This window comes from Salmo salar, chromosome ssa05 (genome assembly GCF_905237065.1).
Source record: "Salmo salar chromosome ssa05, Ssal_v3.1, whole genome shotgun sequence".
Lineage (NCBI taxonomy): Eukaryota > Metazoa > Chordata > Actinopteri > Salmoniformes > Salmonidae > Salmo > Salmo salar.
In genome coordinates, this window is record NC_059446.1 from 30708147 (window position 1) to 30852325 (window position 144179).

The window sequence follows — 144179 nt, forward strand, 5'->3', positions numbered from 1 at the left end:
TGCTTTGGCAATGTAAACATGTTTGGAAAACAGAAAGGAGAACACTGCTGCTCATGCTCCCAGGTGATATTTATAACAACATTTGACCCTTTAGGTTTTCATCAGGCATCCATATCCCAGGTGGGGTTAGAAGGTCCTATATATAGGGTCAGTACTCAGTGACATCACTTCCTGAAACAGGAGGTAAAAAAATGTATAACAGTCAATGTATCAAAATATATGATCATACACAAGGAATGTGATCAATATTTACAGTAATATGCATACACATACAATATTGAATTAGAATTAAAAAATATATAACAATTTGGACATTTTCGGTTTCAAGTCAAACTCCTCGTTAAGGCCAAGAGGAGACAGTGTGTTGAGCCTGTCGATCCAGAAAGATTTCCTTTGAAGATGTCACGGTTGTCGTAAGGATTTGACCAAAATGCAGCGGGAATATGTATACTCATCTTCTTTTTATTTTGAAGAAGGAGAAACAAATAAATATACCAAAAAAAAAGAACAAAATGAAACAGTCCTGTCAGGTGCAACAAACACTAAACAAGGAACAACTACCCACAAATCCCATAGAAAAAACACCCCTCTTAAATAAGACCTTCAATTAGAAGCAACGAGGAGCAGCTGCTTCCAATTGAAGGTCAACCCCATTAACTAAACATAGAAATAGAAAGACTAGAACTAACATAGCCCAACAAACCCAGAAACACTCTAAACAAACACCCCTCTTACATAGGAACATAGCCCAACAAACTCCGAACCACATAAAACAAACACCCCCTGCCACGTCCTGACCAAACTACAATAACAAATAACCCCTTTACTGGTCAGGACGTGCCAGAAGAAGTTTCCTCTCAAGGGTCGAAACGTTATAAATAAATATCACCTGGGAGCATGAGCAGCAGTGTGCAGTGTTTTCCTTTCTGTTTTCCAAACATGTTTACATTGCCAAAGCAAGTGCAATAGATAAACATGAACACTAAACATTACCCTCACAAAAGTTCCAAAGGAATAGAGATTTCAAATGACATCATGGCAATGTACAGTGTTGTTGTCACGTCCTGACCAGTAAAAGGGGTTATTTGTTATTGTAGTTTGGTCAGGGCGTGGTAGGGGGTGTTTGGTTTCGGGGTTTTTGGTTTATGTTCTAGATTATCTATTTCTATGTGTTTATCTAGCTTGTCTATTTTTATGTTAGTTTTGTCAATGACCTCCAATTAGAGGCAGCTGGTTGCTGTTATCTCTGATTGGAGGCCATATTTAGTTGTGTGTGTTTTCACTTGTGTTTGTGGGTGGTTGTTTCCTGTATAGTCTGTGCACCTTACTGGACTGTTTTCGTCATTTGTTTTGTTTAAGTGTTTTCCCTTCAATAAAGAAGAAGAAGAAGATGATAAATATACCCGCTGCATTTTGGTCCACTCCTTACGACGACCGTTAGTTGTAACAATGTGCAAATATACTGAACAAAAATATAAACGCCATGTGACAATTTCAAGGATTTTACTGAGTTACAGTTCATATGAGGAAATCAGTCAATTGAAGTAAATTCATTAGGCCCTAATCTATGGATTTCACATGACTGGGCAGGGGTGCAACCATGGGAGGGCATGGGCCCATCCACTGGGGAGCCATCCCAGCCAATCAGAATGAGTTTTCACCGCAAAAGGGCTTTATTACAGACAGAAATACTCCTCAGTTTCATCAGCTGTCCGGGTGGCTGGTCTCAGACAAACCTGCAGGTGAGGAAGCCAGATGTGGAGATCCTGGGCTGGCATGGTTACATGTGGTCTGCGGTTGTGAGGCCTCTTGGACGTACTGCCAAATTCAGCTTATGGTAGAGAAATGAACATTAGATTCTCTGACAACAGCTCTGGTGGACATTCCTGCAGTCAGCATGCCAATTGCACACTCCCTCAACTTGAGACATCTGTGGCATTGTGTTGTGTAACAAAATTACACATTTTAGTGGCCCTTTATCGTCTCCAGCACAAGGTGCACCTGTGTAACGATAATGCTGTTTAATCAGCTTCTTGATATGCCACACCTGTCAGGTGGATGGATTATCTTGGCAAAGGAGAAATGCTCACTAACAGGGATGTAACAAAATTGTGCACAACATTTTAGAAGCTTTTTGTGCGTTATTATTTCAGCTCATAAAACATTGGACTAACACTTTACATGTTGTGTTTTATATTTGTATCAGTGTAGTATCATGAGGTCCAAGGCAATTCCCAGCCCTAACGAATAATAAGAATAAGTATGAGCAGTTTCTAAAGTTGTGCTTTGCATTCAGCAAACAAACCTTAATAAAACTGGGTCTTTATGGAAGATGTTCTTGAAAGGAAGCTTCAAACCACAGACCACTGTAGTCACATACTCAGGTGGTGGCTTTGTTGCAGCTACTATGTATGTGTCATTTAGGAACACCACATCATGATCTGAAGTGTGGGCTGTTGGGTGGATGCTTCTCTCCACGATCCACAATTTTATTCCAGGTGCCCACTCATTTGCGTCACTCAGTTGTACCTGAAACTTGGTGTGTAGGTCAGCTGTCCTGTCCCTTTTTGAAAGCCCTTTGGGCCATGACTTGAAGCAAAGAAGGGTAACAAAATGCTTAGAATTAATTACATTTCAATGGAGAAACTTGAGGCGATGTGGCTGTAGGCCAGGGCTCTCTAACCCTGTTCCTGGAGAGCTACCGTCCCTTTTCCAAAGAACTGAGTTGCTTTCAAATAGGGGAATAGTTTGCGAATGTTAACTAAAAATCTGAGAATGCATTGTGCGTCAAACATAAGTATGTGTTTTGGGTCGAATTTGCTGCTACAAGTAATTGTGGCCATGTAGACTTTCTATTAATCCTCACAAAAATGTGCAATTTGACCTTTCACCATAACAATTTGGAATGTTCATTCAAATCATCCAGAAATTGTTACTAGAGGACACGTTCGCCGCAAAGGAAAGCCTTGCAAGACCTACAATCAAAGCCTTGACCTTTGCGAAAGCCTTTCCTTCGCGACTTGGTATGGGTAGTAAGGATATTGACAACCCGAAGGGACAAACTCATTCTTTCTAGACTTGCAAATTAAAGGTCCAATGCAGCCATTTTTATATCAATATTAAATCATTTCTGGGTAGCAATTAGGCACCTTACTGTGATTGTATTAAATTTAAATGTAATAATTTTGCTTGTACTGCCTGGGAGTGGTCTGTGAGAGGGTCAAATTTGGAGGCAGGTTTCTCACCATATAATGTAAAAGGGACACTGCGCCACCTTGTGGACTGGCTGCGCCACTGTTATTTGTTGTAATTTAATCCTCTAGATTTGCACTAAATGTCAGTTATGGGTGTTAAAAAAAGCAAAAATCTCCGGGCTGAGTCAATAAGTATTCAACCCCTTATGGCAAGCTTAAATAAATTCAGGAGTAAAAATGTGCTTAACAAGTCACATAATAAGTTGCATATAATAGTGTTTAAAATGAATTTTGAATGACTACCTCATCCCTGTACCCCACACAATTACTTGTAAGGTCCCTAAGTCGAGCAGTGAATTTCAAACACATATTCAACCACAAAGTCACTTTACCCCTACCTATGTGTACAGATTACCTCAACTAACCTGTACCCCCTGTATATAGCCTCATTATTGTTATTTTGTTGTTACTTATTTTTTACTTAATTTTTAGTACATTTTCTAAACCAACAATGCAGTTTTAAGAAAATAGTTAAGGTCTTGTACGTAAGCGTTTCACGGTAAGATCTACACCTGTTTTATTTGGCTCATGTGACAAATAAAGTTAGATTTGATTTTAAAGACCAGGGAGATTTTCCAATGCCTCACAAAGGAGGGCACCTATTGGTAGATGGGTTAAAAAAAAGCTAACATTCAATATCCCTTTGAGCATGGTGAAGTTATTAATTACATTTTGGATGGTGTATCGATACACTCAGTCACTACAAAGACGCAGGTGTTCTTCTGAACTCCATTGCCAGAGAGGAAGGATACCACTCAGGGATTTCACCATGAGGCCAATGGTGATTTTAAAACAGTTACAGAGTTTAATGTTTGTGATAGGTGAAAACTGAAGATGGATCAGCAACATTGTTGTTACACCACAATAGTAACCTAAATGACCTAAATATGCCACTAAAATAAAACAAATAACAATAAATGTACTATGTCTTGAATACAAAGGGTTATGTTTGGGGCAAATCCAACAAAAGACATCACTGAGTACCACTCTTCATATTTTCCAGCATGGTGGTGGCTGCATCAGGTTATGGGTATGCTTGTCATTGGCAACGACTAAGGAGATTTTAAGGATGAAAAAAAACTGAATAGAGCTAAGCACAGGCAAAATCCGAAAGGAAAACCTGGTTCAGTCTGCTTTCCAACAGACACTGGGAGACATTCACCTTTCAGCAGTACAATAACCTAAAAAACAAGGCCAAGGAGGGTGGCAGCAGGTAGCCTAGTGGTTAGAGTGTTGGACTAGTAACTGAAAGGTTGCAAGGTCAAATCCCCGAGCTGACAAGGTAAAAATCTGTTGTTCTGCCCCTGAACAAGGTAGTTAACCCACTATTCCTCATTGAAAATAAGAATTTGTTCTTAACTGACTTGGGGTTGCTTACCCCAAGTCAGCAATCCTGGATGCTTACCAAGATGACATTGAATGTTCCTGAGTGGCCTAGTTAGATTTTCAAGCTGATTAAAGTAAAAACTATGGCATGACTTGAAAATGGCTGTCTAGCCATGATCAGCAACCACTTGACAGAGCTTGAAGAATAAAAAAAAAAATGATGTGCAAATATTGTACAATCCCAGTTTTTACCTCTTAGACTTACCTAGAAAGACCCACAGCTGTAATTACTGCCAAAGGTGATTTCTAACATGTGTTGATTCAGGGGTAAGGAATACTTATGTAAATGAGATATTTCTGTATTCCATTTTCAATACATTTGCAAAAAAAGTATACAAACATGTTTTCACTTTGTCATTATGGGGTATTATGTGTAGAAAGTTGAGTGTTTTTATTTAATATATTTTGAATTCAGGCTGTAAAACAACTATCTGAAATAAGTCAAGGGGTAGGAATACTTTCTGAAGGCACTGTATCTACCCCAAATACCTTGTACCACTGCACCTTGATCTGATACCCCTGTACATAGCTCCATTCTTGTGTATTTTATTCCTTGTGTTAATATTTTTATTATAATTTAACTGAATCGTTGGGAAGGGCTCGTAAGCAAGCATTTCACGGTAAAGTCTACAACCGTTAAATTTAGCGTATGTGGCAAATAACATTTGATGACCCAGTAAAATCAAGTTTTTGACTGCACTGCCCCTTTAAAGAAGGTTCAATACCGCAGCTTTTGCAGAATGTCAGTTTTAGTTTACGTTTTTTTTATCTTTCACATTGTGATGTGTGTAGCGATATCTGACTACAATGGGAATTCTGCACCAACCAACAAGGAAAAACCCACCATCTCCATCCACCACAGCCTGTCCCACTGGAGAGACCACTAGGGGTTTACCAAAACCACTGACACCTGCTTGTCAGCCTTCCAAAATGTTGTGGCATGTTAGACATACTTCTGTGGTTGAATCGAGAATGTTTTTCAATGCTGCAAAAGGAAACTATTTGTTCTTTCAGGTGTACTGTTATGAGACAGGGAAACGAGGCCAGAGATGATGCTTGTGCAAGTTGACTTTCTTCTGCTAACACAGGACCCTCAGTTGACACAAAATATCCCCTTCTATTGACCCCTAGTTTGATTACAGTAGTATGTTTGAAAACCCACCTTGGTTTCAAGTGTTTGTGCTAGCAGACATGGGGCACCACCACCCCCCCCCCAGGCTGGGAAGTCCTGTGTTGTCAAGGTAGCTCAAAAACATGATGCACCTGTTAGTGTGAGAACTGACAGGAAAATATTGGTTAACCTTGTTGCATGAGGTGAAGTTCATGTTTACTTTATATGCATACATTGGAAACCTTAGTAGCACATTGTAAAATAGTAAAACATTTGACACAGTCAATTGGTTTACGGTGTTCAGGCTAAATGAGGAGCAGCTATACCCCTCAGATGTCACTGGTGTTAAAGATTCCACTCATCAAAAAAATATCTGCACACAGTGCATTATTCTGTCAAATTTATTGGGGCATTTTATTTTTCTTCTTTTTGTGACTTTTTTTTATCCTAATTTACAGGACGAGCTCATATGGCCCTTGCCTTTTGGGTCTTGTCCTGTTAGTGAGGTGAACCCTGCTGAACAACACCCACAACGCAGGGTCTGTCTACTAAAGGTCTTCACAGGTCCAAAAAGTTGGATCTGTCCCAAAATGGATCCGTGGCTATGCTACCCTACCCAATTTCAATAAATGAATTTGTAAAAGACAGACCTGTTCTGAATGAAATCGAGAACAGTCAGACCCATTCTGAAAAGGCCCGTAGAAAAAGACTCTTGCCAGTTCGGATGTGAAAGACCCGTTCCGATCAAGGAGTAGAAAGAGAGAGCGAAAGAAACCTACCAGGTGCTGCCAGCGCCATCAATAAACTAGTGTTATTGGCCAAATGATCCACAGTTACGTGTCCTTAAACTGCCTATACATGTTTTTTAAATATACACTACCGTTCAAAAGTTTGGGGTCACTTAGAAATGTCCTTGTTTTTGAAAGAAAAGCAAATTTTTTTGTCCATTAAAATAACATCAAATTGATCAGAAATACAGTGTAGACATTGTTAATGTTGTAAATGACTATTGTAGCTGGTAACGGCAGATTTTTTTTTTGAATGGAATATCTACATAGGCGTATAGAGGCCCATTATCAGCAACCATCACTCCTGAGTTCCAATGGTACTTTGTGTTAGCTAATCCAAGTTTATCATTCTAAAAGGCTAATTGATCATTAGAAAACCCTTTTGCAATTATGTTAGCACAGCTGAAAACTGTTGTCCTGATTAAAGAAGCAATAAAACTGGCCTTCTTTAGACGAGTTGAGTATCTGGAGCATCAGCATTGGTGGGTTCAATTACAGGCTCAAAATGACCAGAAACAAAGAACATTCTTCTGAAACTCTATTCTTGTTCTGAGAAATGAAGGCTATTCCATGCGAGAAATTGCCAAGAAACTGAAGATCTCGTACAATGCTGTGTACTACTCCCTTCACAGAACAGCGCAAACTGGCTCTAACCAGAATAGAAAGTGGAGAGGGAGGCCCCGGTGCACAACTGAGCAAGAGGACAAGTACATTAGAGTGTCTAGTTTGAGAACCAGACGCCTTACAAGTCCTCAACTGGCAGCTTCATTAAATAGTACCCGCAAAACACCAGTCTCAACATCAACAGTGAAGAGGCGACTCCAGGTTGCTGGCCTTCTAGGCAGAGTTACAAAGAAAAAGCCGTAAAAATACTGGCCAATAAAAATAAAAGATTATGGGCAAAAGAACACAGACATTGGACAGAGGAACTCTGCCTATAAGGCCAGCGTCCCGGAGTCGCCTCCTCACTGTTGACATTGAGACTGTGCAATTAATGTATTGTTTAGTGTTGTGTTGTGGCTTTGCTGGCATGCATCCCACATTTTTTTTTGTTTGCTCCACCAATATTTACATGCTAAAATCGCCACTGAAACAATGACAGCAATAGGCTAATGCTATTTATTTTAAAACAGGCCTAATTTAAACCTAACTAAATATAGCACAACATTTCAAAGACAGTTTGAACTTAATTTAGCCATGAAATGTATCAGAAAAATAAAACAAAACACTTTTTGCATATATAAAGAACTGGTTTAGATTCTTAAATCGGCCTACAATAATGATATACAATAATAATAACAAAGGATGATAAATATTAAAATCAAGAAATAAAAGTTTAAATTATTGCATCAAACCTGAATTACGAGTTGCACACACAGTCCATTTGGCCGCGCCAGCGTTAATCTCATGTTTGTCCACTAAAACTCGTCTCCGAAGACATTCCCCTTGTCAGCTTCACTATGCTCTTTCTCTAACTTTCGTTTTACTTCAATGAGAAATGCCTACATCTTCACAATCAACAGTAGCCTAGGCCAAGGCTCCTTTCACTTGCTCTCTCTTGCTCTCCTCAGCAGTGGGTGCACCTGACGTGAGCAGCCGGAGCCAGTTTCAGCTGGACGTTAGCTATATATTTTATGGTGTTACAATTGACTGACACAGATGACAAGCTTGCACAGTTCTCATCGACTCCCATACATTAAATTAACAGAGGACTGGTCCAGTCGGTAAATCAATTTTAATTGCACATACCCTAGGCTCTTGACAATTATATCAGACCCAACCCCGCTTGTGTCCTGGGTCGAATCTCTGAATTTCGGGTCTGTTGGACCAGTGATAGACCTCTAAAGCCTTGTTCACACTACAGGCCTTCATGCTTAATTCATTTTTTTCCCAAATCCATTTTGGAATAATGATTGTCCAAACAGCAAGTTACAAGTGACCAATTCGGATTTGTGTGTGTTCAGACAGCAGTCATTTGGTGACATGGCTACGCTAGTTGTCATAGTAACAATGGGTGTTGGCGCAATGGTGTAAGCTGATGTGTGGTGCTCGTGCTTCCCATCACTCAGAAGTTATGTAGCAAGCTAAGGTGACAATGCCTGCCATGGATGTTTCACAGTTGCTTTGAATGTTCAAAATCATAATGGTAAGAACACTTTTAATAAAGCGTCAATTGACAAAATTATCCAACTTTCAAAACGAGTCATTTTTGGCTAGCCACAGGAGTCGACTAGCTAGCTAGGTATTTATATTTCTTGTACATTCACTACTTTGTTTGTAAACAATAAACAAGCTAGTTAGCTACCTCGTGTTCTTGTCAAACTGTCAACAGAGTAGCTAGTAAGATATGACAAATAAGTCTAAAAACCACAACACAAGTTGCATGGCCAGGAATCAGATTTGTATCTGACTTCAAACCACCTAAGGCGGTTTGAAATTTGGCTTGAAATATCTGATTCCATATGCTTTTTGGCAGTTCAGACTGCAGGAAAATTAACAGATTGGAATCAGATATGCAAAAAAATTGGACTTGAGTCACTTCAATCTGCCAATGTGAACAAGGCTTTTACTCTCCTCTCTCAGCTCAACAGTTCACTGGCTTTAGGAATTATAACTCCACCTACTGCTGAAGAGAGGAACAACCTTTATTTAGGCAATTCAATGCTTGATATCCATCGGTGAATTGGGCTATTTCAAAAGCACAGAGTTAAAGGTCAAGTTCACCCTGGCTCTGCAACAGTATATAGTCATTGCTATATTAACAACATTATGTTTTTGTCATAAACATCAACATTATTCAAACCACAAGCTAGAATGAGCGCCTTTTCATTTCACTGGTAGAATCGGGAAGTTTTGACTTGTATATTCTGCTGTTCATAGTGAACCACAAAGTCCAGCATTCATAGCGAATGCAGATACCGCCCCGCTAGATGCCCACAAACTTGCAGAATTGTTTACTTTGATTGACCAACACGCAGTAATCTCAGAATTTCTCTAGGCAAGATGTTTTTGAAAACGTTTGTTTGTCACTAATGTTTATCATGCCCATGTGGTGTTCTGTTTGTCTGGCTGTGCTAACTATACGGAACAAAAATATAAACACAACATGTAAAGTGTTGGTTCCATGTTTCATGAGCTGAAATAAAAGATCTCAGAAATGTTCCATACGCACAAAAAGCTTATTTCTCTAAAATGTTGTGAACAAATTTGTTTACAGCCCTGTTAGTGAGCATTTCTCCTTTGCCAGGATAATCCATCCACCTGACAGGTGTGGCATATCAAGAAGCTGATTAAACAGCATGATCATGACACAGGTGCACCTTGTGCTGGGGACAATTCAATGCCACTCTAAAATGTGCAGTTTTGTCACACAACAAATGTGCAATTGGCATGCTGACTGTAGGAATGGCCACCAGAGCTGTTACTATAAACTGCCTCCAACTTCATTTTAGAGAATTTGGTAGTACGTCAAACTGGCCTCACAACCGCAGACCACGTGTAACCCGCCAGCCCAGGACCTCCACATGAGGCTTCTTCACCTGTGCGATCGTCTGAGACCAGCCACCTGGACAGATGATGAAACTGTGGGTTTGCACAACCGAAGAATTTCTGCACAAACTGTCAGAAACCATCTCAGGGAAGCTCATCTGCGTGCTAGTCGTCCTCACCAGGGTTTTGACCTGACTGCAGTTCAGTGTCTTAACCGACTTCAGTGGACAAATGCTCACCTTCGATGGCCACTGGCACGCTGGAGAAGTGTGCTCTTCACGGATAAATCCCGGTTTCTACTGTACCGGGGCAGATGGCAGACAGCGTGTATGGCGTCATGTGGGCGAGCGGTTTTCCGATGTCAACGTTGTGAACAGAGTGCCCCCATGGTGGAGGTGGGGTTATGGTACAGGCAGGCATAAGCTACAGACAACGAACACAATTGACTTTTATAAATAGCAATTTGAATTCACAGAGTTAGCATGACGAGATCCTGAGGCGCACCATCACATGTTTCAGCAAGATAATTCATGTCCCTATGTCACAAGGATCTGTACACAATTCCTGGAAACTGAAAATGTCCCATTTCTTCCATGGCCTGCATACTCACCAGACATGTCACCCAGTGAGCATGTTTGGGATACTCTGGATCGACATGTACAGCAGTGTGTTCCTTGAATTCTAAATAAATCACAGACAGTGTCAACAGCAAAGCACCATCACACATCCTCCTCCAATGCTTTCATTGTGGGAACCACACATGCAGAGATCATCTGTTCACCTGCTCTGCGTCTCACAAAGACACAAAGATTGGAACCAAAAATCTCAAATTTGGACTCATCAGGCCAAAGGACAGATTTCCATCGGACTAATATCCATTGCTCGTGTTTCTTGGCCCAAGCAAGTCTCTTCTTCTTATTGGTGTCCTTTAGTAGTGGTTTCTTTGCAGCAATTCGACCATGAAGGCCGGATTCACGCCATCTCATCTGAACAGTTGATGTTGAGATGCGTATGTTACTTGAACTCTGTGAAGCATTTATTTGGGCTGCAATTTCTAAGGCTGGTAACTCTAATGAATTTGTCCTCTGCAGCAGAGGTAACTTTGGGTCTTCCTTTCCTGTGGCGGTCCTCATGAGAGTCAGTTTAATCATAGAGGTTGAGGACTGCACTTGAAGAAACTTTAAAAGTTCTTTAAATGTTCCGGATTAACTGACCATGTCTTAAAGTAATGATTGACTGTCGTTTCTCTTTGCTTATTTGAGCTGTTCTTGACATAATATGGACTTGGTCTTTTACCAAATAGGGCTATCTTCTGTATACCACCCCTACCTTGTCACAACACAACTGATTGGCTCAAACGCATTAAGAAGGAAAGAAATTCCACAAATTAACTTTTAACAAGGTACACCTGTTAATTTAAATGCATTCCAGGTGACTACCTCATGAAGCTGGTTGAGAGAATGCCAAGAGTGTGCAAAGATGTCATCATGGCAAAGGTTGGCTACTTTGAAGAATCTAAAATCTAAAATATATTTTGATTTGTTTAACACTTTTTAGGTTGCTGCATGATTCTATATGTGTTATTTCCATAGTTTTGATGTCTTCACTATTATTCTACAATGTAGAAAATAGTAAAAATAAAGAGAAACCCTTGAATGTGTAGGTGTGTCCAAACGTTTGACTGACTAGTACTGTAGTTCCCAATCAGGTTAAAGCCTTTACCAACAAAGGCTTGTTGCCCTACGTCCATTCCACAAACAGTGTCAAATGGTAACACCACAACCATGTCTTTCCAGGAGACGTGCAGTATCAGTAAACCTAAACAGTTGGTGGTTAAGGTCTACGAGGCCTACACCACTTCTGGCAGTCTTATCCAGCTGGCCGTACACTGCAGACAGGACAAGACCATTTATGAGACTCCTGTTTCCACAAATCAAGGACGAAGACGTTATTGCCAAGCTAAAGTTGATCAAAATTCTCTGTGCTACACCAAACTGTACCTATCCTGTAACTCGCAGTAATGTATACCACAAATATTTGGTTAAATGACATTATCTGGTGACCTACAATCTGTAGATAAGAGAACTGGTGATCAGCAGATGATGGGAGAGGTGGTCATGATGAAATTGCCATTCACAAAGAAACACAGTAAGAAAATACATTATGATCAGTGTAGTAAAGTTCAGGGAACAGCTGTGGGAGGAGTGTTGCCATTCGGCTCTTGAATCATCTGCTTGAAATCCAGCATAATGTTGAAAGCCATTGAGAGGGATACAGTTCTGGTACAATGACGCACACAAGCAAAGGAATTATGTTTCTCTCAATCTAGAATCCACTCCAAAAAGAAGCCCAGGCACCACACAGTATTGTTTGCATGACAAAAAAATTAAATTATACTCTATTGTACAGTTTGAATGACAGTTGTTCTGTGCCAGCATAACATCAACATTAGGGTAGAATAGTTCAACATGCATACATGTGCACAGGCACAGACATTATATTTAGAACAAATATTTTATAGTAAAACTAGCTTGTCAGTTTGAGATTTACAACAGTAAATTGTTGTATTATTGTTTCTCCTCACAGTTAGTTAGTAAACTTAGCTAGCTAGCTGGATAGCCAATAATTGTTATTTACATCTGTTTGGAAACTTATCTTGCATCATGCCTATAATTTTGTGAGATTGAAATGCATCCACGGTCATAATTATAACTTATGTCAACACTCCTCAATTGTGTTACATAGCTAGCTAGTACAATTATTTACAGTTGCTGATGTTACACGTGTGCTAACAGGTTACAAACTCAAGGCATGGCACATAACAAGTTAACAGGTGCCAGGCTAACTAGCCAGCCAACTCCAATCATGTGCTAACATTTTCTGGTAATCCTAGCTTTAGTCTGTGGCTGGTTGTAATGTTCTAGCTTGCTGTTAAGTAGCCATATCTATGACTAAAAAGAGAAGAGGCTTTTCAATTGAGATTCTAGATCTCTGATTGTAAAACCTATTTTTAGTCATAGATATGGCTACCTGTCGTTGTTTAGCTAACTTAGCTAGCTAGCTACCTAAGTTAGCAAACAGAAAAATCATTTGACTTCCCCCCCAGTGTAACACAGTAGTATGTTAGCCAACAATACACAATATGGGTTTCAGTAGATAAACTAAAGTTACCCAGGTAGCTTGCCGGAAAAATAACTTAGCTCTCCACCGTATTTGTCATCTACCGTCTTGGTGCTGGCATCGGCTGTAGCTGAGATTCTAGCTAAATCAATTCTTTAGCTAATAGAACATACACATTATTTAACATCACACAAATTTGACATCATTTGACGCCATTGTGGTCTGGTCAGTTCTTTCAGTTTTGCCCAAAGGACTGTGTTGTCAGTGTTCGCTACCCTTTCAAAAAACCTGCCTTGGGGAGGGACAAGCCAGAGCACGAAGCACCACTCCACACTAGTTGTAATCTTTCAGAGACTGGAACAATGTGTCAGCTTGTATATTTAGCAATGCATCTGCCAATAGGAACATTGCTGAAAGAGGTCCAATGGCTCTAGCAAAAAAGGACAACAATATCTACAAGCACAAAATGTATAGTGCAATCAGTATAACATAGAGCCCCTCCATCCCCCCCCGCATTAATACACCGGAAGCTGTAATAGGATGTTTCACTCAGCGCGTGAAACCCAGACCTGCCTTCCTCCTGGGCTATTATGTGTGAAACCCATCTCACTGACCTAGAAATTACTTGAACATGATGAAAACAAGCCCAGATTCCCCAAGGGTGTGAAATTCCCCTTTTTTTCATGTTTGGTGCAATTTTCACAAGTATGTGGTACATTTTCGCAACTCTTAATACAAAACTCAAATCAGATCATCAAAAAGGCAGTTTCAAAACTAAGCACATTTTCAATTGACTAAGTACAACCCACAACTTAATCAGTGTTTCATCTAGATACAGTGAGGGAAAAAAGTATTTGATCCCCTGCTGATTTTGTACGTTTGCCCACTGACAGACAAATTATCAGTCTATAATTTTAATGGTAGGTTTATTTGAACAGTGAGAGACAGAATAAAAACAAAAAAATCCAGAAAAACGCATGTCAAAATTGTTATAAATTGATTTGCATTTTAATGAGGGAAATAAGTATTTGACCCCCTCTCAATCAGAAAGATTTCTGGCTCCCAGGTGTCTTTTATACAGGTAACGAGCTGAGATTAGGAGCACACTCTTAAAGGGAGTGCTCCTAATCTCAGTTTGTTACCTGTATAAAAGACACCTGTCCACAGAAGCAATCAATCAAAAAATATATTAAAATTAAAAAACAGATACCTTATGTAAATAAGTATTCAGACCCTTTGCTGTGAGACTTGAAATACATTGAGCTCAGGTGCATCCTGTTTCCATTGATCATCCTTGAGCTGTTTCTACAACTTGATTGTAGTCCACCTGTGGTAAATTCAATTGATTAGATATGATTTGGAAAGGCAAACACCTGTCTATATAATGTCCCACAGTTGACAGTGCATGTCAGAGCAAAAACCAAGCCATGAGGTTGAAGGAATTGTCCATAGAGTTTCGAGACAGGATTGTGTCGAAGCACAGATCTGGAGAAGGGTACCAAAACATTTCTGCAACATTGAAGGTCCCCCAAGAACACAGTGACCTCAATCATTCTTAAATGGAGGAGGTTTGGAACCACGAAGACTCTTCCTAGAGCTGGCCGCCCGGCCAAACTGAGCAATCAGGGGAGAAGGGCCTTGACCCAATGGTCACTCTGACAGAGCTCCAGAGTTCCTCTGTGGAGACTGGAGAACCTTCCAAAAGGGACAACAATCTCAGCAGCACTCCACCAATCAGGCCTTTATGGTAGAGTGGCCAGACAGAAGCCAGTCCTCAGTAAAAGGCACATGAAAGCCCGCTTGGAGTTTGCCAAAAGGCACATAAAAGACTCAGACCATGAGAAACAAGATTCTCTGGTCTGATGAAACCAAAATTGAACACTTTGGCCTGAAAGCCAAGCATCACGTTTGGAAGAAACCTGGCACCAATTCTACAGAGTATAATGTTGGTGGCAGCGTCATGCTGTTTTTTTCAAAAACTTGCTCCAGAGTGCTCAGGACCTCAGTCTGGGGCAAAGGTTCCCCTTCCAACAGGACAATGACCCTAAGCACACAGCCAAGACAATGCAGGAGTGGCTTCGGGACAAGTTTCTAAATGTCCTTGAGTGGCCCAGCCAGATTGAACCCGATCAAACATCTCTGGAGGGACCTGAAAATAGCTGTGCAGCGATGCTCCCCATCCAACCTGACAGAGCTTGAGAGGATCTGCAGAGAAGAATGGGAGAAACTCCACAAATACAGGTGTGCCAAGCTTGTAGCGTCATACCCAAGAAGACTCGAGGCTGTAATCGCTGCCAAAGGTGCTTCAAAAAAGTACTGAGTAAAGGGTCTGAATACTTACGGAAATGTGTAATTTCAGTATTTTTTCGCACTATTGGTTAGAGCCTGTAAGTAAGCATTTCACTGTAAGGTCTACACCTGTTGTATTCGGCGCACGTGACAAATAAACTTTGATTTGATTTGATATTGTGTATAGAATAATGAGGGAAACAAACTATTTACTCCATTGTAAAATAAGGCTGTAACGTAAAACATTTGTAAAAAGTAAAGTGGTCTGAATCCTTTCCGAATGCACTGTATACCGTAATATACTATTATCATGACTATCATGACGTTACTTCACAGTAAGTTTTACTGTCAAAAAATCTGATATTGACTAGATCAGTTATGTACTGTATGTAAACATGTATTCAAAATTAAGTTTCTGAGGTGGGGTTCACACTGCTTTACTAAAATTGCATTGGCCAATACAGTACTGTAATACTATAATATATGCAATTTACGTAGAAGACGCTGTTATACAAAGTGATAACAGTGACTCTACACATTTGTATGTGACTCCAGTGGGAATCGAACCCACAACTCTGGTGTTACTAGTGCCACGCTCTTAGGAACTGAGTCACGTACAGGATCACTATAATACATAAGTACGATATTGTAAAATACAATGCATGATTACAATACAGGTGCAAAATGTATGATTGTCATCCCCATGAGCGTACCACTCTCTCTCAGGCCATGGATGAGGCAGGCAATGATTTCAATCCAGGCTTAGATTCACCTTGACAAAAGGTTTTTCCCCAGGTGCGTGAACAATGAGAATATTTACTGAGATGTGGATGAGAACCTTTGGCCAAATGCTCAAGACGGGCTTGATACAAACTAGTGCCTGCTAACTAGTTTCTTTCTTTTCACTATTTTCCTTTGTTTACTGTAATTTTGACTGTTAGCCTACATTTGATTACAGTAGGCCTACCTATGTTGTAATTATATCTGAAAATCAAAATGATGATCACAAATGGGTTGGTGTGAATGAATGGCCTAAATTCTATTTGTATTTAAAATAATCAGAACACATATACAATATCAGTTCTTTAATATTCTTAAATGAAATGACATGTTTTTGATTAAATACAAAAAACGACAGTATAGGATCATCAAAAATGATGAACAAATACTTTTTCTCCTATTTCATAATTTCTTCACCTTTTCAATCGATTTAATCTCATTGTGAGATACTTATTTTTGATTTAATAAGATGCATAGTTTGGAGTAATGGGTGAGATATATTGACAACTAACAATGTGAATAGTATACAAACATACAAACATGTTCATGTGAATAAATAAAGAAATATGAATAATCAAATGATAAACTGCATCAACATCTTCTTGCACTATAGGGCACCAAAGAGGCTGTCTTGTGGTAATAAAAAAATAATAAACATTCTTTAGCTTGAGTAGGATAACACCATTTCATAAATAAATATTACATAAATAGAATAGTAAGGAGGCGATAATGGCCATGCCTCTGATGTGTTCACAGAGTAGTGTCTTCTACACATTCCCATGTCTTTTTCCACGTTTTTCCCCCCCAATCTTTTCCTCATGCCAGTCTACTGATGGCCTGAAAAACATATTTTGGTAGTTAGCACACTGCACACTACAATAATTTGCTTTCGTTGAAGTGTAGATGACATTGTTGTTAAAAGTCTGACTGATTTATAAAAACCTGATACCTTTTGAAGCAGAGATTCCAACTGTTGTACACATTCCTGGCTGTCCTTTGGATAGGAATCACATCCTTGGCAGACTGTTTTCTGAGGGAATAAAGGAACACAGAAAATGTTAGTTGGCTCTCACAATTTAACTTATTTTCTGGATAAAATGCTCATTTTGAAGTTACTCTTGGATTTGGACTGAAAATAGGCGTAGTAAAGTAACTATTACCCCTAACATACTTTCCACGTTCCCTCAAATGATTACGTTCAATAATGATGATCATGATGACGCTAATAATGTAATTTGGGAAATAATGGCAAGGCTCACCTCTTTCTCCTCCTGACTGCAGGAGTCCAGACTTCCCAACTAAAAACCAAACAAAGCAACATGTTAATATTTTTCCACACAGTCTTTCCACACATTTTTATATAGATATACATTTTTCACATTTTCTTAAGTGACTCACAATCAGTTGGTTGTTGAGGTTTTTCATAACTTTACGCTGAAGCATCTTATTTTTGGCCTTGAGATGAGGTACCATCGCCCGGAAGCACTCCAAGGCAGATTGGGAACAGCACTCCTGTAAAAAGCAAAAAGAGACACTAAATTATGGAATGGAACAAGACTGGTTATTCTCCACTAATTAAACTAGTTGAGGCAAATCAATTGATTGTATTTTGATACTCTGTTACACTCGCATGTAAACGTTGTAATGTGGAATAGGAACCACATGAGGGCGCTGCTGTATTTAAGTGATAATACGCACGAAGCCGGTGTTTATAGGATATATTGGCACTGGTGTTTCGTTTTGGGCTGGCAAACCGTGCGAATATATCCTCCAAACACCGGATTCGAGAGCATTATCACTTTTATACAACGGGTTACCAACATATTCAAATAATGATCCCGTGTGGCTCAGTTGGTAGAGCATAGTGTTTGCAATGCCAGGGTCGTGGGTTTGATTCCCACGGGGGACCAGTACAGAAAAAAAAAAGTATGAAATGTATCCATTCACATTGTAAGTCACTCTGGATAAGAGCGTCTGCTAAATGACTAAAATGTAAATATTTTCATTAGTGCTATTTTGAGGAATTTATTCATACTATGTCATCCTTCCACGATATATAGTCCAGACACAAATCTTGGGTTGCTACCCAAGCCGGCTGGTCGTTCGTTCGTTCTATCGGTTCGGTTGCCAGAGAGAAGACCAAGTTGTTGTCTTTTCGTTCGAAATCTATGGATTCCCACCCAGTCACGTTTACTTCGTGCCAGCTCTTAGCCATGGTATCACTAGCGGTTCTGGGGGGGGGCAATTTTGGACCCCCTTGTGGCCCCCCTAAATGTGGAGTATGAAATAATTTTTACATAACACATTTTTGCTATCGTTCTTTTTTTACATCTGTTATTAGACAGTGGCGACGCGGAACACTAATGATTATGAACATGGTCTTTTGCCTGCTAATGCCTGCAATGCAGTGAAGAAAACGACATGACAACAATAACGTCTAATGTAACTGGCCCCTCTAACAGTACAACTGGCCCCAGCTTGGCCCCCCCAGTTGAAATGGTCTAGAACCGCCACTGCATGGTATATTGCCCATATACCACACATCCTCGGGTGTTATTGCTTAATTAAGCAACATACAATCTTCAAGATAAATCAGCCATTCATCACACTGCTACATTTCATTAAACAGAACTTCTACCAGAATACATACAATATTTCCAGTTCATGCCAGCCAAATGTATTCTATTGAGCCACATACACCTAATGCCCACAATGCCTATACTTCATAACATAACCCGCTCTCAGGTATGTTGGTCCTCTCATAGACATAGTTAAGTTGTAATAAGTCATACCTTTTCTTACAATTTATATTGATTGTGTTATCATTTGCTACAAAACCTTGACACACAAAGGTCATGTTCTGCTTATCAAGGTAAGACTTTCTCGTCTACCCTGGCACATCACATCCACACCCCGACAAAGAAACAATAATGTTTCCACCAATGTATCCAATACAGAAAAATATCTTTCCCCGCTTCACTGAGATTCAGTAGAGAGATGTTTTCACTGTTGTTACTTGCTGCCTGTTTCCAGTTTCTCCACTTTGACTGGGTGTTTCACAGAATAGAAAATAACTCTCTTTGCTGACATGACAATACATTTTCCATGTGGAGGCTTTCATTTGTCTCTACCATTAGGCAATGATATTTTCCCCATGCGGTGGGCCTCAAACTTTTGAGTCTCAAACAATAACTGTTAGACGGCTACACTCTTAGAAAAAAGGGTTCTAAAAGGGTTCTTCGGCTGTCCCCGTAGGAGAACCATTTTTGGTTCCAGGTAGAATACTTTTGGGTTACATGTAGAACCCTCTGTGGAAATGGTTCTACATGGAACCCAAAAGGGTTCTACCTGCAACCAAAAAGGGTTCTTCAAAGAGTTTTCCTACGTGGACAGCCAAAGAACCTTTAAAGGTTCTAGAAAGCACCTTTTTTTCTAAGAGTGTACAACGATAACATGGAAACCTTTTGATCGAATGTTTACCTATTAAACATTGGTAACAGACTGGTTCCATGGTATACTAATGAAATATTTGGTTAAGTTTAGGACAACTATGTTCAACTAACTTTAAGATTTAGTCAAACATTTAGTAAAACCACAAGGAATTCTTATTAATAAGGAATCTTTAACAGCACAGTAGCACAGTTTGTCTCTTGGGGATAAGCCACAGAGACATGGCAGTGTGATTACTCATTACAGTTCTCCTAAATGTGCACAAGAGACATGGAGCTCACTTTCACATTGACTCATTCATGACTTGGAGCTCACTTTCACATTGACTCCTTCATGCACAGAACTCTGACAGTAACACATGCCAAACTGGATTGACTGTCAGGGCAACTGATAAATAGCTGAAAGAAAAATCATTCTCTTATCAAGTTTTTTATTTTTATGAAACAGTTTGTGATTCTGAGTGTGTGGGCCTCTACTCTAATCATATGTTAACACTGTAAATGTATTAGACCTACTAAGATAAAACCAACCCATTTCTTTTTTTGTAGATTGTCCATTAATACTTTCAGTTAGTTTATTTGATTTAGTAATTCACATATTGTAAAACCAATTGACCCATGCTAGTAATTTAGCTGAAATGTTTTTAGTAAAACAAAATAGTTTTCCATAAAAATATGTAGTACTGTGTGCCTTTCTACTGTCTCCACATCCTGTTATAATGACTAAAGGATTACTAAATTAATTACATCAAATTAGACTACTATATTAAACTACGTTTTTACTAATTATTGGTGATATAGCTAATTAACTATACACATAATTTATGCAAATCTATTACACATGTAATTGCACTGTTTATTGCTTTATAGTATTGTTGATTATGTCATTTTTTACCATAATGTATCACACCATTATTTCCTGACTTCACAAGACCACATTTGCCTGCTCTAGTACTAGCGTCCTACATTATGCGATATACAGTAGGTGGGAGAGCATAAACGATAGCAACCACAATAACAGAGGTCATTCATTGTTTGTGATTTGTCTGCCTGATGTTAGCATGAGCTCCATATGTTTGCAAAGTAAATGAGCTATAGTAGATTTCCCTTTAAAAATCACTTACTTCCATATCCATTGAAGGAGTGTTCGACATCACGCTGTTGTGCTGCAAGACAACAACAAAAAATGTTGGTACTGAGGTTGCATTTTATACGTAACAGCCCCAGAGATGTAGTATTACCGTTATGGTAGTACTTTCTGAGCCATTCACAGCCTTTATAAACGTAAAAAAGCAATAGATGCATTGCAGTACACAGTATAATGCATAATAAAACATGCTATAATCATTCATAAAAGCTCATGGTTTCTTGCAAGAGTCCATCAAATACATTAAGCGCTTATAGCGCATAAGCTTGGAGAAAGTGTTAAAGAAATTGCAGGTTGACCTACCTTCACAGTTCTGTTTAGCGCTTTTAATTCCTTTATTACTTCAGTCAGCTTCAGTAATCTCTCACCCTTGTCTGCATCCACCAAAACACAGGTGATGGCTAGAAAACAACAAACAAGCAGCTTCATCTTTTCTTAACTTTCTTTAACGATGGCACAAATTACCCAAAGGATGCTGTTCAAAATGTTTACTGGTAATGTGGACAGGTGTCTAACTTACCTATATATTTGTCCATCAGGACACAGGAAAACCACGTTTGAGATATTGGAAAACTCTGGAAAGTGATTGAATGGGTAAACACATTTTCTTTTCCACTGGCCATTACCACAACGTGAGCTCAGAGTTGCATCAAGTGGTGGGTGCGTGGGGCGTACGGAAGCGAGAGTGACAACGAAAGCATACTTTCTGCACACATGGCAGGAAACTACAGCGCAGATTCACTCTGAATCAGAGGATCTATACATCTAATAGGTTTTATAGGTAACAATAGCCTAAATGTATCTGCAGACACATCAAATAGCTGTTTGTGTGTGGTTGGCCTCCTACACAAGCATAACCTGTAGGAACAACAGGAAATTCTTTGAAGGACTACAACAATGACATTACAATGGCTAAGGGCACTCCACAATATTTCCCTCTTCTGGGAGGATATACTTTTGTACCAACAGAAAGGAACCCTTGAAACCAGACTGAAAACTACCCCCGAGACTGAGCAGTGGCGGTTCTAGACCATTTCAACTGGGGGGGACAAGCTGGGGCCAGTTGTACTGTTAGAGGGGCCAGTTACATTAGATGTTATTGTTGTCACATCGTTTACTTCACTGCATTGCAGGCATTAGCAGGCAAAAGACCATGTTCCGCGTTGCCACTGTTTAATAACGGATGTAAAAAAAGAACGATAGCAAAAATGTGTTATGTAAAAATGATTTCATTCTCCACATTTAGGGGGGCCACAAGGGGGTCCAAAATTGTTGTCACAGGGGCACTGCCCCCCCCCCGCCAGAACCGCTAGTGAGACTGAGGCCTGCTGTTTATTACTCCTGAAATGTAATTAAAATTCAGCTTATGTTTTATTATCAGTGTCTGTCCTTGTAGTATGGCTCATTTTGGAAAATGTATAGTTTTGATAATTATGGTAGAATTCCGCATCAATCCCACAGTGGTGAAATCTCAAACAATTCCATAGAAACCAGTGAAAGCTGGAGAGAGGGCTGTTGATTTCAAACAGACATACGAGCTAGGGGTGATGTTACCAGCATGTGTAGGACCCTGGCTGAAGTTCATCAGTACTGTATTTTCTGTGTATTGTCACATGTTATGATTGCATCTTTAGGTTGGTGTGGTGGTCGCTGAATCATAGAATCACTAGTCAGTAAGAATGTAATGAGTTCAGTCTTACATCATCTGTGGTGGCTGAGTGGATTTCAAAACACTTCACAATTTCATTATCTCTGGCACTTAATTCATACGTTTTAAATTGAACAAATGTCAAATAAAATATACAAATCATACCTTTACAATTTACCCTATGTTATTAATTTGATAATCAAACTGGGGGAAAATGCTAGTGTTTTTTACTTGGGGAACGTATCTTTAATGAACTATTTGTCATTATAGCAGTACTTTAACACTTCAGCTGTTGTTTTTTACCTCTTGTCATTTTTTTGTTGTTTGATTCCAAACGGTGTCGTAATAAGTCCCTGTTGGGGAAAACTGAACAAGCATCACCATGATTTCATGTGAGATAACCTCCAGTGTTAGTCAGGCAGGAAGCTGTGTAGTGTCCAAGTGTGCGTAAGCCGGTTTCTGCAGCGTCAGCGGTCTGAGGTTACCTAAGGAGTTCCATCCTCTTACGGAGTGGATGCTGTACTACTGGCTTCTATCTGAGAGGAGGAAGTGAGCTTGTGACATATTCAAGAGAAAACCCCTCCTTCCCTGTCGCTCTGGTCTTTGTTTCAGCATAAAGGAAATAGTGCATGGGGACTGGGCCTACAAGCTGTGAAGCAAGTAACACTAGCAGTACTCATAGTGTTGTTATATAGGGGAAAGGCCATGGCGAGCACCCCTTATCGTCCTGTTAGAAGGTGTATCTCTGCACGACTGTTATTTCATTCCTAGGGAGTCCATTTAGTTGTGTGAGAGTTGGTTATCACTCATGGAAGGGATTTCTGTCCTCAGGTAGACACGAGATGAATCACAACTTTCCTTGTCCAGTCATGTGAATCTACCAATACGACCTGGTGTGATAGTGTGTTATATGCTTGTGTGAGCAGTTTTGTATTGAGTGAAGGTAGCTGTCTTGGAGAACTCTGTCACTGTGAAATCAGAGTGAGAGTTGTTTTCTGTGGTCAACCGTGTTAAACGCAGTGCAAGACATGTGGCTTCATTCCAGCTGTACAGACAATTTTCATTAACCGTAATAAGGAACTAGATACTGAACTACTCTTCATTACTTTCAGAACATTTGTGATCGTTAATGTACACAGTTGATGTACACGTATTTTGTGATAGTTAATGTACAATTAAACTTAGGGTGGTAGTATAAAATGTTTGATTCAAAAGAATAGAGATAGAATCAAAATGTTGATGCGCATGGCTCATGTATGTGCATTAACACATGAATTCAAAATACAACTGTATGGCTCTTGCTCAAGGGAGAACATGTTTTGTAATCGGTTATTATCAGGTGCTTGGAAGTAATCTGACCAGAGACTACAGATGGAAATTAGCGGTTATATATATATAAATCTGGTGCAATGCACAATTTCTCCGTTTTCTGATAAACATATTAAATAAGTCTTTGAAGGGAGGGGATAAAATAAGTGAGACTCTTGAGAAATATTACTCACCACTTTCTTGACAATAAATCCTTTTGATGGTAAAATCATTTATATTGTTAGTCTTTAGTTTATATAAATCTCTAAGTAAATGAGTTTGTGCTCATACTAAACAACCCTAAACAGAGTAAAATAAAGAATTACATGGATAAATCTAACAGCTAAATCTAACTACAAATTTGAAGTTTAAATCAATGGAATTCACAGCAGTTTTTTGTTGTTGTGTACACTCCCCTACATATTTATTTGGACAGTGAAGCTAAAACTTTTAATTTGGCCCTATACTCCAGCATTTTGGATTTCAGATCAAATGTTTCATATAAGGCGACAATACATAATGTCACCTTTTATTTGAGGGTATTTTCATACATATCTGTTTTACCGTTTATGTTTTGGATGTGTTTCAGATTATGTTGTGACCCGAAGAAATGAATGTAAATAAGGCATTGTCATTTTGGAGTTACCTTTATTGTAAATAAGAGTAGAATATGCTTCTGAACACTTCCTTCATTAATGTGGATGCTACCATGATTACGGATAATCATGAATTCATCTTGAATATTGATGAGTGAGAAAGTTGCAGAGGCATAAATATCATACCCTCCCAAAAAACTAAACTCCTGTTATTGGTAATGGTGAGAGGTTAGTGTGTCTTGGGGGTAGGATCTTTGTTCGTCTGTCATTCACCATTATTCAGGATTCATTCAGGATTATCCTTATCATGGTAGCATCCACATTAATGTAGAAGTGTTCAGAAACATATTCTATTCCTATTTAAACACAATACATTATTTAACATTCATTTCTATTGGGCACATCATAATCTGAAACACGACCAAAATAAACTGCAAATGCATCCAACAAGTTTGTAGTCACACGCTTGTTGTAGTAATTGTGTTCTAGGAATATGGGACCAAATACTAAACTTTTGACTACTTTAATACACATAGAAGTGAATTTGTCCAAATACTTATGACACCTTCAAATGGTGGGACTAGATACATACATTGCTTTCATTTCTAAATTGTAAAACAGATATAGTGCCTTCAGAAAGTATTCACACCCCTTTTTCCACATTTTGTTGTATTACAGAGTGGGATTAAAATAGATTTAATTGTCATTTTTTTGGCAACGATCTACACAAAATACTCTGTAATATCAAAGTGGATGAAAAATTCGAACATTTTGAGAGAAAAAATTATCAAATTAGATCAATACATGTTAGAAACACCTTCGGCAGCGATTACAGCTGTGAGTGTTTCTGGGTAAGACTCTAAGAACTTTCCACACCTGGATTGTACAATATTTGCCCATTTATTATTAAAAATATTATTCAAGCTCTGTCAAATTGGTTGTTGATCATTGCTAACCAACTATTTTCAGGTTTTGCCATAGATTTTCAAGACGATTTTAGTCAAAACTGTAACTCGGCCACTCTGGAACATTCACTGTCTTCTTGGTAAGTAACTCCAGTGTAGATTCGGCCTTGTGTTTTAGGTTATTGTCCTGCTGAAAGGTGAATTAATCTCCCGGTGTCTGGTGGAAACCAGACTGAACCAGGTTTTCTTCTAGTGTTTTACCTGTGCTTATGTCATGACGTTGGCCTGTGGGTAAGGTTTATGACCCCCCCCCCCCCCCATAAATACCTTTTACCACTTCCCCTCTCTGAATCTACTGAAGGACGTGAATAGCCTGTGTTAAATATAGAGAGTCTGGGAACATCAAACAAATGGGGAAAGGTACCACATATTTTGTTAATAAAACCAGTTGGAAATATGCTTGGGAACGTAATGAGTATGTATGTCAGTTCGGTTGTCATCTGAGACATTATGACTGATGACAGGATGACATAAACTGTATCTGAGAAAGTATACGCCCTCTAGTTATCAGAGTCACATGGAATTGTTATGCAATTGAAATGTTTGATATTGAAAATGTTTGTTAGGAGATGAAATGTAATTTTAGCTTCCGAATGAGAGATTTGGGTTTTCATAAGGAAAGTGCCCTGCTCGATCAGTGGCCCAACCCTGTGAAGAGACATGGGTTATAAACGATGAAACACCTCCCTCCCCCTCTCCACTATATAATCCTTTGACGAAAAGATAACCAGGTTGTTCCAGTACGGGAGGTCTGCAGCCTCTACGTTAGAAGGACACACATGTCAAGTACAGAACTAAGCCAACCTCGGCGTGAGCTCTGGTATGAACTGGTATGAACTTTGAGCTTATTCACTACAGAAGTGCTACTTCCTAGCCGTTGAGTTAGCAGCGGCCGCTGCTAACGTGGGTTAGGAAAGGACGGACGACGGATCCAGTCTAACAACCAGACGAAGATACCACCACGTATCCAATCGACCACCATTGACATTCTTCCGAAAACAGGGAGATCTGTTGGCCAACCCGGCCAGCATCTACGACCAATCTACCGAAGCGCAGCTCAGAGTAAATATTTATTGCATTTTCCTTTTCCAAATGGGCGGTAATTTAGAATGCATAAGACAATGTATTTACGATAGCATAGCTGCTGTTTCTCTGTTCCTAAATCTTCCCGCTCTTTCATTCAAGCCCAACCCCCTTTCCTTTGTGTAACCAGCCGTCATATCTGTTCCGTCTACCGGGACGTTTTCTGTATGACATCATTGTATTCTGTGTATTTGTAATTCTGTGTGATTAGTTAGGTATTTAGTAAATAAATAATTAAACATATTTTGTATTGCTGATTCAACTTGTTAGCCAGGGTTCGTGAAGATAGCCAAGAACTTACAACTTTCATTATGAGACTGAAAATAAAACAAGGGTTAATATTGACTGCTATCGATGTAAAATATTACAAAGTATTTTAAGAGTTTATTCGGAAGATAACGGCTCTATAAACGTTCTTCCGTGATGCCCCGACTTTCTAGTTAATTACATTTACATGATTAGCTTAATCAGGTAATATTAATGACAGAGAAATCATTTTATAAGTTAGCATGTCATATCACTTAATCCGGCATAGCCAAAGACACGACACTTAGCTACATTCCGTTTATTTTTAATCCTGAAAAACTCCCTGGTCCTTAACGATTACAATCATACCCATAACATGATGCAGCCACCACTATGCTTGAAAATATGGAGAGTGGTACTCAGTAATTTGTTGTATTGGATTTGCCCCAAACATAAGACTTTGTATTCAGGAAGAAAAGTCAAGTCACATTTTTTGCAGTATTACTTGTGCCTTGTTGCAAACAGGATGCATGTTTTGGAATATTTGTATTCTGTACAGGCTTCCTTCTTTTCACTATGTCAATTAGATTAGTATTGTGCAGAAACTACAATGTTGTTGATCCATCCTAAGTTTTCTCCTATCACAACCATTCAACTCTGTAACTGTTTTAAAATCATCATTGATCTCATGGTAAAATCCCTGAGTGGTTTCCTTTCACTCTGGCAACTGAGCGAGGAAGGATGCCTGTATCTTTGTAGTGACTGGGTGTATTGATACACCATCCAAAGTGTAATGAAAACCTCACCATGCTCAAAGGGGTATTTAATGTCAGCATTTTTTTTACCCATCTCTCAATAGGTGCCCTTTGCGAGGCATTGGAAAACCTCCCTGGTCTTTGTTGTTGAAACTGTGTTTACTATTCGCTGCTTGACTGAGGGACCTTACAGATAATTGTACTGTCTGTGTCTGGTACAGAGATTAAATAGTAATTCAAAAATCATCACTATTATTGCACACAGTGAGTCCATGCAACTTATGTGACTTGTTAAGCAAATATTTAATCCTGAACGTATTTAGGCTTGCCATAACAAAGAGGTTGAGTACTTATTGACTCAAGACATTTCAGCTTTTCATTTTTAATTCATTTGTAAACATTTCTAACAACATAATTCCACTTTGACGTTATGGGATTTTGTGTGTAGATCAGTGACAACTCATCTCAATTTAATTTTAAATTCAGGCTGTAACACAACAAAATGTAGAACATGTCAAGGGGTGTGAATACTTTCTGAAAGCAATGTATGTATGAATAAATACTGAAATAAAAGGTGACATGCTGTACTGTCACCTCATATAAAACATTTTATCTCAAATTCAAAATGCTGGAGTATAGAGCCAAATGTATAAATTCGGAGGTGAGTGTATCTCTGTTGCATTGGCTAATCATGTCATCATTGAACAAGGACATGATTTTTCATTTTGTTATGATATAACAATTAATCATGAAATACAAACACTCTTGATTGTGACAGATATACTTTGTACTCCCACCTACAGATATTTCCTACACTGCGGTCTCCTCACTGTAAAGTGTCAGTGAGCATTTCCGGAGAGGCAACACTCAGATAACACTCAAAATACTGGGCGTTTAGCCAAGATGACGGCTTGTCATTATTTATTTGTTATGAATATTCTGAAAACATTTTTCAAAACAAATTGTGAAATCAAATAGGACTATGCAATCTGGAACTGTGTTGGTTAAATTTGGTCAGGTGTGCCTGCTTTCAGAATGATTCAAAATGACAAAACAGAACAACAAATGGCCAATATTACGGTAAGTATACCGGAAGAACGAATTCCGTGGGTGGGGGATCGCCTCTGTTGGCCCTCCACATTAAAAGGGAACCATTGGTTCAACCTACTCAGGAACATACATTTATTCACATAATAGGTACCTATGTGTGCCTCCAAAAGGTTATCAAGGTGAAGGCTTGCTTCACTTAGATCAAATCTAAAACACAAACATGTCAACATATCTCTTTTATTGAATTGAAACCATTTTCCTACTGTGAATAAGTAATCACAGTCTACTACAGCCTGCTGCTTTGTTTTTCATTCATTTTTGTTTGCCTTGAATGCATTATAGTATCCACTTCTTATACTCCTAAATTGAACATTCATAAATTACATACAAATCTCGTTCTGTTTGTTTGATTTGTCCAAAAATGTTTGTTTTTATTCGTTTTTCTATCTGATTTTCCTTACGTTTTATTATGAAAGGGTGACATTCACAGTTTAAACAACCTCATACACAGTGATGAATAACCATCATGCAACAACAGCCGTCATTAAACATGGTACTCTGATAAATACACGTTTATTGATTAAAGATGGATATTTGTCACATGTTTTATAATTGTACATCCTTTTGCAAAAGTGGTTTGATAAACACCTCAAACTCCACTGAATTATACCGATTTACAATTTAAAATCTGGTCTGTTTCTAAATACTTTAATTCAGCAAATGTAATATTTTACAATAACGACACCTCTCCAATTTCTAATACAGAGCTTGAAAGTGACCATTAAAATGATCTGGTGAACTTCAAGAATGTCACATACAGTACTTTCTATTCAAGCTACTCTAGAAGGTTCAACAGAATGGGAGAGTTCCATAATAAAGACATACATACCATTAAGGAAATCACTCTTTGTAAAACTCTACCAAGACCAATGTGCCACTTCTACTTTAGTTTATATCACTGTTTAAATAATGGTTCCTTCTAAATAGTCATAACAATGACACATACTTGACCTTTGGAGTTAACGGCTACCATCTTTTACACGCAACGATGAAAGGGCAGTAGCGCTTTGGTGCTTGGGAAATGGCTTGATTTATGGGAATAGAGAAAAAGCAGCCTGGGTGTGGGAGTCCTTCAACAACTTGGTGAACTCAAGATTTTCAACCACAAGAATAGGGGAATAACACTACATTTATCAGGGAGTTTTGTTTTTACACTGTAACCTGTACCCCCGCACATTGATTCGGTACCGGTACCCCCTGTATATAGCCTCGTTATTATTATAAAACTTTTTTTTTTAAATGTACTTAAGTTTATTTAGTTAATATTTTCTTAACTCCATTGTTGATTAAGGGCTTGTAAGCAAGCAGTTCACGGTAAGGTCTACACCTGTTGTATTCAGCACATGTGACAAATCAAATTTGATTTGAGTCATAGTGAGACCAAGGTCTCTTTTACAAGCAGAAAGAAAAACATGGTCATAAAAAACAAACACATTCATCAGTAATAAGGTCCTCAATCAGCTTTCTGAATTTCCCTAGAGGCACCAGAATGTCAAATTTAAGAACATTTTGAAAATTGTTCCACATAAAGTGCAAGAAAACTAAAAGCTGATTGACCTAACTCAGTAGAGACCAAAGGAATTTCCAGAATTAGCCATCCCTGAGACCGGGTGTGGTAACTTTTATGTCGAATTTTAAGTAAAGATGTTCGGTACAGTGGGACTTTTTGTAAAAGGGCTTTATGAATGAAAATATAGCAATGTATCAATCTACATGACATCAAAGAGGGCCAACCAACTTTCTGGTAGAGAATGTAGTGATGAGTACTAAAATTGTTGCCTGTACTAAAGCGCAGTGCACTAAGATAAACTGCCTCTAACAGCTTTAATGAAGTGGCAGCTATGTTCATATAGATGATGTCGCCATAGTCTACGACTGATAGGAACGTTGACTGAATAATCTGCTTAATACTATTTAGCAAGAGGCAGAATCTATTTCTAGAAGAAACCCATTTTTATTCTCAGCTTCTGAACTAACTCATCAATATGCTTTTTAAATGTCCGTTTTTCATCCATCCAGATGCCCAGATATTTCTATGCAGGGACACGCTAAATATGGACACCATTCATATTTATTTTTATGCGCTATAGACAACAACATATACTTAGTTTTACCTGCATTCAATACTGATTTCAGGTCAAAGTTTTTCTGTAATTGTAATGGCTGTCGTCGCAAGAAAACCAAGATGCAGCGGAGGTTGTGGATTCATTATGAATATTTAATAAAATGAACCACTATAAACAAAACATAAAACAGCAACGATAGCAAACAGTCCTGTCTGGTCAAAAACGAATGAGACAGAAAACAATCACCCACAAAACCCAAAGGAAAAATAGGCTACTTATGTGTGACTCCCAATCAGCAACAACGAACTTCAGCTGTGCCTGATTGGGAGCCACACACGGACCAAAACAAAGAAATACAAAACCATAGAAAAAGGAACATAGAACGCCCACCCAATGTAACACCCTGGCCTAACCAAAAATAAAGAACAAAAACCCCTCTCTATGGCCAGGGCGTTACAGTAATACAATGAAGGCAGACTGTTGTTCAGATAGAGCCTGGTCAACCGTGGGGGCAATCACATACGCAACAGATTCATTGGCATACAAGTGCAGGTTACAAGTCGATATGCCTAATGTAAACAGTAAAAGGTACAGGACCCAGAATCGACCCCTGCGGGACACCTTCCGTGATATCCAGGAAACCTGATTTAACACCATCAGTAGATACACATTGAGTTCTATCTGTCAAGTAATTTTTAAACCAGTTACATGCAGCCTAGTCTAGGCCAATTGAGGAAAGCCTCTGAATTAACAGTGAGTAATCAACAGTATCGAAAGCCTTTGACAGGTCAATGAAGAGGGCACCCCAATGTTGCCTTTTATCCATACAGTTAACCACATAATTTATAACTAGGGATGCAGCAGAGATAGTGCTATGACTGATGTACATTTAGAATACATTTCAAAGATAAGATCTTAGCTGAGAATTCATGAAGAATTCTAGTATTTTAGCTAGGCAATAAAGTTTAGAAATAGGGAGATAATTATTTAGGTCACAAGGGTCATCACCTTTGTGAATATACACTACATGACCAGAAATGTGTGGACACTTGTCAAGCATCTCATTCCAAAATCCTGGGCATTAATATGGAGTTGGTCCCCCCTTTGCTGTTATAACATCCTCCACTCATTTGAGAAGGTTTTCCACTAGATGTTGGAACATTGCTGCACGGACTTGCTTCCATTCAGCCACAAGGGCATTAGTGAGGTTGGGCACTGATGTTGGGCGAATAGGCCTGGCTCGCAGTCAGCGTTCCAATTCATCCTAAAGGTGTTCGATGGGATTGAGGTCAGGGCTCTGTGCAAGCAAGTCAAGTTTTTCCACACAGATCTCGACAAACCATATCTGTATAGACCTAGCTTTGTGCACAGGGGCGTTGTCATGTTGAAACAGGAAAGGGCCTTCCCCAAAATGTTGCCACAATGTTGGAAGCACAGAATCATCTAGAACAGTGGTTCCCAAACTTTTTATAGTCCCATACCCCTTCAAACATTCAACCTCCAGCTGCATACCCCCTCTAGCACAAGGGTCAGTGCACTCTCAAATGTTGTTTTTTGCCACCGCTGTAAGCGGAACACACACTATACGATACATGTATTAAACATAAGAATGAGTGTGAGTTTTGTCACAATCCGGCTCGTGGGAAGTGACAAAGAGCTCTTATAGGACCAGGGCACAAATAATAATTTAATAATAATCAGTAATTGTGCTCTTTATTTAACCATCTTACATATAAAACCTTATTTGTTCAGTGAAAATTGTGAATAACTCACCACAGGTTAATGAGAAGGGTGTGCTTGAAAAGATGCACATAACTCTGCAATGTTGGGTTGTATTGGAGAGAGTCATTTTCCACACACAGTCTGTGCCTGTATTTAGTTTTCATGCTAGTGAGGGCCGAGAATCCTCTCTCACATAGGTATGTGGCTGCAAAGGGCATCAGTGTCTTAACAGCGGCATTTGCCAAGGCAGGATACTCTGAGCACAGCCCAATCCAGAAATCTGGCAGTGGCTTCTGTTAAATTACATTTTCAAAGAACCGCTTGTTGCAATTTCGATGAGGCTCTTTTGTTCAGATATCGGTAAGTGGACTGGAGGCAGGGCATGAAAGGGATAACGAATCCAGTTTGTGTCATCCGTTTCGGGAAAGTACCTGCGTAATTGCACACCCTACTCACTCAGGTGCTTCGCTATACCACATTTGACATTGTCCGTAAGCTTGAGTTAATTTGCACACAAAAAATCATACAATGGAAAGACCTTTGTGTTGTCCTTGTCAATGCAGACAGAGAAGAGCTCCAACTTCTTAATCATAGCCTCAAATTTGTCCGGCACATTGAATATAGTTGCAGAGAGTCCCTGTAATCCTAGATTCAGATCATTCAGGCGAGAAAAAACATCACCCAGATAGGCCAGTCGTGTGAGAAACTTGTCATCATGCAAGCAGTCAGACAAGTGAAAATTATGGTCAGTAAAGAAAAGTTTAAGCTTGTCTCTCAATTTAAAAAAAACGTGTCAATACTTTGCCCCTTGACAACTAGCATACTTCTGTATGTTGTAAAAGCGTTACTTGGCCTAGCTCGAACCATGAAAACAGCCCCAGACCATTATTCCTTCTCCACCAAACTTTACAATTGGCACAATGCATTGGGGCAGGTAGCGTTCTCCTGGCATCCACCAAACCCAGATTAGTCGGACTGCCAGATGGTGAAGAGTGGTTCATCACTCCAGAGAATGCGTTTCCACTGCTTCAGAGTCCAATGGCGGCGAGCTTTACACCACTCAAGCCGACGTTTGGTATTGTGCATGGTGATCTTAGGCTTGTGTGCGGCTGCTTGGCCACGGAAACCCATTTGATGAAGCTCCCAACAAATAGCAATTGTGCTGACGTTACTTCCAGAGGCAGTTTGGAACTCGGTAATGAGTGTTGCAACCGAGAACAGACGATTTTTACGCGCTTGAGCGGTCCCGTTCTGTGAGCTTGTGGCCTACCACTTCGCGGCTGAGCCGTTGTTGCTCCTAGATGTTTCCACTTCACAATAACAGCACTTACAGTTGATCGGGCAGCTCTAGCAGGGCTGGAATTTGACGAACTGACTTGTTGGAAAGGTAGCATCCTGTGACAGTGCCACGTTGAAAGTCACTGAGCTCTTCAGTAAGGCCATTGACTGCCAATGTTTGTTTATGAAGATTGCATGGCTGTGTGCTCGATTTTATAACTGTCAGCAATTGGTATGGCTGAAATAGCTGAATCCACTAATTTGAAGGGGTGTCCACATACTTTTGTATATATTGTGTATCTCCAGCTATCCACTAACTAGACATTTTTATGGGATAACAACAATATATTTCTGAGGGCATGGTGAGTGTTCACTATACACTAGACAGAGGGGGTTCCTTTCTCAAACTCACTTTGGTCATGTTGAGAAAGTGGACTGACTGATTTGACTCATGGACCTATTCTCAAAATGCAATATTCTCTGCTGGTTTGTTATACATTTTGGTTACTTGATTAATACACATTTGTGCATCAGATGCAAGGTACATTTCCCCAGATATATTTTGTTTGTAATATGCACTAATGCTATTCCATCTTAGAGATTTGAGATAAATGTCTTTGATTAATATTTTCCATCTGACTCAATCTATGAATCAGGTTATCAGAACTTTTACAATAACAAGCATTCTCAAAATAATACAGTTCTATGAGGCTTGGAAAAATACGTAAGCATTATATCCTGTTTATTTAGGCAGAGCGGAATGGTTCATTTTCTTACACCTCTACGTGTCATGATTTATCTGCATGTCTGATCATCTCACCGCACATCTCTGTATTGCTATGCTTGTAGTCATTAAAATCAAATCTAAATCAAATAATGTATGTTGTCCATGTTTCTTTTATTGTATTGCATTGCTGTGTTTTGGCCTGTTAGCCAGGAATACTGGTTCTCAGATGACTTGCTTAAAGAAAGACCTGTAAGTCAAACGGCCAAGACCCTGTAAAATGTTCAAATCAATGTAATGATCCATGTAATTACAATGTAATGACCCAGCATTTGTGGGAGCAGGATGGCAGTCTGCCATTGTTTGAATAAGTCAGACCAAATGAGTTATGGTTACTGACTCACCCAGTGATCACTTTTACTGACAGTTACTCATCTTACATTCAACCCAGTCATTTCTTATACCATGCATGGAGTTATCCAAGAGTGACTTAGTCATAACATTCAGCCAGCCATATTTTTATATTTAACTAGGCAAGTCAGTTAAAAACAAATTCTTATTTACAATGACGGCCTAGGAACAGTGGGTTAACTGCCTTGTTCAGTGGCAGAAGGACAGATTTTTACCTTGTCAGCTCGGGGATTCAATCTAGCAACCTTTCGGTTACTGGCCCAACGCTCTAACCACTGGGCTACCTGCTGCCATAGCTTATGTTTATTTGATTCAGAGCTGTAAGTTTGTCTAGATAATGTGAAGCGTATAATCAAAAGCTATTTCAATAAGCAAACTGTTTAACTGAACTTGAGAAAAAGGGCTAAATCATATGTCTAAGTTAAGACAATTATAACTGCACTTCATTTCATATGTCACAAGAGGGAACCAAATAGCAATAGGAGCCATACAGTAATAGGTGCAAGGGTCCTTGGAATAAACAATATCATTTCACTTCCATGGTAAAGAGGAGGCCATAACTTAGATTTTAACTATGATTTAATTAAAATAGTCAAGATAAGTAAAATATGATGAAATATTAAAAAAAACATTAAAATATACAACAACCTGTGTATTGATCTGTTAAATGTACAAGCCATATAAAAAAAAAGCCACTAAACGCTATTTCATAAAGTACCCTTAAAACAATCAAAAGGCATCTAAGTGAGACTGTTCCAGCAGTGGAAGATAAACCTTGGGAAACATAAGACGTTCAATATAGGCTTGTCTTCTTCATTATCCTTAGAAACTCCTGCTCGTTGATCTCTCCATCTCCATCTCGGTCTGCTTCGTCAATCATTTCCTTTGAAAGATGCATTGTTTTAACAGTCAGGATTTCTGCATTGAGTATGTTTAGATGTGAGCAGAACGCCAACAAGTAACATCCTAACATACCTGCAATTCCTCATCTGTCAGGTTTTCACCTAGCTCCTTGGCAACTCTCTTGAGATTTTTGAAGGAAATTTTTCCTGTGCCGTCATCATCAAATAAGCGGAAAGCCTTTAGGATTTCTTCTTTTGAGTCTTTTTCACTCTGATAAAAAAAAAAAAAAAAAATATATCAAGATTATGTAGACAGGAGACAAAATTCCAACCAAAGACCTGCCAAAATTATTGGTCATGTACACAGATTTGCTATCGCAGGTGCAGGGAAATGCTTGTGTTTTCTAGCTCCAACAGTAATATATATTTTGACTGGTACTAATATACACTACCATTCAAAGGTTTGTGGTCATTTAGAAATGTCCTTGTTTTTGAAAGCAAAGCAATTTTGTCTATTAAAATAACATCAAATTGATCAGAAATAGTGTAGACATCGTTAATGACTATTGTAGCTGGAAACGGCTGATTTTTAATGTAATATCTACATAGGCGTACAGAGGCCCATTATCAGCAACCATCACTGTGTTCCAAAGGCACTTTGTGTTAGCTAATCCAAGTTTATCATTCTAAAAGGCTAATTGATCGTAAGAAAACCCTTTTGCAATTATGTTTGCACAGCTGAAAGTTGTTGTCCTGATTAAAGAAGCAAAAATGGCTTTCTTTAGACTAGTTGAGTATCTGGAGCGTCAGCATTTGTGGGTTTGACTGCAGGCTCAAAATGGACAGAAACAAAGACCTTATTTCTGAAACTCGTCAGTCTGTTCTTGTTCTGAGAAATGAAGGCTATTCCATGCGAGAAATTGCCAAGAAACTGAAGATCTCGTACAATGCTGTGTACTACTCCCTTCACAGAACAGCGCAAACTGGCTCTTACCAGAATAGAAAGAGGAGTGGAAGGCCCTGGTGCACAACTGAGCAAGAGGATAAGTACACTAGAGTGTCTAGTTTGAGAAACAGACACCTCACAAGTCCTCAACTTGCAGCTTCATTAAATAGTACCTGCAAAACACCAGTCTCAACATCAACAGTGAAGATGTGACTCCGGGATGCTGGCCTTCTAGGCCAGGTCATCTGATGCAGCACTCCATCACTCTCCTTCTTGGTCAAATAGCCCTTACACAGCCTGGCCAGAGCTTGAGGGGATCTACAGCGAAGAATCGCAGAAACTCCCCAAATATAGACGTTACAAGCTGTAATCTCAGCCAAAGGTGCTTCAAAAAAAGTACTGAGTAAAGGGTCTGAATACTTATGTAAAATGGGATATCCATGTTTTATTTTTAATACATTTGCAACATTTTCTAAAAACCTGTTTTCGCTTGGTCATCATGGGGTATTGTGTGTAGCTCTGGAGCAGATTTTCATTAAGGACCTCTGTACTTTAATCCGTTCATCTTTCCCTCGATTCTGACTATTCTACCAGTCCCTGCTGCTGAAAAACATCACCGCCACCATGCTTCACCATAGGGATGGTACCAGGGTTCCTCCAGACATGATGCTTGGCATTCAGATCAAAAAATGTAATCTTGGTTACACATCAGACCAGATAATCTGGTTTCTCATGGTCAGAGTCCTTTAGGTGCCTTCTGGCAAACTCCAAGTGGGTTGTCATGTGCCTTTTACTGAGGAGTGGCTTCCATCTGGCCCCTCTACCATAAAGGCCTGATTGGTTGAGTGCTGCAGAGATGTCAGAGTAACCATCGGGTTCTTGGTCACCTCCCTGACCAAGGCCCTTCTTCCCCGATTGCTCAGTTTGGCCAGACGGCCAGCTCTAGAAAGAGCCTTGGTGGTTCCAAACATCTTCCATTTAAGAATGATGGAGTCCACTGTGTTCTTGGGGACCTTCAATGCTCCAGAATATTTTTTGGTGCCCTTCCCCAGACAGCAGGAGCGGTAGAGATACTCTGAAAGATCGGCTATGAAAAAGCCAACTGACACTTACTCTTGTGTTACTGACTTGTTGCACCCTCGACAACTACTATGATTATTATTATTTGACCATGCTGGTCATTTATGAACAATTGAACATCTAGGCCATGTGCTGTTATAATCTCCACCCGGCACAGCCAGAAGATGACTGGCCATCCCTCATAGCCTGGTTCCTCTCTAGGTTTCTTCCTAGGTTTTGGCCTTTCTAGGGAGTTTTTCCTAGCCACCGTGCTTCTACACCTGCATTGCTTGCTGTTTGGGGTTTTAGGCTGGGTTTCTGTACAGCACTTTGAGATATCAGCTGATGTAAGAAGGGCTATATAAATACATTTGATTTGATTTGAGCCTTGACACAATCCTGTTTTGGAGCTCTACAGACAATTTCTTCGACTTTATGGCTTGGTTTTTGCTCTGACATGCACTGTCAACTGTGGGACATTATACAGACAGGTGTGTGCCTTAAAATAATAATGTCCAATCAATTGAATTTACCACATGTGACTCCAATCAAGTTGTAGAAACAACTCAAAGATGATCAATGGAAACAGGATGCACCTGAGCTCATTTTCAAGTCTCATAGCAAATGGTCTTATGTAAATATGATGTTTCTTATTTTTTATACATTTGCAAAAATTTCGAAAAACGTGTTTTCACTTTGTTATTATGGGGTATTGTGTGTAGATTGATGAGAGAAAAAAATGAATATAATACATTTTAGCATAAGACTGTAACGTAAAATTTTTTGGAAAAAGTCAAGGGGTCTGAATACTTTCCGAATGCACTGTATATAAAGCAAATAAATAAATAAGGCCCTAATCTATGGATTTCACATGACTTGAATATAGATATGCATCTGTTGGTCACAGATACCTTAAAATATATTTTTTTGGGGGCGTGGATCAGAAAACCAGTCGGTATTGGGTGTGACCACCATTTGCCTCATGCAGTTGATCAGGCTGTTTATAGTGGCCTGTGGAATGTTGTCCCACTCCTCTCCAATGGCTGTGCGAAGTTGCTGGCTATTGGCGGGAACTGGAAAATGCCATCGTACAAATCGATCCAGAGCATCCCAAACATGCTCAATGGGACAGGTGACTATGCCGGCCATGGAAGAACTGGGATATTTTCAGCTTCCAGGAATTGTGTACAGATCCTTGCGACATGGGGCCGTGCATTATCATGCTGAGGTGATGGCGGCGGATGAATGGCATGACAGTGGGCCTCAGGATCTCATCACGGTATCTCCGGGAATTTAATTGCCATCGATAAAATACAATTGTGTTCATTTTACCATAACCCCACCATCAGGCACTCTGTTCACAACGCTGACATCAGCAAACCGCTCGCCTACACGACACCATACGCGTTGTCTGCCATCTGCCCCGAAGTCAGTTACAAAGCCAAACTGCAGTCAGGTCAAGACCCTGGTGAGGATGATGAGAACGCAGATGAGCTTCCCTCAGACAGTTTATGTTGAAATTCTTCAGTTGTACAAACCCACAGTTTCATCAGCTGTCCGGGTGGTTGGTCTCATACAATCCAGCAGGTGAAGAACACAGTCTGCGGTTGTGAGGCCAGTTGGACGTACTACCAAATTCTCGAAAACGACGTTGGAGGCTGCTTGAACATTAAATTCTCTGGCAACAGCTCTGGTGGACATTCCTGCAGTCAGCATGACAATTGCACGCTCCCTCAACTTGAGACATCTGTGGCGTGGCATTGTGTGACAAAACTGCACATTTTAGAGTGGCCTTACTGTTATTGTCCCCAGCACAAGGTGCACCTGTGTAATGATCATGCTGTTTAATCAGCTTCTTGATATGCCACACCTGTCAGGTGGATGCTCACTAACAGGAATGTCAACATTTTTGAGAAATAAGCTTTTTGTGTGTATGAAACAATTCTGGGATCTTTTTTCAGCTCATGAAACATGGGACCAACACATGTTGTGTTTATATTTTTGTTCAGTGTATAATTGTGAACCAATCCTTTAATCTCTTCTTGACTAAGAAAATACATACCATTTTCTGTGTCATCATACAGAGAAAGTCATTAAAATCAATGGTCCCAGAGCCCTCCTTGTCGATGTTTGCTATCATCTTCTTGATCTCTTCTTTCTTTGGTTCAAAGCCAAGGGCACGCATGGCAACCTGGAGCAGCAGAAATAAATTAATTGTTTATATTCAAGAAACAAAATAAATGTTTTTTGGGGGGGGAAAACTAAGCATACGCTGAAACAGTGGATGGCATTATGGTGACTAGCTGAGTGAACCATTTATATTCTACGGTATACCTTGAGTTCCTTCACGTCAATTGTTCCTGAGCCATCTGTATCAAACAAGTCAAAGGCCTCTCTGATCTCCTGCTTTTGTTCCTCTGTCAAGTCTGGTTTAGGACCTGCCTTTTTCCTCTGGTTGGAATTGGTGTTGGGTTTTCGGTAGCCTGAAGCCTGTAACATAACAAACTGTCAGAGTTTACCTGTACAGCTGATCATAAGGGAAACATTGATAGTATCACAACAAGCCTTATTGTAGATGGCTAGCTAATGTTACCCTATGTAACTTGAGTTCATGCGGTGCAGGTCCTAAAATGTTCCTATCTCCCCTACCAGCCAAATGCTGGTAACAGGTCAGATTTAACATCTATTCAGAATAGGAGATTTTGATGCACTCTGTGTATACTGCTGTTCTGAAGTGCATTGATAAATTGGCTATGAATTAAAGGTATGTTGTTTCCTATTTAACTAAACACCATGTGGCTGGTAAAGGGTCTGTTTTGGGCACTGCTGCTCAGTGAGATGGTACACATTAAAGCTGAAAACATGGGGGAGGAAATTATTTGGAGAAACTATCAAGGAAATGGCACTTGGGCCCCAAGTCAATAACGCTAACGCAATAAGATAACTTAGCTATCTAGCTACATGCAAACGTTTAGCAAACTGAAGCGTTGTAGTGGCTAAACCCTGTGAAAGTGATCTTAAAACGCTAACGTTATTTTTGCCACCAGCTAGCTAACGTTACTAGCCACAACGTTGCAGAATGGCTGCTGCAAAGAGTTGAGTTGAGTGACGTTACAGTAGCTCACTAGCTTGAAACCCATCTGTGTACCTAGCTCAACGGACAAATAGAAACTGCTAGCTGACTAGCTACGAAACTATAGATAACAGTTACTAAAGTAGAGCTACATACCATCTCCAAATATCAGCCCTGCGACGAACAAAATAGATGTATTTGAACTCAACGAAGTGTATCAGGCGACATGTAAACAAAGCTTGCTTGAAACTATTGTAGTATGCGTTATTTTAATTGACAAGGGAACAGTCCATCAGAAAATCAGTAAACCTTCAGGAAATGACGATGAGGACTTGCTTTGACCAATAGAAAAGTGGGTGGGACATAAGCGACCGTTTATTTGGTTATTTTCGTGTCTCTTAGCAACAAGTGGGCGCTTGTTTGCACACGCGCACACACACGGATTACAGGAGCAGATAACTGGAGCAGAGCTTGAGCCAGGCTGAAGCTCACAGAGAACCTGGAACTGTAGCACGCAACACAAAGTTCTTAGGAAAAAGTAAGTTAATCGTTGTGTTGCGCAATAGATTTGCTAAATTCAAATGATCTTCCTAGCAAGCTAAGCCTTTCAATGTACATTATCCGATGTTTTAGGGCAGGACCAGGTTGATGTTAGCTATCACAGCTAGCTAGCATGCTAGCCAGCTACACTGCAGAACTACACTAAAGTATTTAGTGCTGTATCTCTTACTGTGTGTTAATGATCCTTCTGGTAAATAGTTTGGAAATGTGTTCTATTTTTACACAGAATGACCCTAATAAAAAATTCCTAACATGTCTATCTTACAGGCATCACAGAAAATGGGAAGTACAATTATTAGTCAAAGACTTCATGTTGGACTGCAGCAGCTCACAGCTTTGGCGGCTGTCACGCATTCCTTTTTGGGCCCCAATAAAAACCACAAGTTTATTCAAGACGAGTCTACCGGGGAGTCATCCTTGGTGTGCACATGTTTCCGCGTCTTGGAGCACTTAGACCTGACCTGCTCTGTAGGTCAGCTGGCCAATGAGACAATCCAAGCTCACCAGAAGGTCTTCCACTCAGGTGCGGGGTGCCTGCTATTTATGGCTGGGGTCTGGAGCAGGGCTGCCCTCGAATGTCTCCACAGAGGCATTTCAATCCCACATATTGTGTCAGCCATGTCTGAAGGGCTGGATATATGTTGGGAAGTCTGCAGGTCAAACAGTGTGTCGATTGAAGACATTCGACCGGTTGCTTCTGATAGTGGCATATCAGTACTCCAGGGCTCTCCACACACAGTGTTACGTAACCCTGTCACAGGGATGAACTCTAGCCATGGGGCCCTCAACAACAAGAAACAAAGCAGAATAAAACTCACTCACAGCAGACATTTTTGTGCAAATGATAAAGCTGATGGGAACACCACACCAGGGTTATTTCCCCATGCAGTGAGTTCTAAAGGAGTTGATATTCCTCACCTCGCTGAAGCTGTGAGCCATGGATGTGTGGATGCAATGAGCTTAGTGGTTGAGGTGAGCAAGATACAGTCAAAGAACAATGGAAGTGGTGACAGCTGTAGAACATTTGATGTCAACAAGCTGGTAACGTGCACTCTGCCAGGCTTGTCAGAGGACCATTCATGTGTTTTACCAGGTTGTGTTGTTCTGCTCTCTGCAGAGCAGGCTTCCCTTGTTCATCACATGAAAGAACAGAAGTGGCAAGTTGTTCTCATTAATGGAGATCTCAGTGAAAAATATCGCCATCTTGGTTTCAATAACAAGAATGACATCAGCCAAGTGACCGACAAGTTGGACTTGAAAGGCCTCAGCAAAGAAGATGATTGGGAAGACAATGTTTTAACAACTCTGTTGAAAAACAATGTGAATCTAGTTTTAGTCAATGGAGAGGCAAGTGAAAGACTCACCCAGCACTGCATGAGACACCGTATACTTGTGGTTGAGAGGGTGAAGCCTGACATTTTGAAGGACTTTGCAGAAACAACAGGAGCTGTCCCTGTCACCTATGCCACACAACTGAGTAAGCACTGTGTCGGCACCGGGGTAGAAATCTCCATATGGAGAGACTGCAGTGGCAACAGAAGGAGAGCATCAATGGCTGTGAACATTGTCGCTGATCGCACTGCGCTGGTCACAGTGGTCCTCACCACCTCTGTGCACAGCAAGCTGCGCACCTTGGAGGACTGTTTCTGGGGCTGTGCCTATCGCCTACACCACACACTGAAAGACAGGAAACTACTCCCCGGTGCTGGAAAGACTGAATTGCTTTGTGTTCAAACCCTTCAAAAGCACATTGAAGATAACGGTGAGCAAACAAGAGGCAAAGATGTAGCCTCTGCCCCACGAGCTAAACAAGGAAGAGCAGGAAACCCACACAGGGCTGATGTGTTTCAACTCATGGCAGATGGTTGGATGGACTACATTTCCACTCTGATGTTGAACAGTGGAACATGTTCAAAAGTGGATGCTTGGACTACAATCAATCAGCAGCTGAAAGATTTGAATGAGGGATTATCTCTAGATGCTAATTTCGCAAGACTGCTATTGAGAGATGACACCGAGGATGGTATGATGTCCCCAGATATGAAGCGCAGTGCAGGGAAGGTCTATGACAATATGACAGTGAAGTTGGAAGCATGGAGGAAAGCCCTGGATCTTGTTTTCCTTGTGTTACAGACAGACACTGAGATCATTACTGGCATAGATCCTAAACAAGTGGAGGGGCAATCAAATGTTATGGTGCTTTGATGGTTTTAAGTGTACACATTGCTGCGTACTATCATTTTTGTATATTATCATGAAATGCATAACATGTCTAAATGTGTTTTATTCTTTGAATCCAAATATGCTGAAAAATGAATAAACTGTTGTAATTTCAGAGGTATAATTTAAGTTATTAGAGCTTGTCAGCCATTCGTAAATTGCACTGGCCCAGCAACATTTTACCACATGGGGGAGACAAAGGATATGAACGTTAAGCCATTTCACATGGTTTCCAACTCTATGGCTATATCAATAAACATGTCAAAATCCAGTCACTGAGGAGCTTGTGTGTTCAGATCTCAGTAAATGTTTTCATGCTTATCCCCATCCTAGAATTACATGTAAATCATCTTACATCCCACCTCGTGCACAAGTTATATTATACGTTCCACCCAGAGCCAAAGAACAAGCATTTGATTAAAACATTTTTTTTAACTAGGCAAGTCAATTAAGAACAAATTCTTATTTACAATGACGGCCTACCCTGGCCAAACCCTAATGACACTGGGCCAATTGTGCGCTGCCCTATGGGACATCTAATCACAGCCATTTGTAATACAGCCTGGAATTGAACCAGGGTCTGTAGTGACATCTCTAGCACTGAGATGCAGTGCCTTAAACCGCTGCGCCACTTGGGAGCCCAGAAGCATAGCATGTGACGTCATATTTTATTAACCTCTTATCACTGACTACAAAGTGAGCATTATAGGCTATTGAGGTGATGTTCACAGTATTGCATTCAAAATGGAAGATTATAGCTCATCTTCTAAAACCCAATGAACAATAAATGCACTGTTCAAGTGTCACTGATATGGCCGAGGGAAATAATTTTTTTCTGTCAGTGTTTGCATGAGTCTCTATTTGCTTCCTTTGTGTTATTTGCCTATGTCTGCACTTCGAACAATGTATAGGTCTAAGTCCCAGCCAACAGGACATGGTTTCATGACTTGCTTGGTCCTGTTTGTCATAACATAGAATAGTTTGCAGAAAAATAAACATTTCTAGACAAAGTAAATGTGTCTGTCAGATCTGTATAATCCACAACATTTCTTATTAGGTCCCAGGAGCTGCCTTGTTTTTATGTAACGGTAAACTTTAATTATGAGCTTGTCACCTTGTTTTGACTGACCATATTTCCATTGGCCATAGTCTAACAAAGGTGCTCCATAGGGATCGTAACAGAGACGCTGAGGGCTTTACTTTGGAATCAAGAGGAATTTTAACTCAAGCATCACTCAGTGGTGGTGTTGCTGTGAATGGGTGGGGGGTGTGATGACCAATGAAAACATGACATCTGAGAAGGAAATGGGTCACACCAAACTAGTGGCAAATTTGGAAGTTCAAACTAGGGCCAGTTTTTTTTTATGTGTCTGCTCACAACCCAACCTACATTGGAGGAGTGTCTGAAGCAAACTAAGGCCTGATGCTTCATCATGGCAAACAGAGAGTGAGACAGTGTACCTGGAGATGAATGCGTTTGTATGTGAAGTAGTGTCTGAAAATGATTCCCTTGGCACACGATTATCAGTCCATCTGAGGATAGCCAAGTGAATAGAAATTCATATTTTGTGCTGAGCCATTGTGGTCGGCCTGTGGTTTAATGTTTCATTGATATGCATGCATCTAATCAAAATGATATGATCAACCCTGCGTACAGTAATCTGTGTTCTGGTATCTGTCTAGTGCACACTGAAAACAGACATTCATAGTTTTGACTCTGGTTAAAGTTCATTAAAAGTAAAACATATCAAAATGGCATAATTGAAATGAGCTGCTTCATACAGTTCACAACTCAAAATAGAGTTTCTATGTGAAGGGTCCTTTCAAATCTTCAATATTTACACATTTCCTTGAATTAAATTAGACAAGCTATTGTAATTTACTCTGTTGTACTTTCTGCTGCATATTTCATTTGTTCTTCAATAATGTGGCACAGAATCACTGATTCTACCCACAAGTTCTAAGAAGCTAAGCTGAAGCCACCACTCAGGTTGCACAAGCCAAGGGTCTCTTATGACGCAGTTCAATCAGTAAGCCCCAGTTTTACCCTCCTTTCTCTGTTTGTGCTGTGTAGGGTTGGCTGGTTCAGTTAGAACGTAAAAGTGGGCTTGTGCAAATCTGTGTGTGTGTGTGTGTGTGTGTGCTTGCCTCGGAGGGCGCATGCGAACTGAGGCCCATAGGGAAAGTCTCCCCAGATTTCAGCCAGCTGCCCTGCTGTAAACATTTCAGCGCTTAAGAGTGGAGGAAGAAGACGATGGAAGGTGGAACACACGAATCCCCATACAAACTACACTCGAATATCAACTCTTAGCACTTTCTTAAAGGAACGAGAAGAGGCCAGAGAGGGGTGGACCTTGCTGTCGCGGCTAACAAGCTCCTTTCCAAGTGCTGCTAGCGCTTAGATTCCTCTCGGCTTGGGAGTAGAGGGCATGCTGCACCAGAGGGGTGTTCTCAAACAAACTATCTGACCCTGGGGGTTAACTAAAATCAGGCTCTGTGAGGCTCGCTGGGGGAGGGAGGGGACAGCAGTTAGCATAAGGCTACTGTGGGGCTGCTGCACTGCTAGCACAGCAACAGGGAAGAGGATAGAGGGAAGAGGAGATGGCCACAGGAGAAATCACCACTCTACCCGCCACACCTGAAGATGGAGGCAGTGGCGGCTTCCTTCCAGGAAACTTTAAGGAGCCCAAGAGGTTGTACTGTAAAAACGGAGGCTACTTCTTGAGGATAAACTCTAACGGAAGCGTGGACGGGATCAGAGATAAGAACGACCCCCACAGTAAGTAGTTCCAGTCCCTTGCATGGCAGACAAAGCTTCTTTATGCGTTTAAAGGATAACAGGGACGTAACCGTGAGGGAAATCATGGAGGACTGAAGGGAATTTTACGAATGAGTGTGTTTATTTATGGCTTCTACAGCATTCAAATGACAGTCGTTCCTGTAGTCCTTTTACATTCGCCTTTGCAAGTGCTTTCATGAATGTGGTGGATTTTGATCTCATTCAAGTCATCTTGATGTGTGTAACACGGCCATTCTTTAAATGTCACTGCTATGACGTCACATGTAAATCAAATGTCCAGAATTAAAATATGATGTAGTTTTCGAGTGAAATGTGCATTAACACATAGATAGACCAACTCGAGTCCACATAAAGGCCATTGATAGAAATTGAAGCTCTAGGTTTGTGTTCTTATCAATTCAGTGTAATATTAAAGTATCATTGATTAGCTTTAAATTTAACATGCAACAACATATTGAAACCACCTCACACATTGAAACCACCTCGTAACTCACTATCTAGTTGTTTTTTCTTCAGTGTATGTCTCTCAGATTGCATCAGTAATTGGGAGGAGGAGAAGGGGCCCATGTAGAAGAGGGGGTTTTCGTCACAGGAAGCACTGCTCAGTAGATCCTTGAGTGACAGATAGGGGATGGGACTTAGAACAGGTGCTATCAAACAGCTGTCCAAAAATCATCACAAGCAATGAACTACTATAGTCAGAATGGAGACAAGAGACTGACTAGTTTTAATGAAAAGGCCATTGGCCATTTCAATTATTGAAAAACAATTAGCATCTCATTTACTTTACAGCAACATTTATCTTCAATCAACAAGGCACATACAATATTCTATAAGCATAGTAGTAACCCATACACTAAACTGGATACACTACACTAAACCCATACACTAAACTACACTTTCTGTCATGACCATTCATTCAAATAGAACCATTGAAAAGGACTCTGTTGATACGCACATTTGCATCCTCAATATGATTAAAGCAAGGGATGATGAAATAAACCATTGCCGAAAGTTTCACTTAGGGATGTGATAACTAGACCTGCTGTACAGATGTTCAGTAAACACTAGATGCTCCCTTGCATGCAACAACTACTAATTATGTACTCCTTCAGAGAGGAATGGATCTTCATGACATTAGTCATTAAACAAACCCTAAGTGCACACAGATGTCTCTTATATAGAAGTTTATAATGTATCATCATGTACTATCTTGCCTTATGAGGTCTGTTTGATAAGAACTCTATTTTAGTTTTTTTTTTAGTTTTTTAACTATGCTATAAATATGCTATTCAAATATGCTCCGTTGGCGCAGGACACCTAGGCTTATCTGACTCCACAAAACGTTTGGAGTATTTACAAGATGATCGCTTCAACCAAATACAAGCTTTCAATAACTATTACGGCATTATCAATATTGTTTCTCAAAATGTGAAAACAATGTGAACTACAACTCTGAATGCTTATCTCGCTAATCTGAAGTTTTATTAAAAAAAATATTGTATCAACTTGTTTGCCTCTGCTAGATACTGAACAAAAATATAAACGCAACATGCAACAATTTCAACGATTTTACTGCGTTACAGTTCATATAAGGAAACCAGTCAATTAAACTAAATAAATTAGGCCCTAATCTATGGATTTCAGATGACTGGGCAGGGGCACAGCTTAGGCCCACCCACTGGGAAGTCAGGCCCAGTCAATCAGAATCAGCTTTTCCCCGGAAAAGGGTTTTATTAGGGTTTCATCAGCTGCCCGGGTGGCTGGTCTCAGACAATCCCGCAGGTGAAGAAGCCAGATGTGGAGGTCATGGACTGGCGTGGTTACACACGGTCTGCAGTTGTGACATACTGCCAAATTCTGTACAACGACATTGGAGGCGACTTATGGTAGAGAAATGAACATTCAATGCTCTGGCAACAGCTCTGGTGGACATTCCTGCAGTCAGCATGCAAATTGCACTTTTCCTCAACTTGAGACATCTGTGGTATTGCGTTGTGTGAAAACTGCACATTTTAGAGAGGCCTTTTATAGTTCCCATCACAAGGTTTTGTAATAATCATGCTGTTTAATTAGCTTCTTGGTATGCCACACCTGTCCGGTGGATGGATTATCTTGACAAAGGAGAAACGCTCACTAACAGGGATGTGAACGAACTTGTGCACAACATTTGAGAGAAATAAGCTTTTTGTGTATATGGGACCTTTTCTGTGATCTTTTATTTCAGCTCATGAAACATGGGACCAACACTTTACATGTTGCGTTTATATTTTTGTTCAGTATAATAGTCTGCTCTATCCGTCTTTGTTCAACACCACTAACAAATAGCATCAATGGAGTTGCTATCAATTCACTCTGAGACTAAAGTCATTTTTCCTCCTCAGATAAGCTTCAACTCCAGGCGACCTCAGTGGGGGAAGTAGTAATCAAAGGGGTCTCAGCCAACCGCTATCTGGCCATGAATGCAGATGGAAGACTGTTTGGAGCGGTGAGTAAGCATTACCTTCCTTATACACTGCTCAAAAAAATAAAGGGAACACTTAAACAACACAATGTAACTCCAAGTCAATCACACTTCTGTGAAATCAAACTGTCCACTTAGGAAGCAACACTGATTGACAATAAATGTCACATGCTGTTGTGCAAATGGAATAGACAACAGGTGGAAATTATAGGCAATTAGCAAGACACCCCCAATAAAGGAGTGGTTCTGCAGGTGGGGACCACAGACCACTTCTCAGTTCCTATGCTTCCTGGCTGATGTTTTGGTCACTTTTGAATGCTGGCGGTGCTTTCACTCTAGTGGTAGCATGAGACGGAGTCTACAACCCACACAAGTGGCTCAGGTACTGCAGCTCATCCAGGATGGTACATCAATGCGAGCTGTGGCAAGGAGGTTTGCTGTGTCTGTCAGCGTAGTGTCCAGAGCATGGAGGCGCTACCAGGAGACAGGCCAGTACATCAGGAGACGTGGAGGAGGCCGTAGGAGGGCAACAACCCAGCAGCAGGACCGCTACCTCTGCCTTTGTGCAAGGAGGAGCAGGAGGAGCACTGCCAGAGCCCTGCAAAATTACCTCCAGCAGGCCACAAATGTGCATGTGTCTGCTCAAACAGTCAGAAACAGACTCCATGAGGGTGGTATGAGGGCCTGACGTCCACAGGTGGGGGTTGTGCTTACATCCCAACACCGTGCAGGACGTTTGGCATTTGCCAGAGAACACCAAGATTGGCAAATTCGCCACTGGCGCCCTGTGCTCTTCACAGATGAAAGCAGGTTCACACTGAGCACATGTGATAGACGTGACAGAGTCTAGAGACGCCGTGGAGAACGTTCTGCTGCCTGCAACATCCTCCAGCATGACCGGTTTGGCGGTGGGTCAGTCATGGTGTGGGGTGGCATTTCTTTGGAGGGCCGCACAGCCCTCCATGTGCTCGCCAGAGGTAGCCTGACTGCCATTAGGTACCGAGATGAGATACTCAGACCCTTGTGAGACCATATGCTGGTGTGGTTGGCCCTGGGTTCCTCCTAATGCAAGACAATGCTAGACCTCATGTGGCTGGAGTGTGTCAGCAGTTCCTGCAAGAGGAAGGCATTGATGCTATGGACTGGCCCGCCCGTTCCCCAGACCTGAATCCAATTGAGCACATCTGGGACATCATGTCTCGCTCCATCCACCAACGCCACGTTGCACCACAGACTGTCCAGGAGTTGGCGGATGCTTTAGTCCAGGTCTGGGAGGAGATCCCTCAGGAGACCATCCGCCACCTCATCAGGAGCATGTCCAGGCGTTGTAGGGAGGTCATACAGGCACGTGGAGGCCACACACACTACTGAGCCTCATTTTGACTTGTTTTAAGGACATTACATCAAAGTTGGATCAGCCTGTAGTGTGGTTTTCCACTTTCATTTTGAGTGTGACTCCAAATCTAGACCTCCATGGGTTGATAAATTGGATTTCCATTGATTATTTTTGTGTCGATTTTGTTGTCAGCACATTCAACTATGTAAAGAAAAAAGTATTTAATAAGATTATTTCATTCATTCAGATCTAGGATGTGTTATTTTAGTGTTCCCTTTATTTTTTTGAGCAGTGTAGTTACCAAGCAGTTACCAAAGCAACTCCATTCCATCTGTTTTGGTATTGTCATGGTCTACAACTCATGCTTTACTCTAACAGGGACAGTCCCATGCCTAAGATGAAAGGTTTTCATTAAGTTCATGCTGAAAGCAAATATTATCTTGTCATACACACTGACAACAGATTTTGCTTTCGTATTACACTTGTTAGTGTGGTAGCAGCAAACTGAGGTACTTCTGGGATACTGCAGAAGTCAGAGCAGATAACTGACTGGTGTGTTTCCTGTCTCTCCTTAATGAGTAACCAGATTAGGCAATGGACACACTTGCAGACACATTACAGACATGGCACCTTCACTGATGTGGTCAATCATCCAGGATCTGTTCTCACACGTTCTCTCAGGGTGGGGGAAAGTTCCAGTTTGGTGTTAGCATTTTGTAAATAGACTGTTGTGTTCAGGTTTAATTGGAAGCTGGAGGTACTGTATGTTGTTCTGTACTTGTCCTTATTCAGCCCCACTCACCAGCTTTATGCACAGGATCATCTTTAAAGATAGAGCTTACTTTCTAATACACTCTAGTCATTTAACAATTACTTCTCACTTTGTCTTTTCACTTTACATTCCCATTTTAGCACTGCCTTCCATGTCGGCATGGATAGTCTATATATATTCAGATATTAGGTCATAGGGATTGAACTTTGTAGTCAATGTAAATGAATACACTTTTATCTTTCCCAGTGTTGCTACCCTCTGAATTGAACTTCCAACTGTTTTTGTTCTGTGTGACTGTTATAAGTGCCAGGGATTGCTTCCATGTAGGGTTAGGTAGGGCCATAAAAGTGATCCTTTATACTAGGTAGCCATGGTTGAATGGACAACAGTTGTTGGATAGGGCAGGGAATTCTGTTAGCCCTGCTATCAAGAGATATTTCAGCCAGATGTGATTGATGTCATCCACATGAACACAAAATCAGTGTGGACAGGAATAATCATTTATATTTTCCATTATTTCATGTAATAACAAAAATATAATAACAAAAACCTGTCAGAGGGTAGAAAACTGGTAGTTACTTCATTTCTATTGGAGATGAGCAAATCTATTTCTTGCACACGGCCACTAGAACTGAACTGACAGTTTGTTTTGCTAATTTAAGAATGGATGATTATTCACACATCTTTGGCTTGGCAAAACATCTAGTAAAACTATTGAAAAATATCTTCATTAGTGTGTGACATTAAACAGGAGTTCAGACTGTTCTGTAATCTTCAATGAAACAATGGAGGTATTGAGGTCTGATGTGTTTTACTGGGTTAATCAAATAATATTTTTTTTGTCAGCGTTGCAAGCTTTTCCCTTTTCTCCACAGAGCATGTAAAAATCAACTATATTTAATTCTGTCTAAATGAAATGGCTCATTTAGGGGATATCACAATGACTAAACATTTGTTTCAACTTTTCCCCTGGCCGCTAAGACCTAGGCTAAACTCCAGTTATGTACATGAAATGTGGATCTTTTTTTATAATATAAATAACCATCACTGCCCAAAGCTTGTCACTGGTGGACATTACCCATTGAACATGGCTTTTAGTTCAAGAGTAGGTTTATTCATCTTTGTTTGAGAATCCTGCCCATTACGTTTTATTTCATAAGACAAAGACAAGTTTTCAAAAGAGTTTCATTGACATTTATCATTGGTTCAGTTTACAATATGAAAGTGTATCAAGTGTATCAAAGAATAATATAACTGGATTAACAAATGTATTGTAAATTGATCTCTGATTTGCTATCTCATATCTTTCGAACATTCTCTCTCTCTACAGAGACGGACAACAGATGAATGCTACTTCATGGAGAGGCTGGAGAGTAACAACTACAACACCTACCGCTCTCGAAAGTACCCTGAAATGTATGTGGCACTGAAAAGGACTGGCCAGTACAAGTCAGGATCCAAAACTGGACCCGGCCAAAAAGCCATTCTCTTTCTCCCCATGTCGGCCAGACGCTGAGCTCACCTTGTCGTACCAATCTGAAAGTCAGCCTGGCTGCACACAAACAGACAGGACATGAAGAAATACAATGGAGCTTATTAAATGACTGTGACGACATAATCATCCTGTAGTTAGGTACTTTAACGGCAATTCAATTCAACTATATAATGTGAGTTTGACTAGAGCTGCTTCAAATATTCTAGTGTGCTTTGATACTCTGCTTATTTTTCTTGGTTTAACAATTTTGAAGGTACATTATTTAAGACGAAAAAGAAAGTGATAACACACAAGATGCCACTTAGTAGCTCTGGGCTTTAAAAATGTACTTTTTACTGCACTGCAGTACAGGTTAGCTTGGTCATGCCCAGAACTTTACTTGATACAACTTTTAAATAGAACATTGGGTTGGCAAAGATAAATCGAGCACACCATTACTCTAAAGTCATTGCAACACAAACAGTAGACCTAGTACAATACTACAGTATATGATATTGCACCTCTCAAACTGGACATATTAATGATTAATTTGATTTTAGAGCTTAGTGGCCCTGAGGTTCTTCCCAAACAGAGTAGCCTATTTCTTCAAATTGTGTATATTTTTATCTTTACAGACAAGAGGTACGTACGTCTTGTGATTTGTGAAAAATGTCCTTTACAGTGATCATCATCGGTACCATTGGCTACACCCTCCTTCCCGTGTAACAGTTCAGAAAAACCTATTCCAGTCTGTCATAAATATACACTTCAAGTATTATGGTGAAAGGCCATCCACACGCTCATATGACTAGCACTGACGTGTTCGTGCCATTAGCGTCGATGCACTAGGCTAGGCAGGTCCTATCCTCAGGTCTAGTGTTTAAGTGCTGGAGGCAGCACCCTGTGGTACAGCTGGTAGAACCTCCCTGAGTAGACAGCTGGCAGCTCCTCCATAGCCAGGTCAATCTTGTCGAATCCCTGGTTCAGGCCGTGAAGCAGAAGCCTGGCTAGGCGGCTAGTGATAGGAGTAGTGGAGCTAATCTTGGTTAGCTCGGTTAGCTCCCGCCACTCACAGCGCAGGCACTCCTGGGTGGAGAAGTTGATGTCGTATGTGAGGGGGCTGTGGCGGCAGATGATGTACATCTGGACATACCAAAAAGAACCTGGGAGACTGTGCTGCTGCCTGATGCTCAGGAGGGACTTGAACTCTGAGCGGACTCCAGTCTCCTCAAAGACCTCACGGACCGCAGTGAAGGCTTGGAAAAAGAAAATAAACAGAACAAAAGGAGATTTTATATGTTTGTACTGTTCTTTAAACATCTTTGTTTTGAAAACTCCATTACTGTACATCTTATCTGACTGCATGATAATGCTCACTGGACACAAATAAAAATTGTGTCATACAATGTGAGCGCCCTTAACAACATTTTTACATTGTAATTCATGAAAATGAAATTTGGTTCTAAAAAGGGAATTTGATTGTACTTTAGTCACATACAACGCTGCTTCAGTAGGTGGGGCTTTGTATCAAAAGCTGCTTAAAAAAACAAGTTGAACTTGTAACTAGTAAAACGTTTATTTGAAGTCTGTTTTAAGTCTTAAAATGGTTTAGATATATGCTTGAGTGTAGTTCATATGAATTTCTGAGGAGGTAGTTTGAAAAAGTAAACATTCGTATGAATAGGTATGTGTGTATGCATTTAGATATTGTCTATGTATGGTATATGTTATGTGGTTGTATCACTGACCAATGTTTTCTCCTGGATCCGAGAGCCCTCCAGGGAACTTCCATGCATTTACTGTCTGAAATTAAGTCACAATAATATACTTTGAATTAGGATGCAAATTGAATGGGCTGCATCCAAGTATTTTATTTGTGAAAGTGTCCTCCAGTGTCCTTCAGCATTGATAAGTATGTTACAATTGAATGTGCACAGGGACAAATCTAACTTACATCCACCTAATTCACACTTGTCAAATGTATGCTTTAATGTTAAAAGTTATGCTTTGTACTCAGATCTAAAGATAGGATTCTGCCCGATGCTCTAAATATTAATTTTGATATGATTGTATGTTGTTATTCTTGAGAAAATCTAAGCAATTAAGTTTGGTGTTTAGTTTCACCACTCTTAGACTATATTTAAAGACAGGTCGCTGCTGTTTAAATTATTAAGTAGTTTATTGTAGCTTACATTTATTGTAGCTCTTGATTAATTCAAATGTTACTTTTTGTTTGCAATTATAAAACAATATTTTTCTGTATTTGATTTGCTTGATCTTGTTCAAAGTTTTGATGAACTGTAAAGCACTACACTTTCATAATTTCATTCCTTTTTGTAAACATACATACCTACAAAGTGCTATATTTGTTGAAGCTACTTATATCTGCAACAAGGTAGGACAATTCAAGAATAAACGTATCTTAACAATATACATCAAGTTTTGTGTGGTTTACCAAATTGTGCTCTGGTAAAGTGGCTGTGGTTCTAGATACAGGTTGGCCTAATGGTTATGAGCACATCACAAGTCAGAAAAGTACAAACGGACCGAATAGCAATTAAGAATCATGATCGTAATTCTTATCCCAAATCAACAGCCAATGACTCATATTGTTCTAAAACCTACGTCAACCCATTGCACATTATTTCATCAGATTTCAACACAGCAAATTACAAATCCTTTGTCTCTACCACAAATCACCTAGCTACAACGCAATTACAGGCATTCTTTTCTGTCTGCTACATTTGCCGTCTTGGTGCAGACGTCAGTGATAATGGCCCACAGAGGTTCACTTTCAGGAAACACAACCCTAGAGAATCTCTGGATGGTCTTAGCCTGCCAAACTCTGCCAATGGCCAAGGGCCAGACTGAGTGTATGAGACCCTCTTCCAGTAAATGATGATACTCCTCTTACTTCCCAAACACTGACCGCTCACCTCTGTTTCCTACAATAACTAGCATTGCAGAAATAATGTATCCCTGAAACGTATTCTTCTGTAAGCGTTCCTACAAGTGATGTTTAGTAACTCGGGACAGACTTGCTGATGTGATGTCACGAGGCAAAAGTGGAAGTATTGCTGTCGTATCATAAATGGCACGCCACGATGCTGTCATTGTCTGAATAAATTGACTGATGGATAAAAGGGTTAAACCACTCATATTAAACCACTCAATTCCTGGGCTTCAATACCTCTTTTGCCAATTGGCCTGGACCCTTTGCTGCCGAACATGGAGCCCCGCCGATCCATCACGACTGGTCTGACGACGTTACCGTCCGAGGGGGTTTCAACAGGCTCTTCCATTGTGACGTCCCCCTGAGGCCCATCTGCTAGCCCCGGCCTGCTAGCTGTCTGAATCGCCGTGTCCCCTGCTCGCCTAGCTACTCACTGGACCCTATGATCACTCGGCTACACATACCTCTCCCTAATGTCAATATGCCTTGTCTATTTCTGTTTTGGTTAGTGATTTTTGTCTTATTTCACTGTAGAGCCTCCAACCCTGCTCAATATGCCTTAGCTAGCCCATTTGTTCCACCCTCCACACATGCGGTGACCGCACCTGGCTTAAATGGTGCCTCTAGACACAAAACCTCTCTCATCACTCAATGCCTAGGTTTACCTCCACTGTACTCACATCCTACCATACCCTTGTCTATACATTATGCCTTGAATCTATTCCTCCGCTCCCAGAAATCTGCTCTTTTACACTCTGTTCCGAATGCACCAGACAACCAGTTCTTATAGCCATTAGCCGTACCCTTATCCTACTCCTCCTCTGATCCTCTGGTGATGTAGCGGTTAACCCAGGCCCTGCAGCCCCCAGCATCACTCCCATTCCCCAGGCGCTCTCATTTGTTGACTTCTGTAACCGTAAAAGCCTCGGTTTCATGCATGTTAACATTAGAAGCCACCTCCCTAAGTTTGTTTTAGAGGTCGACCGATTATGATTTTTCAACGCCAATACCGATTATTGGAGGACCAAAAAAAGCCGATACCGATTAATCGGCCGATTTTATTTATTTGTAATAATGACAATTACAACAATACTGAATGAACACTTATTTTAACTTAATATAATACATCAATAAAATCTATTTAGCCTCAAATAAATAATGAAACATGTTCAATTTGGCTTAAATAATGCAAAAACAAAGTGTTGGAGAAGAAAGTAAAAGTGCAATATGTGCCATGTAAGAAAGCTAACGTTTAAGTGCCTTGCTCAGAACATGGAAACATATGAAAGCTGGTGGTTCGTTTTAACATGAGTCTTCAATATTCCCAGGTAAGAAGTTTTAGGTTGTAGTTATTATAGGAATTATAGGACTATTTCTCTCTATACGATTTGTATTTCGTATACCTTTGACTATTGGATGTTCTTATAGGCACTTTAGTATTGCCAGTGTAACAGTATAGCTTCCGTCCCTCTCCTCGCTCCTACCTGGGCTCGAACCAGGAACACATCGACAACAGCCACCCTCGAAGCAGCGTTACCCATGCAGAGCAAGGGGAACAACTACTCCAAGTCTCAGAGCGAGTGACGTTTGAAACACTATTAGCACGCACCCCGCTAACTAGCTAGACATTTCACATCGGTTATACCAGCCTAATCTTGGGAGTTGATAGGCTTGAAGTCATAAACAGCGCAATGCTTGAAGCATTGCGAAGAGCTGCTGGCAAAACGCACGAAAGTGCTGTTTGAATGAATGCTTACGAGCCTGCTGGTGCCTACCACCGCTCAGTCAGACTGCTCTATCAAATCATAGACTTAATTATAATATAATAAACACACAGAAATACGAGCCTTAGGTCATTAATATGGTCGAATCCGGAAACTATCATCTCGAAAACAAAACATTTTTTCTTTCAGTGAAATACGGAACCGTTCCGTATTTTATCTAACGGGTGTCATCCCTAAGTCTAAATATTCCTGTTACATTGCACAACCTTCAATGTTATGTCATAATTACGTAAACTTCTGGCAAATTAGTTTGCAACGAGCCAGGCGGCCCAAACTGTTGCATATACCCTGACTCTGCGTGCAATGAACGCAAGAGAAGTGACACAATTTCATGTTAGCAGGCAATATGAACTAAATATGCAGGTTTAAAAATATATACTTGTGTATTGATTTTAAAGAAAGGCATTGATGTTTATGGTTAGGTACATTGGTGCAACGACAGTGCTTTTTTTGCAAATGCGCTTGTTAAATCATCACCCGTTTGTCGAAGTAGGCTGTGATTCGATGAGAAATTAACAGGCACCGCATCGAGTATATGCAACGCAGGACACATTAGATAAACTAGTAATATCATTAACCATGTGTAGTTAACTAGTGATTATGTTAAGATTGATAGTTTTTTATAAGATAAGTTTAATGCTAGCTAGCAACTTACCTTGGCTTCTTGCTGCCCTCGCGTAACAGGTAGTCAGCCTGCCATGCAGGCTCCTCGTGGAGTGCAATGTAAGGCAGGTGGTTAGAGCGTTGGACTAGTAACCGGAAGGTTGCAAAAACGAATCCCCCCTGAACAAGGCAGTTAACCCCCGTTCCTAGGCCATCATTTAAAATAAGAATGTGTTCTTAATCTGACTTGCCTAGTTAAATAAAGGTGTAAAAAAGAAAAAAACACGGCAAATCGGTGGGCAAAAATACCGATTACCGATTGTTATGAAAACTTGAAATCGGCCCTAATTAAATCGGCCATTCCGATTAATCGGTCGACCTCTAGTTTGTTTTATTCACTACTTTAGCACACTGCCAACCCGGATGTCCTAGCCGTGTCTGAATCCTGGCTTAGGAAGGCCACCAAAAATCCAGAAATTTCCATCCCTAACTATAAAATTTTCAAACAATATAGAACTGCTAAAGGGGGCAGAGTTGCAATCTACTGCAATCTATCTTCATAGTTCGTACTGTTAGATGACCTAAACTGGGACATGCTTAACACCCGGCCGTCCTACAATCTAAGCTAGATGCCCCCAATCTCACACAAATGATCAAGGAACCTACCAGATACAACCCTAAATCCGTAACAATGGGCAACCTCTTAGATATCAGCCTGGCCAACTTGCCCTCTAAATACACCTCTGCTGTCTTCAACCAGGATCTTTGCGATCACTGCCTCATTGCCTGCGTGCGTAATGGGTCCGCTGTCAAACAACCACCCCTCATCACTGTCAAACACTCCCTAAAACACTTCAGCGAGCAGGCCTTTCTAATCGACCTGGCCCGGGTATCTTGGAAGGATATTGACCTCATCCCGTCAATAGAGGATGCCTGGTTGCTCTTCAAAAGTGCTTTCCTCACCATCTTAAATAAGCATGCCCCACTCAAAAAAGGTAGAACTAAGAACAGATATAGCCCTTGGTTCACCCCAGACTTGACTGCCTTTGACCAGCACAAAAACATCCTGTGGCGTTCGACATTAGCATCGAATAGCCCCCACGATATGAAACTTTTCAGGGAAGTCAGGAACCAATATACTCAGTCAGTTAGGAAAGCTAAGGCGAGCTTTTTCAAATAGAAATTTGATTCCTGTAGCAGTAATTCCAAAACGTTTTGGACACTGTAAAGTCCATGGAGAATAAGAGCACCTCCTCCGAGCAGCCCACTGCACTGAGGATAGGAAACACTGTCACCACCGATAAATCTACGATAATCGATCATTTCAATAAGCATTTTTTCCCCTAGCCCCCCCCCCCCTGCTTATCCTTCACCCAAATCCAGACAGCTGATGTTCTGAAAGAGCTGCAAAACCTGTATCCCTACAAATCAGTTGGGCTAGACAATCTGGACCCTCTCTTTCTAAAATGATCCACCGAAATTGTTGCAACCCCTATTACTAGCCTATTCAACCTCTCTTTCATATTGTCTGAGATCCCCAAAGATTGGAAAGCTGCCGCGGTCTTCCCCCTCTTCAAAGGGGGAGACACTCTAGACCCAAACTGTTACAGACCTATATCCATCCTGCCCTGCCTTTCTAAAATCTTCGAAAGCTAAGTTAACAAACAGATCACCGACCATTTCGAATCCCACCGTACCTTCTCCACTATGCAATCCGGTTTCCGAGCTGGTCATGGGTGCACCTCAGCCACGCTCAAGGTCCTAAACAATATCATAACCGCCATCGATAAAAAACAGTACTGTGCAGCCGTCTTCATCAACCTGGCCAATGCTTTCGACTCTGTCAATCACCGCATTCTTATCGGCAGACTCAATAGCATTGGCTTCTCAAATTACTGCCTCACCTGGTTCACCAACTATTCTCAGATATAGTTCAGTGTGTCAAATCGGAGGGCTTGTTGTTCGGACCTATGGCAGTCTCTTTGGGGGTGCCACAGGGTTCAATTCTCGGGCCGACTCTTTTCTCTGTATATATCAATGATGTCGCTCTTGCTGCTGGTGATTCTCTGATCCACCTCTACGCAGATGACACCCTTCAGTTCACTGGTCACCATGGCAACAGCCACACGTAGCACGTGCTCCAGCACTGGTCATCCCCAAAGCCAACACTTCCTTTGGCTGCCTTTCCTTCCAGGTCTTTGCTGCCAATGACTGGAACGAATTGCTAAAATCACTGAAGCTGGAGTCTTATACAGTGGGGGAAAAAAGTATTTGATCCCCTGCTGATTTTGTACGTTTGCCCACTGATAAAGAAAGGATCAGTCTATCATTTTAATGGTAGGATTATTTGAACAGTGAGAGACAGAATAACAACAAAAATATCCAGAAAAACGCATGTCAAAAATGTTATAAATTGATTTGCATTTTAATGAGGGAAAAAAGTATTTGACCCCCTCTCAATCAGAAAGATTTCTGGCTCCCAGGTGTCTTTTATACAGGTAACGAGCTGAGATTAGGAGCACACTCTTAAAGGGAGTGCTGCTAACCGCAGCTTGTTACCTGTATAAAAGACACCTGTCCACAGAAGCAATCAATCAATCAGATTCCAAACTCTCCACCATGGCCAAGACCAAAGAGCTCTCCAAGTATGTCAGGGACAAGATTCTAGACCTACACAATGGGCTACAAGACCATCGCCAAGCAGCTTGGTGAGAAGGTAACAACATTTGGTGCGATTATTCGCAAATGGAAGAAACACAAAAGAACAGTCAATATCTCTCAGCCTGGGGCTCCATGCAAGATCTGACCTCGTGGGGTTGCAATGATCATGAAAACGGTGAGGAATCAGCCCAGAACTACACGGGAGGATCTTGTCAATGATCTCAAGGCAGCTGGGACCATAGTCACCAAGAAAACAATTGGTAACACACTACGCCGTGAAGGACTGAAATCCTGCAGCGCCCGCAAGGTCCCCCTGCTCAAGAATATATATATACATGCCCGTCGGAAGTTTGCCAATGAACATCTGAATGATTCAGAGGACAACTGGTGAAAGTGTTGTGGTCAGATGAGACCAAAATGGAGCTCTTTGGCATCAACTCAACTCACCGTGTTTGGAGGAGGAGGAATGCTGCCTATGACCCGAAGAACACCATCTCCACCGTCAAACATGGAGGTGGAAACATTATGCTTTGGGGGTGTTTTTCTGCTAAGGGGACAGGACAACTTCACCGCATCAAAGGGACGATGGACAGGGCCATGTACCGTCAAATCTCGGGTGAGAACATCCTTCCCTCAGCCAGGGCATTGAAAATGGGTTGTGGATGGGTATTCCAGCCTGACAATGACTGAAAACACACAGCCAAGGCAACAAAGGAGTGGCTCAAGAAGAAGCACATTAAGGTCCTGGAGTGGCCTAGCCAGTCTCCAGACCTTAATCCCATGGAAAATCTGTAGAGGGAGCTGAAGGTTCGAGTTGCCAAACGTCAGCCTCGAAAACTTCATGACTTGGAGAAGATCTGCAAAGAGGAGTGGGATAAAATCCCTCCTGAGATGTGTGCAAACCTGGAGGCCAACTACAAGAAACATCTGACCTCTGATTGCCAACAAGGGTTTTGCCACCAAGTATTAAGTCATGTTTTGCAGAGGGGTCAAATACTTATTTCCCTCATTAAAATGCAAATCATTTTATAACATTTTTGACATGTGTTTTTCTGGATTTTTTGTTGTTGTTATTCTGTCTCTCACTGTTTAAATAAATCTACCATTAAAATTATAGACTGATCATTTCTTTGTAAGTGGGCAAACGTACAAAATCAGCAGGGGATCAAATACTTCCCCCCCCCCCACTGTATCTCCCTCTCTAACTTTAAGCATCAGCTGTCAGAGCAACTTACCTATCACTGTACCTGTACACAGCCAATCTGTAAATAGCACACCCAACTACCTCATCCCCATATTATTACTTACCCTCTTGCACCCCAGTATCTCTACTTGCACATCATCATCTGCCCATTTATCACTCCATTGTTAATGCTAAATTGTAATTATTTTGCCTCTATGGCCTAGTTATTGCCTACCTCTCTACTCTTCTACATTTGCACACACTGTACATAGATTTTTCTTTTTTTTTTTCTATTGCGTTATTGACTGTATGTTTGTTTATGTGTAACTCTGTTGTTTTTGTCGCACTGCTTTGCTTTATCTTGGCCAGGTCGCAGTTGTAAATGACAACTTGTTCTCAACTGGCCTATCTGGTTAAATAAAGGTGAAATAAATAAAATAAATATTACAGTGAATGTGAGCACTGCGCCTGACATTTATTGCAGTGATTGGGTACACTGAGAAATATTCAACCAAAGAGTTGCCATTGAGTCCTGTTATGATACCTCCACACTGCAAATTGCTTCAGAAATACCGGTTAAGTCTTTAAGAGAACAGATGATGGCAATGTATGAAATGTTTGGTGTACTCAGCATACACAAGCAGGAGTTAAGGATGTTTGCTTGAGGTTGCGTAATGCTGTGGGGAGCTATGCTAAGTGAGACGGCGCTGCAGCAGAAGTCAAGGTAAAGTCTGTGAGAGGAGATGAATTCTCCCCATGGAGAGAGACAGACTTAGGGCCAGCAGATGCCAGGAAACTGCCTAAATAAACACAGATAATGATAGCCATTTATAACAGTGGAAAGGAAGGAAAACAACTACTACCATTTACCGCTCAGTGTCGATTGAAGAGGCACATTGAATTCCAGAGCTCAGACAGCATCAGTGTGGCTGAAAAGCTTTAGTTTCAGTAACAAATCTCACAATGGTTTAGTTGCACTTCCCTACACTGACACTTAACCTCTGAAAGTCTAACACTGCGTGCACAGGTTATTGCCGTACAGTACATTTTACGTAGTCTTCACAATCCATGTGCCGCATCACAACAAAAACTGTCACACTACACATTAGAAACTTCTTCGGGGGTTTTCTACTGGTACCGCACGGTGAAGCAAGCAGCAAGTTGAAAATATCCAATGCATGCGACACACTGCACGCAGTGCCACTCACCACAAACTAGTCCTACAGATGAGTCGCAGCAGCACGATTTGCCTCCCAATTAAATGAATGGACTTCTGCCGGAACGCATACAGCTTGACGCAACCGGTGTACACGAGGGAGGGGAGGGGTGTTCTACTAAGCTAACATATGGAATTGTTTAAAGATGGTTACATGGATCATACACAATTATTTGATCAAATATAGAATTTGGCCTTTACTACTATAACCAATAGAAACACTGAAAAACACATTAACAGCAAAAAAGACAGTCAACAAATATATAAGGAATAAGGTTTTTAAGTGTCTGTCCTATATCTAGGAGATATAAGAAAGCTCGGGAAATTATTTTATATATTTTCATTTTTTTGGACACATATTTAACCCCTTATTTTAGTTGCCAAAAAACTAAGCCAAACCTTTAGGACACAGAGGTTGTTGTCTCCCACCAAACATGTTAGCTTATTTTTTTCCTTTAGGTAAAGGCTTTTTTTCTGGCCACTCTTCCATAAAGCCCAGCTCTGTGGAGTGTACAGCTATGGACAGACACTCCAATCTCCACTTCAGGGTTTTTTTTTTAAATTAGGCGTCAATTAAGAACAAATTCTTATTTACAACAACGGCCTAGGAACAGTGGGTTAACTCCCTTGTTCAGGGGCAGAACAACAGATTTTTACCTTCTCAGCTGGGGGATTTGATCTTGCAACCTTTTGGTTACTGGCCCAATGCTCTAACCACTAGGCTACCTGTCACCCCAATATCTTTGGTCTCTTTGTTGCCTATCTGATTAATGCCCTCCTTGCCTAGTCCGTCAGTTTTGTTGTGCTGCCATATTCTTTCCATTTTTTAATAAGGGATTTAATGGTGCTCCGTGGGATGTTCAAAGTTTTGGATATTTTTTTATAACCCCAACCCTGATCTGTACTTCTCCACAACTTTGTCCCTGGCCTGTTTGGAATGCTCCTTGGTCTTCATGGTGCCGCTTGCTTGGTGGTACACCTTGCTTAGTGGGGGTGCAGACTCTAGGGCCTTTCAGAAGAGGTGTATATATACTGAGATCATGTAACAGATCATGTGACACTTAAATAAAGTCCACCTGTGTGCAATCTAACTAATTATGTGACTTCTGAAGGTAATTGGTTGCACCAGATCTTATTTAGGGGCTAGTTAGCAAAGGGGATGAATACATACACACCCACCACTTTTTTTTTTTTTATGAAATATATTTTAATATAATTTTTTGAAACAAGTTATTTTTTACATTTCACTTCACCAATTCGGACTATTTTGTGTATGTCCGTTACATGAAATCCAAATAAAAATCTATTTAAATTACAGGTTGTAATGCAACAATATAGGAAAAAGACCAAGGGGGAATGAATACTTTTGCAAGGCACTGTAGCTCAGCCACCTTCCACCACAGATGCGGGAGGCCAACATAGGCGGATGCAGTGGAATGAGACACATCTCATGCTGAAAAGTATCTCTACTTTAAACTGATAGATTAAGGGGGATTTTTTTGATTATGTTCATTAGATTGACACACGGGTGTGTTAAGCGGAGCGACACCGGGGAACCCAAGAGCAGACTCAGATGAGGAAACAGGGATAAATGAACCAAAATATTTGTTACACAGAGCGATATGGAGTGCAGATCCGGGGAAGCTCGGATGAGTTGCAGAAAAACCAGATGTGGAGACAGAGGTTGGAGTTGGCTGAGTAGAACAGGGTAAACAGATCCTGAGGGGAATCCAAAGTAGTGATGGTGAGTAAAATCCAGAGCAAGGTAGTTGGGTGGTGAGATGTGGAACAGGAGACAGGAGCAAGAAACAGGGCAGTAACTGCAATGAGAGGATAAACAGTGTCAGGCAGGGAAACAGGCACAACAGAGTAACAGGATCTTGCGTAATCATAAATGGCTAGAATAATAACTGACTGAGCAGAGATTACAATCTGGCAGAGTGGAAGTGGCAGGACTGAGTATTTGTAGAGGTCTTGATTATGGAACGAGTTGCAGCTGGAAGGAATTTGCTCTGACTCCAGCACACCTGTCTCCAACCACACAATCACACAGAGAGGGAGAGAGTGTACTGGAGTAACTGCAGGTAAAGAAGACACCGGATGAACACCAGAGGGCGTAGCAGGAGCAAACGTGACAGTGTGTCCAATAGACTCTTATGGATTGGTCCCTAATGAAGTCGACGTATCTCATAAAAGAAAACAAGTTTCAAGTTGAGCCTTATGTAATACATAGAACATGACAGGCAGAGAAACAGTCCGGTACCTTGTTTTTATCTTGTACGACGACAACCTTAACATTTGACTAATCAATGACTGCACCTTGATGGATAGAAAAAAGTTACTAGCCAACTACAGTAAATACCAACCATCATCATAACAACATGCTAATCAATGTGTTATAAAGATAATTATGCAATCATTCCAGAAGGCTAGTGTCTACGTGCTGGTCCATACTCCAAAGAACCTTGACGACAGCTTCCAGACAACTGACTTCAGACCAGGTAATTATTATTGGGTTTGAGAGAACATGAAAAGGTTTCATTAAACTGACCCACGTGGAGTGAGCACTAAGTGCCCTGGGGCCGGGCTTTATTCAGCCTGCCAGAGAGAGGGGCCATCACAACAACTCGGAAAACATCAGGAACTTGACTGATATTCAATCGCTATTCTCTTCCAGTGAGGTATACTTAGTTGCGTCAACAAATGTTGGACTATATATACCACCATGGCCAGGCCAGACTAGAAAACAAGGTAATACTGTAATTTATTATCAATAACTCATCCTAAGTGAGTAAAGGTAGTGACAAATTTCAAGGTCCTTCCTACATTGTACAGTCTGTGTTGACATAGTCTGTAGTGAAACAGAGAGGGTGACTCGGTAACAGTTGTGAAACGTTTGCCATCCCTTTAGGCCTAGTGGGAGCAGTCTTTTTTTGATAACTAAACCCCTTTTTCAACAGGTTCCCATTGGGCAAAAACTGGGTAAATCAACATTGTTTCCACGTCATTTCAACCCAAAAATGCAATGTGATGATGTTGAATCAATGTGGAAAACTGATAAGATTTGAAAATCAATGTAAGGGAATTTCATATTTTTCACCAAACTTAACCTTTTTGTTGATTTCACGTTAAATTCACGTTTAGTTGACAACTCAACCAATGTAAATCAAAACTAGATGTTGAACTAACATTTGTGCCCAGTGGGTTGTGACTAAGAGGGCCAGCTATGTGCCTCTGTTGACAGCTCCAGGGAGAAGGAAATGGGCCCTTGTTTTTCCGTCCGGTGTCTCACCAGGACACACTCTAGTCCTTGAATGAATCCCCCAGATGTGTGACGAGGGATGGGTCGTCTAATCCCCGACTTGGCCTTCCGTGTGGAAATTGATGTCATTCCCAGCCGGCACCGGGCACATCACAGGAGATTGCAAGGGTACCGGCCTGAGAAGCTATCATTAGGTTAGCTGTGGAGGGGGAGAAAAGTTTCCTCCAAAGGCAGTGACTGGGCCTGTAAACTCGGGAATGACGCAGCAAACCAAGTAATCAACGAAGGGGAAGTGTGGATCATGTAAAACTATTGGCTGCTGTGGCTGACAGTTTGGGTCCTGAATCAAGGAAAAATTCTCCCAAAACCACTCATTCCTTTAAATTCATAGTGTTAAATAACACTGAGAATAATATTTTTGGTGAACAAATGTTTCATTTTGGTATTATAATAAGGTTGGTAGCAACATGGGGGGGGGGGAATGTGGAAATCTGTTGCAGCTCAAGTCAACTACAGATGCAATTCTCTCTTTATTGGCTGGCTGGCTAGCTAGCAAACGTAGCTGGGTACAATAATACCAAAGACAATATTAGCATGTAAAGTAGCTAGTTAGCTGTAAAATCACCTAAACAAACTGCACTATCAATTTAGGAGTCTTTAATCTCACCATGTTCAACCTGCAGATCGATGTGCCTGTCATTCGCAACGGTTAAATGACCACAAAATCAAGACTGTACTTAAACCCCATTGAAAACCTGTGGTTTGAATTGAAGAGAGCCGTCCATAAGCGCAGACGAAGGATATCAAGGATCTGGAAAGATGCTGTATGGAGGAATGGTCTAAGAAACCTCCCAGTGTGTTCTCCATTCTCATAAAACATTTTAGAAAAAGGCTCAGTGACATTACCCTCGCAAGGTGAGGTTTCGAAAGGTATTGAAAACAGACGTGGAAATAATTTTGACCCCTATCTTAAAAAAAAAATATAAAGTATATTACTTATTAAACAAAATCTCTTTCTCTGAGCAAATGTATTTGAATAACATAATACATTTGTCACACATTTTTTTCACATACAATATAGCTCATTATTTGTCATATTTATTTTAGTATTTTTTGTTCATCTTTATCAAGAGTGCCAATAATTTTGGACCTAACTGTAAGTGGCAAGGTTATTGGTACACTCACCAATTCATTTTTGACCCCAAAATATCTTCAAGAAAAGGATCTGGTTGCTCGGTTTGACACTAAAACTCCTTGGATGATGATATGACGTAAATTAAATGATTTAATAACACAAATTACCCAGTGTGTTGTGTTGGTGTGTACTCCAACACATATCAGTCCTAAAAACACTGTAAGTCACTGTTGGCAACATGCCATCAGACCATGTGGACCAGGTTTTGGCCATCCTCCTTCCACAGACATGTTCTGACATGCTTGCATCCACTTTGGGGGAGGGATAAAGGAAACAGCATGCCACCTGGTGGATGATTGTGTTGATGTTTATAAAAATTTAAAAAAACTGCCAGCCAACATGCTGTTCCCTTCCCTGAACATTGTTTTCCACCCCCACACAGCCCAAGTCTATTTGTTTGCATGTCAAACACAAACTAAATGTGAAATAACTGATATTTGCCCCATGAATATTTCTGCACAAGCGTGTGTGCAAAGGCTTTAAGATACCTGAAGCAGACCTGATCCTGAGCAGTATAAACCTGTGATATAGGTCAGGTTATACAAGGACTATACTACCTGCCACTCCAATCTGATAAGTAGCAAACCCGGGCAGCCTGCTCTGCCCATCTCCCAGCCACAGAGACAGAATTGAGCGGTCCTGTTTGGCGCGGTGGTAGGTGAAGCCATGAGCAGAGGCAGCTGCGGCACAACGGCTGAAAGAGATAGGCACATGAAGCCATACTGCCACCTGGCCCTCTGTCCTCCACTGAGCCAAAGAGTTTGAAAAACAAACAAAACATCACACAGTCAAAGGAACATGTCTGAGTAGATTCATCATTCAGTATCTGAGTAGATGTATACTCAACAAAAATATAAACTCAACATGCAACAATTTCAAAGATTTTAATGAGTTACAGATCATAAGGAAATTATATATGTATAGTCAATTTAAATAAATTCATTAGACCCTAATCTGTAGATTTCACATGACTGGGAATACATATATTCTTAAGGTATCTGTTGGTCACAGATACCTTAAACATAATAGGCCTCACAATGGGCCTCAGTATCTTGTCAATATATCACTGTTCATTCCAATTGCCATCAATAAAATAAAATGATGTTCATTGTCCGTCGCTTATGCCTGCCCATACCATAACCCCACCAGCGCCATTGGGCACTCTCTTCACAACGTTGACATCAGCAACAGTTGGACGCACTGCCAAATTCTCTAAAACGACGTTGGATGCATATGGTGGAGAAATGAGCATTCAATCATCTAGCAACAGATTTAGTCCTTTGCTGATTATTTTGGCAAAGGAGAAAGGCTCACTAATAGGGATGTCAACAAATTTGTGCACAACATTTCTGAGAAATACGATTTTTGTGCATATGTAAAAAACGCCACTCATGCTCAGTCATGTGGAATCCGTAGATTAGGGCCTAATACATTTATTTCAATTGACTGATTTCATTATATGAACTGTAACTCAGTAAAATCGTTGCATTTACATTTTTGTTCAGCATATATTCGTTTTCTACCACTGGTGAGCGTGGCCAAAGATCTATATTTTCATGTCACCCAATATATAGCGGATGGTTTGAGTAAAAACAAATATATACACTGAGCATATAGAAACATTAAGAACACCTCTTTCCATGACAGACTGACCAGGTGTTCTTAATGTTTTGTACACACAGTGTGTGTATGTTTGACACCCAGGTCTACATACCTCGTAGTAAATGACTAAATACTCTTTCGCTGATATCTGCCGAATCTGTGCACTTTCCCAGACAAAACATTTACATTCCTCCCCTGCTCGTTCTGTAGTTGTAACCGGCTTGCTGAGCATGTGAATTCTCGACCAGCCCTCGACGACCCTATAGTATCCGTAAGGCGAAGCGTTTTATTTGAAGCGCATTTCTTACTATATGTAGTAGTTTGCAAGTAAGAGTTAACATGTTATAAAAGCCTTGAAATATATTTTCATGAAAAAGCGTCCCTGAAATATGACTTACTCGCGGGTTACATAAATACATCAAGTTAACGCTGAAGTTGCATACATACCGTTATATACTACTTCACATTTATGTGGACATCTTTGCTACATTATGTTGTGTTTTTGTAAGTTGCTAGCAAGTAAAATAATATCATACAAAGCTATATTATGTTGTTTTTTTTGTAAATATATAGGTATCTTATATATATATATTCTGATGCTTCATCCGTTTTCGCACCAAAATAGAAAAACAGAGTAGCAAAGCAGAATTACTACGGCATTTACGGTAAAAGTGGCGGTACTGAACTTTAACCAGGAAGTTTATCTCAGTTGATTCACCCATGCTGGTGTTAAAACTTCTGCTTCACATGCACACTGTTGATAAATTAAAGACAAAGAAAGAAAAACAAAACGCAAAGTTAGGAGAGTCAATGATGGTGACAACTCAAGGGAACTGAGAGATGGCTCTAGTGACTTAAATAGCTTGCAAAACTCTGGGCACGAGGCAGCAATCACAACAACAACTAACTTAATTTACAGGTATTGACTCAGTTGAGAAAAGTATCTAGTTAACGTTAATTAGCTAGTTATGTTGCTCTTAAATAATATCATGCCTGAATACGATGTACATTTCATGTACCATATATTTTCGTCATTTAGCAGACGCAGTTATCCAGAGCGACTAACAGGAGTAATTCGGGTTAAGTGCCTTGCTCAAGGGCACATCAATAGATTTTTAATCTGCTCGGGGATACCGGTTACTGGGCCAACGCTCTTTTAACCGCCAGGCTACGTGCCGCCCCAAAAAAGATGTCACAAACCTACCAAGAGAGGGCTGCCCACCAAAACTGACGGACAAGGCAAGGATGGCATTAATCAGATATGCAACAAAGATAACGTGGGGTGGCAGGTAGCCTAGTGGTTAGAGCATTGGGCCAGTAGGTTGCAAGATCGAATCCCCCAGCTGACAAGGTAAAAGTCTCGTTCTGCCCCTGAACAAGTTCCTAGGGCGTCATTGAAAATAAGAATTTGTTCTTAACTGACTTGCCTAGTTACATAAAGGTAAAATAAATATACACACCAATTAACATGGATGCATGCACTTACCTGCTGATGATGGATGAAAGTTGCAATGAGTACATACAATGCCTTGCATGTAACCTCCAGCAGGCCACCAACTCCACAAGAAAGCCCCCTCCCTGCAGGGATGTGTGGTATGCCGGTGATTTCACTCTTGACAAAACATTCTCTTTTCAAGTTTAGAAAATCCTAACATTCTATTTCAACATTTGTGTACAGCAGATTATAAACTTCCCAAAATATTCAGGACATCAGCAGGGCTGAGTGTAAAAGCTGGATGACCAGTCCTATTGTCGAGGCATACTGGGCAACAGGAGGTATGTCAACAATGTTTATCAACGTAATGGAATATTGTATATGTGCATGTGCTTATTGACAATGAATTGCACTGTGGGGGGACATTATCAACAATTGACACAGACACAGTTGATATGGTGAATAATATTAGACTGGCACAAAGGCTGTCAGTTTATTTCCAGGCCAAGTTTCTATGCTGGCATCATCTTTCCCCAGGAGTAAAGTAGGCCTACAGAAAAGTACTCAGAACAGTCTGAAAGTGAAGCCTGGGGATGGAGTGACTCTTCACCCCCTGATAGGGCCTGTGTTACAGGCAGAAGATGTGCATCTCTCCACCAGGTAAACTAGTAGGTTTAAAGGCGTCTGCATGCTTCCTATCCAAAACAATTCAGAACAGTTTGTGCATATATTATGATGACGTTTTTGTTCGTTTTGGTCTTCGGCAAGGGTTTTTTCGGGTGTTTGTGCACATTTTTTTTTCTCTCTGTCCATCTTTCTCTCTCTCTCTCCTCTGTGTCCATCTTTCTCTCTCTCTGTGTCCATCTTTCTCTCTGTCCATCTCTCTCTCTGTTCATCTTTTCTCTCTCTCTCTCTCTCTCTCTCTCTCTCTCTCTCTCTCTCTCTCTTTCTCTCTGTCCATCTTTCTCTCCTTGGCAAAAATGACATTTCTTGAGCTGTCTTAGATACAGTCTGACTAGTTTGAGGAAGTACACTGGCTACGACAAACAGTACTATTGCTGCTTTTTCAAGTGAAGGTATTTTAAGGGACTATTCGAGGAACACTCGTTTGGAGTTTAGCCGAGTTTGGCTAGGTGCCAGCCGAACTGAAGCATTGGAAGCCTTAAGACTAACCTCACTTTACTTGTAAGTCCCCCCTTATCTCCGCTCACTGGTCACCATAGCAGCACCCACCTGTAGCACGCGCTCCAGTATATCTCTCTGGTCACCCCCAAAGCCAATTCCTCCTTTGGCCGTCTCTCCTTCCAGTTCTCTGCTGCCAATGACTGGAACGAACTACAAAAATCTCTGAAACTGGAAACACTTATCTCCCTCACTAGCTTTAAGCACCAGCTGTCAGAGCAGCTCACAGATCACTGCACCTGTACATAGCCCATCTATAATTTAGCCCAAACAACTACCTCTTCCCCTACTGTATTTATTTATTTTATTTATTTTGCTCCTTTGCACCCCATTATTTATTTTCTACTTTGCACTTTCTTCTACAAATCTACCATTCCAGTGTTTTACTTGCTATATTGTATTTACTTTGCCACCATGGCCTTTTTTGCCTTTACCTCCCTTATCTCACCTCATTTGCTCACATTGTATATAGACTTATTTTTCTACTGTATTATTGACTATGTTTGTTTTACTCCATGTGTAACTCTGTGTTGTTGTATGTTGTCGAACTGCTTTGCTTTATCTTGGCCAGGTTGCAATTGTAAATGAGAACTTGTTCTCAACTTGCCTACCTGGTTAAATAAAGGTGAAATAAAAAATAAAAAAATAAAAGTATAGCCATACGCCATAAAATGTTTTATACTTATAGAAAAATGTCGCCATCTGCTGGTGAGACACCTGCAACAACAGTTTGACAGTCAGTTGAGTGATGACTCACAGTTATACCATCACAGTTACGTTAATTGCATGATGAATGATAAATGCACTCTTTTGCTTTTTATTTCTAAATGCAGACAGAAGGATGATGAACAAATTCTTATTTAAAATGACGTCCTACCGGGGAACAGTGGGTTAACTGCCTTGTTTAGGAGCAGAACGACATATTTTTACCTTTTCAGCTCTGGGATTTGATCCAGCAACCTTTCGGTTACTGGCCCAACGATCTAACCACTAGGCTACCAGCCGCGCCAAATATGTATTGCAACACTTTTCAATGTAACACTTTGCATTACATTACCATACACTCATATTTCAGATGGAAAGATCCAACTCTCTGGAAACTCACTCTCCCTGATGTATTTTGGCAGAGCGTGTAGTCTGCGGGTGACGGGGGTCGACGGCGTCTCCCTGCAGAGACCCCTGCCTACCCCGGAACTGGAGCCTGATACAGAGGAGGCCTCTGACGAGCTCAGCGCTGGGCTCCACCTCCATGGACCTGAGGTGCAGGCCAGGGATCCGGGGCAGCCTGGTCCTGCATCCAGTATCCCCTGCCCTGTGTCCCTCCAACTCTCCCCTGCAACCCCCAGACTCCCGCTGAGTCTGAGCAGGGCAGTCTCAGTCTAGAGGTGGAGCATTAGGTGAAGTTCAGAGACGGGCACAAAGAGGCTCAAGAGGAGGAGGATACGGCAGCCCTGAGGTCAAAAGTCATATACAGTATGATCCCGAGAGAGACTTCGCCAACTACGGTACACAAATATATGGTTTTTCTTTGAATTGGAAAATTCTTCATCAAAAACAATATGCTATATTTCAAATTCATGGAAACTCAACTCTGATTTTATGCATTTCATTAAATTTTTGTGCTAATGTGATGTTGATTTTGTTATTTTTGCATACAGGAATCACACCTCATAGGGGGGTTTTCCATTATGGCCCCCCGGGAACAGGAAAGACTATGACTGGATGAGCCATAGACAATGAGGTCGGGGCACATATGACCGTAATCAACCGTCCAGAAATCATGAGCAAGTATGGTAATATTATTCCTACCTAATGAAATGTGGTTGGGTACCAAGTACAAGATCATGTATTGAGGGTTAGTGATGCTCGTACATCCATATCAAGTGACCTTTGTTTATTTTGTTGTCATGTTCGACCTGTCTTTACAGATTTTATGGTGAAACAGAGGTCAGATTGAGGCAGATATTCACAGGAGCCTCTCAAAGGTAAATATTGAGAGAAAAAATACATATCAACCTCAGAAATGCAGACTGACATCCAAAATATCCCCCTCTTTCCTGGACATCCTTCAGACATTCTCCCTCTGTCTGCTGAGTGCCTGCTGAATCTTGATTTTTGTTCTGTCAGCGAATCAGTCTAATGAGAAAAAGAGAGCGCAGGCCCATGATCAGAGATGGCTCGACAGCCGCCCTCCGCCCCTTTAGAGAACACAGGGAGCCTGGGAAACCCATCACCGCTGGTCGCCATCATGTGCCAAATTGGCATCACGTTATGGCCAAGTATATCTTCATCTCCCCAGCCCAGCTCCTTGGTGCAGATGGTGCACTGAAGTAGCTGCTCTCCCTCCTGCTATCTATTTTCCATACCGATGCTAAGGCTTGTTGTATAATCCAAGGTCACCAACCACCAAGGGCCTGCTGCTGTGGAATGTGGCGAAAGCACTTCCTGCTCCCAGAATTCTTCTCCCTCCACTCTCACTGTAATTTATTTGTGTTTTGGTCCCTCTGCTGGGCCTGTGGTATAGGGGGAGGTGGAAATAGCATTATTTCTCAGCCAGACCACCCATTTTAGAACATAGTACAAGGAGCTCTGTTTATAGTATTAATATTGTATTGCCAGATAATGCCTGATAGTTTCAGAAGATGTAAAACAGTAATTTATTAAGCCTTCAGACACATTTATGGTCTGGAAATGTCCTTTATGTTTGAGCTTTTAGTGTCTGGGTCATTGATTAGGGCTAAGATTATTGATTAATCATTTATTACACCTACATGCTCAAATTCAAGCACAGTCATACTGCCTTAAAAGCATACTTGCTTCATCCTACTCCAATTGCTCTCTTACATTCAAACCCCTCATTGACTGATTTAATGCTTGTTTTACCAGGGAAGTTGACTGAAACTTGGTAACTTTCCTAACTGTCCTGGTTGGTCTCTTCCTCCAGGAGGGCCACTCAGGCCACCTGCTGGTCCTTGTGGCACCAACCGGCCCCACGCCCTGGACCCAGCTCTCTAAATCAAATTTTATTCGTCACATGCGCCGAATACAACAGGTGTAGACCTTAAGTGAAATGCTTACTTACAAGCCCTTAATCAACAATGCAGTTCAAGAAAGAGTTAAGAAAATATTTCCTAAGTAAACTAAAGTAACAAAAATTATAAAAAGTATCACAATAATATAACAATAACGAGGCTATATACAGGGGGTACCGGTGCCAAGTCAATGTTCGGGGGTACAGGTTAGTCGGAGGTAATTTGTACATGTAGGTATGGGTAAAGTGACTATGCATAGATAATAGACAACGCTTAGCAGCAGTGAAAAAACTAATGGAAGGGGGGGGGGCTCAATGTAAATAGTTTGGGTGGCCATTTAGTTCAGGTAGGCTGTTGATTACGTGTTCAGCAGTCTCATGGCTTGGGGGTAGAAGCTGTTAAGGAGCCTTTTGGTCCTAGACTTGGCGCTCCAGTACCGCTTGCCGTTCTGGTACCGATTGCTAAACTTCCTCTGACACCGCCTAGTATAAAGGTCCTGGATGGCAGGAAGCTTGGCCCCAGTGATGTACTGGGCCGTACGCACTACCCTCTGTAGCGCCTTATGGTCAGATGCCGAGTAGTTTCCATGCCAGGCGGTGATGCAACCGGTCAGGATGCTTTCGATGGTGCAGCTGTAGAACTTTTTGAGGATTTGGGGAACCATGCCAAATCTTTTCAGTCTCCTGAGGGGGAAAAGGTGTTGTTGTGCCCTCTTCACGATTGTCTTGGTGTGTTTGGACCATGATAGCTCGTTGGTGATGTGGACACCAAGGAACTTGAAACTCTCGACCCGTTCCACTTCAGACCCGACAATGTCAATGGGGGCCTGTTCAGCCCTCCTTTTCCTATAGTCCATGATCAGCTCATTTATCTTGCTCACATTGAGGTAGAGGTTGCTGTCCTGGCACCACACTGCCAGGTCTGATCGTTGTCGGTGATCACGCCTACCACTGTTGTATCGTCAGAAAACGTAATGATGGTTTTGGAGTTCTGTTTGGCCACGCAGTCGTGGGTGAGCAGGGAGTACAGGAGGGGACTAAGCACGCGCCCCTGAGGGGCCCCAGTGTTCAGGATCGGCGTGGCAGATGTGTTGTTGCCTACCCTTACCACCTGGGGGTGGCCCATCAGGAAGTTCAGGATCCAGTTGCAGAGGGAGGTGTTTAGTCCCAGGGTCCTGATCTTTCACGTTATAAAAATAAAGAAAAACTCTTGAATGAGTAGGTGTGTCCAAACTTTTGACTGGTAGTATATATGAAAAAGCCATGTTTCTCACCACTCCCATGTTGTGGTTTATTTAGAGCTGGATTACTGTGAGGCCTACGAGACAGAGTGGCTCACCACACCAACCCTCTGAGACTCTCCTGACCTAAGGAAGTGGGCTTGTACTTTGGCTTGTGGATCCCATTGAGAAAAACCTTCTTTAAAGTAAAACCCAAACCATTTACTTGTTGTGAAATTCCTCATGGCCCATACAGCCTTAACCCTGCAACCCAATCCCCCTAGCCGGGAAAACAGTGTCAGGAAACCAGGATGTTGGGGTGTTTCTGTGGTGGTCAGTTGTGTGTGTGTGTGTGCGCTACGCTGAGAGCCTCCTGGGTGGTCCTGGGGATGTGGCATATTGTATTTCCAGAGGAGGCTACTACCTCGGCTCGCAGAAGTGCTGTGGCAAAAATCATGATTTACCGTCCGTAGAGGCCAGACGTGACTGGCAGTGTTTTCAGAGAAAACCTCTGGAGGGAAGAGATTCCCCCTCTCTGTCCGATCCCGAAACACTAAGCACAAGACAAACACAGAACCTCACGTGCGCCACAGGAAAAACTAACAGTCTCCAGAGAAGATTGGAGCTCTTTGCCGTGTCGGACCATGTCATGGCTCAGTTAATAGGTCCGTACTTACCAGTAATGCTATTTCATACAATTTTTCAAGTGAACCCATTACAACCCACTCAGATTTTCCCTCTTCTGTCCTATAAAAGGGTTAACACTACTGTATTGTACTAAGGGGGGGGGGGACAACTGTAGGATGTTTGTGTTTCAGCACGTACAATGTAATAACAACATCATGCAGTGGAGATGGCCATACACAACCTTGTGGTCTTTGTTGAGTTGAGGGACAGACCACTAGCAGACCCTGTTCATCCATCACCATGTTGATGTGTTTTTTCCTCTGCTGCCATCATGAAAACATCTCAAGGAACCCCAGTTGTTTCCCCCAATTCCCTGTCCTCTTCTGGTAACAATGACCTGCAAGGGGGAACGTGCCTCGCTGCAGCCCCTCTTCCTGTAAAGATGGTGGGAGCAGTGAGGTTGTCACACACACGACCGGACCCCAAACCCCCCCCCCCCCACACACGCATCCAGTACAATGGTGCCCTGCCAGACCCGGCTGCATAAGGCTATTTGTAGCTTCTCCTCTTCAGCTCACTCTCCCTCTGTCTCGCTCTCTCTCTCAACTCACTCACCCAGGACCTCTGCCTTGCTACCACACTTGTCTGCTCTCCTGAAGCGTCTTAGGCTATGTAATAACTCAGTGCAGTGATATCATAGAATAAAAGTGGTATTGGAAGTCAACACAAGCTGTTATGCACCATATTCACTGTGAGACTATGCTAAATTGCAAGATAGGTCAGCCTTCAATAGCAGCCTATGAGTAGAATTCATTAGACCAAGTATATTCTGACTTGCTCAATAGAAACCTCTAGTGGAGAACATTAGAACATAATACTTAGTTGAACTGCTAGGAAGTCTTAGTGCAGTGTTCCCCAAATGGTGGCCCAAGGGCCAAATTTTGCCCGCAGTTGAATTGTCAGACATGAAAGACTGTAAAAACACCAGCAAATCAGCTCCAAGTGATTTTAATTTGGAAATCTGCTCCAAAGAATTCCAACGCAGTGGAGAGAGATGTGATCGTATACAAATGTAGGCAAGGTTTAAAATGATTGTTTCAGTCAAATATTATGTCTGTTTGGTTTCTGGCAGTCAATTTTTCACTCAACAAATGATTTCTAATTATGTTCTGTCCCCCTGACCATCCCTTCAAGAAAGCGTCAGCCCACGGCTGAATCTAGTTGATGGGCGACATGTCTTAGGGAGTAGTTACAATATTCCTAAAATCCTACAGTAGTCTTTTTCCCTCTCTCTGTCTTGGGCCGTAATTACATTTCACAATTAATAACATATAAATGGAGAAATCAATGATGGTGAAGAGTTGGTTATATAAACCTCATGAAGAACAATTGAAAGGTGGCCTATTGATTTGAACAGACGTTTTGGTAAATCAATCTCTATTGTAGCCATCCATGATTATCCCTAGGTATTTTTCCACTGTTTTGAGTGGAGATCAGTCGGCTTTTCTGTCATGCTGTCTCTCCCAGGGTTTTGGGCATCTTTGTTGTCGTTGTGTTGGTGAACTGATCGTAGTTGTGGCAGATGAGTCATTTCTTCAGTCTAAACAGTGTCAGTTGTTGTGTGCCACATCTGGACCCACTACAAAGCCTTCTAAACAGGGAACCCCTTTGGTAGGAGAATAGGAGCAATGTACTGTGCTTAGACTATTGGTGGTTAAGTATAACTTATTTTAAAAAAAATACACATTGCCATGTTTAAACTATATGCGTTTGTTTGTCCAAATAGTACTTGAATTACATTTTGTGTTAGGGTTTATGTATGCCTAGCTAGCTTAGTTGATATATAGATTTGATGTGTTACAAGTATTGTTTTTTAACTCTAGGCCTTCAGATCGAAACGTTGGAATTTATTCTTTGAAGATTATTCATTGTAACCAGACAGTGACCTTACTGAGGAGTTCTGGAAATCAGTTTTTGGAATGGCGATTACTTTATTGCGTAGGTATGAGGAGGAAAAAATGGCAGGGAGAAATGAGGTGAGTATTGTGTTTGACATAACTTTTGCGGCAAAGACATGAATGAGATAAACAGTGCTAAATGCTAGATGTGTGTTTACAGAGGCAGCCTTCCATATAAAGCACTTTTCCTGACTCCCCTGTCCTTTTAAAGACACTTTTGGAATTTCTGGACAGGCTACATAAATATTGCCGGGTCAGTATGTGAAGTTTATTTTGGGGCTCTGTTTATAAAATCCGGAAATGTTCGCCGTGTACTCTTTAACCTTGGTCCTTACCTTCACCTAATGACAGCATTCTCGCTCGTTCTCTCGCTCCTTTTTCAAGGGGGCTTTATTGGCATGGGAAACATATGTTAACATTGCCAAAACAAGTGAAGTAGATAATATACAAAAGTGAAATAAACAATAAAAATGAACAGTAAACATTACTCACAGAAGTTCCAAAAGAATAAAGACATTACAAATCTCATTATGTGTGTGTATATATACGGTGTTGTAACAATGTGCAAATGGTTAAAGTACAAAAGGGAAAATAAATAAACATAAATATGGGTTGTATTTACAATGGTGTTTGTTCACTGGTTGCCCTTGTGGCACAGGTCACAAATATTGCTGCTGTGATGGCACACTGGTATTTCACCCAGCAGATATGGGAGTTTATCAAAATCGGGTTTGTTTTCGAATTCTTTGGGCATCTGTGTAATCTGAGGGAAATATATGTCTCTAATATGGTCATACATTGGGCAGGTGGTTAGGAAGTGCAGCTCAGCTTCCACCTCATTTTGTGGGCAGTGTGCACATAGCCTGTCTTGAGAGCCAGGTCTGCCTACGGCAGCCATTCTCAATAGTAAGGCTATGCTCACTGAGTCTGTACATAGTCAAAGCTTTCCTTAAGTTTGGGTCAATCACAGTGGTCAGTTATTCTGCCGCTGTATACTCTCTAATTAAGGCCAAATAGCATTCTTGTTTGCTCAGTTTTTTTGTTTATTACTTGACACGTTGGAAATAATTATCTTTTTGTTTTCCCATGATTTAGTTGGGTCTAATTGTGTTGCTGTCCTGGGGCTCTGTGGGGTGTGTTTGTGTTTGTGAACAGAGCCCAAGGACCAGCTTGCTTAGGGGACTCTTCTCCAGGTTCTTCTCTTTGTAGGTGATGGCTTTATTATGGAAGGTTTGGGAATCGCTTCCTTTTAGGTGGTTGTAGAATTTAACGTCTCTTTTCTGGATTTTGATAATTAGCCGGGTATCGGCCTAATTCTGCTCTGCATGCATTATTTGGTGTTCTACATTGTACACGGAGGATATTTCTTCAGAATTCTGCATGCTGTCTCAATTTGGTGTTTGTCCCATTTTGTGAATTCTTGGTTGGTGAGGGGACCCCAGACCTCAACCATAAATGGCAATGGGTTCTATAACTGATTCAAGTATTTTTAGCCAGATCCTAATTGCTATGTTGAATTTTATGTTTTTTTTGATGGCATAGAATGCCCTTCTTGCCTTGTCTCTCAGATCGTTCACAGCTTTGTGGAAGTTACCTGTGGCGCTGATGTTTAGGCCAAGGTATGTATAGTTTTTCTGTGTGCTCTAGGGCAACAGTGTCTAGATGGAATTTGTATTTGTGGTCCTGGCGACTGGACCTTTTTTGGAACATCATTATTTTGGTCTTACTGAGATTTACTGTTAGCACCCATGTCTGGCAGAATCTGTGCAGAATATCTAGGTGCTGCTGTAGGCCCTCCTTGGTTGGTGACAGAAGCACCAGATCATCAGCAAACAGTAGACATTTGACTTCAGATTCTAGTAGGGGGAGGCCGGGTGCTGCAGACTTTTCTAGTGCCCTCGCCAATTCGTTGATAGATATGTTGAAGAGGGTGGGGCTTAAGCTGCATCCCTGTCTCACCCCACGGCCCTGTGGGAAGAAATCATCTGTGTGTTTTTTGCCTATTTTAACCACACACCTGTTGTTTGTGTACATGGATTTTATAATGTCGTATGTTTTTCCCCCAACACCACTTTCTATCAATTTGTATAGCAGACCCTCATGCCAAATTGAGTCAAAGGCTTTTTTGAAATCAACAAAGCATGAGAAGACTTTGCCTTTGTTTTGGTTTGTTTGTCAATTAGGGTGTGCAGGGTGAATACGTGGTCTGTTGTACGGTAATTTGGTAAAAAGCCAATTTGACATTTGCTCAGTACATTGTTTTCACTGAGGAAATGTACGAGTCTGCTGTTAATGATAATACAGAGGATTTTCCAAAGGTTGCTGTTGACGCATATCCCGCAGTAGTTATTGGGATCAAATTTGTCTCCACTGTCTATCAATTCAATTCAAGGGGCTTTATTGGCATGGGAAATGTGTTAACATTGCCAAAGCAAGTGAGCTCTGACTATCTTTCTCTCTCTCCGACTGTCTATCTCTCTCTCTCTCTGTCTCTCTCTGTCTATCTTTCTCTCTCACAGACAGACAGACAATCTCTCTGTCTATCTTTCTCTCTCTGTCTATCTTTCTCAGACAGACCGAGAGAGACAGACAATCTCTGTCATCTTTCTCGCTCTGTCTGTCTTTCTCACTCTGTCTCTCTCTGTCTGTCTTTCTCTCTCTCTCCCTCTCTGTCTAGCTTTCTCTCAAATTCAAGCTGCTTTATTGGCATGGAAAACATTGTCAATATTGCCAAAGCAATAATGTATACTATATACATTGTAATAAAATTAGAAAGAATAAAGAATAGTAATATAAAATGGTAATAAATAATAAGACAAAAATTAAATACAAAAATGATAACAATATAATGGTAACAGTCAATAGCAGAAATGTAATAAATATAAAAATCTAAATATGGAAAATGACTATAACTAACTTATAACTAAAAACGGTCATCTTAACCATTACATCAGTACTACAACATCCATCACCATCATTAAACTGCTATCATTACCATTACCACCCATTCCACTACTATTTGGAATGATAAACAACAATAATAATAGTAATAACAATAATAGTAATAATTGGTAAGTTACTGCTTACTATGCAGATGTTATTATTCAGTGTCCCTCAGGCTATGCAGGCAAATACATATTTGGCTGCAAGAGGAGCCATTGCTCCTTCGTCCATGAGTATTTTTAGTTTTTCCTCTGGGTTTAATAAGTAAAAATTTGGAATAAATGTAGTCATTTCTGTGAATAATGAATCTCTTTGTGAGGAATATTTATCACAGTAAAGGAGAAAGTGCATCTCTGTCTCTACCTCCCCTGTCGTGCAGTGACCACATACACGCTCCTCTTTGGGTAGCCATGTCTTTTTATGTCTGCCGGTTTCTGTTGCCAATCGGTGGTCACTCAGCCTGTAATCAGCCAGTTCATATTCTCTGTTTAGGGTCAGATAGCAATTTAGTAGGCTTTGGGATTTTGTTTCGTTTTTCCAATGTTGTAAATATGAGTCCTTTGATTGGTTCATGATTTTGTTTATTGGAATTCTTTCTTTTGAAGCAGTGCTGGTGTCAGCTTGGTTGTTTAGGTCCAACACAAGCTGACTGAAAGGGCTTGTTTCTAGGCTCGGCTCTTGGGTTTGAAGTGCTTTAAATTGCAGATTTGAATTTGGACTTAAATTTAGATGTAGCCAAATTTTTTATGATATTTTCTGTATTTTCATTATTATTGGAAAGCGGCCCAATTCTGCCCTACATGCATTAGTTGTTGTATTTCTCTGGACTTGTAGGATTTTCCGACAGAATTCTGCATGTATGGCTTCAATTGGATGTTTGTCCCACATATTAAAGTCCAGTTTATTGAGTGGCCCCCAAACCTCACTTCCGTAGAGAGCTATTGGTAGGATTACACTGTCAAATATTTTGGTCCAAATTCTAATTGGGATGTTGATTTTGAATCATTTCATTTTTATTGCCTACAATGCTCTGCAGACTTTTTCTTTGAGTGCATTCACTGCCATATTAAAGTTTCCCGATGCAGATATGGTCAGACCAAGGTAGGTGTAATTTTTTGTGTGTTCAATTATGGTGTTGTTCAGGGTGAATTTATATTTGTGTTTCTGACATCAGTTTTTTTGTTGGAAAAGCATGATTTTCGTTTTTTGGAAATGTACTGCCAGGGCCCAATTATGGCAATATTGCTCTAGAATGTTAAGGTTCTGTTGAAGATCTTCTTTGGTTGGTGATAGAAGTACCAAGTCATCAGCATATAGCAGGTATTTTACCTCTGTGTCAAATAGTGTGAGTCCTGGGGCTGGAGAATGGTCCAACATGTCTGCTAATTCATTGGTATAAATGTTGAAATGATTTGGACTCAAACTGCAGCCTTGTCTCACACCTCGACGTTGTGAAAATAATTCTGTTCTTTGGTTTTTGATTTCTATTGCACACTTGTTTTCTGTGTACATACATTTTATTAAGTCTGACCTTACCACCAAGCCCACTTTGGAGAATTTTGTAGAATAGCCCTTCGTGCCAAATCGAATCAAATGCTTTTTTAAAGTCAATAAAGCAAGCAAAGATTTTGCCCTCTTTTTTTTGGTGGACGTGTTTATTAATTAGTGTGTGTAAGGTGTATATATGGTCAGTAGTGTGATGGTTAGGGAGAAATCCAATTTGACATTTACTTAAATTTTTTTCTTGAATAAAGGTTTGAATTCTTGTATACAAAAGGCTACAGAAAACCTTTCCCAAGTTGCTGTTTACACAAATTCCCCTGTAATTATTGGGGTCTGATTTGTCTCCACTTTTGTGGATAGGGGAGATGAGCCCCTGGTTCCAGACATCAGGGAAGCAGCCAGAAGTTAAAACCATGTTGAACAATTTAAGCACAGCATTTTGCAACTCAGGTGTGTTGTTTTTCAGCATTTCATTTCTCATGTTATCTAGACCACAAACATTCTTTGATTATATAGATTTGAGCTTTTCATTTAGTTCTTGTTGGGTTATTAGGTAATCTAATGGATTTTGGTTGTTTTTAATGACTGATTCAAGGATGTTCAATTGTTCTTTGATTTCTAATTGGTTCTGTTGTAAGTCTTTTTGTGGAATGTTTCGTATAGATTATCAAAATACGTTTTCCAAATTCCTTCATCTTGTATTGCTAATTCTTGTGGCTTTGTCGTGCTTAAATTGTTCCACATGTCCCAGAACTGATTTTGGTCAATTGCCTTTTCAATTTCATCAAGTGTCTTGTTGGTATAATTCAATTTCTTGCGTTTCAGTGTATGTTTATACTGTTTCAGAGTTTCAAAGTATTCATATCGTAGCTCTGGTTTGTCGCTCTCTCTCTGTCTGTCTGTCTGTCTGTCTGTCTGTCTGTCTGTCTGTCTGTCTGTCTGTCTGTCTGTCTGTCTGTCTGTCTGTCTGTCTGTCTGTCTGTCTGTCTGTCTGTCTGTCTGTCTGTCTGTCTGTCTGTCTCTGTCTAGCTTTCTCTCTATTTTTCTCTCTCTCTCTGTCTAGCTTTCTCTCTCTCTGTCTAGCTTTCTCTCTCTCTCTCTCTCTCTGTCTAGCTTTTTCTCTCTCTGTCTCTAGCTCTCTTCTCTCTCTCTCTCTAGCTTTCTCTCTCTGTCTAGCTTTCTATCTCTGTCTAGCTTTCTCTCTCTGTGTGTGTCTAGCTTTCTCTCTTGTCTAGCTTTCTGTCTCTCTCTCTCTGTCTATATATTTCTCCCTCTCTCTGTCTTTCTCGCTTCAGAGTTTCAAAGTATTCATATTGTAGCTCTGGGTTGTTTGTCACTCTCTCTCTCTAGCTTTCTCTCTCTCTCTCTCTAGCTTTCTCTCTCTCTCTGTCTAGTTTTCTCTCTCTCTGCATGCTGGGAGTGTTTGGTGCATGCTGGGAATTGTGTGAGTGAGTGCGAGTGTTGTGTAGAGTTAGATATCTTGGTTTTTCTTTTACGTTTCCTTTTCTTGGTGCTATCTTTTTTTTCTTCCTATGGATGATTAAGGTTATCATTATTTTTATTTAGTTGTTGTGGTAGAATTAAGTATATTGTTTTTTGTGATGAAATTACCCTGGTTTTGGCGGGGATGGCGACCCACATGGGGACGCCGTCCCTGTCACTTCGACACGGCTGAAGCTACGGTCACTGTGGAGGAGTTTCTGGTCGCGGTAGGAGAGAATGTTGCTTATGCGTCACGGATGAATAAAGCGGTTGTGGTTTTCCTTAAAGAAGAGCGTCTTGTTGATCGGATGGTTGAGCAAGGCGTACTTCTTAAAGGAATGTTTATTCAAGTTACGCCGCTTTTTTCTCCGTCAACAAGGGTAACGATTTCTAATGTACCGCCGTTTATTCCCAATGAGCTATTGGAGCGCGAGTTATTGCGGTTTGGGAAGTTCGCAAGTTCAATTAAGATTGTCCTGTTGGGTTGCAAACACCCGGCTTTGAAACAGGTTATGTTGTCTCAGCGACAGGTGTTTATGTTTTTGGACTCACCGGAGCAGACTTTGGAGTTATCGTTTAAAGTCAACTATGACAACAGACTGTATATGGCTTATGCTAGTACGGGTAGTCAACGGTGTTTTGAGTATGGTGATGTTGGCCATAAGCAACATGCTTGCCCGAAAAGGGAGAAGGCAGAGGGAGGGGCGCAGGTGGTCCTCGTAATGCCTGGGCCCACTGATGTAGGGAGAGGTGGGCCGACAGCGGTAGAGCAGCCACAAGCACTTGTTGCTGAGGAACAAGTTGTCCGTGTTGAGGGCACGGAGTTGCAGCTTGTACCAGAAGGAAATGTTATGCAGCAGAAAAATATTGTTGTAGAAGGATGGATCTGAAGAGCCATTTCCTCAGACTGGTGTGGAGGTGCCCAGTACGAGTGCTGGGGTACAGGAGGGGGTTCATGTGGAGCTAATCTCCCAGGTAGTGGAGGAGATGCCCACTATGAGTAATGGGGTACAGGAGGGGGTTCAGGTGGGGCTAGTCTCCCAGGTAGTGGAGGAGATGCCTGGTACGAGTGATGGGGTGCAAGTGGGGTGTGTTGAGAGGGATGTGGTAGAGGGGAGTCAGGGGTCTGTGGCCTCAGTTGAGGAGGATCAGGAGAAGGATATGGATATCTCTATTGATAAGATAGCAGCTGGTGACAACTCAATTTACAATCTAGAGGAGGTAAATGGGTTCCTGGATCAGACTTTTGTGAAATCAGTCAATTTTTTATGGTGATGTTGATAAGTTTGTGAGGTCAGCTGTGATGTTACAGAAGACGGTGGGGTTAGACCAGTTGAGTGAGAAGAAGCGTTTTCGCTTGAGGAAATTTGTTACTGCTGTCACAGCAGCAAAAGGTAGTGGGAAACGTGGTCAGGTTAAGAGAAAATTAAAACAATGATGATGATCATCCCTCATAGGGTGTCTTTTTTCTCTTTGGTTTCTCTGTGGTTTCTTCTGCTTTTCCTTTCTCTTTTCTATATGGAGATACTAAGGGTTGGTTCTCTCAATATCAATGTGGGAAAGGACAGGAATAAGAGGGCTTGGGTATTAGAAGTAATACAACAGAAAAGCCTTAATGTAGTAATGTAGGAGACACGTAGTGATGAGGCTAATGAGGTTGACTGGGGTATAGTGGGGGAAAAAGGTATTTGATCCCCTGCTGATTTTGTACGTTTGCCCACTGACAAAGAAAGGATCAGTCTATAATTTTAATGGTAGGTTTATTTGAACAGTGAGAGACAGAATAACAACAAAAATATCCAGAAAAACGCATGTCAGAAATGTTATAAATTGATTTGCATTTTAACCTCCCTGGGCAAGGTGGGACGCTTCAATTTCTCAAACATATGACTATTTTACACCATTTTAAAGACAAGACTCTCGTTAATCTAACCACACTGTCCGATTTCAAAAAGGCTTTACAGCGAAAGCAAAACATTAGATTATGTCAGGAAAGTACCCTGCCAAAAATAATCACACAGCCATTTTCAAAGCATGCATATATGTCACAAAAACCAAAACCACAGCTAAATGCAGCACTAACCTTTGATGATCTTCATCAGATGACACTCCTAGGACATTATGTTATACAATACATGCATGTTTTGTTCAATCAAGTTCATATTTATTTCAAAAACCAGCTTTTTACATTAGCATGTGATGTTCAGAACTAGCATACCCACCGCAAACTTCCGGTGAATTTACTTAATTACTCACGATTAACGTTCACAAAATACATAACAATTATTTTAAGAATTATAGATACAGAACTCCTTTATGCAATCGCGGTGTCAGATTTTAAAATAGCATTTCGGCGAAAGCACATTTTGCAATATTCTGAGTAGATAGCCCGGCCATCACGGCTAGCTAATTTGACACCCACCAAGTTTGGCCCTCACCAAACTCAGATTTACTATAAGAAAAATTGGATTACCTTTGCTGTTCTTCGTCAGAATGCACTCCCAGGACTTCTACTTCAACAACAAATGTTGTTTTGGTTCGAAATAATCCATAGTTATATTGAAATAGCTCCGTTTTGTTCTTGCGTTGAGGTCCCTATGCGAAGGGTGACGCACGGGCGCATTTCGTGACAAAACATTTCAAAATATTCCATTACCGTACTTCGAAGCATGTCAAACGCTGTTTAATTAGGGAAATAAGTATTTGACCCCCTCTCAATCAGAAAGATTTCTGGTTCCCAGGTGTCTTTTAGAAAGGTAACGAGCTGAGATTAGGAGCACACTCTTAAAGGGAGTGCTCCTAACCGCAGCTTGTTACCTGTAAAAAAGACACCTGTCCACAGAAGCAATCAATCAATCAGATTCCAAACTCTCCACCATGGCCAAGACCAAAGAGCTCTCCAAGGATGTCAGGGACAAGATTGTAGACCTACACAAGGCTGGAATGGGCTACAAGACCATCGCCAAGCAGCTTGGTGAGAAGGTGACAACATTTGGTGCGATTATTCGCAAATGGAAGAAACACAAAAGAACTGTCAATATCCCTCGGCCTGGGGCTCCATGCAAGATCTCACCTCGTGGAGTTGCAATGATCATGAGAACGGTGAGGAATCAGGCCAGAACTACACGGGTGGATCTTGTCAATGATCTCAAGGCAGCTGGGACCATTGTCACCAAGAAAACAATTGGTAACACACTATGCCGTGAAGGACTGAAATCCTGCAGCACCCGCAAGGTCCCCCTGCTCAAGAAAGCACATATACATGCCCGTATGAAGTTTGCCAATGAACATCTGAATGACTCAGAGGACAACTGGTGAAAGTGTTGTGGTCAGATGAGACCAAAATGGAGCTCTTTGACATCAACTCAACTCGCCGTGTTTGGAGGAGGATGAATGCTGCCTATGACCCCAAGAACACCATCTCCACCGTCAAACATGGAGGTGGAAACATTATGCTTTGGGGGTGTTTTTCTGCTAAGAGGACAGGACAACTTCACCGCATAAAAGGGACGATGGACGGGGCCATGTACCGTCAAATCTTGGGTGAGAACCTCCTTCCCTCAGCCAGGGCATTGAAAATGGGTCGTGGATGGGTATTCCAGCATGACAATGACCCAAAACACACGGCCAAGGCAACAAAGGAGTGGCTCAAGAAGAAGCACATTAAGGTCCTGGAGTGGCCTAGCCAGTCTCCAGACCGTAATCCCATAGAAAATCTGTGGAGGGAGCTGAAGGTTCGAGTTGCCAAACGTCAGCCTCGAAACCTTAATGACTTGGAGAAGATCTGCAAAGAGGAGTGGGACAAAATCCCTCCTGAGATGTGTGCAAACCTGGTGGCCAACTACAAGAAACATCTGACCTCTGTGACAGCCAACAATGGTTTTGCCACCAAGTACTAAGTCATGTTTTGCAGAGGGGTCAAATACTTATTTCCCTCATTAAAATGCAAATATTTTTATAACATTTTTGACGTGCGTTTTTCTGGATTTTTTTGTTATTCTGTCTCTCACTGTTCAAATAAACCTACTATTAAAATTATAGACTGATAATTTATTTTTAAGTGGGCAAACGTACAAAATCAGCAGGGGATCAAATACTTTTCCCCCCCCACTGTATGTGGTGGGAGGGCAGCGTATACTCAGTCATGGTACTAATTTTAGTGCTGGGGTGGAAATGTTGTTTTCCTCAGGCTTAGGGGTGACTGTGGTATCTACAACAGAGATTGTCAAGGGATGGGTTTTATTGGTCAAGGTGGATGTTATGGGTTTTGAATGTTTATGCTCCTAATGAGGGTACAGAGTGCATTGCTGTATTTGATCAAATAAAGGAAACCTTAAGACAGTGTGACCAAGAGGGGTGTATGGTTTTATGGGGGGACTGGAATTGTACAGTAGATTTTACTGTTGACCACACTGCTGAAGAACCTCACCTGCGGTCAGCCACTTGCCTGTCTGGTCAATTAACTGAGTTTGAGCTTTCTGATGTGTGGAGAGTAAGGAATGCAAAAGATAGGCTGTACACATGGCTAAAAGTTAATGAAGGTCGTGTCAGTGCAGCAAGGTTAGACAGGTTGTATGTATCTGAGCACTACTGTAGTAGGGTTGGAAGGTGTTACATTACTCTTGTGGGTTTCTCTGATCACCATATTGTTACCGTTGATATTCGCTTGTCCTGTCCACGAAGGTCATCACCTTACTGGTATTTTAATGTTAATTAAGTTGTTACATGATGTCATGTTTTGGGAGGGTGTAGTGGAGAAAGTGTGTGCCAGACTGTCAAGGTGGAAATGGGTGCTACCCTAGCTGTCTTATAGGGGAAGGGTACTGGTAGCTAATAATCTTGCTGCCTCTACCCTGTGGCACAGACTAATGATGTTACAGCCACCGGGGAGTCTGATACAAGAGCTTCAGAGGACCCTTGTCAATTTCTTCTGGTCTGGACAACACTGGATTAAAGCTGCAGCCCTGTACCTGCCACTGCACGAGGATGGGCAAGGCTTGGTGGATATTTCTTCCAGGATCATGGCTTTCCGGCTTCAAGCAGCCCAGAGACTGTTGTACAGTGACGGTTCTAGCTGGGTCGACACAGCCTACACAGTGATGAGGAGAGCAGGCTGTTTGGGCTTAGACAAGCACCCTTTCCTCTTAAAGTTAGAGGGGGTGATATGCCTGGCCTGACTCCGTTTTATGAATCTGTTATGCAGGCTTGGAGAGTTCTTGTCAAGTCCCGTAAGGCCGGCACGCCACCAGGGATGTGGCTTTTTGAAGAGCCTCTTTTTCACAAACTGCCTATTGAAAAGAGGACAGCTGACTTCCAATGGAGGATAATACATGGAGCTATTGCCACCAATATACATCTGGTACACCTGGATCCGACAGTTGGGGAAGGGTGTCCATTCTGTGCTGAGTCTGAAACTCTGGCACATCTGTTCTTACAGTGTCCCAGGTTGGTCGGGATGATTGACCTGATGACTTCTTGGTTCTCAGCTTTGTGAGAGGTTTTCTCTTCCCAACTGTTTATATTTGGGCTAAAGTACAGGTTTAGTTGAAGGGGTGTAGTTATTTTGCTTAATTTTGTGTTAGGGGCAGCTAAATTAGCAATATGGAAGACCGAAAGAACAGTATTTGGGAGAGAGCCTATTACAAACTGGTTAACAATATTGATCTGTTTATGAGTATATGGGCTATTCAGTCTGTTGTGTTTAGTTACTGTGGAGGAGGATTTGGTGTTGTGTTTTTAATTGATGTGGAACTATGGTTTTGTATGAATTTTTATTGTTTTGTGGGTTCCCAGACCCTATAAAGATTATTTAAAACTCAAACTCCCTCTCTAGCTTTCTCTCTCTCTCTGTCTGTCCATCTCTCTCTCTGTTTGTCTATCTTGCTCTCTCTCTCTCTCTCTCTCTCTCTCTCTCTCTCTCTCTCTCTCTCTCTCTCTCTCTCTCTCTCTCTCTCTCTGTCTATCTCTCTCTCTCTCTCTCTGTCCATCTCTCTCTCTCTTTCTCTGTCCATCTCTCTCTCTTTCTCTGTCCATCTTTCTCTTTCTCTCTCTCTGTCCATCTCTCTCTCTCTCTCTCTCTCTCTCTTTCCATCTTTCTCTCTCTCTCTCTGTACATCTTTCTCTCTGTCTATATTTCTCCCTGTCCAGCTTTCTCTCTCTCTCTCTCTCTCTCTCTCTGTCCATCTCTCTCTTTCTCTGTCCATCTCTCTCCCTCTCTCTGTCCATCTTTCTCTCTCTGTCCATCTTTCTCTCTCTCTCTCTCTGTCCATCTTTCTCTCTCTGTCCATCTTTCTCTCTGTCTATATTTCTCTGTCTATATTTCTCCCTGACCATCTTTCTCTCTTTCTCTCGCTCTCTGTCCATCTTTCTCTCTTTGTCCATCTCTCTCTCTCTCTCTGTCTGTCTGTCTGTCTGTCTGTCTGTCTGTCTGTCTGTCTGTCTGTCTGTCTGTCTGTCTGTCTGTCTGTCTCTGTCTGTCTCTCTCGCTCTCTCTCTGTCCATCTCTCTCGCTCTCTCTCTGTCCATCTCTCTCTCGCTCTCTCTCTGTCCATCTTCCTCTCTCTGTCCATCTTTCTCTCTCTCTGTCCATCTCTCTCTCTCTGTCCATCTTTCTCTCTCTCTCCATCTCTTTCTCTCTCTCTGTGTCCATCTTTCTCTCTCTCTGTGTCCATCTTTCTCTGTGTCCATCTTTCTCTCTCTGTCCATCTCTCTCTGTCCGTCTCTCTCGCTCTCTCTCTCTTTGTCCATCTTTCTCTGTCAATCTCACTCTCTCTCTGTCCATCTTTCTCTCTCTCTCTGTACATCTTTCTCTCTGTCTATATTTCTCCCTGTCCATCTTTCTCTCTCTTTGTCCATCTTTCTCTTTCTCTGTCCATCTTTCTCTCTGTCCATCTTTCTGTCTCTCTCTGTCCATCTTTCTCTCTCTCTCTGTCCATCTCTCTGTCCGTCTTTCTCTCGCTGTCCGTCTTTCTCTCTCTCTCTCTCTCTCTGTCTGTCCTCTCTCTCTGTCTGTCCTTCTCTCTCTCTGTCCGTCTTTCTCTCTCTCTCTCTCTCTGTCCATCTTTCTGTCTCTCTCTGTGTCCATCTTTCTCTCTCTCTCTGTCCATCTTTCTGTCTCTCTCTGTGTCCATCTTTCTCTCTCTCTCTGTCCATCTTTATCTCTCTCTGTGTCCATATTTCTCTCTGTCCATATTTCTCCCTGTCCATCTTTCTCTTTCTTTCTCTCTCTCTGTCCATCTCTCTGTCCATCTTTTTCTCTCTACTCTGTGTCCATCTTTCTCTCTCTCTCTCAGACAGAGAGTCACACAGAGACTGTCCATTTCTCTCTCTGTCCATCTCTCTCATGCTCTGTCCATCTTTCTCATGCTCTATCCATCTTTCTCTCTCTCTGTCTATATTTCTTCCTGTCCATCTTTCTCTCTCTGTCCATCTTTCTCTCTTTCTCTCGCTCTCTGTCCATCTTTCTCTCTCTCTGTCCATCTCTGTCCATCTTTCTTTCTCTCTCTGTCCATCTCTCTCCTCTGTGTCCATCTTTCTGTCTCTCTCATCTGTCTCTCTCTATCCTTCTGTCTCTCTCAGGCAGAGACAGACAGAGAGAGAGGCTGTCCATTTCTCTCTCTGTCCGTCTTTCTTTCTCTCTGTCCGTCTTTCTCCGACTCTCTGTCCATCTCTCTGTCTATATTTCTCCCTGTCCATCCTTCTCTCTCTGTGTCCATCTCTCTCTCTCTCTCTCTCTGTCCATCTCTCTGTCCATCTTTCTCTCTCTCTCCATCTCTTTGTCCTTCTCTCTCTCTCCTCTGTGTCCATCTCTCTGTCCATCTCTCTTTCTTTCTCTCTCTGTCCATCTCTCTGTCCATCTTTCTCTCTCTCTCTCTCTGTCCATCTCTCTGTCATCTTTCTCTCTCTGTCCATCTCTCTGTCCATCTTTCTCTCTCCTCTGTGTCCATCTTTCTCTCTCTCTCACTGTCCATCTCTCTCTCTGTCCATCTCTCTCTCTCTGTCCATCTTTATGTCCATCTCTCTCTCTCTGTCCATCTCTCTGTCCATCTTTCTCTCTCTCTGTCCATCTCTCTCCTCTGTGTCCATCTTTCTCTCTCTCTGTGTCCATCTTTCTCTCTCTCTCTGTCTCTCTCACAGACAGACTGTATCTCTCTCTCTCTGTCCATCTCCCTCTCTCTGTCCATCTCTCTCTCTGTCCATCTTTCTCTCTCTCGGTCTCTGTCTATATCTCTCTGTCCGTCTTTCTCTCTCTCTCTCTCTCTGTCCATCTTTCTGTCTCTCTCTGTGTCCATCTTTCTCTCTCTCTCTGTCCATCTTTCTGTCTCTCTCTGTGTCCATCTTTCTCTCTCTCTCTGTCCATCTTTATCTCTCTCTGTGTCCATATTTCTCTCTGTCCATATTTCTCCCTGTCCATCTTTCTCTTTCTTTCTCTCTCTCTGTCCATCTCTCTGTCCATCTTTTTCTCTCTACTCTGTGTCCATCTTTCTCTCTCTCTCTCAGACAGAGAGTCACACAGAGACTGTCCATTTCTCTCTCTGTCCATCTCTCTCATGCTCTGTCCATCTTTCTCATGCTCTATCCATCTTTCTCTCTCTCTGTCTATATTTCTTCCTGTCCATCTTTCTCTCTCTGTCCATCTTTCTCTCTTTCTCTCGCTCTCTGTCCATCTTTCTCTCTCTCTGTCCATCTCTGTCCATCTTTCTTTCTCTCTCTGTCCATCTCTCTCCTCTGTGTCCATCTTTCTGTCTCTCTCATCTGTCTCTCTCTATCCTTCTGTCTCTCTCAGGCAGAGACAGACAGAGAGAGAGGCTGTCCATTTCTCTCTCTGTCCGTCTTTCTTTCTCTCTGTCCGTCTTTCTCCGACTCTCTGTCCATCTCTCTGTCTATATTTCTCCCTGTCCATCCTTCTCTCTCTGTGTCCATCTCTCTCTCTCTCTCTCTCTGTCCATCTCTCTGTCCATCTTTCTCTCTCTCTCCATCTCTTTGTCCTTCTCTCTCTCTCCTCTGTGTCCATCTCTCTGTCCATCTCTCTTTCTTTCTCTCTCTGTCCATCTCTCTGTCCATCTTTCTCTCTCTCTCTCTCTGTCCATCTCTCTGTCATCTTTCTCTCTCTGTCCATCTCTCTGTCCATCTTTCTCTCTCCTCTGTGTCCATCTTTCTCTCTCTCTCACTGTCCATCTCTCTCTCTGTCCATCTCTCTCTCTCTGTCCATCTTTATGTCCATCTCTCTCTCTCTGTCCATCTCTCTGTCCATCTTTCTCTCTGTCCATCTCTCTCCTCTGTGTCCATCTTTCTCTCTCTCTGTGTCCATCTTTCTCTCTCTCTCTGTCTCTCTCACAGACAGACTGTATCTCTCTCTCTCTGTCCATCTCCCTCTCTCTGTCCATCTCTCTCTCTGTCCATCTTTCTCTCTCTCGGTCTCTGTCTATATTTCTCTGTCTATTTCTCTCTGTCCATCTTTCTCTCTCTGTCTCGCTTTCTGTCCATATTTGTCTCTTTTGCTCTCTGTCCATCTTTCTCTCTTTCTGTGTCTAGCTTTCTCTCTGTCTCTCTATTTCTCTCTATCTATTTCTCCCTCTTTTTCTCTCTCTCGCGCTCTGTCTGTCTGAGAATAAGAAAATATCTCTCTGTCTTTGTCTCTCTCTGTCTTTCTCTCTCTGTCTATCTCTCGCGCTTTCTCCTTGGTGTCAGTCTTATCTTTCACTCTCTCTCAATTCAAGGGCTTTATTGCCATGGGAAATATATGTTAACATTGCCATAGCAAGTGAAGTAGATAATACACAAAAATGAAATAAACAATAAAACCTCTCTCTGTCTCTCGTTCTCGCTGTCTCTCTGTCTATCTTGCTCACTGTCTCTCTTTTTGTCTGTCTAACTCTGTGTTTTAAGAGCACATGTTATTGCAGTTTTTCAGAGTTGGAACAGATGTTGGGTATTGTAAATACAGTTGCAAAGAGTGTTCCGGAAGACCCTCGGAGTAATGAAAATGTTCCTGTTTTTTAATGGTGTAATGCCAAAAGTATTTCACAATTCATTTGAGGACAATGTCGCTTGAGACCCACACAGCTCTGCTAACAAGTGCCTGGGGATGGGGGAGGGGTGTTAAGTAGGCTACTTCTGGAGGGTGTTTCCTGTCTAAAGGAAGTGTGGAACGTGTTGTAGGAGTGCAGATGGACACTTACATCTCTAGTTACATAAATGACTTACTGTTGTTGTTGTTATCCTATCAAGACAATAATGGTCTATAAGACGCCCTTGAGGTCAGCAGGGGGAATCTTACTTCACTTCTACTAGACTTCTGTCAGTTTCCTCTGCCTGTCTGAAAACGGTAGGCTTTAACTGGCCAAATCCATCCAAGGTAGTCATTTTTGAATGGTGTTAGTTGTAGTAGAATGCACCAGTGTCTTCGATATATTTACCTTGTGGACTTGGCTCACGTTCTATCGGAGGATAATGTTGTTTTTACTCAAGGGGTTGTTTCTTTTTAATACTCAGGTCCAGGGTGAGACCAGGGTTGCTGGAGTTGACTCCTGATAAAAGGCCTTGAGTCGGGGAGGGCGTGTTTTGGGGCCAGATAATTGGGAACATCCCTTCTTCTTACCAGGCCACAGCCCTCATGTTCACCTTGTCTGCTCTTCCTCCCCAAGCCAATATTAGCAATGATAAAAAGTAATTGCCGTCCCATACCTATTTTGGGTCCAGTTGCATTGTTTTCAAATGCGCATTCTTGGAAGTGGCGGAGCCCCCATTCTCAATTCCCCGCAGGTTGCTGGTGAATTTGAAGCATTCAGCAAAGAACAAGTGGGGAAAAAAGAGAGTCCACAAAATTTTCAAATTAAACACTGTTGTGTTGCTTCTTTTTTCACTCCTAACAGTGCATCATATGTTTTCCTAACTAAACCAAATGTTTGCTGGGATCGAGCCAAGCCTGGCCAGAGGATAGAATCCCTGAAGCGAAAATGCTTGATGCACATTGTTGAATTACATTTATTTAGCCTTTTGGCTATCCAGAGTCAAGGCTGGATACCTCATTAATCAGGCTCATGAATATACTTGCTAACTAGGCATTTGCTAGGGATGTGTTTGTCTGACTTTCCTTCGGTGTATTTGTTCAGTAAGTTATACCTTAACCACTGTAGCACGTTGTGTCCAGCGATTGGTGAGAGAAATATCATTAGCTGGACGAAACGTTTGTCAATCCAGGAAGATTGAGCCTTATGAGCGCAGACTTTTCTTTCTCATGCTGTCGACAATTTTGTGTTGAAGCACCACAGACAATCTTTGTTTTTTTGTACTATGCACTTGAACACATCTGACAGTGAACAGTAAGGTGAGAGGGTGCGAATGCTTTCATGGTCACCCCACTGTGAAGTGGGCTTCTTTTTCAAAGGCAAATAGATGTGGCCTGATGAACCAAGGCCTAAACTCCATTACCCTTTGACCATCCCTCTATCCCTGATGAGGAGGCTGAGCAGTGGAGGAGAAGACGATGAGGGGAGTTACGGGGGAAGAGTCGGCTGGGTAGCAGATGTGGTAGCCCACATTCCCCCCTCTCCCCAGAAAATGTGCTTGCCTCCCCTCCTTTCTACCCTGTGCATGGTCCCAGGCTGAGGCAGATGTTTTTGTGCTGCTAGTCGAGGATTCCTGGAGCTTTTAACGGAGAAGAGAAGAGACGTCCATGTCATCGGGCAGGGCCAGGTCAGGCTAAGTTGATGTGGGGGGACTCAGGGGAGAGGAGACTGTACACAGCAAGGACAGGGCCCGGGACCTGGAACACACTGACCTTGGCTGACTCCTCTCACGTACCCTCTCTCTCTGTCGCTCTGTCTCTCTCCGCATTAATTGTGTTTTTCTTTTTTCCTCCGTCCCTTTTTTCAGTCCTCGTATCCTGGAAAATATAAACAGGATGCAGTCTTGTCTGATCGTAAATCCTCTCTCGTCTGCCCTGGCCCCCAGTCCCCCTCGGTCCCTTGCCCCAGCCTCCATGCTGAGTTGGAGCTAGGGCCATTTTAACTGGAGCTTGGACTGGGCGGGAAGGAGGAGAAGGGTGGTGATGGGTAGAGGGCTGAAATTTTTCCTGAGAAGAAAACATTGTTTGTGGGTTCAGTGCGTCAGTTGTAATCATGCCTTCAGCCACCATGTAATTTTTTCATCAAATGCCTGCTATCCTACCTGCATGTCTTGGAATCTATACAACAAATGGTTATGAGTGGAGGCTACTCTAGTCGAGTGCAGGTTTTTCTGTAATGTTATGGGGTAGGGTTCTTTAAAAGTCAGGCTGATTTACTCCTAGCAGCAGCTTTTCATTAAGCATTTTCACATTCATATTTGTAAAAACAATCTATTGCACAAAGAGTTCCACCAGCCTTATTCAGAATGTGTTTTACCCTTGATCCTTGCACATCATTTCACTTATCTCATATTGGCTGGACTCGTGACATGTTTATCTAGTCCAGTCTTAAACATAGACTGTTTAAGACAAATTACCTACAACCAACAGGAAGAACCCTTTCTCCTTTGTGTTAAACACGCACTGTGAGGATCTTAGAGATTTCCCGAAATCTTAAAGAAAAGCCAACCCAGAATTCAAATCCCACAGTATTCCATGAGACACTTGGAAAACAAGGCATTCTCCCTGTTCTAATCATGACCTGTTAATGACACTAATGTAGCCTAGGTGATTGTCAAGCCCTATTCTCGCACCCTTCCTCCTTCTAGCCTGTTCCCTATCTTCGTCGCCAGTGCCAATATGGCCTATTCATAAGCTATCATCACCCTGGCCCCTTGGAATGCTGACTGACTGTACAAGGGCCTACTCTTATCTGTGGTTCATCGTTTTGTGACCCTACTCTGCAATGCCCAACACGAACTCAACATCCTCTGCTGATATTGATGCACAGATGAATTTATTTGTACCGTTGTCCTTTTGTGTCCTTTTTCTACTCAGCAGGTAACGGAGTTGCCTCGAGTCAAGAGAGAGTTAATCTCAAACATAAAGCGTCAATTAAAGTTCCTCTCCAGCTTTTCTTCTTGGCTATGCGTGTCCAATGTTCCCTGTTGAATTGAAAGAGTGAAGGAAAATAGCGTTCATTTAGAGATTAGGCATTCGTCGGGGATTCGTCATCACGACATGTCGGAGCCTGAGAGGTGAGGTGAAAGTTCTACTGTGTGAAATTAAGTGTGTGTTTGGAGACGTGGAGCGGCTGCCAGGGACTTATGTGGGAAACTGTCCGTCACTGAAAGGCTTGTTGTTAGAAAAAGGAGGAAAGGGAGGCTTAGCCTATTGTTGACATTTTGACAATGTCTTGTCTCTGAAGACTAGCCTAGAGAAAGGTGGCATTACTGAACAACAGTCTTGATGTTCCCCTCAGGCCATAACTTTCAATGTTTCAAACATGACTTACTGCAGCTAGGGCATCTTTCCTCCAAGTAACTGTACACATCATCACAACATCTTAGACTTGCCAAATATCCATCTCTAACAAAATCATGTTCTTTATCAGAATTGTCTCTCTTATTACCCACCATGCACTATTCTCTTTATACCACCCCAAACCTAGAGATTCGGAAATCTCGGTACATCAACAAATATGTTGATATCATGCTGGTCTTTTTACAGGAGTGAATGCATTGAGGAGTGCTCTCGGCAGTGGCTCCCAGCCATCGGACCTCCAATTAATGGGGACAGTGACGGTCACTTTCCAGGACCTTCAGTGGGCCATGTCGGAGGTCAAACCAGGTGCCATGAGGCAGGTCGCCATCGATGTCCCCAAGGTATGTCTGGATTATGGCCCTTTGGTTTTCTTTTTAGTTTAGAAACCGATTTAGTCTTTTGAAGGTCGGCATTAAAATGTCCTTTTAACCGCCATTAGATTTATAGAGTGACACAAAAGATGGAACAACAACTCTGCTGATGTCACCGGCACAACGGAAAGTGTCTTCTAGTCTCATGTTCAGAAACGTCAACAAACTTCCACAGGGATCGACAGATATCATTTTTTTTTATTATTATTATTATTTTTACCTTTTATTTAACTAGGCAAGTCAGTTAAGAACAAATTCTTATTTTCAATGACGGCCTAGGAACAGTGGGTTAACTGCCTTGTTGAGGGGCAGAACGAACTTGTCAGCTCAGGGATTCGATCTTGCAACCTTTCGGTTACTAGTCCAACGCTCTAACCACTAGGCTACCTGCCACCCCGCATCATCTCTCAGCAGCGAAAATTGCTTAATTACTCATTGGACTACCAGTCAATTTATTATGCCAATAGTACAGTGAGGCATTAAGTAATTTGTGCATTAGACAAGATGCTTTCAGATCCCCAATGACTTTAGTTTACGTGCGGGGTTTAAACCGAGGAAACGTCGGATGGAAATGACCCACAGGCCATACTGCTGCCCTCCCTGAAATGGAGATGAATCACACACTCGGGGGAGGTGGGGGGACAGCCATCCATGATGTTTTGGACTTTGCATGTGCAAGACATAACGGACAGGAAGAGGCTATCATCATCTCTAGTACTAATTGAAAGCAGATCGGGTCGATGTCGGTTCCTGCCAGAGAGTGAGAGAGAAAAAAAGGCCCTTCTCCTCCTTCCTCCTAATGCTCCTCTGCACTGAGCTCACCCCGAGACGTTCAGTTCTTGCGGCCAGTTCCTGGAAACAAAATAGGGACTTTAGTTTTTTCCTTCCCCCAGTGCACTGCAGCTGAAGGGTCGGCCGCAGAGCTCCGACTTGATTATATCCACATGAGTGCAAACATTTGTTTCTAATCCATTTATATAAGAAACTTCCAGTGAATCCCGGGTGAGGCGAAAGCAAGAGCAGAGCACGCCTCTCTCTCAGGCCAACCGGACCTTTAATATTTTGATCTGGTCGAGAGATCCGTTACGTTGTTCTTCTTCCTCATCTTTCTCTCCTCTCCAAGTTCTTGTCGGGAGAAGTACCCACCACAACTCCTCCTCCCACCCTCCTTCTCTCCCACCTCCCCAGCAACCCCATCAAAGCCCGGACCCTGAGAATCTCCTTGTAAACTTCAGACAACAACAGTAAAAGATAATAACTGGGTCTCGGAGAGAGAGAAAGAGGCAGGGGGAATGAAATCAACACAGCAAGGTGTGACTCAAACGGCGCCCTCTAATTCCACATCCGCCATGTTCGTGACAAAAGCACCTTGGAATTAATGGTGCCTTTTTGTTACGCCAGCTCTATGTTCTTTTGTCTGCAGACAACCTGAACAGAAACAAAACTAAATAGGGGGGAGGGGGAGAAAAGGTGTATAAATCTTTACTGTGCACATCTGCTGCTAGCCTGGCACCTGAAGCTGCCTGATTTGATTTACACCCCATAGACTCTGGCAGGAGGAGGCTGTCTCTCTCTCGCTCTCTCTCTCTCCTTCCATGCTCTCTCCCATGCTCTCTCTTCCCATCTCCCTCACCATCTTTATCATCTCTCTCTCCTCTCTCTCTCCATAAATTGTTCAGCATGTGGTATTTACAGTATGTGGCCGGATGCCAGGTTTCCATTAGGTGCTCCGTTCCCGGGAGACGGCGCCGGTTGCCTGGGATGTGTTACCACAGAGGAAGGGAGGAACGGAGGGGGGGGGGGAGACAGAGGAAAAGTCATGCTGATGAAGGGGGGGGACGACTTATTGCTCTGGCCAACCCCTGCTTTCCTTATCTGTTTTATCTCCTGTAGTCGTACGCCTCGGCCCGTCATCTGTCAAAGGGACAGCTGCTGGCTCTGTTCAATGTCTGCTGATTCACCCTCAGCCCAGATCAGGCCCAATACTTTTCCTGACGTATACTACATTTTCATTTTCTTGTACTGTATGCCTATTATTCCAAAGAATTCGCACAGGGCAAAAATACAAACAGTATTTCAGTGATTTATTTGATTGGTTAATTGATTTATTACAGCTGTAGAGAGAAATAAACACTGGACAAACTGAACCCACAACTTTCTTGACCCACGGTAAGGATATTATTTTTGAATTGAAAAAACGTTGATCATGGAAAAGGTGGGTTTTCTTGAATAGGTTTTTAAAGAAGCTTTCATAACACTGCTGGACACCATGCTCCATTAAAACTGCCACCCTATACAGCCCATTGGGGACGTCTCTCTTTCCATTGTGTATGAAACCTCTGTATTCTTCTCTGTTTCCAGCTGTGTCCGAATGGTTTGTCTGTTTCCCTTGCAGGTGCGCTGGTCGGATGTGGGAGGCATGGAGCAGTTGAAGCCGAAACTTAAGCAGGCGGTGGAGTGGCCTTTCAGGCACCTCGAGGCCTTCACCCGCATGGGCATCCAGCTCCCTAAAGGAGTACTCCTCTATGAACCCCAGGCTGCTTCATGATCACCAAGGCTCTGGCCAACGAGAACAGACTCAACTTCCTTGCCTTTAAGGTGATGATCATTCAAAGTTTGATTGTTGCCTGCATTCAATGTACAGGCAGGGAAGAGTCCTTTTTAGTCCTTTCTACACCTGCAGGGTTCCCTAAATCCCACCCCTATAATGCATACTTTTGTAATGCATCAGTTTTGCAGTTGCATATTGTGCATTGCCTTCAAGCACAGTTCCTTTTGTTATGGCTGACATAGCATGGACCTTTGACGTTTCCACAACTAGGGAGATTCTACAACTATAGATAGTAAAACTAGTACGGCTTCTTTCCGTTTTCCAAAACATACTGTACTTAGCTATGGCCAGTGATTTACCACCGGCAGCCATTGGCTTGGCTTTACCCCAGTTAAAAAACAGGGATGTGTCCCTGATTATCTCAAGGACCTCAGAATCTTTGGCTTCCTTGGAGGCAGACCTACAGGCCTCCTCACTTGACCCCTCCGACCCCATGTTTTGTCCTTTTCATTCATCACCGCATCCCGTCTTTTCCCTTCTCTCCCTCCACACCAATTCACAACTATCCCCTACACCGTCCTCATCCCACCCCTCTCCCTCACCCTGCTCTGTCCAGGCCCCTTGATGGAGATTGATTGATCACTTCACTGATTGTTAATTACCGATTATTTTGGAAGCTGTTGCCGGGTGCGATGGGGCTGTGACAGAAACTGTCAGCCAGCCTGATTAGATTGGGTCAGTGGTAAAAGATCGTGGACAGGCTGTAATATAACAAAGAAAGACTTACCTTTAAAGACTGCTTACAGTGTAAAATTCTCTTAAAGGTTTTTCTCATAGATGCTATTTGTGAATAACGTCCAACCCAAATTGTTCGTATTATGTTACACTTGATGTTTAAGCAAAATAAATAGTAAGAAGTTGGCTAATACTTTTTCAATGACAAAATCATAATGTATTTTTCCCCAATGTGTTAGCTTTGCCTCCGACACATTACCCTTGCTTCACTATACTTTTTGATGCGTGCTACTTGCGTCGTGTACAGTAAAACCCTAACACCCTATCAAAATGTTTTCACACACCAATATGACTGTTTCTCTAGCCAAATAGAAATGTACCTACATAGAATATAACCCTCCCAGTGAGTAGCTGGCTAGAGAAATAAACAGATTAATCCACAACGTTGTCGTGTTCTGAGGAGACAAAAGGTGTCGTCTCCATGCTAGCCCAGGGGTGTTGAAGAGGGGGGATTGAAGAGGGGGGATTGCAGGGGGAGGAAGTGCGTCCTGACGGGCTGAGTGGATGTTTATGCGCCTCGGAGGGAGGGAGAGTGCAGAGTGGCCCCATCAGCCTTACTTACCCTACCTCCTTTGTCCTCTCTGCCTTCCTTCTTAATGATAATTTTTCCCTCTCTTCCCCTCTTCCTCTTAAATAACTATCCCTTTAATCTCTGAGAGATTTCTTGGCGGGTTGTCAAAAAGTTCTCAGTGGTTTGTTCATTGAGGTGTGTTCCTGTCAGATATTAAATAGTGGTCTAGTTAGCTTGTGGTTAGCTAGGCTAAATGTTATAGAGCGTGTATTACTAGTGTTATAATGATATGAATTAATAGTTATAGCCTACTGTATAACTAGGGTCCTCGTACGGAAATCTCCTGGTCCTATAATGAATCACTGGACAGGAGAACCAACTTTCCTCTCAGTCTTTCAGAGTCTAGAGTCACTGAGTAAATATGTAGGGGAGTCTAAGAGGCCTGTCAGAGAGGTGAGTACCAGGCCAACTTTCATTGTCTATCGTATACCCATTACACTAGGAACATAAGGACTACTTCTGCTTAGAGGAAATTGCTTTAATATTCTACACTCTAATGTATATGCAATTACTGTATATTAATACCTTGCATATGTCGATACCAGGTCAGAGCTGTCACCCCCTCCATTGTGTTCTTTGATGAGGTTGACGCTCTTGCTGGAGAAAGAGGAAGGTAGGTATTTCATCTCAGAAATGAAGTTCAAAACTTTTTCTACCTGATAAACGTAATACTGCAGACTTGATGACACGGCAACTGCTTGCAAGCACTTATCTTATTCTGGAAACTGGAAGCACGTGTCAAGCCTAAATGAATGGGAAAGATAGGCACCATTTAATCATCAGCCTAGTTCAATACACTGAATGGCATGTATTATCCCCAATTACTCGTTGAATGACTGAATGTCTACATTACCACAATAATTACATTATCAGTGTAATTATTGTACAGTGTAAAGCCGGCTGTGGTGTTCCCATGGAGTCAGTCCACTAGTGCTTTGCTATCAACGCACGTGCGCACGCACACACACACACACTGACACACAGACGAACCAGTCTGTCCGGAGGCGCTTCAATGGGATGGCACTGGGAACATCTGTGGCTTCAGGAAGAAGACAAAACGGCCAGAGAGAGGACACAGGCCGCGACAAACAAGCGCTTCATTGTGTACGCCACAGCAGATGGGGGAAGCCAAATATGAGGCGTACTTCCCGGTAAACCCCCACGAAAGTCAATGGTGAAGGAACAGACAAAAGACCCCTCCAGATATGGTTCAAACGTGGCGTTCCCTCAAGCCTAATTGGCCAGGGACTGGGATGGGTCACAGTGTCCTTTCTTAACAAAACCATTTTGCCATTAGTGCGTGTAGGGTGACATTTTGTATCTGTTTACTAGGACTGGGAATTGCCAGGGACCTCACGATGCGAGATTATAACGATACTTAGGTGCCGATATGTATTGTGTTTCTCACGATTCTATATGAATTTGAGACCGTGATTTTATTCTGAGTTGATGTTACAAACATATTGCTTACTCTATGTCTGCTGCAGAGAGACGAGACAGCATGAGAGGCTACAGGGGTCAACTTAAGTCAACTCAGGAATGGACTGAATATGGTGTTCGACTTGACAAAATGCCCCACTTACAGTAGCGATTTTCTCATCTGAATTCCATGTCTGATATCACTGAATTGACTGGATTTGAAGCAGTTATTTGGCCACGACTCTGCAGTTGCCTTTCAAAATGACTTGATGCAGGGGAGTCAGTCAGTTCACTGCAGCAGAGCTCATATCTCCAGGCCACTGGCCATTTATAAAATGCACTTAGCAGTGATCTATAAAGTGTATTTATTGGTCTTAACTTCCTGCATTTAATCAATGAAGTGGCTTCATTGCTCATGAGCTGGAATTTAACTGTTGACACTGCCTGGGCTAGAGATGGAAGAGTGATATTTTGTGTTTTCCTTTCTTGACGTGACGCACCAGTAAATTTTCAAGCCTACCTGTCATAACTGCCCAAATCTGTTGGAATGAGTTATCTGATAGTGTGAGAGAGAAAGACAGAGACCGAGACAGTAGATAGTCTGAGACAGAGAGACCGACAGAGCGAGAGACAGACAGATTAAGGGGAGAGAGGAAATGACAGAGGCATTGGGTCCAGAGAGAAAGCATGAGAGCGAGAGAATGAAAGATCGAGAGGGCAAGAGAAAGAAACCAGGCCTTGGATGAGAGGCAGAAGCAGCCATGGCAGATTTCTCCCTTTGTCATGAGGCCTTTTCCCTATTCCTCCCAGGACCATAACTCACTGACAGGCCTCTTTTGTGTTCCTCTGTGGCCTTCTCTGTGGTAATGACGTGGATTTTGAATGGGAATCAATTGTTTGGTCCTCACAAGGATAAACCAAATGTGTGTGTCCGACAGTGATGGGGAGCACGAGAGGGAGGGAGAGACACTGCACTGTGCTATGGAAAATAAACACCTTACTATTTCTCAGTGCAGGGGGCTGGGATCTGACAACTTGAACAGATACATTTTTGGTTAAAACACATATCTCTCCTCCCCTATCACCCCCCCCCTTATTCTGTACTCTCTCCCCTTCCTCTTGCCCTCTCCTCTTTGCTCTCTCAGTTTGTTGGGGTCTGCTGGCGTTGGGGACCGAGTCCTGGCCCAGCTCCTGACAGAAAGCTGTGGGACGTCACCGTCCTGGCCGCAACCAACCGGACTGATATGAGAGATAAGTTAGAACGAGCAGAGTTCCTGCTCTCCCTTTCTCTCTCTCTCTCTCTCTCTCTCTCTATCTTTCTGCTTCCCATCCTTCTCTTCCTTATCCTCCCTCTATCTCCTAATGAAACTTCCTGAGTGCTGATCAAAGACAGAGCCTGGGCCTTGTCAAAACACACTCAGGAAAATATGGCCTGTCGCTTTAATTTAAGGGTTTTCATTCTCTGTATCCTTCCTTCTTTTAATTTTCTCTCTGTATTCTTCCCTCATTTCATTCTCTGTCTGTATCCTTCCCTCTTTTCATTCTCTCTTTGTATCCTTCCCTCTTAATTCTCTCTGTATCCTTCCCTCATCTCCCTCTTGTCTGCCTTTCTCTCTCCCGATCTATGTACTAACTCTATGTGAACATACTCTGCTTTCTGAAACGTAATCTTATGTCTGCTCTTATCGGAACGTGGAGTGATTAGGAGGGGGAAAACTTAAAACTGCTGTTATAGTAGACATTTTGACTCCTCCAAAATCTGACAGGTGGCTACAGAGCCCCCATGGTGGGAAAGACCCTCACAGTGCTCCCTTATGGACAGTTGAACAGCTGGAGGTCGCTTCCAGGGCCACTGTTGGAGAATTGACACTTCCCTGGCCTTCCTAGCAACTGAAGACCATTTCCTTCCTTCCTCCTCCCCTGCTACTGCCTGGCCTGCCACTCCAAGCTCTGTTAGCAGTGGGGGGTCGAGCCGCTGGGGGTGGTGGGGGGGGCATGAGAAACCCCAGGCATCTCCAGCAGCCCCACCAAGCCAACTCTGCTGCTGCTGTCAGGAAGCAGGGGTCCTAGGCAGCTGAGAAATCAGAGTGGGGTGGCGCTATTTGAATGTGAATCACATTAGCTGTGATTGGAAATGCAAGCCGCCAAATGTAGTTGCAATTTTTAGGGACCCCCCTCCCTTGTACTGGCACCCTGCTTCCACTCCCGAACCACCCACTGTTCCACAAACTGTCAACACACAGGAGAAGGTGGCCCTTTCCATGAGAATGGCATGATATGATGAGACAAATGAAGATTAATTGGATGTTTGTGTGTCAATGAGGCACATTGTCGGCAGATTGATGGAGCACAGGGACTTCTGGGTCCTTGTTGGTTTGATGGACATAGTGGTAGAGGAAAGGGAGGGAGGGAGTGACATGGAGAGACAGGGAGTCTGCGTGTACTTATAGCATAGTTTGGGGGTCTGCTGTTGGTCTCTCAGCCACAAGCTGAGTCAAGTGTCTGCTTCCTACTTATCTACCTCCTTAGCTAGCTTTTAGAACTGGCTCTGCTGTGCAAAGGAAGCTCTCCATTTGATCTATGTGGCATTTGTTAGGATATTAATTAAATTGCTGCAAATCTCTTGTGATAGCATGGAATTATTGACATCAATGTTTGATTTTGATTTTCACCAATAAAATGCATGAAGTTTTTCCCTCAAATAATTTATACAACTTAGACTATTTACACAACCTGTTTGTATTAAACTACTGTTACTTTCATACCGGAATTTAATCATACAAGTTACTTCGTTCATTCCCCTTTGTCTGGTGCTTTTTGCCCCCAAAATGTCCACAGTTCAACAGGCCTTTGTATTGCACCAATCATCCTGTCCCACCTTTGACCCATTTTGAGTCTCCTGTGATGATTGATGAGTGGCACCAGGATATTTACCCAGCCTGCTTTGCTTTGGGGAAGACCCCCCCTAGCCTTGTCTCACACACACACACACACACACACACACACACACACACACACACACACACACACACACACACACACACACACACACACACACACCTCATCTTTCACCTCGACATAGTGAAGAAAGTTACTTCATTAACATTTTGGGCACCCACCCTAATTGAAGTTATATGCAAAATGTTTACATAGCCATCCATAGGCCACTTGTTCATTTTTAAAATGTATTTATGTTATTTAACCTTTATTTAACTAGGCAAGTCAGTTAAGAACAAATTCTTATTTACAATTACGGCCAACCCCGGCCAAACCCGGACGACGCTGGGCCAATTGTGCGCCGCCCTATGGGACTCCAAATCACGGCTGGATGTGATACAGCCTGGATTCGAACCAGGGACTGTAGGGATGCCTCTTGCACTGAGATGCAGTGCCTTAGACCGCTGCGGCACTCTGGAGCATTGAGGAAGGATAATGTTGGTTTGTTATTCTACTGAATAGCCTGTTTGTTTACCCTAATATGTGTTGAGCTCCCTCCGTTCTGTCAGGAGAAAGTTACAGTATATGTGATTACTGCCAGATGGAGTTTTTTTGGAACCAGAAGTTACAAAATGGGCTCTTATCAGATCTGTGGAAAACAGATGTGTGGTGTGGCATGCACTTTTACTTTTTTATTTTTTAAAATAATCCCCTCCCTGCACTCTAAATATGGCTTGTGTAGTTTTTCTTGTGAACAGGAGATGGCGCCACATCGGATACTGTTCTGCCGTTAACAATTGTGTGGGTATTACTCTTGTAGACTTTTGCTTTACATACTTGATTCCAAACATGTTAATGTTTTGCTGGCTCCATTGGCTATTAGGTTGTTCACACAATGACATTTAGCATTCTATGAGGGAAAGAGTGTAGGCTAAGTGTGCACAAATAAAGGCACACATACAGGAGATTTCAAAGTTATTCTAGAGGTTGGAACCCTTTAGTTATCTCTGAAAATAGTGTAATTTTACACAGTCTACATGTCACCATTGGTAATTGGTATGCCTCCATTGCGTATCTTGACCAAATCAATGGTCCTTTTCAGCGTTTTAATCATCAGCCTAATAATTGCACCTTCCCAAAGAGCCATTTAAACTTCCAAAATGTACCAAAATACCTCCCCCAGTAATTTTTTTATTTCCACACATGATCGCAAAGTTACGGAATCTGACCCCCCCTGACCTGTTCTTCTCAGAACCATAGGGTGGAAAAAAAGAGAGGGAAAAGGGTTTCTAACTCATTGCATACCTCCTCGTACCTTTAAGGGAGAAGGAAAACACATCCAAGTAAAAGCAAAGGTTTAACTAAGTTTAAAACTCCACCACCGTATCACAACGTTAGTCATGCCTTGTGTTTGCATACGCTGTAGATAAACTGGACTTTAGCTGTATATGCAAACAAACATAGGTCACTGAACATCTGTCAGTATCTTTCAAGCCAACGGTTAACGTTGGACATTTCTAATTGTAATCACAGTGTAATTGTCCTAGACTATAATTTGTGGGCCAGTTTGTAAATATCTGAATACCAGTCTACTGTAGCCTTATAGCTTCAGGTTACAAAGAATGTGCCTTGACCTTTTGTAAAGTTCAGTGTAGTCTTTGGTGTATTTGTGAAATGTATTGTATCACAGAGTTGCCTGATGATGTCAATGTTGTTTTGCCTAATAGACCTGACCACAGCCAATCACCATTCATCTAGCTGGCATTCCCAGACATCCATTATAGACTTTTCTTTTAAGTGCCATTGTTTTTGGTGACAGCGGTGCATTTAGTCTGTTTTAAAAGGTGTCTTCAACTCTCCATTGACCTTTAACCAGACGTAAACATTGTCATGTTTTTTAAATCTCTTTTGGCTCTTCACCCCAGCATGGGGAACTATCAACTATCCACTTAGCAGACACTGGTCATGGGTGACTCTCACAGTTTGAATGACACACACCTCCTGTGTTGCCACTCATCCAACAGAAGGAATACCTGGGCCCAACCTTGACCTGGCAGGAAATGAATCTTCTCTAAAAGAGTGTGGTAATAAGCCCACCAGTCAAAACAGGTCATGTTTATTGTGTTGGTTATCATATCCCAGCTTTTCTCTCTTTCTCTTTTTCATTATCTGTCTTGTTCTATATCTCTTTCTATCTCTTTGTGCTGTTTTTAAAGGATTAGAGTTCATTCACTGTTTTCCTGACTGTACACTTCTCAACAGGGTGGTGGTGCACAGCACAGGATGTCTCTCTGAAAGCTTGGCTGGCAGTGTTATCTCAAGGTATTAGTATCTCTGTTTACTGGTAAATGATACAGCAGTTTACCCCAGTTCTCACTCCTTCGCCTCGTTTCGCCCGTCGAAATCAGTTACGTAAAAAGACACTAAGCTCTAAGTATTCGTGCATTCATGCAGTATGTGTCTGAAGTAGTTTTATACAGTTGTACTCCGAGAAACCAAGATGATTTGGCTTTGTGGATTAGAAAAACCACAGTGGCAAACGAAAACAAATGGTGGAGTTAATTCCCAAGACTTTGTGTGTGTTTGTGTGCCCTGGTAATGGGATACCAGCGGGGGGGGGAGCTCTGGGAGGGGGTGTGTTCGAGGGTGGGGCGGGGGTTTAGGATCCCCAGGCAGGTATCAAACTTCAAGGGCTGTATTAGTGTCAAATAACACGAGTGCTCCCCCCCAATTGATCAGGATATCAAAAACTCTGATCACACCATGCACACACTGCTTTTAACCTCTCTGGGCTAGGTGGCACCAAATCGTCCCACCTACGTAACAGCCAGTTGAATCCTGTGGCGCGATTTTCAAATACCTTAGAAATGCTATTACTTCAATTTCTCAAACATATGACTATTTTACAGCTATTTAACCTCTATGGGCTAGCGGGGACCCCCCGTGGTGCACTCCATCAACAGCAGGTGCATTTCAAGAGCGGCAAATTTGAATCCAAATAAATGTCAAAATTCAAATTTTTCAAACATACAACTATTTTACACCCTTTGAAAGATAAACATCTCCTTAATCTAACCACGTTTTACGATTTCAAAAAGGTTTTACGGCGAAAGCATAAATTTAGAGTATGTTAGGACAGTACATTTACAAGAGTTGTGTGTAATGTTTTGTCAATTCAAAGACAGGGTCACCAAAACCATAAAACCAGCTAAAATGATGCACTAACCTTTTACAATCTCCATCAGATGACACTCCTAGGACATTATGTTAGACAATGCATGCATTTTTAGTTCTATCAAGTTCATATTTATATCCAAAAACAGCGTTTTACTATGGCATTGATGTTGAGGAAATCGTTTCCCTCCAATAACCGGCAGTCAAGTCAGCACCACTAATTAAATAATTAAAATTAGAAAACATTGGTAAAATATTATATTGTCATTTAAAGAATTATAGATTTACATCTCTTGAACGCAATCAACTTGCCAGATTTAAAAATAACCTTACTGGGAAATCACACTTTGCAATAATCTGAGCACTGCGCCCAGAAAATACGCGTTGCGATACAGACTAGACGTCATGTTGGGGAGATCTAAAATCGAAAATACTATGTAAATAATCCATTACCTTTGATTCTCTTCATCAGATGTCACGTCCAGGTATCACAGGTCCATAACGAATGTAGTTTTGTTCAAAAAAGCTCATCATTTATGTCCAAAAATCTCCGTCTTGTTAGCACATGATCTAAGCCAGCCGGACTTCTCGTCATGAACGAGGGGAAAAAAATATATTTACGTTCGTTCAAACATGTCAAACGTTGTATAGCATAAATCATTAGGGCCTTTTTTAACCAGAACATGAATAATATTCAAGGTGGACGAATGCATACTCTTTTATAACGTATTGGAACGAGGGTACCCAACATGAACTCGCGCCAGGTGTCTAATGGGCCATCATCGTTCCATGGCTCTTGTTCGGTCAGATCTCCCTCCAGAAGACTCAAAACACTTTGTAAAGGCTGGTGACATCTAGTGGAAGCAATAGGAAGTGCCAAAATATTCCTCAGCCCCTGTGTTTTTCAATGGGATAGGTTTAAAGGTAATACAACACATCAGGTATCCACTTCCTGTCAGAAAATGTCTCAGGGTTTTGCCTGCCAAATGAGTTCTGTTATACTCACAGACACCATTCAAACAGTTTTAGAAAATTTAGGGTGTTTTCTATCCATATGTAATAAGTATATGCATATTCTAGTTACTGGGTAGGAGTGGTAACCAGATTAAATCGGGTATGTTTTTTTATCCAGCCGTGTCAATACTGCCCCCTAACCCTAACAGGTTAAAGACAAGACTCTCGTTAATCTAACCACACTGTCCGATTTCAAAAAGGCTTTACAACGAAAGCAAAACATTAGATTATGTCAGCAGAGTACCCAGCCAGAAATAATCAGACACCCATTTTTCAAGCTAGCATATAATGTCACATAAACCCAAACCACAGCTAAATGCAGCACTAACCTTTGATGATCTTCATCAGATGACAACCCTAGGACATTATGTTATACAATACATGCATGTTTTGTTCAATCAAGTTCATATTTATATCAAAAAACAGCTTTTTACATTAGCATGTGACGTTCAGAACTAGCATACCCCCCGCAAACTTCCGGGGAATTTACTAACAATTTACTAAATTACTCACGATAAACGTTCACAAAAAGCATAACAATTATTTTAAGAATTATAGATACAGAACTCCTCTATACACTGATATGTCCGATTTTAAAATAGCTTTTTGGTGAAAGCACATTCTAAGTACATAGCCCAGCCATCACGGGCTAGCTATTTAGACACCCAGCAAGTTTAGCCTTCACCAAAATCAGATTTACTATAACAAAAATGTTATTACCTTTGGTGTTCTTCGTCAGAATGCACTCCCAGGACTTCTACTTCAATAACAAATGTTGGTTTGGTCCCAAATAATCCATCGTTATATCCAAACAGCGGCGTTTTGTTCGTGCGTTCTAGACACTATCCGAAATGGTAAATCAGGGTTACGAGCATGGCGCATTTCGTGACCAAAAAATTCTAAATATTCCATTACCGTACTTCGAAGCATGTCAACCTCTGTTTAAAATCAATTTTTATGCAATTTATCTCGTAAAAAAGCAATAATATTCCGACCGGGAATCTGCGTTTCGGTAAATAGAGGGAAAAAAATTAAGACGGGGGCGACCAGTGCACGCGCCTAAGCCCACTGTCCCCTGATCGGCCACTTGAGAAAGGCGATAATGTGTTTCAGCCTGGGGCTGGAATGACGACATTCAGCTTTTTCCCGGGCTCTGCGAGCCTATGGGAGCCGTGGGAAGTGTCACGTTACCGCAGAGATCCTTTGTTTTGGAAAGAGATGTCAAAGAAAGCCAATAAATGGTCAGACAGGCCACTTCCTGTAAAGGAATCTCTCAGGTTTTTGCCTGCCATATGAGTTCTGTTATACTCACAGACACCATTCAAACAGTTTTAGAAACTTTAGGGTGTTTTCTATCCATATATAATAAGTATATGCATATTCTAGTTACTGGGTAGGAGTAGTAACCAGATTAAATCGGGTACGTTTTTTATCCGGCGGTGTAAATACTGCCCCCTAGCCCTAAGAGGTTAAATAAATACTTAAGATGACAGTTTATTTTTGAAATATCATATTTTTGTTGCTTTTCAAACAGTGGCTGTGTATTATCGCCCCCACATGTATAGTATATGCATTTATTAAAGCTCAGTGTTAAATTCAAATCTCCCTACCATCATATCTAAGCCAACATGACACCAGTTTCGATGAAAATTAGCAAATCAACTTGATTGAAGGTACACAACACACTCCCCGCCTCTCGTTAGGAGTCGTCTGGCCGTTACCGAGAACCACTTACCGAATTAGCATTAGGAGAAAAAAATATATTATTGCCCCGACCTAGCTCAATATCTAGGCGTGAGATAAGAACGAGACTACAGGTCCATGAAGTCATTATTAGACTTGCACATTTCCGACTGAATACGTTTGTAGGGGCAACAGCTTTGATTACATTTATAAATTATCGCTCTCACATGCTCATTTCTGTCCATTAAGAACGAACGATGTGCTACCTTTTTGTAGAATTTCTGACAATGCTAACATCTTTTAAGCCAAATCTCAGCCTTCTAACAGGTAGCGGACCAAAGCACCAGTCAGATGCTAACACCAGTCGGATGAGAAGCAAGCTGGAAGCAAAGGAAGCTAGCTAAGGATGGTTTTTCTCATGGCTGAAGTCCTCTGTGTATACCTGGCCTTGACACTTGTGTGTAATCAAAGCACAAACAAATAAGCACAAATAAAATTGCAAACGTCCTTGGCTGCTATTGCCAATTAGTTAGCCAACTAACGTAAGCCAGTCACATTAGCTAGCTAGCTACAAGGCTGTAGCATTAACTGTATGGACAGATCGCAATGCACCGGCACAACTCAATGTTGACAATATCTCCCACATTCTTCCACAAAGCACAGCTAGCTAGCTAAGAAAAGTTCATAGTCAACACCAAACTTTGGGAAACTGCCAGGCTGCTAATGTAACATGGTACTAAGCTAACATATGGAATTATTTTAAGATAGTGGATCATTTAGTTAATTGATTTAGAATTTTAGGACCCCTTTAGAAAATGTTTTGGTAAAATATAGAGTTTGGCCTCTACTATTATAGCCCATAGTAACGCATTGTAATTACACATTCATAAATGACATATCTAGGACATCTAAGAAAGGTCTTAACTAAGACAAAAATTCATAATTGACTTTTTTTTGCACAACATTATTGTATGGGACACTTTCAAATGTACTTTTAGAGGCCATTCAATACAATACTCATCATTAAATCAAAAGCAGTTTAGGTCAAAAGAGATTAGACTAATAAAGGAAATAGAGGAAGTAACAGTGCAGGTAGATGGTAACAGAAACTGTACTATAGAGGCACAAAATAGGTTAGAGGAAAAACAAAAAGAAATGGAGGTACTTATTCAAGAACCATCAAATGTAATGTATTAAAATAATAAAGTGAATTGGATGGAAAATGTTTCTTGCATCTTCAACATAGCCAAAAATAATTTACAGCATTTTGTTTCAAATAATGGAGTTATCCATGATTCACCAAATGAAATTTTGAAAGACGAAGCTAAATTATTTTAAGGATATGTTTTCTTTTCAGTCTCCTCCTTTTCCACATGTTAACTAAGGATTTCTTTCCTAATAATAATAATGTAAAATTAACACATTTACAGAAAGACCTTTGTGAAGGCCAACTTAGAGAAGAGGAACTTTTTGAGGCAATAAAATATCTAACACTTGTTGTGATGTGAAAATCCTGGCAAAATGCATAGCACATAGAATAAAAAAGGTTTTACCAGATATTGTTCATCCTGATCAGACAGTTTTTTTTTACATGAATGATATATTGGAGATAATATACAACAATTACTTGAAACAATTGAACATTATGAAACATCGAAGATACCAGGCCTGGTCTTCATAGCAGATTTTGAAAAGGCGTTTGATAAAGTAAGGCTACAATTTATATTTAAATGCCTGGATTACTTTAATTTTGGTGAATCTCTTATACAATGGGTTAAAGCAACCCTAGAGGTAAAATAGTAAATAATGGTTACTTCTCAGAAAGTATTGAGCTTTTAAGAGGAGTAAAACAAGGCTGTCCTTTGTCTCCATACACTTGTCGGAAGTTTACATACACCTTAGCCAAATACATTTAAACTCAGTTTTTCACAATTCCTGACATTTAATCCAAGTAGAAATTCCATGTCTTAGGTCCGTTAGGTTCACCACTTTATTTGAAGAATGTGAAATGTCAGAATAATAGTAGAGAGAATGATTTATTTCAGATTTAATTTATTTCATCACATTCCCAGTGGGTCAGAAGTTTACATACACTCAATTAGTATTTGGAAGTATTGCCTTTAAATTGTTTAACTTGGGTCAAACGTTTCGGGTAGCCTTCCACAAACTTCCCACAATAAGTTGGGTAAATTTTGGCCCATTCCTCCCGACAGAGCTGGTGTAACAGAGCCAGGTTTGTAGGCCTCCTTGCTCACACACGCTTTTTCAGTTCTGCCCACAAATGTTCTATGGGGTTGAGGTCAGGGCTTTGTGATGGCCACTCCAATAACTTCATTTGTTGTCCTTAAGCCATTATGCCACAACTTTCCATTTTGAAGACCCATTTGCGACCAAGCTTTAACTTCCTGACTGATGTCTTGAGATGTTGCTTCAATACGTCCACATCATTTTCCTTCCTGATGAAGGCATCTATTTTGTGAAGTGCACCAGTCCCTCCTGCAGCAAAGCACCCCCACAACATGATGCTGCCACCCCCGTGCTTCACGGTTGGGATGGTGTACTTCGGCATGCAAGGCTCCCCCTTTTTCCTCCAAACATAACGATGGTCATTATGGACAAACAGTTCTATTTTGTTTCATCAGACCAGAGGACAAAAAGTACGATCTTTGTCTCCATGTGCAGTTGCAAACCGTAGTCTGGCTTTTTTATGGCGGTTTTGGAGCAGTGGCTTCTTCCTTGCTGAGCGGCCTGTCAGGTTATGTCGATATAGGACTCGTTTTATTGTGGATATAGATACTTTTGTACCTGTTTCCTCCAGCATCTTCACAAGGTCCTTTGCTGTTGTTCTGGGATTGATTTGCAATTTTCGCACCAAAGTATGTTCATCTCTAGGAGACAGAACACATCTCCTTCCTGAGCGGTATGACGGCTATGTGGTCCCATGGTGTTTATACTTGCGTACTATTGTTTGCACAGATGAACGTGGTACCTTAAGGCGTTTGGAAATTGCTCCCAAGGATGAACTGGACTTGTGGAGGTCTACAATTTCTTCTCTGAGGTCTTGGCTGATTTCTTTTGATTTTCCTATGATGTCAAGCAAAGAGGCACTGAGTTTGAAGGTAGGCCTTGAAATACATCCACGGGTACACCTCCAATTGACTCAAATGATGTCAATTAGCCTATCAGAAGCTTCTAAATCCATGACATTATTTTCTGGAATTTGCCAAGCTGTTTAAAGGCACAGTCAAGTTAGTGTATGTAAACTTCTGACCCACTGTAATTGTGATACAGTGAATTATAAGTGACATAATCTGTCCATAAACAATTGTTGGAAAAATTACTTATGTCATGCACAAAGTAGATGTCCTAATCGACTTCCCAAAACTATAGTTTGTTAACAAGAAACTTATGGAGTGGTTGAAAAACGAGTTTTATTGACTCCAACCTAAGTGTATGTAAACTTCCGACTTCAACTGTATCTATTTATTATGGCCATTGAAATGCTAGCTATTAAAATTAGATCCAACAAGAACATTAATGGGTTAGAAATTGTAGGCATAAAATCAAAAGTGTCAATGTATGCCGATGACTCTAGTTTTTTCTTAAGTCAGCAATCTGGATCCCTGCACAGTCTCATTGAAGATCTTGATCACTTTTCTAGCCTCTGGATTAAAACCTAATTATGATAAGTGTTACATATTACGTATCGGGTTGTTAAAAAATAGTGTTTACACTCCCTTGTAGTTTACCAATAAAATGGGCGGATGGTGAAGTATACATACTGGTATTCACATCTCTAAAAATATAAATGAACTTACCACAATTAATTTCAATAGAAAGTTTGCAAAAATAGTTGAGTCTGCAACAATGGAGAGGTAAATACTTGTCCATTTATGGAACAATCACATTGATTAACTCTTTGGTCCTATCACAGTTTACTTACATACTAATGGCACTACCTACTCCAGATGACTTGTTTTTTAAATCATATGAGCAAAAAAATATTTCATTTTATTTGGAATGCTAAGCCAGACAAAATTAAACATGCCTATTTATATAATGAATATGAGTTTGGGGGGCTTAAATGATTAAAAATGTTATCTTTAAACCTCTCACTAAAAGCTTCACTCATACATAAGTTATACTTAAACTCAAAATGGTTCTCCAGTAGATTATTAAGAAAGGCTCATCCTTTGTTCAAAAATTGCATTGTTGCCTTGATACAGATTACAACTTGTCATTTCTGACTAATTGAAAATGAAATTTTGTTTAAAGTATCACCCTTTCTTAAACAAGTAATACGAAGCTGGTTACAATTTCAGTTTTATCCTCCAGAAAAGATAGAACAAATATTCCAACAAATGTCATGGTTAAATTCAAATATACTGATTTAATTAAAACATTCTTTATGGATTTTTTTTTTTTTATGGTATTATATTTGTTAATGATTTTATGAATAGAAACGGAGGAGTTATGTCACATATGCAGTTATTGAAAATATATGGGAATATTTGCTCAATCCAAACTTACAACCAACTGATTGCAGCACTACAACAAAAATGGAGGAGGCAAGTGGAAAAGGGAGAAGGTAAGGAACATGTTTGCCTGCCATATATTAAAGATACAAATTGGCTGAAAGGAACTGGCATAAATAGAAAAATATACCAGTTTCATTATAGGACAAAAATGTTGACAGCTGCACCATACAGGTTGCAAAATAAATGGGAAGAGATTTTTGATGTACCAATTCTGTGGCATATGGTTTACTGGTACAAAAAACGACACTTGATTCAACACTTAGAGTTTTTCAATTTAAATTATTATATAAAATTCTTACCATCAACAGAATGCTATATATAGGGGGCATACAACAATCTCAGCTCTGTAGATTTTGCTGTGAAGAGACAGAATCAATTGATAATTTATTCTGTTATTGCCCATATGTAGCTTGTTTCTGGTCACAGGTTCAGGAATGATAAAAAAAAATCACAACATGCACTTAAAATTAACCTTACAAATAGCAATCTGTGGATACTATATGATTCGAAAGGTAAAAAAATATGTAAAACATCACAGCACAATTGAAAAATATATGGCACATGGAAACCAAACGAGGGTGGTCTATGGGGATAGGTGTGATGGGCTGAGGGGTGGGATTAAAGAGCTGACGTTTGGTAATGTATTATTGTTATGTGACTGCTTTATATAAAAGTACCATGTATGCAACGTGTATGTAAACTGTATATTTAAAATGCATGTATCTGTAGCAAAAAAAGCTGTAAAAAAACAAATATATTTGTCCTTTGAAGAAGGGGTGCTGGAGGGGTAATATATATATATATATATATATATATATATATATATATATATATATATATATATATCGTTTTTTTACTGTAAAAAAAAAAGCTCAGGATTTGTTGTTGTTGTTGACACGTATGTCCCCTTGTTTTTGTTGGCACAAAACTACCTCCATTTGTTTGTATGGGTTACCTTGTATGGGTTACTTGTGCAGGTTGTAGGACAAAATGGAGAGTTCATAGCTCAAACGGTTTGGACGCTACAGACTGAAGTTGGCACATCAGCGTTACCGACTTCAAATGAGTCCCGTGACACTTGTTGGGGTTGTAGAGCAAAACGGAGAACACCATCGTGTTCATGAGAGTCCCTTTCCAAAGAGTGATCATAATAGTTTGTAGGCCAAACCGTTCGAATGCTACAGATGTTTTTGTGAGAAGGCCGATTTTCAGGATGTCTCATGGTCTGACCGATGTAGCTCCGCCACTTTCCACTGCAGATGTGGAAGGCTGCCACAGGCGAATGCGGTGCATTGAGACGCAGCCCATAGGTGGATGCGGTGGATTGAGACGCAGCCCATGAAAAAAAACTGATATCTCTAGCTTCAACTCACAGATTTTAATGGGGATTTTTTTATTATGTTCATGCCTTGCTCCCCAAGCCACTTAATGTGACAGTCAATAATATATGTAAATAGTTAATGGGTAGGCTATATGTTGATTATTTGTGTATTATACAGGAGCTTGCTCAATTGTCTTGTTAAAAGATATCAGTGAAATGTGTTCTATTTTGTTCCACATTGGCTTAAAAAGGTTTCTGTTTTTTTGCTTCCCTCTGGAAAATCAGTTAATGCTAAATAAATACTAATAACTACATAATTTCTGTTGCCATTTGTCATTATTGTGTATTTGTACTTGACTTGTATGGCTATGTCATGCTTTATTATAATGTTGTATAATAATGTTGCATAATCACTTTCTGGTGTAAAATCCATGGAAATGAAAAACACAAAACTATGTTTTCAGTGAGAAGTAGGCATTGGTCTGAAGCTGAAAAAGAAAGGAAATTCACATGAGCCCCACAATGCCTACGCCCCCCATGCTGTACCAAGGTTTTCCAGCACCTTGTTTTGTGCACATCATTAGGCTGTATGTATTTTTAGATATTGGCCTATTGTAAATGTGTATTATTGTAGGGTCATTTTTATTGCAAGAATATGTACAAATAGACAACTTTAAGCTACATATTCATTTGACAGAGGTGCACATCATTAGGCTGTATGTATTTTTAGATATTGGCCTATTGTAAATGTGTATTATTGTAGGGTCATTTTTATTGCAAGAATATGTACAAATAGACAACTTTAAGCTACATATTCATTTGACAGAGGTAAAAAACTGCCCATTGATCAGCACAGCAATTGATAGAACAGGACCATGTTTGCAAAACAAGTGTTGATGAGCTTATGTCAATATTACACAGGTAAGCTAACGATTACAGAAATCAAGAATGCAGACAGGCTCTATAGACCTCTATATATCAGTGACTGTGTCCAACACATCTGATGTTATGTTGGGCACCTACTGACCAAGAAAATATTTTATTTTATGAAATGTATTTCTAAATTAAAAGGTTAAGGAAGTACAGGCAGGCACCACATTACTACAAGACAAAACAGCTAGCTCAATCAAGCATGAATGTCTTGTAAATATAAAAGCAAAGCTTATTTTCATATAACAAAAAAAAAGCTTGGAAAGGTAGTGGAATGGGATTAGTGTAGTGTGTGAAGAATCCAATACTTTAACTTGTATGCTGTACAAATCACATTATTGTGGGAGCACCTCTAAGAGTATGGATTAGGCTGTTTGAGAAGGGTTATATCCTAAGTAACCTGCATACACATTGTTTGAAGTACAATAGACCAACATAGCTACTGTAGTAGGTCAAAGCTGTGTGCTGGAAAACCTTGGTAGAGCATGGGTGGAATAGGCATTGTGCTCATGAATTTCCTTTCATTTTTCAGCTTCAGACCAATGCCTACTTCTCACTTAAAACATTTGTTTTTAATTAGACATAGTCCTGGTTGTGGCATGCTTCCTTTCAACTTGAAAGGCCGTTGACAATGGGCTCCACATTGGGATTAGCAGAGCAGACGTAGATAATACAAAAGCCAAAAACGACGGTGAACCAATACACACAATCCACTTCCATCGGCTGCTCCTCTGTTTTGGTGAGCGAGAGAGAGGGAGGGTGAGAGAAAGAGCGAGAAAAGAGGCAGGAAATGAGGGCTCTTTGTGCACTGATACCTGGCAGACCTCTCCAGCGTGTGTCGTCTTGCCTCTTGGCGAGCAGAGACCACCAGGGCCTTGGAATGCTTTCAGTTCAGGAAATCTCATTTATTCTCATAAATGCTGTGCCTAAACCCCTCCACAATCCCACTGGAGAGCTGCTCTTCTCTTCCCCTCTCTCTCGTTTGGGGCTTAGTTGTGCCTCTAGACCTAGGAATGCCATTCTTGGTAATATTAACAGGTCTAATGGTAAATGTATGAATCATTGTACACATTGAGGTGTGTGTTATTATGTCTCATGTGCATATACCATTGTAGATGTTGATGTGTAGATGTACTTCTTTTGGTGTAATGTCTTGAGTAGTCCCGTGTAGCTCAGTTGGTAGAGCAAATGAAAATATGAAAATGTATGCACTCACTTTAGTGTAAGTCGCTCTGGATAAGAGCGCCTGCTAAATGACGTCAATGTAATGTTAAAATATGACGAGTGGAGAGCACGGTAGGATGGTGTAGTATTTAGTGCTAGGACTGTGGTAACATTGAGCTAACCTTTCCTTGCATTTGCTATATTTGTGCATAGACGAGAAATCGGTTTGTTGTCCCATTAATTCACTTCAGCTTAAGCCTCAGTATTGCAGTGGAAGTTTGGCCTTTCAAAGGGGGGCTTGATATGTTCAAGAGCTCAGGGACCCTATTTGACTGCACATGTGACAAGATGTGCTCAGACAAAACACCTACATGACCCACTCTTCCCTACTTCAGTGTTCCCCACACAATAACAGCCAGGGACCTGGATGAGTCTTCAGTCCTCACCTGCAGCATACAGCCATACAGCCAGGCCCACAGGAGCCCAACAGGGGATCTGGGAGGGGTCACCTAATAATACCCCCTTTGTGTTGTTCCCAAAGCCCCCCGGAGGAGAGCACCCTGACCGGGGGATCCTGACACCACATTAAGATGATCTTACAAGTGGATTATGTGTACATTTGGGGGGATTTAAATGGGAGAAGGGTATAGTAACATGCGACGGAGTGTATGGCTGTCCAGTCATAAACAGGACAGGGTTTTTGGAATCAACAAGGTCCAGTGCTGTTTGGGCAGCTAACAAATTAGCTATTATCTGAGCGATGATTCGGAGGTGCTGCCGGACAGACGGTAATGGTATCCCAATGTATATCCTCAATCAGCCCAGTTATCTTCATCAAGATTTAAGTTACCCATTGTAAGTGAAATGCAATCAATCCTAGCACCTTCTGCGAGGCCCATTTGGCTGTCAGAGCGGGAGTAATGTTTCCATGTTCTAGACGTGTATACACTGAGGTGGTGGTGATGGTTATGGTTATGAGGGTTGTGGTTATAATGGTTATGACACAGGAATATAACACTTATCAACACTGGTATCTCCTATATCAAAGTGTATTTGTCTGCTTGCACAGGATAGAACAGGTGTAAGTGGTACAGGAAAATGCTTACTTAGAAGCAGTGTTCAAAGGTAAGAAATAGAAAATACAGAATCTTAAAAGAACTGAATCAATACTTGATCAGACAAATAAAAATAAAAACAACACATAAAAACAACTTACCTCCTCTTGTGGGTGTGGCTTCTCTGCCGTCCAAACCTGAAGCAGGGGAATATGGGTCTTCAGTCGCTTCCTGAAAAACAGTAGATCGGTGACACCGTGATCGTCTCATCACTACTGAGTGCAGTTGACAAAGTACTCATTCATTTAAATTGCATTACATTATGCACAGTTCCTCAAACAAGGAAATAGTCAGAGACACTACTGTAAGTCTCTCTGGATAAGAGTGTCTGCTAAATGACTAAAATGTAAAGACATGGAAATACTGTACTGCAAATAACGACTCAGTACAACGGTGCGCAGAACGGCATCTCGGAACGCACAACTCGTTGGTCCTTGTCACGGATGGGCTGCGACTTGGTCATTTTGTAAATATATTCTTTTCTGGAACTACTACATGTACCCATCTCATTGTTATTAAGTTATTAGAGATACAGAAATAGTTTTTGCACCCACCATTCGTCATGTCCGCAATGGTCATGTGAGGTGAAATGTGTATATTTTGGGATATGAGCACTCAGTTTGTTTGTTTGACCTGACGAAGATCCGTTTCGGATCGAAATGTTGTCAATAAAGCGGTGAATTGGTAGCTTTAACAGTGTGCAGGCTTTCTTGTTCTTCACTATTGCAGCAGACGACCACACCTGGTTCCACTCCTATCAGCTAAAAACAACAAGAAGAAGCAGCTCCAGTGGGCACGCGATCACCAACACTGGACAATTGAGGAGAGAAAAACATTGCCTGGTCCGACGAATCCCAGTTCCTGTTGCATCATGCTGATTGCAGAGTCAGGATTTGGCGTAAGCAGCATGAGTCCATGGCCCCATCCTGCCTGCTGTCAACAGTACACGCTGGTGGTGCAATGATGTGGGGAATGTTTTCCTGGCACAGTTTAGGTCCCATGATACCAATTGAGCAACGTTTCCATGCCCAGGAGAATTCAGACTGTTCTGTAAGAAAAAGGGGGGTCCAACCTGGTACTAGATGGGTGGGTGTACCTAATCAACTGGCCACTGAGTGTATATCTCACTGCTGGTTATTTTTGTGTTTAAGCAACTTCTATTGGGGTTCTATGTGTATTAACTTGATTGAGAGGAAATTGGGACAGTTTTCAGGCTTTTCTGAACTGAAAGTGACGTTAAATCCATGTTCTGACATGGGTTGTTACTTTTTCAGGGGGGGTTGCAATTTGACATCAATTTGAGATTGTGAGCTCTGGTCATAGATTGTTTACTGGTAGTTTTAATATTCTGGTTAATGCTCTGCAAGTCAAGAAAGAAACACATTCCTTGAATTGCTTTCTTACAATTAAATGCAAGGTGTTTATGAAGCTTATTTCCTTGAATGTTAAAACAACAGACTATCCGAGGGTGTGCCACTTCAGTTAAGTAACCACTTTCTTTGAAAGAAACATTTCTTTCCATGAAATGTCTCAGTTCGGTGCTATTCCTATCTGGCAGTGGCTTGCGAAATTGAATCATCCTTAAAACCTTCAAACTGGGAACCCTGGGGTCAGGCAAGGCAAGGGCCGGTAGTGGGAACCCTGGGATCAGGCATGTCAAGGGCCGGTAGTGGGAACCCTAGGATCAGGCATGGCAAGGGCCAGTACTGGGAATCCTGAGGTCAGGCATGGCAAGGGCCGGTACTGGGAACCCTGGGGTTAGGCCTGACAAGGGCCAGTAGTGGAAACCCTGGGGTGAGGCATGGCAAGGGCCGGTAGTGGGAAGCGTGGGATAAACCACGGAACAAACATCTTTCCCAAATCCTGTTGCTGGGACTTGGCAGCCACACTGGAAAGAGGACAACGACATGTCAACGCATTTCCTCTCTTAACTTGATAAATGATCCTGTGAAATATGCCTGGGTCTTAAGTATAAGACTTTGTGTGTGTGTGTGTGTGTGTGTGTGTGTGTGTGTGTGTGTGTGTGTGTGTGTGTGTGTGTGTGTGTGTGTGTGTGTGTGTGTGTGTGTGTGTGTGTGTGTGTGTGTGTGTGTGTGTGTGTGTGTTTTTGTGTGTGTTTTTGTCCCAAAGCTATTTGACTGTTTCATGTCTCTGTGGAAGCATTGGTTTGTTACTTTTCTCAGTAGTTGTATGGGCACCAGTTGGTTTAGTTTGGCCCCAACAGCTTATTTCTCAAAGAGGTTTAATCTAAACTGTTGCAGGTTTTGCCATGCTGTCACAAACAGGCTGTGTCAGACTTCGGGACAAGATGGCTAACAGTTTAGTTTGAGAAGCTCCTTCAGTCAGTACTGAAATGTTAATTAATTTTTTCACACAAATCTGCAACGACGGCGTGTGCACACGTGTTCATGTCGACTGGGTGAGAGTTCTTTCCAAAACACATGTCACCTCTGAGTCAAAGTAATTTACTCTTGACAGGAACCACCAGAAGCGCTCTCATGCACCAAGCCCCCGACTTGGACTGCGCCCCGCAAAATATTCTCATGTATTTATCGGCTTTAAAGGGCACGGGGTCCCATCCTAAATCCTGTTGCCTGAGAAATGGACGCATTTCAGATGTTCCCCAGTCCACTGTCCTCCGGGCCAGACCCAGAACTAATCTCTTTCATCTCCGGTTGCTGGAGGGGAGAAAGTGGAGAGCGCACTCCCCTCCTCCAGGATCTCTCCTCTGTTAAAGAGATCACCTCGGGGGGATGCAGCTGAGCGAGCCCTCCTCCCTCTTACCCTCCATTTCCCTCCCTCCCTGGGCCTCTGAGCTGGGCTGCCTTCCCTTTGGCTTTCCCCTTTTCCTTCCTTCCTCAATTCCTCCACTAATAGCTCCCTTGTTCCTGAGGAGTCAGGGCTGCCAGTTAAGCGGTCATTCGTGGAAGATTCATTCGTGGAGCAGTAATTGTAAACAGACTAAGAGGAGAGGCACGCTCACGTTGGCGTTCACGCCCAGGGCAAAGTGGTCGCAGACAGCAGGCGCAAGGAGGAACACAGAGAGCCTCTATCTTTCCTCCCTCTCTCTTTCTGTATTTATCTCATTTTTTTCTGTCTCTCCCTCTTCCCTCATTTTCTTTTACCCCCTCTTATTTTCTGGTTTAATAATTCATCCCTCTCTTATGACGATTTCTGTCATGTTTTATTGATAAATGTAAATTACGCTATGCGGTCAAATCTTTAATTCAGTTCTGCTATATGGTGATGTTACTGAATTTTTAGGTAAAGGTTTCAAATTGCCTGTGTAAATTTTCTCGCTCTCTTAGGAAAGTAAAAAACGACACAAAAAACCCTATATGCCCCCCACCCTTCCTTGTAGCTGCAGGGATCACACACACATGAATAGAATCCAGAGCTTCAATGGTGGACAAAAGACACTCCCTCTAGAGTTACTAAGCCAGTGCTGACATCACAGGACCCTTACCGCAGTGGAGAACCCTCGGATGTACCTTGAGGCTAATGGCTAAAGCTAGACATATCATTATAGGCATGCTAATTAGGTCTGATTTCTGTTTGAAGCATCCCCACAGTATTTGCTGCAGCTTTGCTTTGGTACACACACGTATGCGTTATAAGTTTTACTTTCCTGAAATGGTACAATGCCACAGATGTGCTTGTACCCTCTTAGATTTGCTGTTAGCTCTGTGTACATTTGCATAGTAGTAGCATATCACTTTGTTGGATGTATTCTCAAATGAATTTAACAAACTTTTATAAATATGCTTAGATTGCTTAAGTTGAACAGTCATCGTTGCGTTTAATGTCAAGCAACAGATAACACGTATTGGTGATTAATAGAATTTAAAGGTTTGTTTTTGTCATTTGATCTGTTGTCTTTGCGCACATTTATCGAAAGTTGCCCAGGCAACTGGAAAATGTGGCGTTGATTAGGAGTTACAGCAAACATGGTGGGCGGGGAGGGATATCACAGGGGAGACGCGGGAGAGGGGAGATGGGGGTGTCACGTTGCAGTGTTACCCAGCAGCACTGGGCAACCAGACCTGTCTCTGACCTCAAAGGATTGTGCCTTTTATGATGGTCACAAACCAGGCTGCAGTCAAGACAAACCCTCACTACAAAGGCATGCTAACTCGCTTCCTTGAGATCCTCTCTCTTTCCTCCTCTCTCGTGACAGTTTGACAGCACCCTGTTGTCAAAATAGATGCCATCTCTTCAAATACTCAAAGTGACAAAATATAGTATTTATAATCTAAAATGGATGAAATATTTCTTTTCCGGGCTCCCGAGTGGGGGGGCTTTACTTGACTCATCGCACTCTAGCGACTCCTTGTGGTGGGCTGGGCGCCTGCAAGTTGACCTCGTCAGGTGAACGGTGTTTCCTCCGACACATTGGTGCGGCTGGCTTCCGGTGTTAACCTGTCTGGGAACATGGGCTTGCGTCCCACCCTAGTCAACAGCCAGTGGAATCGCGTCGTGCGAAATACAAATACCTCTATATGCTATAACTTCAATTTCTCAAACATATGACTATTTTACACCATTTTATAGATACACCTCTCCTGAATCGAACCACGTTGTCCGATTTCAAAAAGGCTTTACAGCAAAAGCAAAACATTAGATTATGTTAGGAAAGTACCCTGCCAAAAAAAATCACATTGCCATTTTCAAAGCAACTAGCATGCATCACAAATACCCAAAACACAGCTAAATGCAGCACTAACCTTTGACAATCTTCATCAGATGACACTCCTAGGACATCATGTTACACAATACATGCATTTTTTGTTCGATAAAGGTCATATTTATATATAAAAACAGCATTTTACATCGGCGTGTGACGTTCAGAAAATATTTTCCCTCAAATGCTTCAGGTGAATCAGCGCTACAATTTACAAAATTACTATTCGAAAACATTGTTAAAATGTAATATTGTCATTCAAAGAATTATAGATTAACATCTCGTGAATGCAACCGCATTGCCAGATTTAAAAATAACTTTACTGGGAAATCACACTTTGCAATAAACGACGTGGTATGCTCAGAAAAATAGGCTAAGCGATACATGTTAGCGCCATCTTGGAACCATCTAAAATCAAATATACTATTGTAAATATTCCCTTACCTTTGATTATCTTCATCAGAAGGCACTTCCAGGAATCCCAGGTCCACAACAAATGTAGTTTTGTTCGAAAAAGTTAATCATTTATGTCCCAATAGTTCCTTCTTGTTAGCGCGTTCCGAAGGCTACTCATAATGTACTGAAGCGCACGGGACTTGTCGTCATGAATGTGCAAAAAAAAAACATTTACGTTCGTTCAAACATGTCAAACGTTGTATAACATAAATCTTTAGGGCCTTTTTCAACCAGAGCTTCTATAATATTCAAGGCGGACGATTGCATTGTCTTACTAAACGTTTCGGAACAAAAGGGTTCCCATGGGCGCCCGCGTCATAGTAGTAATGGCCCTCCCCCTGTGACCAACTTCCCAAGCCTCTCTTTGGGTCAGTTTCTACCATAGAAGACTCAAACCACTTTGTAAAGACTTTTGACATCTAGTGGAAACCTTAGGAAGTGCTAAATGATTAATAAGTCCCTGTTTGTTTCAATGGCAAAGGCTTGAAAGTGATTCCACAAATCAGATTTCCACTTCCTGCATGGAATCTTCTCAGGTTTTTGCCTGCCATATGAGTTCTGTTATGCTCACAGACACCATTCAAACAGTTTTAGAAACTTTAGAGTGTTTTCTATCCATATGCATATTGTAGTTACTGGGCAGGAGTAGTAACCAGATTAAATTGGGTACGTTTTTTTATCCGGCCGTGCAAATACTGCCCCTTATCCCCAACAGGTTACGAAGCGTGGTTTGGTAGGTCATGTTTCGGAGGGCGCATGACTCGACCTTCGCCTCCTGAGCTCGTTGGGGAGTTGCAGCAATGAGACAAGATCGAAATTGGGGAGAAAAGGGGGTCAAGTTATCAAAGTTATCAAAAAATAATGAAAAAATGATCATCAAGCTACACACGACAAAGCAAAAACAGTATTTGACATTTTTGCAAATGTATATATATAAAATATATATGAAATATCACATTTACATAAGTATTTAGACCCTTTACTCAGTACTTTGTAGAAGCAGCTTTGGCAGCGATTACAGCCTTGATTCTTTTTGGGTAGGAATCTACAAGCTTGGCACACCTGTATTTCGGGGGTTTCTCACATTCTTCTCTGCAGATCTTCTCAAGCTCTGTCAGGTTGGATGGGAAGCGTCGCTACACAGCTATTTTCAGGTCTCTCCAGAGATGTTCGATCAGGTTCAAGTCCGGGCTCTGGCTTGGCCACTCAAGGACATTCAGAGACTTGTTCCAAAAGCTACTCCTGCGTTGGCTGTGTGCTTAGGGTTGTTATCCTGAGCGCTCTGGAGCAGGCATTCATCAAGGATCTCTCTGTGCTTTGCACCGTTCATCTTTCCCTCAATCCTGACTAGTCTCCCAGTCCCTGATGCTGAAAACCTCCCCACAGCATGATGCTGCCACCACCACGCTTCTTAGGGATGGGATGGTGCCAGGTTTCCCTCAGATGTGACGCTTGGCATTCAGGCCAAAGAGTTCAATCTTGGTTTCATCAGACCAGAGAATCTGGTTTCTCATAGTCTGAGAGTCTTTAGGTGCCTTTTGGCAAACTCCAAGCAGGCTGTCATGTGCCTTTTACTGAGGAGTGGCCTTCAATGGGGACCTTCAATGATGCAGAAATGTTTTGGTACCCTTCCACAGATCTGTGCATTGACACAATCCTGTCTCGGAGCTCTACAGACAATTCCTTCGACCTCATGGCTTGGTTTTTTCTCTGACATGCACTGTCAACTGTGGGACCTTATTTAGACAGGTGTCTTCCCAAATCATGTCCAATCAATTGAATTTATCACAGGTAGACTCCAATCAAGGTGTAGAAACATCTCAAGGATGATCAATGGAAACAGGATGTACCTGAGCTCAATTTCGAGTCTCGTAGCAAAGGGTCTGAATACTTATGTAAATGTAATATACCTGTTTTTTTGTTTTTATAAATTTGCCAAAATTTCTAAAAACCTGTTTTCGCTTTGTCATTAAGGGGTATTGTGTGTAGATTGATGAGGGGACAAATGAACTTAATCCCTTTTAGAATAAAGCTGTAACATAACAAAATGTGGAAAAAGTCAAGGGGTCTGAATACTTTCTGAATGCACTGTATATATCTGCCACTTAATTTATTTATTCAACCCCCTCATGTGCAATAACACTTTCGTTCATTCTCTCTCCTTTTATCTCCCTCTTCCTCCCTCTCTGCTCAGCTTTCCTCCTCCGTATCTGTTTCTGTCTCATACTTTTTCTTTCCCATAATGTTTGGTGCAGAGAGCTCTGGACTCTCCGGACGTTGTTTAGAAACAGATTTGATTGGAGTTATCAACTGGCCATGTCCACAACCAATGGTGTATCTCCCCTTGTCAGCATCAATAAGGCGGGGGGGAGATGAGTTCCGGGTCTGTTTTTATTTCCTCAGCTAGGGAACACAAATAATAGTAGTGGGAAAGAGCTGGAGAAGTATACCATTAGTTTGCTCACATCCTGTGTAATTGAGAAACAGCAGTGCCAACTGAACAGGAACATGGGAGTGTTTACTTGCTGAGTTTCCGATGAGAAAAACCACTAAAGACGTTGTACATGCAGTTATAAACATGCCGTAGTGAGCTTTAGCCTAATGCCATCCTGTGTTTTCATTTGTTTGTTAAGATTGTTGTATGCAAAGAACATGGCTGAGTTGTAAGGTGGACTGTAAACATTAAATACACCCATCAGCTTTGAATGAAGTGTATTTTATCAGTTACATTTCCTACAGCATAAAAGTGGATTTTAAAACAGAGGTGCTGTAGGCAAACTGTTCTCCATCAGGAGACCTTGAGACTGCACAGTCTGGGCTAAATCATTGGCATTCTTAGGCACTTCGAACAACCAAACGGCATCAAACAACAATAAATCCGCGCACCACAAGGCTATTTCTCTGAGCAACCCCACATTTGTATCCCTTACAAATGTAGCTACTTTTTCCTCTCGGCGAAAAAAAAAAATACTTTGACTGAAGTTGTCTGTGCTTCCACAGATTGCTTTTTTTGCCCTTAAAACTTTCATTTCGGGCCTTGATTACGGTGTACGGTTTCTCTTAAGACAAACAAAGCCCACTAAGTACGACACGGCCAATTGGTCGGATCCTGAATTAGGGCGGGGGAAATGGAGAGAAACCAATTAGGAGGCGGAAGCCACTAATTAAAAGCTTCATGGTCTACAGATTGCATAAGTTTATTTATTTCGAGACGGCAAGGGCCATAATTTCAGAGCTTGGGTTGTACACCAATGGACATTCCAAGACAGCTACTGCCTCTGTGTTTGGAAAGTCTTTAACAGCAGACCAGTGCTACTGAAAAAGTCTCTAACAGCATACCAGCACTACTAAAACAAGTCTCTCCTTGTACAGAATCAACAATTTTATGAATCTCAGAGAACATGCAGCATTTTGAATCGACGAGAGACCATATATCCAAATTCCTGTTGTACAGAAGTATTTCATTCTCCGACTTGGATATGTTGTGGACAGCTGCCAATAGGTTGGGAGTGTGATGAATAGGAGATTGCATTATGCTCAAGTGGTTAGGTGGTTAACCAAAACAGTTGCTTCGGAGAGCTCACAGGGTAGGCTGAGCCACAGGTTGCCGGGCCAACTCGAGGATCGGGGCCTTTTTTATGGTCCAATTTCCTGATCAAGCTTGTTGTTCTTTACCTCACAGGTGGTTACCTAACATCTTGAATACAAACATATAACCTTTTGCGTCAAGCTGTCATACAGTCAGACTCTGGGTCACCGGCCAAAACAGTTTAGTGCAGGATGAATGTCATCATCCAGTAATGTGTGACTGACAATCAATCAAGGGGTAGCAAAATCCTGGATCATTGTTATTCTAACTTCTGCAACGCATATAAGGCCCTCCCCTGCCCTCCTTTCGGAAAAGCTGACCACGACACCATTTTGTTGCTCCCAGCCTATAGACAGAAACTAAAACAGGAAGCTCCCGCCCTCAGGTCTGTTCAACGCTGGTTCGACCAATCGGATTCCACGCTTCAAGATTGCTTCGATCACGTGGACTGGGATATGTTCCGCATTGCGTCGAACAACAACATTGACGAATACGCTGATTCGGTGTGCGAGTTCATTAAGAAGTGCATCGGTGATGTTGTACCCACAGCGTCTATTAAAACATTCCCAAACCAGAAACCGTGGATTGATGGCAGCATTCGCGCAAAACTGAATGCGTGAACCACTGCTTTTAATCATGGCAAGGTGACCGGAAACATGACCGAATACAAACAGTGTAGCTATTCCCTCCGCAAGGCAATCAAACAAGCTAAGCGTCAGTATAAAGACAAAGTGGAGTCGCAATTCAACGGCTCAGACACGAGAGGTATGTGGCAGGGTCTACAGCCAATCACGGACTACAAAAGAAAAACCAGCCCCGTCGCGGATCACGATGCCTTGCTCCCAGACAGACTGAACAACTTTTTTTCTCGCTTTGAGGACAATACAGTGCCACTGACACGGCCCGCTACCAAAACCTGCGGGCTCTCCTTCACTCTAGCCAACGTGAGTAAAACATTTAAACGTGTTAACCCTCACAAGGCTGCATCCCCGGCCGCGTCCTCAGAGCATGCGCAGACCAGCTGGCTGGTGTGTTTACAGACATATTCAATCAATCCTTATCCCAGTCTGCTGTGCCCACATGCTTCAAGAGGGCCACCATTGTTCCTGTTCCCAAGAAAGCTAAGGTAACTGAGCTAAATGACTACCGCCCTGTAGCACTCACTTCCGTCATCATGAAGTGCTTTGAGAGACTAGTCAAGGACCATATCACCTCCACCCTACCTGACACCCTAGACCCACTCCAATTTGCTTACCGCCATAATAGGTCCACAGACGACGCTATCGCCATCACACTGCACACTGCCCTAACCCATCTGGACAAGAGGAATACCTATGTAAGAATGCTGTTCATCGATTACAGCTCAGCATTTAACACCATAGTACCCTCCAAACTCGTCATTAAGCTCGAGACCCTGGGTCTCTACCCCGCCCTGTGCAACTGGGTCCTGGACTTCATGACGGGCCGCCCCCAAGTGGTGAGGGTAGGTAACAACATCTCCACCCCGCTGATCCTCAACACTGGATCCCCACAAGAGTGCGTTCTCAGCCCTCTACTGTACTCCCTGTTCACCCATGACTGCGTGGCCATGCACGCCTCCAACTCAATCATCAAGTTTGCAGACGACACTACAGTGGTAGGCTTGATTACCAACAACGACGAGACGGCCTACAGGGAGGAGGTGAGGGCCCTCGGAGTGTGGTGTCAGGAAAATAACCTCACACTCAATGTCAACAAAACAAAGGAGATGATCGTGGACTTCAGGAAACAGCAGAGGGAGCAGCCCCCTATCTACATTGACAGGACAGTAGTGGAGAAGGTGGAGAGTTTTAAGTTCCTCGGCGTACACATCACGGACAAACTGAAATGGTCCACCCAAACAGACAGCGTGGTGAAGAAGGCGCTGCCGTACCAGGCGCTTCAGGAGGCTGAAGAAATTCGGCTTGTCACCAAAAACACTCACAAACTTTTACAGATGCACAATCGAGAGCATCCTGTCGGGCTGTATCACCGCCTGGTACGGCAGCTGCTCCGCCCATAACCGGAAGGCTCTCCAGAGGGTAGTGAGGTCTGCACAACGCATCACCGGGTGCAAACTACCTGCCCTCCAGGACACCTACACCACCCGATGTCACAGGAGGGCCAAAAAGATCATCAAGGACAACAACCACCCGAGCCACTGCCTGTTCACCCCGCTATCATCCAGAAGGCGAGGTCAGTACAGCTGCATCAAAGCGGGGACCGAGAGACTGAAAAACAGCTTCTATCTCAAGGCCATCAGACTGTTAAACAGCCATCACTAACATTGAGTGGCTGCTGCCAACATACTGACTCAACTCCAACCACTTTATTAATGGTAAAATTGATGTAATCAATTTATCACTAGCCACTTTATATTACATAATATTTACTTACCCTACATTACTCATCTCTTATGTATATACTGTATGCTATACCGTCTACTGCATCTTGCCATCTGATGTAATTAAATATATCACTAGCCACTTTAAACAATGCCACTTTATACAATGTTCTCATACCCTACATTGCTCATCTCATATGTATATACAGTACGCCATACCATCTACTGCATCTTGCCATCTTGATGTAATGTATCACTAGCCACTTTAAACAATGTCACTTCATATAATGTTTTCATACCCTGCATTGCTCATTGCATATGTATATACTGTACTCTATACCATCTACTGCATCTTGCCTATGCTGTTCGGCCATCACTCATTTATATATTTTTATGTACATATTCGTACTCATTCCTTTATACTTGTGTGTATAAGGTAGTTGTTGTGAAATTGTTAGATTACTTGTTAGATATTACTGCATGGTCGGAACTAGAAGCACAAGCATTTCGCTACACTTGCATTAACACCTGCTAACCATGTGTATGTGACAAATACATTTGATTTGATTTGATTTGACGTTGACATTTTTTGTTTTGTCGTAATGCAAGTCAAGGCACCCCTCAAGGGGTCTGATTCCTGCCATCACTGAAAGGTTGCCTGTGAACTAAAACCTCGTCTGTTGTGGATTAGTGTGTTTTATTTATTCTTGGATTTACATATTTTCAATGAATGCTTAGGATGTTCCGTTTTTTTTACTGTTTTGACGACATCGTGTTGTTTGCATGTTATCGCTCAAGCAATGAAATCAAGTTTTTATGAAGAGTAGTTATGGGACACACACACACACACACACACACACACACACACACACACACACACACACACACACACACACACACACACACACACACACACACACACACACGCAGATACACACACAAGATGGCGCAGTACTTTATGGCTGCAGTCTTGCTCTGACCCAACTTTGCGTCATCCTTTCTTTTCTTTTTTCTTCTTCTCTATATTATTACTTGTTAATTTTTTTCTTCTTCTCTTTTCTCCTCTACATTATTACTTTATTCTGCATTCTCAGGAAAGAGCTCACAAGTTAAGCTTTTCACCGTAATGTTTTACACCTACTATGTCCTGTGCATGTGACAAAACGATTTCTTTGTAACTTTAAAACTAAAACACACACAGACACACATCCACCTCTGCTCTCTGGCCTTGGAGCCAGCTGCACATAGCCTTGCGGTCTTGCATGGCACACCAGTGTGTCCTCAACCCTTGTCATTGCTTCAGGAATGGTAGTAGCCACGCTCCAAGGAAGAAAAATGGTGTTTTTACCCCGCAAATGATGGAGAGAAAAGAAAAAGAGAGGAAATAACTTTGACCTTGTAACTTCCCTTTCATTTCACCTAATGATTTTTCCAGACTGGGAGAGCTGAAGGCCATCCATCCCACTCTTGCTGGATTTTTCCTGTACCGAACACCTTGGGTTTCAGGAAATGTACAAAACAGGATAGCACCACATGACATATTTCTCGAGGCTGTTCTTTTTTCTTTTTTTTTTCTGTCCAAGAAAATATTGTAGTTTTTGAAGCACCTGGAGGGACCAGGGCGCTCCGATAATCCAGCGAATTTGTCCGTTTAGTGAAGAATTGTGATTTCCCCTCGTCTTCTCTGTTTAAATATCTGTGTGATCACTTGTTGATTTGTTTGTTACTGTATGTATGAGTCTGTGACTTAAAATATAAGCAGACATACTTTAACTAACTTGCCACCTTTTGATGTGAAGTGCATGCAGAAAAGGCCCACTCACAACTGCAGCCTAGGATTTGTTTGCTTCACAGGCCAGACACATTGTTGTGGAAGAGAACCATGGAAGCCGGAGACTGAGGTGACTCTGTTCCTGTCTCAGTCACGGGCGCCTATTGAGCGTCTGCTCAGTCTGAGTTCAATGTTCTCCATTGTCCATCCTGCCAAATTTTGTTTGCATACCTTTTTTTGACTTGGTCTTAATTATGTTTTCTTCTCTCTTTTTCACCTGGTTGAAAGAGCCCATTTTTGGAAATCATACAGTTGCAAAACCAAGGCCAGCACTTAAGAGCAGATCACATTTTCTGCATATTATTTGTTGATTTTTGCACTTGCAAGATTAAGATGCAGTAAGTTGTGGTCTATTCAGGACTGTACTTGTCATGTGTGAGGAGAAGACTACATTTCATATTTAAGTTGTTGGACAATACATATAATACAGCCCATTTAATGTTTCTATGGCGACGAAGTACAGTGCCTTCAGAAAGTATTCACACCCCTTGATTCTTTCTACATGTTGTGTTACAGCCTGAATTTAAAATGGATTCAATTGAGACTTTGTTTTACAGCCTGAATTTAAAATGGATTCAATTGAGATTTTGTGTCACTGATCTACACACAATACCCCATACTGTCAAAGTCGATTTATGTTTTTAGAAATGTTTATAAATGTATTAAACATTGAAATTTAAATGTCAATAAGTATTCAACCCCTTTGTTATGGCAAGCCTAAATAAGTTCAGGAGTAAAAATGCCCTTAACAAGTCACAAAATAAGTTGCATGGATTCACTCTATGTGCAAGAATAGTGTTTTACATGATTTTTAAATGACTACCCCATCTCTCTACCCCACAAGTAAGGCTCAGTCAAGCAGTGAATTTCAAGGACAGATTCAACCACAAAGACCAGGGAGGTTTTTCAGTGCCTCACAAAGAAGGGCACCCATTGGTAGAGGGGTAAAAGAAAAAGCAGACATTGAATATCCCTTTGAGCATATTGAAATTAATAATTACACTTTGGATGGTGTATCAATACACTTAGTCACTACAAAGATACAGGCGTCCTTCCTAACTCATTTGCCGGAGAGGAAAGAAACCGCTCAGGGATTTCAACATGAAGCCAATGGTGATTTTTAAAACAGTTACAAAGTTGAATGGTTGTGATATGAGAAAACTGAGGAAGGATTAACAACATTGTATTTACTCCACAATACTAACCTAAATGACACTGAAAAAAGGAAGCCTGTGCAGAATAAAAAATATTCCTAAACATGCATCCTGTTTGCAACAAGGCACTGAAGTAATGCTGCAAAGAAATTAACTTTTACAAAGTGTTTGGGGCAAATCCAATACAACACATTACTGAGTACCACTCTCCATATTTTCAAGCATGGTGGTGGCAGCATCATGTTATGGTTATGCTTATCATCGGCATGAACTAGGGAGTTTTTGGGGGGGGGATAAAAAAAAATGGAATAGAGCTAAGCACAGGCAAAGTCCTAGAGGAAAACCTGGTTCAGTCTGCTTTCCAACAGACACTGGGAGACAAATTCACCTTTCAGCAGGACAATAACCTAAAATACAAGGCCAAATATACACTGGAGTTGCTTCCAAGGCGTCATTGAATGTTCCTGAGCGGCCAAGTTACATTTTGACTTAAATCCGCTTGAAAATCTATGGCAAGACATGACAATGGCTTTCTAGCAATGATCAACAACCAACTTGACAGAGCTTGAAGAATTTGTTAAAGAATAATGGACAAATATTTTACAATCCAGGGGTGGAAAACATTTAGACTTACCCAGAAAGACTCACAGCTGTAATCGCTGCCAATGGTGATCCTAACATGTATTGACTCGGGGTTGAATACTTATCTAATCAAGATATATTTGTATTTTATTTTCCACTTTGACATTACATAGTATTTTGTGTAGATCATTGACAAAAAAAATTACAATTAACGGAATCAAACCCACAACCGTTAAAAACCAGAGATGATCATTCTAACCATAACACAGCTAACATACAGCATGTTTTACTCTCCCGGAGCACTGATTAGAAACCTGCTCTGAGTGGAGCTGCAGGCCCTGTCTCTTCTTCCATGGCCTCTATAAGGCCACTCTTTCTTGTGGCATGTTCTGTGGCCATTGGACTGTGTGTATATATAGAGTCCAGGCACAAACTACACAGAGATTGGCTGTTCTCGGGTTAGGAAATGGAGAGACCACGCTATAAAATGTTCAATGTCTGAACGCAGTACTTTTGGGGATGTTGTATTATGTACACATCTTACCATTGCACCATTAGAGTCCTATTAGTAAATCAAACTACATTCAGTACCAACATTTTTCTTCTGTGCAAGAATGTACACCTGGATCCATCTAGTCAATAAAACATATTTTACAGTGTGAAACAAACACAGTCACAACATGCTGTCTTGCTGTGCCATAATGATATTGTTTTCGACTTATCTAAGGAACTGGTTTTGATTATGACCAGATCAGATCTAACTGGATCAGACGCTCTAACTAGCTAGAGATATTGATAGTATATCGATTGGCCTTTACCAATAACGAAGAAGTGGGAAGGAGAAAGTGGGACTGGAGTTAAGTGCTTCAAAGGCAGTGTTGTAATGACAGCACTAAGCTTGTTGCTCCCTGGTCCTTAGGGTCACTAGAGACAGCTGTCAGCTAACAACTACCTAACTACCAGCCCACGCCTGAGAAAGACGATCCCGGGACTAGACACTCGACTCCGACATCATGCAAACAGGGCTTCTAGTCTTTGTGTGGAGTGGCTCCGACCCCAAAGCCTGATCCACTGCAGCAGTCGCCTCTGGGCTATTCCCAACCCTAAATCCAGATTCCCACAACTCTCTTCCTGTCTTGGCTATTCCGGCCATCTTTGGGTTGGGAAACTGGATTTTTGACAATGTGTTTATTTTTGGAAGTTTGACATCGTTTTTTTTGTTTTTGTGAACAACTGTGAGAAAAAACATTGTATGTTTCCCATACGGTGTACAAGGTCTGGACGAGGCTTTTACAAACAGACCAGATATGGTTCATTAAATTAAACATCCGTCATGCATTTTCCTTAACCGATAGGAGTTAACTCCGTAAATAAGGATGTTTACCACTAAAAGCTGTTCAGCACAGTTGATGGCTCTCATTTTCTCAGAGAATTCAGATATTTTCAATACCTGAAAATAACAGTTTTGTAACTGTTAAACCATGACACAGTAATTCTGGATCTGTGAAGGTAGAAGACACATATTCTATTGTCTTTGCTTAATACACACACACAACCACCTCACTGGTCTTCCCAAGGCTAGCAGGCAGTGTGGGCGGGATTACACACATTCATAGTGAATCAGGAAAGTGTCTGGGTAGTATTCTATCACTCTCTAAAGCACTCTGCCAACGCAGCCAAGGAGACTACACTGAGGCTGTTCACTAGCTCCAGCCGAAGCTCATTCCTTGAGTCCTCCATAATCCTTGGCTTAGCCTCCATCTGGGCAGTGGATCCATACTAAAGCCTGGAGATGCGTAGCCCCTAATTCCTACACGCTGAAGTATTACCGTCCGTCCACCCCAGAGACAAGATGGTCACCAGGTGTCTTCCTGTCTTCAAAGTGTCGGCATCGTTAATCATGAGTGGCCCCTTCCATTTTGCGTCGCCTCACATGTGTTTTATTTTCCTTGCCACCCCTCCTTCTTTATTTTTGAACAGTCTGTCACCCAGCTGCATTTCCTGCGGAGTTTATTTACAGTTTACCCCGATTAGAACCACATTGGCAACAGCGCGCCATCCTAATGAAGTCACTGTGATCCGGCCAGGTGGGTAATGCGAGAAGCAGCCCCCGCAGGGCCAACGGACAGTAACCCCCCTAAACCCTTCACCCCGCCCTCCCCCAGACTCCCCGCCCTCCCCCAGACTCCACTAATATGGCCACTTTTATTCCACCACCCCCCCCAACAACTTCATCTTCATCTTTCATTTATCTTCGCTAATGGTAGTTATCACTGCTAGAGCCGTACAGCTGCTAGTCCTTAAACAGTTGAGAGGAGAAGTACTACCAGAAAGGTCCACTTTTCTGATGTTGTTGTAATGTTTCCAATTGAAACCAACCCAAGGCCATTTCTTCATGGGCGTGGCAATAGTGCTTGGGGGGTGGGGGGCGTCACCTGCATAGTGGTAAGGGAAAGACAGAAATAATCAAGCATTAATCATTGGGCATCCTTAAATCTCCCAAACAAAGCAAGATAGGCTTTATCTTTAGATATACTGCCTACCTTGCATAGGGTGGATTGTCCATCTTGTGTATGCTCCTTCAAACGTGCTGAAATTTCTGTCATCGTGAAAGTCTGTTACTTCATGTACAGTCTGAAACCCCCAATATACACAGGATGCTGTGAATTTTATCACCGTTGTAGTTTATGTCAAGGCTGCAACTTTTGGAACGGCAGTGGTGGATTTGTTTTGGGTTGTTGGCTGCCGAGGCCCAGTTTTCATTAACGGTGGGTGCACTCTCCATGCCCTCTCTGGCGCAAAACCGAGAAGGGAAAATAAGGCCGCTTTCCTCTGGAAAAGCACCAGGGGACTATGTCTGTTGTTTTAAATTGTAAAGATGGAATGGGGCGGGGGAGAAGAGGAAGAGAGGGGGAAAAAGAACAGTTTCACGTTGCCAGATCTGTAATGTGTTCCCCCGCTCTGGAAGCGTGCAGAACCCTTGGACCATTGCGCTCCAGGAGGAAGTCCCAAGCCTAGCGAGCTCCAGACATCCTGTTTTGGCACAACCACAACCATTACACGACACCTGCGGACGACGCCATCACATCTGCCGGCAGCGTCAGGGACCTCCAGTGTTTTGGCTTGGCTGGCCTCTCTCTCTCTTCCCCAGTTGCATTGGCTCCTAAACACCCCTGTGGAGTGTCTTGTATCACCATGCAAGAATGCATCTTGGTGGAGCAACAGAGAACTTGCAGTCTCTGAAAACAAATGAATGAAAAAAGGCTATCTGAGAAGGATTTTTTCAATCCGAATTTTGTTGTACAATATCTTTATCCCTTCACTCTTAGCCATCTAGAGATTTGATAAGTACTGGCTCAAACATGCACCAATGCACACATCAATATAGCCATTGTGCTCAGACATTCAGTTGTTCCCTTGGCAGCGATCATAATTCTTAACTATTGTCCAAAGTCTTGCCAGTGACATGCTGTGCTGTGCATTTCTTCGCTAGTCAGATGTTTCCTTTCTCAGAGTCTTGAGGAGCTGATATAACAGGACGCTTGGGGAGATGGTGCTCCCTTGTTTGTTGCTAGCAAATCAAATCAAATTGTATTTGTCACATGTGCCGAATACAACAAGTGTAGACTTTACCATGAAATACTTACCTACAAGCCCTTAACAAACAGTGCAGTTCAAGAAGAAGAAAATATTTACCAAGTAAACTAAAATAAAAAGTAATATTAAAAGTAACACAATAACAATAACAATAACGAGGCTATATACAGAGGGCACCGGTACCGAGTCAGTGTGCGGGGTACAGGCTAGTTGAGGTAATCTGTACATGTAGGTGGGGGCTAAGTGACTATGCATCGGTAATAAACAAACAGAGAGTGTACAAAAGGGGGAGGGGGGGGGTCAATGTAAATTGTCCGTTGGCGATATTAGTAATTGTTCAGCAGTCTTATGGCTTGGGGGTAGAAGCTGTTGAGGAGCCTTTTGGTCCTAGACTTGGTGCTCCGGTACCGCTTGCCGTGCGGTAGCAGAGAAAACAGTCTATAACTTTTGTGACTGGAGTCTCTGACAATTTTATGGGCTTTCCTCTGACACCACCTATTATATAGGTCCTGGATGGCAGGAAGCTATCTAGGACAACTCGAAGGAGCCTGTGTCTGCACAACCCCCTCCGGATTTCCCAGTCTGTTTCTGTTCTCACCGCTCCTTGTGGAGTGGCCTGTTCTGTTGTCCAAATGAGCACCGTGTGAACCCTGGAGTCAGCACACTGTCACCGTGTCTCTCGCTGGACCTTAGCGACTCTGAATGAATTTCTCTGGACATCAGTCACTCTGAATTAGTTTCTCTGGACATCAGTCACTCTGAATTAGTTTCTCTGGACATCAGAATCTGAATTAGTTTCTCTGGGCATCAGTCACTCTGCATTAGTTTCTCTGGGCATCACAGCTACTTTTTCCAGGGGAGTTTCCTCTCATTGTGTAGGATTGCATTTTATCACAATTATTCAACAATGACACTACAGTAGCTTCTACACCACTTACTCTGACAGACAGCAGACTTACAGCAGACTTACTTAAAATCTTGTCATTGTTGTCTTGTTGTAATGTCTTGTGGTGTTGTTTAATTGTATTATTTATACTATTTTGATATTGATTACAGCACTGTTGAAACTTGTTGACGCCTGGTCATGCAGGCTCCAAATGGTGGCCAGGCCATTGTTATTGCCCATGAAGAAGTGTTTTGAGGATGCTTCAGTTTGCATTCAGAGGTTTGTTTATGAAACTCCTCGGCTAGTGATTGGGATTATTGTCCAGAAGGAAGACCTGGATTAGTTCATGAGAGACTTCATATCTTCATACAGAAATAGAAAGCAATGCTTGCCAGTCAAATCAAACATGGAATGCCTGCAGGTCTAGTTATAGAGGGAGTCACATACTGTAGGCGCGCACCTCTCTTGTTCGGGGACTGCTGGATACTCATCTGGCATCCTTTACCAGCCTTGCAAAAGTTATAAATGCTGTGGGCTCAACTTCTAACCCCAGGAAAAGACCAATAGACCCTAGGCTGACATCAAAGGACCTGGACATCAAACACAACCCAGCACATAGATGGTCATTCAGGATAAAACCAACATGACCCCCCCCCCCAATTTGTCAGTACCATGATTTATTTGCATGGGTAGGAAAAAAAAGGCATTGTGTTTGGTTGGGTTTTGCAGAGGTCAGGGATAACACAAGGATTTTGTAATTGCGTGCTAGTTGTTTTTCTTGTGAAACAGTTGTTCAGAGTGAAGATGGAGAGAGTACAGTGCTTTTGCTGGCATGTTGGGTTGTTGAGAATAGCTGAAGTACTCTGTGGAAACCTGGGAGATATGAAATGGTATGTCTTGAACATTCCTTGCTCTGAAGATAATCAGGGACATTTATTCTCTCCCTCCCGCTCTCTCCCTCTCCTCCTCTCCCTCCCCTCCTCTCCCTCCCTTTCCCTCTCCCCTGACGCTAGCCTGTCTGAGTGGCCTTTTGCCATGCATTCCTCCCTTCCCTGTTTGGCCCCAGCTTCAGGAAGTGGCCCAATTAGTGCATAAACACCATGGAGGGGGGAAGCACCAATTAGTGCTGTTTGGGCTCTGTCCGTCAGACCCACAACTGTGCTGTGCAGACCCCCTCACAGGCCCTGCTAGGGGGAAGAAGAGGAGGGGGAAGGGGGGAGTGGAAGGCAAACAAATAAACAAATAATTAAAATGTCAAAGTACAATGGACCTATGATGCTCGCGATGCTTGGCTGCATTCTTGAAAGTCACTTGTATACAGTATAGTAGGCCAGAATGCTAATTAATTAGCAACCAAGGCTAACATGGAGGTCTCACTTGAAAAGAAGAAAAAGAAACGCTGGGTTGTTGTGGGATGTAGCTAAGGTAACCAGTTTGATACTGTACCGTGTATTCCCACTTTACTAACTTGTTTAAAGTAGCCCACACACAGGGCACCGTCACACTTGTGACATGCATGTGTTCCAAAACATACAAGTAACTACTAGTTATATAATTGGGTAATAGTAGTCAGTATTACAGTTCAAAAGTATCTGCAATACATCACAATGTGACAAAATGCAATTTCAAAAGTTAAACGTTGACAAATATATTGCCTGTTGCATTTACAGTTCTTCAAAACTCCCCAGACTGTAGCCACTTCTGGGAAACTAAGAATGGGTACTCAATAAGATTTATGCTAGGCTTTGACTTTGGGGATATGATTCACTCGGGCCCAAATTCTGACTCAAGATGCATGCGTGGAGCTCCAACTGAAACTTTAAATCATATCACACCCTCCTGTCAATGGAGAATTTGTGTGAAAATGAGTAAGTGAAAGGATAACTGTGGATTTCCGCTGTACAATTTGTCTCCGCTGTACAATTTGTCACCCCAGCTCTTAGCCTTGTCATTATTTTATTGGTGTGGATTATGTGGTGCTATCAGTGTTCTAGCAGACGGTTGTGAGGTTGAAGGTTTCATCCGATGATGAAATCCAGGCTAAGAACACCAGATTTAACTAAGTAAGCCTATGTATCCACTGGGGTGCTATTTAATCAAACCTGGTCACCGGCTTTCTTGGCTAAGACACGCATCCCTTATGCAGACAGAATGCATAGCACAAGATAAAGCATTGACCATTTTGCTCAACCTAATGAAAACAAATTAAAAACGAGTCAGAATAGAAATGGGAAAATGCTCCTTATACTGTGATGACAACACAATGGGGGGAAAAGGAATACTTTTCTCCTAAACTCAAGCGTTTGACTGGTACATCTCAGTAAAATGACCATGAACAATGCCCTTGCATTGAATGGTTGGTGTGAAGGAGGTCATTAAAGAGGTATGTGTCCTACTGCTCCCCCCCCAAGGCTTAATAGGTCGCATTTGTATTTAGTGAGGTGTGACTTACAGGTAACACCCCTGGTGTTTGCACTCTGCCAACTCCAGGAAGCACTTCTAGGTTCTATGGCTGACACCTAGGTGAAGTATGACACTCAAATGACCTCAGGTAGAAACCATTTTAATCGGCTGAGCGTGGACATAGTGGTAGGGGACAAACCTAACAAGGAGTTAGGTTAGTCACTAATGGGAAATGGCTGACTTTGGGTCAGACGAGTCATTATAAAGACAAAGGGGGATACCTAGTCAGTTGTACAACTGAATGCATTCAACTAAAATGTGTCTTGCGCATTTAACCCAACCCCTCTGAATTAGAGAGGTGTGGAGGGCTGCCTTAATCAACATCTTCAACACCTGGGTTAACTGCCTTGCTCAGGGGCAGAACAACAGATTCGATTCAGCAACCTTTCGGTTACTGGGCCAACGCTCCTACCCACCAGGCTACCTTATAGACAGGAGATGAGGTTGAAAAGGATGATTCGTAATCAGGATGTGTTTGATAGAAAGAAATCCCAAAGGCTAATGATTTAATTCTTAAAAATAGATGGCCTTGGGCCCTACTTGATCAAGACTTATTACGAGTGAACTTTATTTATAATAAGGGTTACATGGAGAAACTCTGACCTTTCTGAAATGAAAATGGATGGCCTTCCCTTCAGCAAAATATAGTTTACCTAAACCAGGGGTTTCCAACCTTTTCTAGCATTAGAGCTACTTAAAAAAAAAATAACACTTGTCACGAGATACCATTTTTTTTCTAGTTTTCAAATAGGTACATTATTTTCTTCTCCTCTCCCCTGCAACTCCTCCCAGGTCCTTCATGTAAACGAGAGTAGTGCACCATGTTTTCTGTCATTATACAGGCAAAATAACGGTTAATACACAACACAAGGGGGGCCCTAAAAAATCTGTGATTTTATTTCTTTGTTTTATTTTTCCTCGTTTTAGATTTATTTGGGTTTTCACTCTCAAAATGACAATTGTTCATAGAGAAACAACATATTTTGATGCTTAAAACACAACCGAAGACAATTTTTGTAGGTCTGGAAGAGTTTTCTAGTGTAATACCCCTTTAATTGTGCATTTGGCCCTTTAATTGCGCAGAGTGAGGAATGTGCTGTCTAATGTGCCGGTCTAGTGATGTTTTTTTACTGCTGCTGCTGTCACGTCCTGACCAGTATAAGGGGTTATTGGTTATTGTAGTTTGGTCAGGACGTGGCAGGGGGTATTTGTTTTATGTGGTTCGGGGTTTATTGGGATATGTATTTATGTAACAGGGGTGTTTGTTTTATGTGTTCCGGGGTTTTGGGTAATGTTCTTGATTTGTATTTCTATGGGTTTCTATGTTGTGTATTTCTTTGTTGACCTGGTATGGCTCTCAATCAGGAACAGCTGTACATCGTTGTTTTTGATTGGGAGTCATTATAAGGTAGCCCTTTTTTCACCTGTGGTTTGTGGGAAGTTGTTTTTGC

General features: G+C 41.6%; 5 protein-coding genes and 1 long non-coding RNA gene across 10 annotated transcripts; 3 read left to right on the plus strand and 3 right to left on the minus strand.

Annotated features, from left to right (window-relative positions):
• Window positions 1–16617: 16617 nt before the first annotated feature.
• On the minus strand, window positions 16618–21367 carry LOC106604597 (uncharacterized). The gene is made up of 6 exons (XM_014199391.2): window positions 21117–21367; window positions 20791–20832; window positions 17616–17729; window positions 17477–17515; window positions 17167–17247; window positions 16618–17054 (listed from the first exon to the last, which is right to left on the minus strand). Exons 1-6 carry the CDS (start codon window positions 21240–21242, stop codon window positions 17034–17036), a joined length of 423 nt encoding a protein of 140 aa, XP_014054866.1. The 5' UTR covers window positions 21243–21367; the 3' UTR covers window positions 16618–17033.
• A 13919-nt stretch (window positions 21368–35286) lies between these two features.
• LOC106604590 (caltractin) lies at window positions 35287–40983 on the minus strand. Its single transcript, XM_014199377.2, has 5 exons — window positions 40802–40983; window positions 39907–40062; window positions 39635–39763; window positions 35701–35838; window positions 35287–35608 (listed from the first exon to the last, which is right to left on the minus strand). Exons 1-5 carry the CDS (start codon window positions 40802–40804, stop codon window positions 35519–35521), a joined length of 516 nt encoding a protein of 171 aa, XP_014054852.1. The 5' UTR covers window positions 40805–40983; the 3' UTR covers window positions 35287–35518.
• A 475-nt stretch (window positions 40984–41458) lies between these two features.
• LOC106604585 (Bardet-Biedl syndrome 12 protein) lies at window positions 41459–44437 on the plus strand. The gene has a single exon (XM_014199372.2). The coding sequence runs from the start codon at window positions 41459–41461 to the stop codon at window positions 43409–43411; it is 1953 nt and encodes a 650-aa protein (XP_014054847.1). The 3' UTR covers window positions 43412–44437.
• Window positions 44438–45564: 1127 nt separating this feature from the next.
• Window positions 45565–54705, plus strand: LOC106604591 (fibroblast growth factor 2). Its single transcript, XM_014199378.2, has 3 exons — window positions 45565–46205; window positions 48611–48714; window positions 52129–54705. Exons 1-3 carry the CDS (start codon window positions 46028–46030, stop codon window positions 52312–52314), a joined length of 468 nt encoding a protein of 155 aa, XP_014054853.1. The 5' UTR covers window positions 45565–46027; the 3' UTR covers window positions 52315–54705.
• Window positions 51919–69348, minus strand: LOC106604589 (nucleoside diphosphate-linked moiety X motif 6). 5 transcript variants are annotated; one of them, XM_045718046.1, is made up of 4 exons: window positions 69179–69348; window positions 68844–68991; window positions 64285–64492; window positions 51919–53528 (listed from the first exon to the last, which is right to left on the minus strand). In XM_045718046.1, exons 2-4 carry the CDS (start codon window positions 68961–68963, stop codon window positions 53146–53148), a joined length of 711 nt encoding a protein of 236 aa, XP_045574002.1. In that variant the 5' UTR covers window positions 68964–68991; window positions 69179–69348; the 3' UTR covers window positions 51919–53145. The 5 variants fall into 5 exon arrangements, 4 of the variants coding, with proteins under 4 accessions (XP_045574002.1, XP_045574000.1, XP_014054850.1 ...); XM_045718044.1 differs by lacking the exons at window positions 68844–68991; window positions 69179–69348 and adding exons at window positions 54021–54075; window positions 67687–68809; XM_014199375.2 differs by lacking the exons at window positions 68844–68991; window positions 69179–69348 and adding exons at window positions 54021–54075; window positions 67120–67676.
• Window positions 69349–69417: 69 nt separating this feature from the next.
• On the plus strand, window positions 69418–75330 carry LOC106604586 (uncharacterized). Its single transcript, XR_001328699.2, has 6 exons — window positions 69418–69650; window positions 70410–70507; window positions 70704–70826; window positions 72476–72853; window positions 73007–73136; window positions 73277–75330. It is a non-coding gene; the product is annotated as an uncharacterized lncRNA (long non-coding RNA).
• Window positions 75331–144179: the final 68849 nt, after the last annotated feature.

Bases quoted from the DNA above. Each gene is read 5' to 3' on its own strand.
- LOC106604597 (XM_014199391.2), bottom strand. From the start codon at position 21,242: ATGAAGCTGCTTGTTTGTTGTTTTCTAGCCATCACCTGTGTTTTGGTG. The intron at 17,730-20,790 runs GTAAGTGATTTT...TGCTTTTTACAG, and splicing joins CTCCTTCAATGGATATGGAA to GAGTGCTGTTCCCAATCTGC. The intron at 17,055-17,166 runs GTATCAGGTTTT...TATGTTTTTCAG, and splicing joins TGGAATCTCTGCTTCAAAAG to GCCATCAGTAGACTGGCATG.
- LOC106604590 (XM_014199377.2), bottom strand. The intron at 39,764-39,906 runs GTATACCGTAGA...CTGCTGCTCCAG, and splicing joins TTGACGTGAAGGAACTCAAG to GTTGCCATGCGTGCCCTTGG. The intron at 35,609-35,700 runs GTATGTTAGGAT...CATCTTTCAAAG, and splicing joins TGACAGATGAGGAATTGCAG to GAAATGATTGACGAAGCAGA.
- LOC106604585 (XM_014199372.2), top strand. From the start codon at position 41,459: ATGTCTATCTTACAGGCATCACAGAAAATGGGAAGTACAATTATTAGT.
- LOC106604591 (XM_014199378.2), top strand. From the start codon at position 46,028: ATGGCCACAGGAGAAATCACCACTCTACCCGCCACACCTGAAGATGGA. The intron at 46,206-48,610 runs GTAAGTAGTTCC...TTTCCTCCTCAG, and splicing joins AGATAAGAACGACCCCCACA to ATAAGCTTCAACTCCAGGCG. The intron at 48,715-52,128 runs GTGAGTAAGCAT...CTCTCTCTACAG, and splicing joins ATGGAAGACTGTTTGGAGCG to AGACGGACAACAGATGAATG.
- LOC106604589 (XM_045718044.1), bottom strand. From the start codon at position 67,910: ATGTTTTGTTTGTTTTTCAAACTCTTTGGCTCAGTGGAGGACAGAGGG. The intron at 54,076-64,284 runs GTAACAAATATT...ACTTAATTTCAG, and splicing joins TGCACTCCATATCGCTCTGT to ACAGTAAATGCATGGAAGTT. The intron at 53,529-54,020 runs GTCAGTGATACA...TCTTTTTCCAAG, and splicing joins GGATCCAGGAGAAAACATTG to CCTTCACTGCGGTCCGTGAG.